General features: G+C 38.9%; 4 protein-coding genes across 5 annotated transcripts; 3 read left to right on the top strand and 1 right to left on the bottom strand.

Moving 5' to 3' along the window:
- The first annotated feature begins 12,930 nt into the window (after positions 1-12,930).
- Positions 12,931-13,921, top strand: LOC124169247 (cytochrome c oxidase subunit 7C, mitochondrial-like). The gene is made up of 3 exons (XM_046547803.1): positions 12,931-13,097; positions 13,186-13,306; positions 13,379-13,921. The coding sequence occupies exons 1-2, from the start codon at positions 13,008-13,010 to the stop codon at positions 13,300-13,302; spliced, it is 207 nt and encodes a 68-aa protein (XP_046403759.1). The 5' UTR covers positions 12,931-13,007; the 3' UTR covers positions 13,303-13,306; positions 13,379-13,921.
- Positions 13,922-22,112: 8,191 nt separating this feature from the next.
- LOC124169166 (26S proteasome regulatory subunit 7) lies at positions 22,113-34,836 on the top strand. Its single transcript, XM_046547675.1, has 10 exons — positions 22,113-22,231; positions 22,389-22,496; positions 22,585-22,622; positions 22,707-22,880; positions 22,977-23,116; positions 28,570-28,738; positions 31,581-31,745; positions 32,794-32,985; positions 33,487-33,682; positions 34,506-34,836. Exons 2-10 carry the CDS (start codon positions 22,424-22,426, stop codon positions 34,661-34,663), a joined length of 1,305 nt encoding a protein of 434 aa, XP_046403631.1. The 5' UTR covers positions 22,113-22,231; positions 22,389-22,423; the 3' UTR covers positions 34,664-34,836.
- Positions 34,837-37,657: 2,821 nt separating this feature from the next.
- LOC124169459 (methylcrotonoyl-CoA carboxylase beta chain, mitochondrial) lies at positions 37,658-57,801 on the top strand. Of its 2 annotated transcripts, XR_006867136.1 has the most exons (10): positions 37,658-37,964; positions 38,108-38,361; positions 39,962-40,202; positions 40,484-40,662; positions 41,755-41,953; positions 44,005-44,221; positions 45,334-45,490; positions 46,727-46,841; positions 48,551-48,841; positions 57,715-57,801. XR_006867136.1 is itself a non-coding variant. In XM_046548074.1 (9 exons), exons 1-9 carry the CDS (start codon positions 37,845-37,847, stop codon positions 48,752-48,754), a joined length of 1,686 nt encoding a protein of 561 aa, XP_046404030.1. In that variant the 5' UTR covers positions 37,658-37,844; the 3' UTR covers positions 48,755-51,816. The 2 variants fall into 2 exon arrangements, 1 of the variants encoding a protein (XP_046404030.1); XM_046548074.1 differs by lacking the exon at positions 57,715-57,801 and having other exon boundaries at positions 48,551-51,816.
- Positions 54,337-127,287, bottom strand: LOC124169460. Its single transcript, XM_046548075.1, has 8 exons — positions 127,017-127,287; positions 91,921-92,025; positions 83,320-83,423; positions 61,620-61,768; positions 59,980-60,210; positions 59,213-59,360; positions 58,705-58,849; positions 54,337-57,976 (listed from the first exon to the last, which is right to left on the bottom strand). The coding sequence occupies exons 1-8, from the start codon at positions 127,084-127,086 to the stop codon at positions 57,723-57,725; spliced, it is 1,206 nt and encodes a 401-aa protein (XP_046404031.1). The 5' UTR covers positions 127,087-127,287; the 3' UTR covers positions 54,337-57,722.
- Positions 127,288-129,592: the final 2,305 nt, after the last annotated feature.

Below are 129,592 nucleotides of genomic sequence, written 5' to 3'. Positions count from 1 at the left end.
AAGGTCGCGGGTTTGAGTCTCGCCTGGGTAGTTGCTCCCATCCAGGGTAATGGTGTTTTTGCTAATCGTACGAATTTGTACGTTAGATTCCTCGCTGTAATGGCCTTAAATACGCTGTTCTCGGGGAGGTGAAGATAATTTTTAAAATTAATCCGCTCGATTCCAGCTCCCCCACTAAGCTCCCCGACTCTATTTACTTTAACCTCCTCTCTCTTTTCTCCCCAATTACTCCTCTTTTTGCCGGCATGGTGTCGAGAATGCACGCGCGCCTTATCTTGACGCTGGGTTGTCATTCAGCCAAGCGACTCAGTGAACTGGGCTGACAGCTTCCTCGTGGATAAAATTTTCACAAAGCAGTGAGAAAAGTGTGTTACCTCCCCTTACCTAATAATACTTCCAAGAAAAATAAAATGTGACAATTCGTCATTAAAAAAATGTGTTGGTTGAATTCGATAGTGTAACATTTCAAATGAATTTATTTACACGAAGTATTGTAATGTTTTATTTATTAATTAATATTTATAACTTCCACCGCATCGTGCCACATATCACGCAAGATAAAAAATGTGAGCATTTTAAAAGTAATCATAATATAATGGAAGCTATTTAATCGACCATTTTAATTAACGACTCGCGCTAACTAACAGTTGAAAATGAATCTTTAGCGCCCATTTTTATACCAAAGTACATACAAGGAAGGACTCTAGCAGCGAATGTTGTATTTGTTACCAGTAAATGTTAAAATTGCACAAATATTTCCGTTTAAGTATGCACCAATCAATTGCAGTTAGTTGTTCTAGCTAAAGCTCGAAAACAGCAAGACCGATTGGCTAATTTTGGTTATAAAATATCTGTGGCTGTCCAGATAATTGGTGCTCGTCCCGTCTTTCAACCGCGTTTATCTAATCATTTTGATACAGATAATTATGTCAACAAATGATTACCAACCTACAATTTTTTCGGTCGGTAGTGTTTATGGCCTATCACTATTGAATGCGGTTATTAAATAAAACTTCCTTGCAATTCAAATGATTATAATATCTTCATCTACATTAAATACAATACAGTTAATCAATTTTCGGTACCCAATAAAATATATTTTTTCATTTTTTTCGTTGTTTAAATACAGAAAGATGACGAAGTCATTTGGAAACAAATGTTATAATTTTGAAAGTTGGCCAATAAGGTTTTGCAATCATTTCTCATTCCAGAGACCAATGGCCGTATTGGATTTGGTGGTGTCACCAATTTTGGCAATTTTACTTTTTCACCAGCACAACATAATCCAGAAGGTTTACCGCTCCATCTCTACGCCTAATCGATCAATTTTATTGTGTTGAGCTCGCTGTTGTTGTGGTTGATGATCACGAACTAGCTGCGTTCTAAGCCTATCTATTTCATTTCCAGTCACTCTATAACGCAATTCTGCCATACCAATACGACTCATATTATTACTATTATCGGTCTCCCGCTGGTCATCATTACGGTTAGCACATAAGGAAGCTCACTGCACTTTTGATTGAATTCAACAACTTAAGTTTTGTCGCCATCGCATTAGCATTATCAATAATCAAAGAAAAGAAAGTTTTTGCGCACTTAGCGGTAAATAATTTCGCTATGACAAACTACATAAACGAATGAGTCTGAACATAAACAATTAATGGAGTAACGAAATTAGCCTAAAGTACGTGGAGAAAGTTTTAGCGCATTAAATTTGTGAACTTTATGACGACAAAAGCAAAGGATTTATTTTGTGACTAAACTTAAAGAGAGGTGTCAAAACGACATTAAAAATACTGACGGTCGACAAGAGGATAGCCGAAAACGCTAAAATTTCTGCTTTTTTTATGAATGTTATTTTAAATTAACCATCAATCACAGAAGAAACGAAAATCGATAGCAAGATTACGAATTTGATTTTTATTTTCCTTTCCAATGTTGTATGTTTCAACTATATGTGACAATTATCACTAATTTAAATATGCACAAGAAAAAAGGTCTGCAGGTATTTTCAACTAGCTTTACGTGTAAGATTTAAAGTCTTATGATTAATGGGAATGAGGAGATAGTTCTTGCAGTTCATAAAATAACTCTTCTGAGCAATCTGATTGGCCGAATATTTGAAAGATCGGCTCCCTATTTACGAAAAGTTTATATATCTTCTTTATATTAAAAATTAATTGCTGTCCGTTAGTCTCGCTAAAACTCGTGAACGACCCGACCGATTTTGCTAATTTAGGTTTTAAAACATTTGCGGAATCCAGGGAAGGTTTAAATGGTGAGAATATTATCCTGCAGGGCCCATGAGGCCCTAGAATGGGCCCTAAATCAAGTAAAGAGTAAATTTAGATTCTGGCTGTTTTTGCAAGAGAATAATGAAAGTATTTAGGGCCCATTCTAGGGCCTCGTGGGCCCTGCAGGATAATATTCTCACCATTTAAACCTTCCCTGGATTCCGCAAATGTTTTAAAACCTAAATTAGCAAAATCGGACGGGTCGTTCACGAGTTTTAGCGAGACTAACGGACAGCAATTAATTTTTAATATAAAGAAGATATATAAACTATTCGTAAATAGGGAGCCGATCTTTCAAATATTCGGCCAATCAGATTGCTCAGAAGAGTTATTTTATGAACTGCAAGAACTATCTCCTCATTCCCATTAATCATAAGACTTTCAATCTTACCTCTGCAACATTTATATGTATTCAAAGTGTTAAGAATATTTTACAATAGGAGAGGCCATAAAAATAAGCCATACCCATGTAGAAGTATGTTAAGAACAAAACACGATATCGTCGTTTCGAAACCAAATTTGAAGTCTTTAAACAATCGCACCAATATAATTCCCCTAAAATTTATCAGAAGCTTCCGAAGGAAATGACAGAAATTGGGTATGAATACAGGTTTCTGAGTAAATTTAGATTCTGGCTGTTTTTGCAAGAGAATAATGAAAGTATTTTTTTTAAGAATCTTGCCTAGAGATTGATTTGATAGGCAGTTAACATATCCATAAACATTTTCATAGCAATGTTTCCCTATTTTGTTGTTATTTTGCACTGGTTTCGATGTTTTTGTATAAATGAACACACTCATGTGCATTAAATTGCCTTAAACTGTTTAGATATATACTTTTTAGTCTGTTTTGACATATTAATCGGGTGGGACCCTCATCAAAAGAGTGCTCTTCTGGGGTTACTACTCATTTCATTCCATGCATTGCATACTATGCGACTAATGCTTATCGTATGCTAATATCTATATGTAAATAATGAAGTCATATATTATGTTATTGTATGTGTGTGCTTTTATGATAAAACTGTTGGTCACCACAGGTATTTAATAGATGTAACTGTGTAATATATTGTCCTGCTTGCTCCATTTTGTAGAAGGCTTTGAATTATCTGAGGATTGCTTGATGAAACTTCAATTTTTCACCAATCGTAAACCGTGGAATATGTGATGGTGTGAACTCGTTCGAAAATGAGATTATTACAGCCATGATTCTTCGGGGAGATGGACTTGGCTTTATCTGCATTGAGTTTGAAATCAACGCATTCAAATATATTCCGTTGGATTTCCCAGACTCCTTGATTAGAATGATTTTCTTCTCCCTTGTTGCGGACTTCTCTGTGTGTGAATCACCATATGGATGTTGACTATAAAAACTATTCCGCATCGGATTATCGTCATAAGGATGAGTTAATCTCACAATCTCCTTGAGTCCTCGATGATATCTGATCCCAAGATAAATAGTCGCTCGCATTAATATGCAGCTACGGTGCAGTTGTTAAATTTTCCCGAACGATTAAATCCATATAATTTTATGTATGTATTTTATGAATCACTTCCCTAGGACATCTGTAAAAATATTTTACCCCTTATCATATTTTTGTTGTGTGTTTTGAATGTCGACCTAAAATCTGTTCAGCATTTTTTTATTTATTTAACCATATGTAAGTGACCATAATTTGACCATAAAGTTCACTTAATCAATGATACAAGCCAACGTTTGGTTTAAATAGGTCAAGTTAGAGCTCACCTCAGACTAATCCGAAGGCGTGCGATATCACAGGTCTTTGTAGCGAAGCCAGTACTTTATTCTCGGAACGCATTGCACTTCGACGATGATCGGGAGTAAACACCTCTCAATCATGTTTTTTTACGACTTTTTCTAGAAATTTTAAATATTTGATGATTCTTTGAATGCACAATGTAGGTATAATTATTTGAATTAACCTTAGAATATCTAAGATATATTCAACAATAATTCAATCAGTAAGATTTTGTAATGGTACCATTTGCTTCAAACATGAAACTTCATCTACTCAAAATTACGCTACAATATTGCCTTGGCGTCGTCTTAGTTGACGATGACGCATTAGCGTTTAACTAGAAAAATTAGGAAAACTCTGCTGACTGAAACTTTGTTGATATTTTCTATATTCACAGTGAGCTATCATTAGGTAAGGCCGAGTGTGATTGAATAGCTTATTTGTTACATATGAATCTCAATGATTTAAAAAATCACTCAAGTTTATAACTACTGGAGGACCGTAAACAATTCCAATTTCAGACTGCAATGACTTTCAAGAAAATCTATTTACTCGTTATCTTCGCTAGCGCATAGTCCTGAATTTTGTGGCAATTGAAAAATTCTCGCGAGTTAAATTTCGACGATGGACTGTCCATCTTAAGCTAATGATAATATCCTTTTTGGATGGCATGCGTCATATTCCGGTGCCTGATCTCTCGTATCAAAGTTGAGAATTAATTGTTCATCAATAATTTATGGAAGGCCTTAATATTAATAAAATTAGACATTTCAAATTAGTCATTTAGACATAGACACGATTCATTCGAAAACAATGCTTTTCGTTATTACAATAATTCATTTGATAATTTTGCTGTGACAACGGAACGCTTCGTGTTTGGATAAATCTTGTGGAAATATTTCAATATTTCATTTCAATCATCGAGCTATCCTTTGGCGTGTTTTTTTTCCAGTGGTGTATTATTTCCGCAGTTCAATGGTGGATAAACGGATGAAAAGAGTGCAAAATCGAATGAATTGGCTTGTGAAAGTGGAGCAATGAAGTCGGCGCAGAAGAAAAACATGGCGTAATCCAAGTCGCGAGTCAAGACGTTAACTCGAGAAAATTTCCTCGGATATGTTGACGCAGTGGGGACCCAAACGAATTGGTGCTCAAATAACCCCACCTCACGCCTACTACTCGTCCCATTTAAGCAATTATTTTACTCGAAACGTACCTAGTTACAGTTTTTTATGTGCATAATAGGCTACCTCAAGTTTTTACGCCTTGGTGATTTTATATTCATGATTAAAGTCATGGGGATAAAACTATATAATGTAATCCCATGCCATATAAGACCACTTTTGACGACTTAAAAATACTATTACATAACTTTATCATTGATAAATGTCTCTATTAAGTCGAGGGCTTATTTATAATTCAGTATTTCTGTAACTATGTTTTCCATTGTTCCCATTACATCTTTTGAAATATGACGCATTCTATACATCCCTTGTAATTCCTCTGGAACAAATAAAAAAATAAAAAAATCATATTACTCTAGGTTATAGACTACTACAACGATTAGGAAAAGATAACCGAATGAGGGAACCACTTTACGCTTGAGTGAATTTCAAGAGAACCCGTGGACTTCTGCTAACCATTCTTTCTTAATCAAATTTTGAAGTTGATCGTTTTTGGAGAAAAAAAGTAGGTATGTTTTAGGGATGCTTTCCATTGGTGTATTATTGTCGCAGTTCAGGGGTGGATTAGCTGATGAAAAGGGGATGAAAGTGAATAAATTGGCATGGGGAAGGAGAGCAATGGAGTCATCGGAGATAAAAAAATACATGGCGTAATCCAAGTCAAGACGTTAACTCGAACAAATTTCCCAGGGTGCGTGTTGACGCAGTGGGGACTCGATCGAATTGGGGCTCGCCTCACGGCTTCATTCCAGCCAGGTACTCGAGTGCTGTTTGGACAAAGGAAGTGTGTGAGTGAGAATGGATAAAGATTGAGGGAGAGGGGGCCATCATAGCCTCTCGATCTTGTTTATTCAAACAGCGACGCCCGGAGATTGGCTTCGTAACCATGGAAACGGGAGTGGGGGGAGGGAGACAAGGAAGAGAGAGAGGGGTGGGGCCCTAAAAAAAAGCCAACCCTGAAAGGAAAGAGACATGGTCACCGCAATGACCACTTAATTCACACGGAAACTTCATTTTATTCCTCAGAGGGAATACAATGAATGAATGATTTATTGATGCTCTGGGAAGCTCATTAAGAGTACAGAACCAGAGTGAAATTCATATTCTGTTAAAAAATACAATAGAAATTCATAGCATAAATAAGAATAAATTAACACAAATATTCAAAATCAAATCAAATTAATAAACTCGAATATTCTTACAACTCGAAACAACAGTGTTACGGTTTTAAATATCCTGTACTGATTACTCTTAAAAGATTCTGGGGTGGAGGAGCATTTAACTGCGTGATTAACTCAGAATTGGACATATTCTTAATTTTAAACAAAAATTACGATTCAATCCCACGCTCTCTCTGTTACAAAACTTCACAACGGGGGACGGGCACGCCGCTAGGGGGGATATTGCCCCCCTCACACCCATGCACCCCCCGAAATTGTTTCCCTAGTGAGATCTACTCGCCGAAATACATCCACTGAGGTACAGCCCAGGGGCCCTATCCTCTTACACTCCATATATCTGTATGTGCTGTTAATTTCAAAATGTCTGCCACCAATCAATAATTCAACATCCTTTGCCACTGGACGACACTTTGTAATAAATGCATGGAAAGATTTAAAGCAAAATATTACAGAGAGTATTATATCACCATCATCTTTGTGGCAAAGAAAAGACACACGTGCATAATATTTATAATAATATATAACGTTTCCTATTATTTTTTTATTGCCTAAATCGAAAGATTATTACTCCTGGAATACAAATTTCACGCTTTTAGATTTTTAAATGACGGTATCTATTTTTCGCGATTAAATGAAAAGTGAAAATTTTCAAGCTCACAAAAACGCGACGGCTTAGTATGAATGCTGGGAAAAGTCCGTGTGACGCCATTCTGGTTCCAGCTGCCGCAAAGTGAGGTGACCTTGGGGCGAGGCTTTGAGCGCCGATACGATGCAGGCTGCTTGCAGGTAGCAGAGTACCCTGCTAGCAATTAGAGCTTGGCTTAAATAAGGATTATTAATACCCTATCAAACGAAGGAAACTTTCCGGCCATAGGCAATTTAAAAGGTGATTATTAAGACATGTTTCCCTGAGCTCTATGCCTCATGCATGCATTGGTAATCTCAGACGATGTAAAACTCCTATCTATTCGTATAGAGATCGCATGGGCGCCAATCTGGCCTTTTTCAAATGAGGTTAAAATTGACTATGAAAATTCGTCTAAACTTGGATTTCTTTCTGAAAACAAATAATTTGTATATTATGAATACTTTATGGTTGGTAACGAATTGCAATCAATGCCTTCTGTTTTCTTTGAAGAAGGAAACTACCCTGTAAAGGCCGTTTTACACGGTACACGGAATTGCGGAATCTGACGTAGGTACGAAGGCGCAATCAAAATTGCGTCGTGTAAAGCGGTGAATTGCTAGAACACATGCGAGAATGCGTGGATGCGAGACGGAAAATTATCCCCTGTTCTAATTTCGTTCATGCATTCGCGCAATTCCACGCCATTTTAGAAATTAATGCAACTAACCTCCGCAATTCCGTGCCCCGTGTAAAAAGGCCTTTGGATTGAGTGCTAGGACACCAGGCAGGTAGAATCAGTGCAGACTATTCCTTCCGTAAATAACAAGAAGTGACCATACATTTCAGTACTATTCAAACGAAATTCATGGCTTATTTAATGATACGATATTAATGGTTTTCCGAATTGACAAGAAATTGCCAATGTAGGCAACCCGTACGTCACTCAACCTCTCCCAAAAAGAGCAAATTGACTGGCACCACGTGACTGGCGGGAAATGGTTGCCAGGGGGGAGGATATGGTAGTCGCTCGGAGATCGTTTTCGAAGAGAACGTCGTCGAATGGTCATCAGCCGGCCCTTGAAGAGTGTTTCCAATTAAGCAGAGAGACTTCTTGAATGGATTACTGCACTCTTTTCTAGTGGACACCAGCTGCCCACTACGGGTGATTCCTTCGAATGGCCGGCACATCTCAATCCAATCTCACTGCTAACTGTAGGGTACTTGTCCCCGATTTGGGAAAAACAAATATTTTCGCTAAAATTCTTGCTCTTTTTATTTTGTCCTTCTTAGTCATGTGAACTCAAATGTGAAAATTCACATGTGCCAAATTTATGGACCAGTTTAAATGGGGATTTCAAAGGGAAACACGAGTGGTCTAGTATTTTTTTTCTTATAGCCCGATCAAAATAGACATTCACCCTTGCATAAATTCCCAACAACTGAAAATTTGCAGGACGTTAGGAATACCACTCTAATGAAATTCTAAATAGTCACAATCGATACCGTGCGTGTAAAATATTTTATTCAAAGGTAAGAGTCACTAAAATGTTGTTTTTGCATTTGTTTGGCCAAACAGTTAGTTTTACGGTAAAAAAACGCTACAACCAAAATTGTAGATCAAATAATTATTTACAAAATTTTCATTTTTCTTTTTCTCTAAGATTTAACATTTCTGAGAAAAAGCCATTCGAGAGTTAGCTGGCACATTGGTTACTAGCTCTCACCTGTCCATCCGCCAACAATCGGGTATTCTCATAGAGCATGCTCTATGAGTATTCTCCATAATATGCACACATTTCCTCACCACCTATGTGGTAGGGTACGAGGCGCGTTTTTTAAGCGTAGTTTCCTTAGTAGGTCTATTCCACGGTCTGTTTTACTGGTAAATCAGGTCTTATTGAGCTTCTTCTATTTCCACTTTATTTCTTCTTTCAACTTGACCAATTTTTTCGTCTTCCTCTACATATCCCGTTAGTCGATGTAAATTGCTGTAGCATTGATGCATCTGCTGTTTCGTCGTTGACGTTGGTATCTTCTTCTGTTGAATGTTCAACGTTTGAACACGACTTGCTTTGACAACTGATGCATGCTGTTGAACAAAATAAGCCCACTTTTTCGATCGATGGGGAATTTTCAGTACCTACTTCAATAGAGTGATATTACTAACTTTCCTGTAAACTTTCAGCTGGTTGGGAAAATTATGTGAGGGTACCCCTATTTTTTGGGCTAATTTGACCGGGATATTAGGTCAAGGTGGAAGTCAGAAATTGATATTTTTTACTTAGTCTTACTGAAAACAGGATAGACTGATGTTGTCCCAAGCAAAGATGATGAAGTCTTGATAGAAGATATGCACTTTTAAATCAAATATTCCATCATGTCAAATCATTTCTTTTCCATGACTTTCATAATGTCACTAAGGAATATGATATTACACTTCGTCCGTACTATGACAAAAGCAAAAAAATCACATAACTTCTTGATATGAGTAATTTAAAGGTTTGAATCTTCCCCATATCATAGTTTCACACGATAAGGTTATGTTGTGTACATCTAAATACTACCCGACAATCCGCTCCAATAGGCTTTTGGCAGGGGGTGTTAGGATACCTGTCGTTCAAAAATTAAAAGGAAATGCTCTAACAAAAATTCGCAAAGCATTTATTGAAGTCTTTTACTGTTCGGGGGAAAAACGAATTCCCATATGTACCCGTTACACAAATATCTCTCTTTATTTATCGTTTCTGTCTGAAATATAGTTGGCTTCTAATATGATTTTCTGCGTGTCGCTCTCAAAGATATCTATTCTCAATTGTTCAAGCAATCAAAGCCTAGCGCGTAGCCTCCGAGTCTCAAGCGGCTCCCAGCCTAATTCGTTTAACACCTGTGTAACACTTTATGTTCACTCCTAGCAGTTTTTGACGAATCGCGTTGTTTTCCTACGTAATACAATCAACGTGTGGCCGGACGAGTGCGAAATCGCGTGAATTATCTATGGGAGGTCTATGTTACAAGTATAGTTTTTTTTGCTTCTAATCACTATATTTTACACTTTTCATCACAGAATCGGCATCATGCAGTGGCGTAGCAAGGGGGAGGTCCGAATCCCCCGCCCACCGAAATATAAAAACACAATTAATTTCCTTCATATATAAGAAAACAAAATATTGAAAATCATGAATTTACGACATATTTATTTGAAAAGTGAAGTTTTTCGATTATGAAAAGTGTTAAAATTAGTTGAAAACCCTCTAGGGTAGTTAGCACCCTGTTTTTCAAATATTTTCCCCCACGGATACGGGCCCACCCCTCGAACGAAATTCCCGGCTACCCCACTGGTTATTTACTTGATTTCAATTCGACCTCGGTAACAAAGTTAAAAGTAAAAACTTAGATTTTCCTGACAAATTTAAAAGGCAATTGATTCTTGGCCATGCATCCCGGTCAAAGTCTTGATTTGATCACCTAATCCCTTGAAAAACGTTTGCTTATTGAATTTGCATCTTAGCTCTAATCTTTGGAAAAAATCGACATTTTTATGGAGTCGTCTCAGGATACACTTACATTGCATTCACAGTTAACAATTTTATTCAAGAGGCATTAAATAATAACAACATGGGGCTTTCAATGGTTATGTTTTTTTCAGTTAAAATCAATTTATCAAACTATCGGTTTCATATATTACGCCAAACGATTTCAATTCGACCTCAGACTCTCCGTTAGACAGCAAAACCTAGAGAGAGTCGTTCTTGTTTACTCGTCTCTCTGTTGTCGAGGGAATCGGTTTCCTTGGAAACGGCCGCGACTCATTCATCTTGATTGGCCGAGGCGTGACGAGGTGTGATGCTGGTGGCGCCGGTGGACAAAAAACAGATAAGAAAAACGGTGATAACTCGTATTGGTTCCGATAACTCATTATATGGGAAATTTTCGATCATTATTATCATTATCATCCGTTCACGCTAATATACCGAGATAAAATTCACATGCGTATGACGACGGTAATTTAGCTTTCTGCCCAAGGTTAACGGCAACAATATTCCTACGGTAATCGGTAACAGTTTTATCGAATGGCCAATTTTTGTCAAATTTTCGCTAAATTAAAGATTTGCGTTTATTTAACGTTCTAAACAGCCTTAGATATGGACGAAAGCGCTACGACTACATTGAAACCAATTTAAGTAATTATAAATATGGTTCCTATCTTAATGAGGGAATGGTTACATCATCGGCGTTCATAAAAAATGACAACAGTCGATTGAATCAACAAGCAGCTAAGTGATATGACATTATTCAATAAAATAATTCGTCCTTCTAAACTATAAAAATCCGAGATTATGGATATCGAAAGTCTGATGCGGGCGGGTTGCAAAATGCTGGTTATTATTCAATGACTCTTGCATACAATTTTTCTCTGTGAATGCATTTTAAGTGTAACACTTGAAATAAAAGTAATTATAAATATGGTTCCTATCTTAATGAGGGAACGGTTACATCAATGACATCGGCGTCCATAACAGATAATAATAGTGATGATAATGATAATGGTTATGGCAGATGATGATAATGGTTGGTTGGGTTTCGTGTTGGATACGGAGCACGGTGATTGCATGGAGGACACAATTTCCTGGTAGCTCCAAAGAGTATGCTCGAAAAATCACTTTTTCATCTCGAGATAATTAATTTTACTCAAACGGAGCAAAATTAAAAGTAATTGTAGTCCTACTGATTACTTTTTCAAAGAATAATTTTTAAATACTTATTTATGAGTAATTGTCTTATTTTTTCGCAATTAAGATGCCTTCTTACTGTGTAATCGTATTCAATGAAAAAACTCATAAACAATAATATATCACGCCAAAAAATGAAATAATAGAATGCAATCAAGCATATAATTACCGTTCTTATATTGAGAATGTGTTTTAAAACGTTTACAGGTGTAACTTAGAGAGCATTTTGCTGTATTCTTTATCAATGTTGAAATCGTTTCATGAGAAAAGTTGACCGCTTTATATTTTCTCTGAAAAACAACTTCTTTCGATCACAGCATCAATAATTCCCTTCCCTTAAATTGATACAAACAATATATTTACGTTACATTAAGTATAAAAGAATAGTAATTAAATTTCCTCTTCTTTCGTAAGCAATAGAATAACTTATGATTTTGTTGTCAAACTTCTGCAGCTGCTGGAAAAATCTATCGAGTAGTTGTCAGTTTAAATCTAGCTTATATTTTTTTTTATAATTAAGACGGATTTTCAAACCGTTATTTAACAAGAAAAAATTGGAGAATATCATTCCATTCAGAACTAGTGTGTATTGATCAATTTCTGCTGGATTTCACTCTCATTGTACAATAATTTACCTACGTAGGTGATACTTTTCCGTCATAATTTGTCATAGTTGCAAAATGACTTCACTACTCATGCAAGATTTTACAATTTCCGGCGAAGAGAATGTTTAAACTTTGCTCGGGGTTCCGCGCTCTTAGAAAATCTTACTCGCGCGGAGATTTTACTACTATCACGGTATCTTCAAGTTGCTTAGAAATTGTTACTCAAAGTAAGCATCTACTGTAAATAATTTCCCATATTTATTTTAAAACTCATATTGAGAAAGAATAGAGTCAAGCGAATATGATGCGATTCTGAGACTCAAGTAAATGATGAAGCGATTAATTTGAAATTGGCGGTTTTGCGCATGCGCAAGGTTCTTAATCAAATCAAAATTGAATCATTACATTTTCAAACTAATATCGCAAAAAGCATTATAAATTTCAATAAAAACTTGTTTTAGAATTTAAAAGAATTAGAAGAGCCTTTTATTTTGTTCTCTTGCTTGAAAATATTTTTTTTAGTCGGTCAAATTTAACCTACTACCGATTTCCTCTCTTCTTCGTTTCCGCCGCCATTGTTGCAGAAGAGGTTGAAGTCCGTCGCAGCAGGCAAATTAAATTTCAAAATGTCTCTTGTCAGGACGGCTATGTTTGCCAGGAATTTCATGACCTCTGCGGCTAGGAAAAGCTACTACAATGGAGGTATCCCAGGAGAGGTATGTCTGAGTTACTAGCATTTTTCGCATTGAAATGATGATGTCGAAGAAGGTCACAGTCTGAAATTTATTGTTTTCTGTTTTACAGAATCTGCCATTCAGTATCAACAACCGACATAAGCTTTTAGCTATGTTCATGGTGTACTTTGGAAGTGGATTTGCTCTGCCATTCCTTGTTGTTAGATACCAGCTGTTGAAGAAGTAGAAAGGTCCGTTTCGTCCTAGTCGTTCATCTTCTTATGTATCACAATTGGTTTTCACGCCGGAAAATTTTATTGCAGGTTCAATTCACCGGGTAGTAAATTGGCGGCCGGAGGGCAAATTACATGTACAAAGAAGAACTCTTGTGGTAATTTGCAAATGGAACTGATAGTGCATTCAATGTTTAATTATTTTGTTATGATAACGTGAATTAAAGTGGTTAGCTTTAGTAAGTACAATGCTTTCCTTATTTGTTAATTTACCCGCTAAACTGTAATTCTCAGAAGGTCTCATTTGCTAATCGCCACATCGTCACATTTTGTGTGTGTAATATTAGTGGAGAAGAAAATTATGTGGCTTGCTTCAAAATTGTTTGATCTCATCGAGAGGGTCTATTGGATTGTCGTGAAGGCGCTCATTTTTTCATGAATACCCGTCTCATAAAATAGTGTTCAAGTGAAACGAGTTTCCTTTTGGTGCACCCAAATGAACCAAAATTTTAACGCCTCTTTTGAATATATTACAAGCTGCTTCTGAATATTGTTAACGGGTTGTGTATAGATTTGACATTTGAGTTATAAATGTTTTAGAGGAGACAATGCGAAATAAACGAATGTAAATTATCAATTCTTTTGATTGCGATTCGTGTGCTTGTGTGGATAATTCCCCGTGATTGTACCTAACTTCCATTGTCCTGTGTAAGGAATAGGTGATTATTAGCTCTTCTGAAATTGGTCGATATCTTAAAAAATACTCAAAATGTGAATGAGAGAAGGAATCGGAAGTACCGTTTTCTTCATTCTTAAATGGGAAATTTTATAACTTGCATCATGCTAGGAATATGGTACTGGAGGAATTTGGTAGGAGGAGGTACTGGTCATTTTAGGAATATGTTACTGGAGTTAAGTGTTTTTCCTTAACCAAGTGAAAGAGGAACTTAAAATATTCTTTCTGATAACGCAAGCTTCTCAAAAGGTCCAATTTTTTTCTCTCGGGTTTAATTAGTCGTAGTCCTAAATTTTTCCATAGACCTTTTATACTTTAAATTGCAATTCATATTAGGTTCTTTGTTGTAGAGTATTAGGCGCTGCCTAAAGGGTCATTCCACATCAATTCAACCAAAGAAAAATCACTTTCTCACCCACCATCTCAGATTTTGATGAAACTTGGCTTGTTTGTTTTACTCATGAAGATGAGTCACCATGCCAAATTTTAACACTCTACCTTTTACCGTTTCCTTTTTATAGCCTTTTAAAGTTTTGCATTTCCGAAAATTCTAACCTATGGATATCACAAAATGGAGGAAGCTTACGTTTCGAAAATTATTTGTAACTTTTTTATTTACGATTAAATCTCCATGAAAATTTATAGGCTTATTTTTAAAACAATGAAGATTATAGAAAAAAATACCTCAAACCTCTAAGTTAACCTACTACGGCTGAAAAAAATATTTTGTTTGCATCTTTGTATTTTTTTAAACGAAGACATAGTTTAGCGTAAAATTAAATATCATCGGAAGGGTATGTAAAAATCACAAAAACTTTTTTTTCTAAATAATCCTTACTAAATGGGCTATCAAATGATGAAAAAATATTAATGGGGTTTTGATTCCTTTGCTGAGTTTCATTGCATTATATATTAGGTTTCCAATTTATTTTTTCCGTCCAATTTTACTGAACAATAAGGATTTCCTGGGATTATAATGATCTTTAGGATTGCACTATTATTAAGGATATCTGAAGGTATATTTTATTATTCAATTCATAACATCATATTTTAACCTGTATCATCTTGTTCAAAGAACTTAATTTCAAACAAACTCAAAAATTAAAAATAAACAATAGGTGTTAACTTACCTATATAAACTATTTAATATTTCAAACATCTTAATTACATTCCAAATTTTACAGGAAACATTTAATGGAGTTTTGCAAATTTCTCTTCAATTGAGCTGACACATTTTTCTGGAAACCTATAGGTCCTTCCGGTCGAAGTGTAAGGAGGATCAACAATTGCGAGTACATGAGGTATCGGCACGGTGCAAATGTCCTCTCGCTTTGGCCATTGAAATGATGGTGATGGCCCTGCAGGATGCATAAATTGAACAGTCACATCACCTTCTTCTTTATTCACTTCAGTCATGATTCCAAAGTACCATAGATTATCATATTTACAAGCCACGTAGCATGATGGATTCAAATTTTCTTCTGTCACGAATGATGTTGATTTATTATTCAAGTTAAACGTGAGGGCAGGTTTCTCATCGGAACTGATCCTCCTTGCTTCCAAGTTCCCTGAACTGTCTATCGGCTTAAAGTTATGGAAGCTTCTGGTTCCAGGGACTGTTTGTATGTCCTCAAAGCATTTTTCTAAGTCAGAACGTGTCTTAAGCATATCATCTTTAGAAATATAATAAAAATTAACTTTTGTAATGTTTGATTTACAAAACTCGTACAAATGTGATGGAGACAGAATCTGATTTCCAAGAGGTCTCTGAAGACTTTCCTTTCTTGCCAACCTTTTCACGGTGCCTCCAATTCCATCGCATTCAGTCTTCCCATGGCTAGTTGCAAAAAACGACCACTGTGCCTTGATCTTAAAATCTTGTTCATGCAAGCAGAGGTTGATAAAATTAAATTTATTTTTATATTGGCCTGCACAGCCATCACTGAAGTAGTGAATCTCTGTTACATGTGAATAATTTTCTTTAACGTACTCTGTCACAATTTCTTGCATTTTGTAGACCATACAAACATCATGTTTCATGTCATCGGATATTATACAAAGAGACAAGACTAACCTTTCATTTACAACACTGCTTAGGTTAACTATAGTAGGGTGTACAGTGCAGGAGTCAGATGTCCAGTGGTATCCCTGGGCTTCATCCTGGATAGTGAACGAGTAATTTTCACTGAAGTCCAATGACACTACAGCAATGTTTCCATTGGAAGATTCCTTTAGTGTTTTGAAAAACTTTGATTGCGACTTAGCAATGAAGGAGTGGGGAACAAGCTGCATGAATTAATAATATTACGTTCTGATGAATAGTGCAGACACATACTGAGTGGGTGCCGCTGGCACCTGCTAAAACACACCATTTCGGGCGAAGAGAGCAGAACTTAGAAAAACCAACTTTAATTGCTGGATGCTCTTTTTTAAAATTTGAATAAAGTTCACGTTGGTTGCCTAAAACCAACCATTTTCTTTCATATTGTTTTTTCCCTATGCTCACAACATCTTTCATCCCAGGCAAAACTCTAGACTGCTCATCACTTTGAAAATATTGTTTTACCAACTCAACAACTTCAGGTTTAAGTTGTTTCCCTCTTTTTGAGTCTGGTTCTGCTAACAAGCCTTTTTCCTTTAAAAGTTTCTGTGCTTGACGTACCGAATAATCTGAAACCTGAAAAGTGTCTTTAATTTTTTGCCTAGACCAGTCTAGTGATGCTGATATAGTCAGTAGCTGAATCTGTTTTTTCTTTGTTGTTAAATGTAGATTGTCCTTTATGTTATTAATTAGCTTGTCCATGTCTGCAGCCTCTTCTTCTACAGTCTTTTCTAATTTTTTTTATCTAAAGGCACTTCAACATCTAGAACTAACTGAATTTTCTTCTTCACATTTTTCTGCAAATTTTCAAGTTTGACTTTGGAGTAATTTGGTTTACTGTGATCATTTAGTGCATGAAATTTCAAGGGCGAGCAACCTACTTCTGTTAATGATGTATTTAAAGAAGAAATTGCCTCTTCTTTTTGCAAATCAAGATAAGGTTTGTCATTCTCTTCGCAATGTTCACTGTCACTATCATTTCCATCATCAGTGAGTTGGGTTTTAAACAAGGTTTTACGACAGGAGGCACATAGTTTTTCTCCTGGTTTTATTTTGAACCCCTTTGAAATTGATACTTTGCTTTGCTGTACAGTGACTACTCCCAGTGTTTTTGTTATTGGTTTCTTATGTTTCTTGTATGGATCAGATCTTGGTTTCTTGTATCTGTTACAGAATAGCCCTGCTGAGATACCCATGGATAGTTTGGAATATTAAAAACAATAAAAAAACAAATTAAATTTGTTATTATCAAATCTTGTACTGTTATAAAGTTAAAGCTTGCTTTAATAGAATGTCTGGCTATTTATCAAATTCTAGTATAAAAATATATACTTCTAGGACATGGTAAAATCGGTAAAACCGAAATGTTACAACTTATATTCAACATAATAAAACACAACAAAGGTGTCAAAACCCCATTAATATTTTTTCATCATTTAATAGCCCATTTAGTAAGGATTATTTAGAAAAAAAAGTTTTTGTGATTATTACATACCCTTTCGATGATATTTAATTTTACGCTAAACTATGTCTTCGTTTAAAAAAAATACAAAGATGCAAACAAAATATTTTTTTCAGCCGTAGTAGGTTAACTTAGAGGTTTGAGGTATTTTTTTCTATAATCTTCATTGTTTTAAAAATAAGCCTATAAATTTTCATGGAGATTTAATCGTAAATAAAAAAGTTACAAATAATTTTCGAAACGTAAGCGTCCTCCATTTTGCGATATCCATAGGTTAGAATTTTCGGAAATGCAAAACTTTAAAAGGCTATAAAAAGGAAACGGTAAGAGGTAGAGTGTTAAAATTTGGCATGGTGACTTATCTTCATAGGTAGAACAAACAAGCCAAGTTTCATCAAAATCTGAGATGGTGGGTGAGATGGCCTGGTTGAACTGACATGGAATTACCCTAAAAGAAGAGTGGAAGTAAGAGTAATGATTAACCATTTCAGTAGAAAGTCAATGAGCACACAATACCTTGCCAGATCTGATTAAATCAACACTACTGGGATAAAAGTTCTGGTTTCATATTGGCATAATGGTTATTATTTGTAACTTCCTTTTTGTTTAGTTAACCCTCGAGCAGGTGCACCTCTTGGTGGAGCATGGGTAGTCACATTACAATGAGTGTGATGATACAAAGTTGTAATTTATTTCCACAAATATAATAGTTTATGCACTTAAATAACTTTTGATGGTTATACATGGTGTTAAGCCTTAGAAATTATTTTTCTGTATCATTTGGTAATTCTGTATTTTCTATTAATGGTATAAAAATCAGGTTGAAACAAAGAAATTTTATCCGAAAATAACCAGCTGATTGTATTTGAATACATGCTATACCTTTTTTTTTTGTTTTTTATCGAAGCACAATTCAATACCCAGTAACCATACACATTCTTAATCACTAAGTTGCTCTTTATTACAAATAAGTTTTTATAGCACCATTTTAAGCTAATGGGCGCACACAATGGACCATTGCTACTTAGGATTCAAAAAGTCTTCTTGTCCACCTTTATTTGACTCATAGGCATGTGAAACTGGATCTGAACTTAGGAAACATATTCCCAAACTTTATGTGGCTAGAAATATCCGGGGGAAATTTTCTCTTAACACATTCAATGCGGATGATATTTTCACCGAAACCTCCAGTGACGGATGGGTGATTCTCCTTCATAACGGTGGTCTTGGAAGTAATACAACAGAATTTGCAATTTTTTTTGTTTCTATTTCAAGCAATTTGTAAAAAACCCTAATGACATACATGTATGCCATCCATCACCAGTAATTGACAATTCACGCAACCCGCATTACACACATGCAATTTTCCTTGTATGAAGGAGTGAACTTTTCATATTTCCGTTTATAATACTTCTTCTACCATTGATTCCTTAGGTTAATGACGGAAATATCTTGGAATTAGTCTTTACGTGTATTTGTTTTTGTTTCAACGGCCATAGATTTAATTTTTTCAAGTCACAGAAGTAGAGCACACAATGAACGGCAAGAAAAATATAAATTTATGGGATAAACATTTTTTAAAATCTATGTTACCTCACAGTTATTGCAAAATTGAAACATTTCAATAAAAATTCTCACAAATGTTTATGATATATTTGAAAGCAAGGCCTTAGATAGAGCCCTGGTTGACCTTCACATTCTGGGCAAATTGCAGTCACTGTCCTACGGATGCCTTCACGGTCAGCGGAGAAATGAAGAGCCTGCATCATTCCTAAAAACCTATCACGGCACATTTTCTCCCGAATATCGGTACTCACACTAATTCTGACCTCCAATCGTTAGAAATCGTATTAACCGTATTTGCGCCCATGTGGAGAAGAAGGCGCAGCCAAGTTTCCAGTTCTCCCTGTCCAACAGCTTCCAATCCATTATGCCCTTAGTGAAGGCCCTTGGTGAAGGTAGGATTTCGGAGGAAAATGCTTTCTGCATTTTTCTCCGTCTATGAGAGGATTATTTCAAAGAAAATATCATTTGCAAGTTGAAATAATCTCTGGGAGTGCCGCTGGTAGGGAGGGACTCCAACCTTGAGCCATAAAAATTATTAAAAAAACGGAAACATCATAATGATCAGAGGACAAGTAATTGATGCGGAGCAATGACTGAGAAAATATGCCGTAAAATTAGGAAAAAACTCAAATTATGTAAAAAACGTAATTTGCAATAATAATTTTAAAATTATTAATAAAGTATAAAATACGACCTTATGGACCGCATGGAAACATTTTGGAATAAAATAGACTGGAATACACGTTATTAACAAAAACTAAGTCTGATAATAATTTTTGTGGTTGCACATAAGATATGAATAAATTAAAAAATAAGATAAAAATACTATTTCAAGGGAATAAACAATGGTTAAATGCTGTAATGCTTAAATACCTCTTAGTCTATTTTTTTCCGCAATTTTGTTTACAAAGGTAAGGAAACAAATAAACGAGTAAAAAAATACAGACCAATACTGTAGATAATGTAATGCAGTGTTGCATACGCCATTAATATGTTATTTTTTTATGAAAAGGAAGAAAATCTGCAACTAACCCAACACGTATGAATAACTCAGAAAATGAAATGAATAGAGGATTGGTGATTGACCTAGGGATACGAATGAGAAAATATGGCGTAAAAGTAGAAAAAAGACCCAAAAAAAAATCACCCAGGATAAACGTAATTTGCATTTATAAAAAATGTTCCTAGCAAAATAAATTCAAATATAACATCATTAACTGAAGCACCGTACTAAGATCATTTTTTTATAATGTAGTGAGTATGAAATGGGGATAAATATCTTTAATAAAAAAGTTAGTCTAATCATAATTTTTGTGATAGCATATAAAATATGAATAAATTAAAAATGAAGGTAAAAAAACAAATTTAAAAAAAAATCCATATGTAAGACATGATTATGATATTTACGATAAGAATGATGAAAAAGAGACGAAGGAAATGAAAAGAAAAATCTCAACCTGCCAAATTGTTCCAAAAATAGCAGTAAAGTAAACAAAAAAAACACTAAAAATGAAGGAACACGTAGAACTAGAAACGGACACTTCTGCAATGGTGTAAGGTCAATCCCGAACTGCAGGAGGGTGAAAAAGTAACGCTAGGCACGCTCGGAGCACCCTAGTGACCAGCAGAAAAGCGTACTCCCAAAGACATACATTTATGTCATCCGCCTGAGTGGAAAAGCCCTCATGACATATATATATGTCATCCGCACTGAATGTGTTAAGCAATTGTGGTGGGGAACTTGGTCCCATCAAGACTTATGTATCAAGTTGTTCTTATTTCTGTAATATGAATGTGGAATTTGATTAACACCTAGAGAACATAATTGTAAGACTGGACATTTTGGATGATGTTGAGTATGTACAGAAAAAGGAGTGAAATGTACACACAGGTGCACTCAGCTCGACTTCTCGAGGGTTAACTTTGTAGCACATTGTCTCAGTGAGTGATTAGATTGTGGAAACTAATTGCCTTATTGACTCGGTAAGTTCAAATACAGTTGAGGACCTCAAAGCCGGAATCCTGAAACCCGGAATATTCAGAACATTTGAAAATTCCTCTGCGTAGTGTTTTGACTTGCCACCTCGTGGCACCACTCTCCGAGCCTGGTTTTGGGATGGGTAGGAATTTAGCACATACTATGGACATACGCTAAGAATCTTGTCAGGGACACACAAGGATATCAAGTACAAGAGCCTGAGCACATGCATAAATTAATTAATTTACTAAATACACTATGAAGACCAGAAATCCAGAAGCCCTTCGGTCCCAAGCTTTCTGGATTTGAGGTCCTCAACTGTATATAGATTGTGATCTCTGAAAATGGCTCTACGTGAATAAGATACATTGAAAACTTAATTATTTTATGTCATGAAAGAAGCTAAGATTAAGATGAAGAATTTGGCATATTAATTCATGAGACAAACCTTCACCTCATCATAGCAATACAGAAAAATGGAGCCTAGTATTGATCCTGGTTACGCCCTAGAAGACACAAAAGGGACAGCTGTAGGCACCTCACTCACCATTTTTAACCATTTATCTTAAAAATTTTCTGCGGTAGGGACCCCGCACCTCACGTTTATCCTGGCAGGCATACCACGCACTCCAAATCTATTTGCGCCTCAAACCCCCCCTAGCTGCGCCCCTGCCTATATAGGCAGTTAATTGCTCACATAATCGTTACAGCATCATTCCAATATGGAACTACTTAGAAACTACTGGATATGGCACTACTTAGAAATAATTGCGGAACGGAAATATTAAAAAAAAAAACGCAAATGAATAAAAATATTAGAAAATTCGGCACCCCTCGCATTATATTCGGTTTAACAATCAAGCATTGGTCATGGTATTTTCCATTTCAATGAGTGTACACAATTTGAAGAGCCGCCATCCATTCCGTGGTCGATGTTATCATGCTGCTAATCGATCTATCTCGATTTCATTGATATCGACGAGTATCGATACTTTGGTCGATGGTTTCGAGATTGTAAACTCATCGGCATTGAGAATACAGCTGAAGGGTTCCTAAAATTCGTTGCCCTCGTATTCTATTCAGTATATTTATTAGTAATTGTAAGTTATACGTTTTTGTGGAAATTTGAAATCTACCAGTTGTTTGCGTTTTATTCCCGTTCACATTTCTATTCTAGCTCTATTCAATTCTGAAAATTTACATGTCAACCAGAATTGTTAATTGTAATTTACTGTTTTTTAAATTTCATTTGCTCAGGATTTTTGCCGCAAATTTTTATAGTATCTACCATAATGCCGGACTACTTAGGAGATGATATGAGGAAGTCCAAAAAGGATGAACCTGAAGAAGAGAAAGATATCAAAGGCAAGTTTCGACTTCCTTCAATGCATCGCTTTGTAATTTTTAATTATTTAGAGATGCTACAATGCTTGTATTTTACTTTCTATTTTAGCTCTGGATGAGGGTGATATCATGATGCTGAAAACCTATGTAAGTAGATGTAGTTTGTTTTTGTGTCTGCCAATGTTTTAGATAAGTGCGGACAAAGTGTGACTTTTATTTTTAACATTTCAGGGACAAGGTCAATATTTAAAGCAAATTAAAACTGTGGATGACGATATACAAGTTATCATCAAGCGTGTGAATGAACTGACGGGAATAAAGGAGTCTGACACAGGTTTGGCTCCACCAGCTCTATGGGATTTGGCAGCAGATAAGCAAACTCTTCAAAACGAGCAGCCGTTGCAGGTTAGTACCTCACATATTAGCTCATTGATATCCAGTTGAGAAAATAAGTTTATTTTTAATGAGAATTTATGTAATGGTTTTCTAATCTTGCCATAGGTTGCCAGATGTACGAAAATAATTAACGCAGATTCAGATGATCCGAAATATATCATCAATGTCAAACAGTTTGCCAAGTTCGTCGTTGATTTAGCTGATTCAGTTGCTCCAACTGACATCGAGGAAGGAATGAGAGTTGGGTGAGTTCATGCTACTCAAAATGACTGTCTTCACTATGAAGTCTTTGAAGTTTATCAGTATGGTAGTGGTAGTATTCTTTTTCCTTTCTGTTAAAGAAAGATTTTTGACCTTAGGTGTAGCCTTAAGCTCCTTTTGGTGAAAAGTATGTTACTGAAAGTTGCTAGAAGGAAATCTGATCATTATTATGTAAATGTAACTCCTGAGCAGGGACGCCATAAGTTCTTGCGAATAGTATGAAGAGAGAAAATGGGGTGATTGCTGTCCTAGAAACTTTTCTCGGCAATGCCAGAAAGTATTGCAGAATTTTTGTTGTCGTGTCCTGCTAAGTAGCTTGATAGAAAATAAGATTTTAACCCTTAACCGGTGACGTGCGGTCTGAGAGACCGCTGCGTTCCTAAAATAATGAATATTTTCAAAATAGCTATAATTCTTATTAGCTTCATATTTTTGCATAACAAAGACATCCCAATCTTAAAAATTAATGTTCCTTTTATTAAATTTTGTAAATTTGAATTTCAATTCGATTAGCGGTCTGTGAGACCGTACGTCACTAGCATAAGAAAGCATCAAGAAAGGAGTAAGGTGGATAAATTTCATAGCTACTTACTACTTAGCCTTCCAACTTAACATTTAAGGCTTTTTTTTAATCTGGCGACATATTGATGCATAAATAGAATAATTATAACTCAAGTGTTTTGGGCATCAGTTTTTTGAGCCTGCTTCAAATCACAATTTTTTATGACAAATTGGTTCGTATTGGGAGTGTAAAAATTTTAATATACGTTTAAGAATAGTTGAGCATTCAAACAAAAATTAAACAAATCAATAACGATGGCGTTGCAACATTTTATGAATTTTTGATTTCTTGCGGTCTCCAAGACCACACGTCACTGGTAGTGTAACAAATATTTCACGTCACTGGTTAAAGGTTAATAGCTTCCCAAATAATGCTGAGGAAGCGGTAAAAGGAGCCGCTATGTGACAAAAGGTTTCAAAATTTTTTGGGAAAATTGGGTGGCCAGTGGCTTAACAACAGGTCACTTGGACAACATTACATTTTTAGAGTTGTGATTGACTAGTAAATTATGCTGTTCTGGCGTAGGTTTCCGCGGCGTTGCTCATGGTCAGTGCTGATTTTCGGGTTCCTCAGCCGCGTTGGTTGTTTTTGGATGACAACAGTTTCGGGGGCCATCCTGCTCCCGTATTCAGGTCGAAGTTGAGAAGTTCTCGTTTTTGGCCGCCTTATATGGCTCTGTCCCGCTGCCTGCCGGATGCTGATTGGTCAATACCCTCTTCCAAACGTTGCTGATTGGGTAGCCTTGGTCTCGGTTGAAATTATTGTTCTTGTGTATTTCCAAGGCTTCCCTGATCAGCCTTGGATAGTAGCGATTCTCCTTGGCCACCATCTTCGTTCTTTCGAAGTCTATACTGTGACCTGCCTCACTCCACGCGTGTTCTGCAATGGCCGACAGGTGGAGCTGCTTCTGTTTTGTGGCTCTTGCATGTTCTTTTATCCTGGTCGCCATTCCTTGGCATGTCTCTCCTATGTAAGCTTTCCCGCACGAACACAGCACTTTGTAGACGCCTTCACATAAGTCTTGCGGAATGCTGTCTTTCGGTCCAGGTACTAGGTTGTGGATCTTGGTCACGCAATTGTACCTTGTGACCACGTCGTGTTTTCTCAGGATCCTTGATTCCGATACTCCCGCAAAGTAAGGGATAGTCAGTCGTGCGTTGGGCTTCGTCAATTCCTTCTCCTGGCGTTGCTCAGATGGTCGTGAGTGCACCCTTTTCACCTTATCGTCCCTTTAAGGACCGTGCGAAAGATCTTCAGAGAAAAAATCCTTCGCCTTGACCGGGACCATTCTCTTGTTGTAGCCATTCTTCTGTAGAACAGAGGCCAGGTGTTTCTTCTCTGCATCTAATGATTCAGCGTCCGCGATGGTGAAGGCTCGGTGGAATAGAGAAGAAACCACGGAGGCTTTTTGTGCCGGATGGTGGTATGATGTCGCCATAAGGTATCTGTCAGTGTGCGTAGGTTTCCTGTACACTGCGTGCCCAAGCCTGCCATCGCCTTTCCTCTTGACCAAAACATCCAGGAAGGCCAGCTTGCCATCTTCTTCCTTCTCCATGGTAAACTGGATTCTTGGGTGTTGCTGATTGAGATGACAAAGGAATTTGTCAAGTTCTTCCGCGCCGTGTGGCCATACGATGAAGGTGTCATCTACATACCGCAGCCACAACTTGGGTTTCTTCTGATATGTCTCGGTAGCTTTTGCCTCAAAGTCCGCCATGAAGAGGTTGGCCATCACAGGGGACAGGGGCGATCCCATCGCTGCTCCGTCTGTTTGCTCATAGAAACTGCCATTCCACAGAAAGAAGGTGTTTTTCAGGCAATGCTTCACAAGCTTGGGGAAGTCCTTCGGGATGCCAGAGCTGGTCAGCTTCTTCACTATATCCACGGAATCTGCAATGGGCACGTTGGTGAAGAACGATACCACATCGAAGCTGACGATGATGTCTTCTTTTTCGATAGTGAGGTCTCTTATGATTTTCACGAAGTGTGCTGAGTTCTTAACATGGGAAGAGGTGTTGCCCACGTATCCTTGTAGAGTATTAGCGACGTATTGGGCGAGGCGATAGGTTGGAGCATCGATTTGGCTGACAATAGGTCTCAAAGGTACACCCTCCTTGTGTATCTTCGGTAAGCCATATAGCCTAGGTGGTTTAGGCGCCGACACTATTAGCTGTCTCTGTTCTTCAACCGGAATATAGGACCTCTTGATGATGGCTCTCGTCTCCCGGTCCGCTTTTGCCATGGGGTTCTTCTTCAATTTGTGGTAGACATTGTCACAAGGTACAATTGCGTGACCAAGATCCACAACCTAGTACCTGGACCGAAGGACAGCATTCCGCAAGACTTATGTGAAGGCGTCTACAAAGTGCCGTGTTCGTGCGGGAAAGCTTACATAGGAGAGACATGCCGAGGAATGGCGACCAGGATAAAAGAACATGCAAGAGCCACAAAACAGAAGCAGCTCCACCTGTTGGCCATTGCAGAACACGCGTGGAGTGAGGCAGGTCACAGTATAGACTTCGAAGGAACAAAGATGGTGGCCAAGGAGAATCGCCACTATCCAAGGCTGATCAGGGAAGCCGTGGAAATACACAAGAACAATAATTTCAACCGAGACCAAGGCTACCCAATCAGCAACGTTTGGAAGAGGGTATTGACCAATCAGCGTCCGGCAGGCAGCGGGACAGACCCATATGAGGTGGCCAAAAACGAGAACTTCTCACCTTCGACCTAAAGACGGGAGCAGGATGGCTCCCGAAACTGTTGTCATCCAAAAACAACCAACGCGGCTGACGAACCCGAAAATCAGCACTGACCAAATTATGCTGTATTCACTGAAATACCATTTTATTCATTCATACCTTAACAAAGTTTATGTGTATTGCCTGAGGTGTGATATTGATGCTCTAATGAAATTATCATTATGGAGAGATGTGTAAGATGATGATTGTCCAATGCATTGCTAAATCTGCTAGTCTAAAATCCTGAACAAAAAAAATTAACCACCTGGACTTCTCTCGAAAGCTCTGCTGGAGGTTGCCATTTAACACCCACCTTGACTCTGTGTCTTTGAAGGCCCATTGATAGCAGTCCTAGCCCAAGCAAAATTCACAAGGGAAAGGCTTGCTGACGAGTCATAAAATCGCCTATTTAATGGGTAAATGCTCAAAAATTTTCTTACATAAATAAAGAAGGCTTGGGTGACGTTTTAGAAACACATGCACAATTGTATTCATAAGTGGTCTCATAACTATCCTCAGTTTTTGCGTTACATACCCTTGTAATATAGAATTTATGAACTAAGGATATCAATTATTTTGGATTGTGGTTTGTAATAAATTGTGCTGAAGAGCATCACTTCATTGAAGAACTTCCATTAATTGAGATGTATTTATCATGCTAACAAGGTGAGGAGATTGTAGATGAAAACAGTCTCTCTTATAAAACAATCACCAAGTGTTATGAGAGTAAGATTTTATCACATATGTTGAGCTAATAATTTCATCTGACTGACACTTACCAGGTTGCTGAATTACCAGGTCAATTTAGAGGAGGTTTCTCATCTGTGCTGTAACTACAAATGATAGTGTATTTTCTTGTAAGAATAATTTTCCTCCTCTCTATTCCTCCAAGTAATGGCTAGTGATAGGCTTGTGAATGCCACCCCACAGCAAGGGTTTACCCAGGATCATAACTGGGGGGGGGGGGGGGGGGGGGGGGGCAAACCAAGTTGTGACATCAGTTTATGAGATTATTTCCTTGAAAAAATAGTTTTATTTTAGTTACATATCTTATACTAACACATATCATTTTTCGTGGGTTTATTGAAAATTTGTTGAATGCTTTCGTTTCAATTCAGTACTGATTTTGCTTTAATACTTTAGTGATTTTTGCTTCTAGGGGAGGGCAGATGCCCCCCCCCCCCCCTGCCCCTCGCTGGGCATGCCCATGCCCCACAGTCAACAGTCTACCCATAGCCTCCCACCTGACTTTTATAATCCCTTCACTTGAACCATCCATGACATTAGGCTTCAAGGTGGGGTAGGAACTGAGAAATCTAACCGTCCCCACTCCAACTTTTACCTTTTAATGTAGCATAGCTGTTAATATTTTGTAGTTTTTTTGTTATCCTCATCAACTGACATTTTTTCTGTTTTTTTTTTATCAATTTTGTATGATTTTTAGGAATAATTTTCAGCAAGTATATATTTTAGCAATTTCACTTATTTTGGGAGGCAAACAAAACGGCAGCAACTGAAACAAAAGGTAAACAAGAAGGAATTTATCATTACGCCCTCATGTTTGAAGCTAGTTCATTCACAGACACTCACTTTATTGGGCTAGTGGAATGCACTGCAAGTGAAGAGGGCACAGAGTCGTCACTTCCCTTGAGGCATGCTGTTTGGGATGAGTTCCGCCTGTCCCCACGTGAAGGTGGTTCATTGTTTTGTCCATGACTGTGCTATAGATGTTGAGAGATGTCTGCAGCCGTCACTTGTTAATCACCTTTCTATTGGAAATAGATATTGAAAGGAATTCACTTGTGGCATGATGTTCTCTCAGCCAATGATTCAACCTGGAGTTTGGTTTTAGATAGGTGATGGTGGAGCTCATACCTAGAGGTAGCCATAGGTCTGCAAAGGTCATGAAAGCATGGTAGGGGGGGCAGTTCCTTTCCCTGGGGTACATGAAATATTTTGGATTTGGGTTTGCTCTAGCATTACCCGGGATTTGAACTCGGGATCCCTTGGCTAGCATCCAGGTGCTCTATCCACTTGGCTACTGTACTCTTGAATCATACTGATTGTATGAATGAATGGCACAACTCAGCGCTCAAGTTCATAACGTGACTAAGTCTGTTTGCTTGTTTTTCAGGGTTGACAGGAATAAGTATCAAATTCATATTCCATTACCTCCCAAAATTGATCCAACAGTGACTATGATGCAAGTGGAGGAGAAGCCGGATGTTACGTACAGCGACATTGGTGGATGCAAGGAACAGATAGAAAAATTAAGGGAGGTGGTGGAGACTCCATTGCTTCATGTAAGTACACACTATATATATATGTAATGCATCTTGCTCTCGGAAATGGTAGCAATGGCCCTGTGGTGCTCATGCTTATTTGCTCATCATGGCCATGTGGTGCGCATGCTTCATTGGTATTAGTAATTAACATTAATGCTTGGTCTACAATGTAAAGTAAACTAAAAGATGATGCTGCTAGGCAAATGCCATTCGAAAAGGCTGGTCTCCAATGTTAGCTGTAGGACCATAATGAGGAACTTGCATGGGTCGTAGATTGCTCTAAAAACTATTTTGAATAAGTCAAATGGATACATTAGCTCGCAAAAATACCTTCAGTTTCTCCATTCAACATCAAAAGAAATAAAAAAATTGCATTTAAAATCGAGAAAAATTTCTCTGAGCCGACCACTGCACGAAGACACCCGAGCGTTGCCGAGGCCAGGCGTGACGTCATAGGTGCCTAAACAACCGTAGGGAGTAGGGAAATACGCTGAGCGCATGGTGTAAAATTTGTTTTGAGGGAGTATTTAGCCGCTCATCGTCACTTTATTTTGTTCTGTTATTCTTGGGAAAGTTTTCCTATTGCTATTGTGCCTAAATTATTACTTGGGATATTAATAATGCGGCATCGGGATGATGAAGTACAAGCGTTTCACTTCGTGTGTTTTGGTTATCAGAAAAATGGATGATAACGTTGCCACTCGTTCGAATAGTACACCTGAAATTCATCTACGTCTACATAATACCCCGCAAGCCGCCTAAAAGGCGTGTGGCATGGGGTGTTAGGACACCAGCCTTTTTTTAGGACACCAAAAATTGATGCCACGACCCTCATGGAATTTGTTAAGACAAATTATTGCTATACGTCGGCGGCAAATCGAGTTGTAAAAGAAACTTGTAATACTGGAGGATAATGATTGTAAGCTGTGCTGTTGACATTAGAGTAAGCTGTGCTGTTGAATTTGGCAACGCCGGATTAACGGAGAAGGTAGTCCTATCCGTCCTACGGTACGAATTCACAGCAAAACAGTCTGCATACAATCCACATGTGAGATCGCGAATCGGTTCCGCTGCCAACACACACACAAGCTACAACCTATTTCAATAATATAGGTAAATCCATAAACAATATACTAGCATACACCATAATAATATAGTGGGAAATAGGCAAATACTCTTATCAAAAACTGGATGTCAGTATCACATTCTTATATTCATCACGCACAACTTACAATAACAGAACTCGTTATGATGAATACAACTATTTATTCACTGATTTAAACCCTTAAATTATCCCACACAAGTGGCACAGGTGACATTTCTCACTACTATTCGTTGAAATAATGGAATAACAAACTTCACACACAGTTTTTATTTCAATAGCGTGATCGTGAAATGTCATATCTACGGTGAACAACGGAGATTAGCACGCCACTGACAATTTTTACACTACTGTTAGACATTTATCGATAGCGTAGTAGCACTTTTTACAATTCAATCACGATGGAACACTGATAACTCATGGCCGATATTTTTCAACCTTGTCAAACTTTGTGCATTACAACCACTGGCACTGTGATTATTAGCAGTAGCTTAACGGGAGATGTCACGTTGAAAATAACACTATTTTGGCACAAAAATGTTCCTAGATGTCTCCAATCAGCGAGCAAAAGTTGCATTGACTGGAATTCACCCCATAATAAAAGCACAGACAGTCCTAAACGACGAATTTTCCGGTACCTACGAATAAACGGATGAAGTTATTGTATATAAAAGCTAAGCGGACATTAGTAAACATCAAAATCGTTCTAATTACATACTTAAATGAATGATATGCCGTCGATAACATCAACTTACAATTAACGTATCCCCTTTCCAATGGCCGTGGCTCAGACTCCTACAACGATGTTATTTAGGTATTATCAAATTTTTGGTTTAACTGCTCCAGTTTTATATTTTATGCCCTTACTCAGATATTAATATTATAAATAATGCAAAATGCAAGGGCTTCCAAGCCTCTATCGTCGGATATTTATCTTTAAATATAAAATATTCAACACGTCTAACAAACGAAGCTCTCACAACTGCTGGCAACTATTACAAACAATCACAACAATAGCTTCGCGTGATGTTTAGGCACCTTTGACGTCATCGAGGCTTCGTCGGCAGTGGCTTGGGGGGTGAGGGAGTTTTTCCCGCGCTTTAAAATTCGTAATATTTATCATTAAATATCTCGCGAAGGAAAACTCAGATTTACATGCGGTTTTCTTTGTTGTATTCAGAAAATAATTTTCTGTCCGCCTATGAAATAAAAAAAATTCATGCAAGTTCCCCATTCTAAATCATGGTGCAAGCAGAAGCAGTTGAATTATGATTTAATGTCTCAAGTGGAGCAAAGAGGACCTCACCTTCAAAATTATATTCTAAAGTGTGCTCAATAAAGTTAATGTTAAGCCCATCATAGTTAATGCAAGCTAGGTAGTATTTTTTGTGAGGAGCAAAGATGGATTATTAAGTGGCATACAGCGTCTAAATGGAGGTGGATGGATACTTTGGGCTTCTAATATAGATATCCCTGGCATGAATTGATAATAAAAATGAAATGACATCTCAAACGAAATAGCCTTGAGCATTTTAAGAATTTTTTAGTGACCAAATGTATATTTACTTGCATTACTGTTATGCTCTTTTTGTATTATCTGTATCTCACTCCAACCCACTTGTTAAAAAATTAATTTTTGGTTGTAAGTATGTATACTTTTACCTGAGTCTCATTTGAGTAGAATTTGTTCTCAGGGAAAAGAAGTGAACGGGGACAATATATTGGTCTATGTTATCCTTTCTTTTCATCTATTTTTAGCCGGAGAAGTTCATTAACTTGGGTATTGAGCCACCTAAGGGAGTTCTGTTGTTTGGGCCTCCTGGAACGGGGAAAACCCTTTGTGCGAGGGCAGTTGCCAATCGAACTGATGCTTGCTTCATTCGTGTCATTGGATCTGAACTTGTGCAGAAGTATGTTGGTGAGGTAAGTGCACGTCTTTTAAGTATTGGAAATGTGTGTCATCTTGATGTGGATATTCAGAGAATAATCATTCATTTATTGAATACCAAAAGCAGCTGTAAGGCCTTTGCATTGAGTTAATAATAAGAATAAATAAATTCATTCTATAACAAACTAGGTAACCCATGTGAAAATTTTGCACTATTATGTGCATTTCGTACTACATACATATGTATTTTCATTTTTTGTTGTCCATTCCCGTTGACAATAATTTTGGAATGCTTTCAACACGACATTTTCATTTATTTGTGATACACATTATTTTTTGAGTTCCTTAAATACGATGTCTCTTTTATAGAACTTAAAACATTCTTCATGCTTCTTAGATTTTATTTTTAATATTTTGCCTGTTAATGTAACACTTCTTTGGTTAAGTTATGGATTTAATGGGTTTTTATATATTTTTTTGAAGTTTATAGTAAAAAAAATGTGTGGAGTCAATATAGGTACTTTGAGTGAGTAATTGATGTGGAAAAGTCAAAACTTTTTAGTCAAAATAATGGGCAAATAGTGAATTTCGAAATTGAGATTGTATTTTTCTTCAGAAGCCCGGCGATTTAATGTTTAAAATGATATCTCATTTATCACTGTAGGTGCAGTAGTAATGGTCCATATACGGAATGACATAAAAAGACTGTTCTATAATAATTATGACAAATGACAATTATTTAAACAAAAAAATTATAAAATAATGGGCAGGAATCAAAATAAAAGGCAGTGTAACTGAGAGGAGAGACGGACGATTGCTTGTGTAGGGATATGTCAAGGGCAGGGGGAGTGACGGAGAGGGTGTTGAAAAGGGGAAGCAAATGTTAATTAATAGAGAGCATTGCTTGATGAAAAGTTGATTGGTTGAGTGATGGAAGGTCAAAAGTGACACCTAAATCAGAGATAGAAGTAATAGATGGAGTGGGATGATTGTGTAGGCTGTAGTGATGACATTTTTCTTAAGGCTGAAAGATATGGAGAGGACTGCTGGGGACTGATATTGAATGATAATGTTGTTTTGCAGGGTGCACGTATGGTGCGTGAGCTATTTGAAATGGCACGCAGTAAGAAGGCTTGTTTAATATTTTTCGATGAAATTGATGCCATTGGTGGAGCCAGGTATGATGATGGAGCAGGTGGTGATAATGAAGTGCAGAGGACTATGTTGGAGCTGATCAACCAGCTGGATGGCTTTGACCCCCGAGGAAACATTAAGGTATCAATGGTTATCACTAATAATATGCTCACAGGGAGGATTTAAACTTGAGTTTTACCGATACTATCGATGGCATGCCCATTTTTCTCCTGTCTGTGTTGATGAGTCTGTTTGGTGTGATACATCTACAGCAAATAATGCTTCTTCATAAAAATCCTTGTGTAAATTCAGTATTGTATTGCACACAAATGGGATAGAACTATGTAGTTGTCAAATTTTTCGTGCATGCAGAGTAATAAAGTGAAGTCTTTGCAAAATACAAATAATTTCAAATGCTGGGTGTATCAGTTAATGGCTGTGGTCTCCATTGATGAATGCAATTTTTCATGATGACTTAATGTTAATTTATGAATTAATTTATTGGGTTAAGACTTTCTAATTCAAAAGATCCATATCTTTTGTTACCTCTAGTGGGGAGTGTCATAATAGTATTCCATTACTAATCATTATGATGTTTAATATTAGGTACCCATTTCACCTTAATACTGACCTTATCTTCAGGTCCTCATGGCCACCAATCGCCCCGACACGTTGGACCCTGCACTGATGCGACCAGGCCGTTTGGATCGTAAGGTGGAGTTTGGTCTTCCTGATTTGGATGGGCGCACACACATTTTCAAAATCCATGCCCGCTCCATGAGTGTTGAGAGAGATATTAGATTTGAGTTGCTGGCACGACTTTGCCCCAACAGCACTGGTGGGTATCCTCTTGAAATACGTGTGCTCTGACTGATTTTAATCATCAATTCTTCTAAGGATTTCTGCAGGTGAAGGTTATCCATGGACACCAATGTTTTGACACATGACTCGAGTCTCGACTTGAGGGCTGAAGCATGAACACAATAAAAAAGTCATGCGTTGAAACATTGGTGAGCATGGAAAAACTTATCTGGTAGAAATCCTGAGAAGATTTTTTCATCATTGTGCACTGAAAGAGCAAAAGATCATATTATGATGTCAATCAAATGGATATTATGTATGATTTGTGGCACAATGGGAATTCTTAATGCAGATTGAATTAGGCATTGCACAATATTTCCACAAAATTTATATCTGCATGATGCATTTCGCTTTCCCCACTCACTGTCACCTGTCATTCTTTAAGGATGTTGTGGTGATAACAGAACACGTCATGTGGTAATATTCTGCTTTGTCTTATTTAATTAGTGTTTATCGAATGATTTTATGAAAAAGGAAGGTCAGTGGTATAATTGAAGCTGGTATCACCCAGTCGGGTTCTCATCTGTGTGTTGCTGTTCATCAGTAAGTAAGTTCTTAAGGTTGTTTTAAAATTATTTACTTTTATCGAGGAAATTCCTCATTATATTAGGTATTTCATTTTGCAAGCAGTGTATACATATTTTCTCCAAGAATGCTGTTGGTGGAAAGTGCATTTGAATGAGCGCAAGTTCAGCTCATTGTTTAATGAAGAAGAGCTTTCTCATTTTCATTATGTATATTTTTCATGTCATTTATTCTAGCAATTTGAGATATAATTCAAGTTTCTATTTTATTTATAGGTGCTGAAATTCGCTCTGTGTGCACTGAAGCTGGTATGTTCGCCATTCGTGCTAGAAGAAAAGTTGCGACAGAGAAAGACTTCTTGGAAGCTGTTAATAAAGTTATTAAGTCTTATGCCAAATTTTCTGCCACTCCACGATACATGACTTATAATTAAAATTTATACATTTTGTTTCTTTGGTGATAATATAGTAAATTCTGCTATTAATTCAATTTTGGCTTTCACTTTTCCCATGGCCATTTGTTGTACCTAATTTGCCTGAAACTTGTGCTATATTGTGTGTTACGTGGGAAGATAATTTTTATATTAAAATACTCATCAGAGTGGAAGGACCTTTCGTCATTTATTTCTGTTGGCATACTTACCAGAGTGCATTTTACATCAGCAATACTGAAATCATCACTATAGGTATACATTGAAGCCAAAACATACTGTTCAGGGAGAGTCCATTCCTTTTAATTTCCATCCCTCCGAAAACAGTACTATTCGGTCTTTACATCGGCGTTTATGATAACATATAACAATCAAATGTGCACAAACATCCATGGCCTGGATAAGCGTAACCAACCCAGGGGAGACTCGAACCCACGTCCATTGGTTTGGCAGGCAAGAACTTTACCACCACGGAGGCCGGCCAAGAGCTTTTCAAGGCCTTTCTGGAACTTGAGTGCAATAAAAATTACAAAATTTTATGAATTTGGATCATTTCCAGTGTGACAAATTAATTTTGGCTGTGTCGTCATTTTCCTTAGAGTTTTTCACAAAATCACAAGGCCTGAACGGGTTTTTGCTGCAATACTGACAAAGAGTGAAGAAATATTGAAAACTTACGTGCATATTGTGGGGAAGTATCTCAAGTTTGACAGGATGCTCACAACATTTTAATTTAATATGGATTTTTTGAAAAAAGCAAAAGAACAAAAACATGACCCCAGCATTACATCTCGTAAGATTGCTTTGTAAAAATAACAATCACAAATTTTTGCCAAAATGTCAGCCACTGATTAAATATGGTGAGCACAGAATGTTAATGTGTTCATATGTGGAGGATGTAACTCTAATAGAATCATAAAAGTAAAATAATAGTTACTGAATTTATTAATTTGTTAAAATTCTACTACCTACATTCAGCCTGAAACAACTGTGTATGTAGGGCAGTAGCGGATCCAGCATAGGGACAAGGGGGGGGGGCTAAGTATGGGGTGAACTCCCAGCAGTATTGGGGGTCCAAACAAAAATTACCTATCTATATCTAGTGTGAATTGGATATCCAAGCCCCCCCCCCCCCACCAAAGATCCACCACTGATGTAGCATGTATCTCATCCTTAATCATAATTCAATGCAATTCTTATTATCATGCGAGAGAAAGCACTCAATGTAGGATTGATTAGGATAATTTAAGTATACCGCGGCAAGCCACAGTGATAACTTTATGGAGTCTCCTGCAATGCACAAATTGCACAAAATCCACAGAAAAAATCGTTTTGCCTGGACTGGATCTTAACACTTTTGAGTGCCGCCCGCTAATTTTAATGCCCTACAGAAAATTTTTCGTAAATTCGCAATTTTTTTAATAACATAAGCATCAAAAATATATTTATATCGATGTGTATTTCAATAAAAATGGACTTTGGTCTTCTTTATGAATGAGTTGAATAACATTTATTGCTAACTTTAAAATATATATTTTAATAATGAAAACCTATACTGTTTTTGAAAAATAAAAAAGTTGCAACAAATGACGTACCGCCATAAATGCATAATATATTTTTTATTACGCTCAATTTGAACTATTTAAACCATGGAAATCATACAAAAGCATTTTTCCAAGCAAATCATTCAAAAATCCTGGATGACAAAAAGGGTCACTGCACCCTCGACAAACGATTCCTTCCTCCTAAGAATTTTCACACAAAGTAGGCTGAGATAGTGCCTAGTAGTTACAGAGGACTTTTCGTCCTCAAGACATTAAAAGAACTCTTTTTTCCATTAAGCAGTTGATTTTTGAAATAACAGAACCACTAAGCAGTAAACTGGAAAAGTACCATGAGCGAAATATTACAGCTTCACACAAACAAAGTCAATTAAACAGATCGACGTAATATTACGCCCATGGCACGCAAAGTGTTAAGTTCTGGGTTCGAATCCCAGTCAAAAAGAATAATTTTTCTCTGAGGATTTTTCGTAGAAATCACATTGGATGTTGAATTTCTGCTGAATACACCACAGAAACTTGTTCATCCAGCATGCATTTTCGATATACATACAAGAAATTTTGCAGTGCATGATTGCTGTTCCTTTTTCATCATTCACTTCTGTGCAGTTAAGTAGGAAGAATTCAGTTGGAATGGAGCTCAAGAGGTGCTCATGATATGACATGGGGCTGTGAGTAATGTTATCTTGGTCATGGTAAAAAAAAGTTCTGCATGAAAGGAAGCCAGATGGTAAGGATGCTATTTGAAAAATAATTTGATGCTGGAGTTGAAAAGAGTGTTTAAATTTCAGTGTGGTTTTCACAATGAAGGATATATTGGGCCTGTGATCGTGGTGAAAAGCTCGTCGTCATCACATAGTGAATAACATGGAATTTTGGAATAAAAAATCTCAGCTTATGGGGAATTGCGACGAAGAATATTTTGCCTGCCTGTTACTAACAGAAATGTAGCAATTTATTGCCAAATTTGAATGAATTGGGTCGAAACCTCAACTGTGTACTCTATCAGTTTATGATGATGAAAGCAAATTAAGGTAAAACTGGAATTAAACTTGACAAATTTCTTAAAGCCAGCAAATTTTTCTAAAGCCATTTAATCTGCTATAGGTTAAAACCTTTAGTCCACAAACTGTGTCATAATATGGTCTCTTTTTGGAACATGTAATGGAAAATAGATTGTTTACGACGAATAGAACTTCTCCAGACTGTGAGCCACATGTTTCAACAGATGCAAAGGAGAGAAAAGAAGAATCGCTAAAGCAAATGGAAACATATAGATGGGATGAATGTATATCACTATAAAGTGAAGATCATAGTTGAGATAGATTCCGAAAACTCAATTTGAAATAAGCTGTACCGAATCACACGAAATGTGTAACTTTCATTTTAAACTTGAGCGGGAAAAATTGCGCTTATCAGTTGTCGTTTGTTACATTCTCATGCAGCGGTGAAGTATCATAATTAAACTTTGATTGAAACTGATTTATTTCGACGTATTCCGTTTGGTGATCGGCTTCTATGACTGGATGTGATAGTTTTTGGAAGTGTAGTCAAAATTTCTAGCTGTCATATTTTCAGGATATGTTTTTGTTTGATTGAGATAACTTAAACCATTCGTCACGATGTTCCTGAGGTTTCTACATAATGTTTCCAAGCGTAGATTATCAAAAAGAGCCTATTCCAGTATTGACAAGGCTATTGTGATTGGAACTCAACCTGATACTTCATCCGATGTATACAAGGTGATGGCTTCTTCTCTTTTGTTCGTTATAGATTTCCATATGTGGTGTGTTGTACTATGGATTTAATTCTTTCGGGTTCCTTGGAGAAATAGATTCCCGATAATCATTTTAAGTAATGAGGCTTCTGTCATATAATTTCACAGGAGAATCGTGAAAGAATGAGAAATGAGGTGCAGAAGTTAAGGGGAGTCGTTCAAGGCATCATTAAAGGTGGCGGAGACAAAGCCATTGAGAGGCATAAATCCAAAGGGAAACTGCTTGTTCGAGAGAGGATTGATCTTCTACTGGACCCTGGGTCGTCTTTCCTGGAATTTTCACAGCTGGCCGGCTATCAGCTTTATGGCAAAGAAGACGTACCTGCAGGTGGCCTGGTCACAGGAATTGGGAAAGTTATGGGGTCAGTCGCTGGTTTGATGATAATAAGCTATAGTTGTAGTTCGAATGGGTGGACTTAATTTCTGTTTTCCACGTTGCCATTCGTAGCATCGCAAACTTTTTGAAATTGCTGAGTTCTCTTTATAACTGTCTCTTAATTTGAACCTATGAAGCTGTGTTTATTATCATTGCTTTCATTTCTTGGTTTACCATAATATATTGTGTATATGGTCAATGGCATAGTCAATGTCTGCTCTTAATGCCGGGTAGCTTATGCCCTGAACATTCATCCTGCTATGAGGGTATTCAAATCCAGTTATTTAATGCGAGTAAAACTTGAGAACTTTTTACGAGATTCTTGCATGTTTATACAAACCATTTTGTCCATAATGAAAGGTGACATCCCTGCAGAAATTATTGAGGCAATAACTTGTATCAGGTTTTTAAGAGGTTTACCTCATTTATATCCTCTTGAAAATTCTGTATAGGTATTGAAAGGTTTTGTACCTTAATTGAAAACCCCTTCGCTATGTTTATCTTGAAAACCTCCGGGATTGCTGAAAGAAATTTCATCGTAGGTCTCTGGCGGCCTCGTTGAAATCCACTCTGAATCAACGGTTAAGAAGCCTCCAAGAATCCTGTTGGTAACTTCTTCATTGAATTCTTGAATCCTATCCTTTTCCTAACTCACCACAGAAAACCTTTTACAAGTCTCTTGGAAATATCTATGAAAGTATGGAGAAATCATGATCGTATTTTTAGGTTGTGTGGAATCTTTGAAAGTTTTTCTTGGAGATTTCTAACTGGCTCTAAACTACTTCAAACTCTCCTCAAATTCTCGGGGAATCCTCGGGAAAATGCCTTGGAGTTGTATTTCCCCTCTAATGGGTTTTCATTGAGATTCACCAAGCCCCTCTGATTTCTAAGTAGCAAATTTTGTAAAGCTCTTGAAATCTGCTCATTTTTGTAGGGGATGTCTTTGCCTAGAAAATTTTGATGGGGAGTAGCTATGGATGAATGTATTAAGTGCAAAGATGGGTCGTAGAGCATATGTCTTGGGTATTCCTTCGTGAACCTCCTTATTATAACTTCCTTTATGTATTTACATGGATGACAGCTTTTTCTGAGGTTGGTTCAGAGGCAGTGGTCATCATCAGGTTTAATGAGTTCATGTTTTCAGAGACATCATTGAAACTAGTACTAGAAGTAGTAAACACTTGACAATATTATTTAGGGATTCCCAAAGGCTTTACACAGGGTTTGAACCTGAGACCATCTGAGCAGTAGCCTAATGTGCTCTATCATGCATCCATAATTAAAAAAAAATCAGCATCTACGTCATGAAGGAATTTTGAGAAAGTCTTTATATGTGAATTCGTGTGAGAGGTTTTGCAAACATTTTAATGAGGTTTTTAGTATCTTATGATTGGCTGATTAAATTGAACCATCTACGTCGTAAGGTTTTCAAAAGACTTCTCACCTACAACTCTTCTTGGAACTTCCAAATTAATAGCATTTAATTTTGTATTGAAAATATCATTGGGCTTACTTATTTAAAATTACTTAACCTGACCTTGCATTGATCATGTATTTGATGTATTCCCTCTTTCATTTTCTTTCAGGGTTGACTGTGTCATAGTGGGTAACGATGCTACTGTTAAAGGTGGAACTTACTACCCAGTCACTGTTAAAAAACATTTAAGGGCCCAGGAAGTAGCCCAGCAAAATAGGTTGCCGTGCATATACTTGGTGGACTCGGGAGGTGCCAATTTGCCACGCCAGGCAGATGTGTTTCCAGACAAGGAGCATTTTGGACGCATTTTTTATAACCAGGCAAACATGTCTGGTTTAGGAATCCCTCAGGTGTGTGGTGAAATTACTTGACCTGTAGATATTTGGTCAGATGGTAATATTTATTGTAAGGGAAGTTTTACACAAGTAACACAAAAAAAATTCTGCGGTATTACATAAGAAAATATGTAAAAAAGTATAGACAAAGAACAAATATAAACTCTTCTTGCCAAAATCGCAAAACTTCCAACGATCAGCACTCTAGATTATGAACTTAGGAAAACATGTAATGGCCTCGGACCATGACAATATTTAAGCCTTGTCCTTGTCGGCCATCATCCTTTTTCACCTAGATTGCAGTAGTGTTGGGCAGCTGCACGGCCGGTGGCGCATATGTCCCTGCAATGGCTGATGAAAGTGTCATAGTCCGTCGTCAGGGCACGATTTTCCTTGCTGGACCACCTCTGGTGAAGGCAGCCACTGGCGAAGAAGTATCTGCAGAAGACCTCGGAGGTGCAGACCTTCACTGTGGGTAAGCTCCATCCCCCCTGCATTGTTGGTGGTTATCTGGTAGGTGTTTTCTTCCTCCATGCCCAATTCAGATCCTGTTTGTACCACCTCCTTGTTTTCTCAAACCTTGGGCCCTCGCTTTGACTTAAGATGAAATTGGTGTCCAATCTGAGCTGATTTTGCTTGGAATTTTTAGCATTTCATATTTTTCCGTTTTTGTTTCCATTCACAGAATATCTGAATTGTAATTCCGTGCCTTAAATTTTGATGGTTTTGATACATTTTAATGTTTAGTAAAATTTATATGTGCCAGTGCACTTTGAACTGATTCTTTGTCTGAAAGTAATGCCATTTAACATACAATGGAGTTCTATTTAAGATTATTCCTCCAGGACAGATGATTATCTTAAAGCTTAGGTCTGCTGCTGTATTATCCCAGCGCATTCATGGCCCAACTGCTAATTTTGTGATTTCCCTCTTGCAATTTTTTTCCTTCATTTTACTTTCATTTCATTGTTAGATGTGGGCTAATTATTCAAAATCCTTTTGATGCAATCTGTGTGGTTAGATGGCTTAAATATCTGCATGCTTGGAAACGAATTATGTGTTTACATAGTGCAAATTTTTGTACACAAGCAAACAAATTATGTGTATGGGTGTGGCTGCTGCAAAGCTATGCACCTCAAACAGACTTAAAAGGATATTGGTGGCACAAGAGGCTTATTTTCTGGTCGCCGTATCATTTCTAGGTATGTGGGTGAAGGAAATCTTGACTCTTTGTTGCAGTTCAACCCCCATTTACAGCATGTGTCTGCGGTCAGTTGCTTGTTGATGAAGAGGAATAACAAATGCATACATTTTGTGTCACATATTAGAAAATTGAGTGTTATAAGTTCATTCGTTAGTTTGAGCTCTACAACTGCAAATTGTAAATGGAGCTGTTCTTTATTTTTACATAGTTGGTGGCAGAATAATTGCTTACAGAAGTCCTGAAAATGATAACAGAGGTGGTAATAAAAATGGCGATGGAGAGGGAGTTACTAACGCAGTGGGAGAGCTAAGAAAAGTCCACCTAATGTCTTTGATTAATTCAATGGTTTGTTTCAATTTTCAGCACATCGGGAGTAACAGATCATTATGCTGTGGATGACAGGCATGCTTTGTTCTTGACTCGAAGGATAGTGAGCAATCTTAACCATGGCTATGGTTCTCCGAGAGTCAGCTGTTCTCAGCCAGAGGAGCCCCTTTACCCTGCTGAAGAGTTGTATGGTATCGTAGGAGATAACCTCAAGAGGACCTTTGATGTCCGTGAGGTATTTATTATCTGCTTCAAAAATATTTTCCTTTGTTCTTTTGTCAATAATAATTGGCATTTTGTGCCACTTTGCCGGCCTCTACTCTATCTAAGTTCCTTGATTACAGTGGCCATTCACATTGCATGGAAAAGGTCTGTGGTTGATTCTCGATCGAGGGAAAATATTTCCCTAGGCAATTACATAATGTGATTTTCACCACTTTTGAAGTACCAGGATTGATATTTACTCAAATATCAATATTATTTTGAAATATTTGGAGCCAATTTTCCTTAATGTCAGAGAGTGAGCTATGTTGGATCATCGAAAGGGACGTAATCCATTTTATCATGATTTTCCTTGGGTTGAAATCCATTGCGTTCTATGTATCTGTTATGCTCAACTCATTGACGTCCTCATTGTTGTTAGTTTGAGAAGGTTGGGAAAGAGAGGATGAAATCTGAGGACAAGAAATGGGGTTGTGGGGGATTGATTGTCTGAGGAACTGAGTCACAGAGCCAATGGCCATCCAAATGTTTTCCAAAGCACTGCATATAACTAGTGACTTTTTATGTAGTCACGTGCATATGTTTAAATTCACACCAAGGGTGAAATTTACCATGGAAACTTGCACTTGTTGTTGTAACTGGTACAGAATTAGAGAAATTTGAGTGACTTTCAGAGTAGGAAAATAGGTAAAAAGAACTTATGGTAACATATTCAAGAAGAAGTGATTATGAGATCTGATCAAGTTGGTGTGCTCTACCACTGCTAACAGATACTGACTATGTAAAATTAAGCTATTTTTTTCCTGCTTTTATTTTTTATGGAGTATCAAGAGCATATCTGACTGGCAAACAGGAGATCTGGGTTTGATCCTGCATAGGCCAAATGATATCTTCATGTTGAATTTCACCCTCGGTGTATAATCCAAACTTTGTTGTTTAATCTGAAGAGGTAACCTGAAAAATATTGTGTGCGCCTCATTTGCTTGGGGTGCACCTAATGGCCTAGTGATTACGCAATACGTTAACAAGTATGAGTTAATGTGCATGTGCGTGAGTGTGAGAGTGAATGTTGATACATATTCACTGTGTGACCCCCCAAATTCTACTCATGCCTGAACTGAATAAGTGCTATTTTCTGTACTAGGGTACCACACTCCCCAGTAATCCTAAAAGATTTGGTGCCTAAATAATGTGCTCAATTCCCAGCCTGAGCATACATAGTGTGGACAGACTGTATCAGAACATGCATTCGTTCTTGTTCTGATACAGTCCAGCAAAATCACTCATGCTTTTACATGCATGCACACAAATTAACTAGTACGAGTTAATGTATTGTGTCTCCTGACATGATTGGTATATCTCTCCATGGTTCATCTCTATTGGGGTTTGAACTTCCATGCTCCTTCTCGGCCTGGTTTGATGCTTACATTATGTGCAATTTAAATAAAAGATCGTAGTACTTTTCCACAAAATATTTTATTATGTACAACGCGTTTTGGCTCACCAAGCCATCATCTGGTAAAAAGACACTGCAAAACATTTGAAAATCATTTTTATACCTTTGAGAGTGGGGGTTTAGGAGGATTTGACATCTTTGAAGGAGGGGGTGGGAACAGGCTTACAGAATGGAGACAGTGGGAAAAGATACAACTACGGGATGTGGGGAACCCACGTTGGAAGGAGGACTCTAGTCATAACTGTAAAATAATGACATGTGGGAAGAACCACAGAAAACGGGGGGGGGGTTGAGGAGAGTAAAAAGGGGGAGGGTTAGGGTTAAAAGAGAGGCTGCGTGTCATTAGAAATGGAGAGGCAGGAGTAAGTAGCGACGCAGGAAAAGAGGCGGGGTACAAAAAAAAGTGCGGAAAAGTGCTACGATCTTTTATTTATTTAAATATGTGTAACTTCCTCCAATTGAAGTCTGAATCTGTTGAACTTAATTATGTGCAATGGTCAATCATTGCAGTCTTCTTTGCTAAGTGTTAGTGCTTAGTTTGGTAACCAACCTTTGAGTTGGTAAATATGCCTAAAATCTATTCAAAATATCTCACTTTCACTTTTCAGGTCATTGCACGAATTGTGGATGGATCTAAATTTGACGAGTTTAAGGCCCGGTACGCGGATACCATTGTGACTGGCTTTGCCAAGCTGTATGGCCACCCTGTGGGAATCATTGGAAACAATGGCGTTCTCTTCTCAGAATCTGCATTGAAAGGTGCTCACTTTGTGGAACTTTGCTGCAAGAGAAAAATACCTCTGCTGTTCCTGCAGAATATAACAGGTGGGAATCATTAATCCATATACAATGTTTTATTTTTATTTATAGGTACTCTCAGGTGAAATTTCAGAAACTTGTGTGCTTGCTCACTCTCTCTCACAATCACACTGAGCGATTCAACCTGAAGATTGGTTTGGTGAAGGTTAAAATATTTTCCCTTCCACCAAAGACACACTAAACTTTCTGCATTATTCAAAGAAATAACCATGGACTATTCATCGGTGTACCATCACGAAGTCACTCACAAATGCACAAAATATAACTCCACCTTGAAATAGTCATTTGCGTTGACTGGGATTTAAACCTGCATGCCCCAAATTCCCAACATGTGCTCTCCAGCGGAAACTACATTATTTACTCTGAAAGGACCCTGGTATTACCCCAAGAGGGTATTTTCCCAGGTTTGTTTGAGAAGCTATTGATGGAAAAATGGCCTCAAAATCTCATTACTATGACCCTATGGCATTAGACTAAGTACTCCAAGGCTGTGGTTATGTATTTTGTGGCTCTTGGAGCTATTGAAATTGCAATGCTACCAGTGTATGAGGTGAAATTGTGGAAGGCAAAAATCAAGGTGAAGGCGGGATATCAGTGACACTGAGGTGAGTGAATCAAACACCAGAGTGAGAAGGGGAAGCGGGATGTAGAATTGTTGCCAAATCACGACTGCACTCATTCTCCATATGTTTAAATGTGCATGGTGAACAGTGGTGAAAGCTGGTGCTGAAAATCTTAGGACATAGCAAAACAGAAGAACCTGCAAAGACATGGTTCTCAGTGAACAACTATTGTAATAATAAGAAGCCTCTATTTTCAACCTTACGCCCTCAATAAACATTCTGGGGAAGCTTTAGGTGGCTATTATCACTTTTTTCTCTGTAAAAGTGTATCCAGCCACTAGAATACAAGCAGTGCTACTTGTTCATGAAACTAGTTGTGCATAATTATTTCAATTAGATTTTTTTGATTGCTCAATCTCTCCATTTATGTGTTTAATAGTTTGCATAGCATCAGGTTGGAAGCATGTAGGAAATGCATTTTCTGTGATGACTGTTTGCTTTCTGCTGACGGGCCTGGGAATTTAGCTGATTATTGACTCCTCTCTCTTGCTGTAGGATTCATGGTCGGTCGTGATGCTGAAGCAGGGGGTATAGCTAAAAACGGCGCCAAAATGGTGACGGCAGTGGCATGCGCTCAGGTTCCAAAAATTACGCTAATTATCGGAGGGTCTTATGGTGCTGGCAACTACGGAATGTGTGGCAGGGCGTACAGGTAAGTTGGATAATTATTCTCCTTGCAAAGGTCGATATACCAAAGTTTGAAGTGTTGTTATCGCAACAACTACTTGATCAGTTGTAGTGAAGTAAATGTTTTTCCTCCAAGCAATAAAGAACGTAAATAAATGCTAGGTGAGACTCAGCTCGCGAACCTCCTTTTCTTCTTTTTCTACTAACGGCTGGTGGTCATTTAGATGTAAATTTCTTCAATATCATCAAAAATTCATCCTTGCATTAGCAATTTTTTAATCTGGGTTTGCATGGGAAAAGGTACTCTTTTGTCAATCTGAAAATAGTTGTTTCTCTTTGAAAGCTATTTTTTTTAACTTTTTTTTGTTTCTATTCTTCATTTTGTGTCCCCCCCCCCCTATCCCTTGATGATCATCGTAAATAATTGGGTATCCCTTTCCCCATTAGAGCACTTCATTAGGTCGCCCTCTGGAATTCAAAAGTTGTGTCCCAGGTGACCACTTCACAAAACGCTTCAATATAGTTGGGATGCTACTAAAGGTATGGGGATTTAATTCCAGTGACCCCATTCCGCCACGTTAGTCCTCGGTTTGCCACCAATCGTTCTGTGAAATGTCCGTCTTCCAGTCTGCACTCCCAATGCAAAATGTGGCTAAAGAGTCACAAATGAAACAACACATCCATCCTAAATGCATCATTATTTATAGCTTTGTTGTATAGTTTTTTGCCTTTGGTTATAGAAATGAAAACTACTTCTTTCCGAGGTTGAGGTTAGTAAAAAAATTTTGTATTCTTGAAACTTACCATTTTTATGGTAAATGAAATAATAAACTTCGTTTGGTTAACTTATATATTTGAAATAGCACGACCTGGGTTTCATAGCATAGTTAGGTATATCGTCAAGTTATAGTTACATCTTTAGGTAACTATGTTATGAAACCTGGGTCGTGCTTTTTCAAATACATGTATAAGTGAACCTAACAAAGTTTATTATTTCATTTCCCGTGATGGAAAGGTTTCACACAGGTAAGCCTGAAATCATCAGTTATTACTTTTAAATTTGCTGTGTGATTTTGCTTAGGCTTTTCATCAGGACAGGTAGTTATGCTTTGTTTTATTCTGCTTTGTTAAATCGAGAGTAAACAATAGTCAGTTAGTTGCTCCAAGCGTAAGAATCGGTGTTGGAATGTGTACATATTTGACTGTCGTTTCGTTTTTTTTTAAATCTTTCTTCACACCTCCTCCTCTTTTTTTTTTGCAGCCCACGCTTCCTGTACATGTGGCCCAATGCACGCATCTCTGTGATGGGTGGAGAGCAGGCTGCTGGCGTACTCGCTCAAATCACTGCCGATCAGAGGCGGAGGGAAGGAAAATCGGTGAGCTCTGCTATTAAACTCCACATTGTTCACGCATCTGCTTTACCTCATTTATCTCATCATTCGGAACCATTTATTATGATAATTATTTGGTTAGGTGGTAATAATATACATTCCTCATGCTGGGTTGTAAAATTGTAAGAATGTTTTAATTAAAACAAAAAACAAGTATTGTTGGAAGCATTGAAAGGAAAAAGCCTTCAGCCAAAATTTAATAAAATAAGAATGATACGGGAGCACCACCGTCATGATCAAGTTGTTCCTCAATGAGGTGTTGCAAGACGTCTAACTTCATGCCAAACGGTGCTGTATTCCTTGTTAGACTGCCTATCATCACTCATTCTTTATTTTTAAAGGGAAAATGGAATGTTAAAAGTTTAAATTTAGCAAACAAATAACTCTCTAGCAAAAGACATAGGACGTAGTCGAGAACATCTCTTGTCACTTTTTATCTTCATTTATTTTTTTTCACCGCCCTGAAAATGGTGCTTTTAAGGCCTTAACAGTGGGGGAATGTAATGAATGACAACGTAGGGTTATCACAAATACTTGTGCACTTGTGCTGGGGTAACGTATCCAGGTTCAACTCAGAACTTGCGACCTGTTCCGAAACAAAATAAATTTGTGGCGGATTACATATGCAGCTGAGGCAAAGGGCACATGGGGGCAGTGATTCCAATGCTTTACTGAATTTTCCAGAGCATTAACATGGAACTGGAAAGTGTTAAAATAGGACATGGTCTCATAGCACAAAAAGCAATATGTAATTGGTACAGCATTAATCAGGGAGTGGGTGCACAGCTATGGCTGTTTTTCTTAAATATACAGCGGACTCCCGTTTATCCATGTTGCGGATTATCTGTGCATGATTTTCACTCTCGCTCAATTTCTCCGCAATCTTTATAATAAAATAAAATAGGACGCAAAATCATCGGAATTACTGGATTAATGCTAGGATACACTGCACTCATCATTCCCGTCAGAATCCCCATTTCGTAAAACGGAAGAGATTGTGTGCTAGCTTGGAACGCACAAACACGGAAGCACCGTGTGTGTGTTCCTGTTTTCCAAGCCTTGCAGTGCACCACCGCGCTCCTTGATCACGGATACACGTCCTGCAGCAGTTGCAACCCGGGCAACTTGTGTGAGACGTGACTGCGTGGAATGGTGCCTGACAGTGTAGTTTCCGACATCACGCAGTGGTTTTGAAGCATTCGTGCAAACCACTTTTCTGTATCCCTGATCACACAGCCTCGGATGTGTGGTTTTCGAAACCAGGCCTTATACTATAGAGCATTAATAATACGAGTACAACCATGTTATGCACTGCTAAGAAAATCGCAAACTGGCAAGGAAGCTCTCATTGAGTCCGGGAAGCGGTCTAAAATAGCAGAATAACGGAATAAGTAATAATATATTGTTTGTTTTATGTAAATTATGAACATTACAAGACATTGAAGTGGAAGTTTGGGTTATTGGTGTTTTCTGATTATTCGTGCCGTCCATCCCCATCATTAACCCGGATAATCGGGAGTGTACTGTACTTCCCAAATATGTACACAGTGAAACAGGTCAATTCGCTCAAGTTTGGAACCATCTTTGTATTGTCATCATTCCAAGTACATAATTGAGAGTTGAGTGTATGTTACTAATCTATTTGATTGGTAAATTGTGTGCAACTCATTAATTTTTGTTTATGGCTTTTATAGTGGACTGCTGAAGAAGAAGCAGCATTGAAGAATCCAATCATAAAAAAATATGAGGACGAAGGAAGTCCTTACTTCTCGAGTGCGCGGCTGTGGGACGATGGCGTGATTGACCCCTTGGACACGAGGTTCATCCTTGGGGCCAGTTTGTCGGCTGCTCTCAACGCCCCCATCCCGGACACTCAGTTTGGCGTGTTCCGCATGTAGGACCCTGTGATGTTTGACGTATAGTGCGGCCGTCAATCAAGGGATGTGTGCTAGTGGAAGAAATTGCTCAACTTACATGTGTTGAAGGTATGGGTCATTGTTGTTCAACTTTTTTTTTTAGTGAGGAGGTGAATCATGTTATGTTTTCATATGTTTTATTTTTTGTAAACGCATTTGAAATGGGGTGCAGCCGTGTTATCACCTCGTGTCTCATATTTTTGGTTGTCCAATTCAATTGAGGACCAGGTTGGCGTAGTGGCTAGAGTGTAGGCCGCCCTCCAGGTGGACCCAGGTTCAAATCCCAGTGTTGGCCCAGACTGTTTGAGAGATCCCTGCTTGAGTGCTTTGTGTTGTAAAATTCATGCACAAACTCTTTCTTTTGGATAGGATGTTGAGCCATGATCGCGTTGGCAACTTTCATCAAGAGAGCGCTCACGTCCCGCTCGACCCATTGTGATGATGGATTACTCGCTCAAAACTCATTCTCTATCATTTTTAAATATTCAGGATTTTTATAATAGACCCTGATCAATATTAGCCTTTTTTAAATTTGTGCCTTGGTATTTTCCTCGATTTAATATTTTTTTTTTACACTTGAGAAACGGGCATATGTTGGCAATGCTCTACTCTTTATAGCGTGAAGATTTCAAGAAGATAGCCTTAGTTTTATACAAGTCATACGCCACCAGAAAAGATAAAATACAATTGGTCGAGAGGGATGATGCGTTCTCTCAAGAGCTAACTAAAGCCCTGGTTTCCAAGAACAATTCATCCATGGCTAAGCGATGAGCAAGTTGTGGCAGCTAGATCACGGTTCTTGGAAAGTTGTCTGCTGGAATGCATCCAAACCGTTACGCAACATTGGAAACCAGGCACCATGCCACGCGGTTGTATCGTGCATAAGTTGCCCGGGAGGTAGCATCTGCAGGATGTGAATTCATGGTTGCAGAGAGCGTTTGCGCACTGTTATGCTTGGAAACCAGTTACATGGATTTCCTGATGATAAGGCAACTGGCCCGTGATCACGCAGCGATTCTAGGAAATGAGGGCTTAGTGCTGATGGTGGGTTTTTCTCTGCAATTCCTCCCCACATGGCACAAATGACCTCAGCTGTCAGTTGCACCCTCTCAATTTTTACCTGCAGACCTATGAAATTTTAAGTCTTCAGTCTTCAATGCACATATGTATTTTGTGAGGACTTCTAGATGTAGATTGTATGAGTTAACGACCCTGGGGAGTTTTTGTTTTTTTTTCCATTCCATACATCTCAATGACTCGACTCCCTTGGCTGGGTTTGGACCACCTCTGTGAATATTTGCTGGCTCTCTTCTTCCATCGTGTGAGGTCCATTTTGGGCCTGACTTTGGACCGCCGTAGGAATCAAAGTTGGAGCCAATGAGGATCAAGAATAAGGATTAGGATAAGTTCAAAAGCTGCTTCTACCCACACTGAATGTGTTAAACCTTGTCTATTCTCATGGAGATTTGAGAAATGAGTGTGACACTGCCTAGAAAATTTTTCAGTACCTGTGTAAAGTTTTAAAAATGTGTGCACAGATGACCATGAGCTGTAAATTTCATAAATATTTTTATACGTTATGGTGGTATTTCAAGCCATTTCGGGAGAGTCACTACCTTACCTGTTAATTGATTTTTGCAAAAATGTGCCTGAATATTTGCCAGGGCTCTGTGGTGTTCTAATTAATGGCTTAAAATTTCACCGGGTTCATCCATAATCTACAAGTGAATGGCATATCACCTAATGCACATTATACAAATGTAATCGCTGTTGTGCATCATGGGAACATCACAATTTTGGATTATTGAAAGTCATTAGACTGTGAAATTTCATTTTATCTTTATTTTATACTTGTTGTTATTGCATTGTATATGGTTATTAATTGTTAACTTCGTATTTATTAGTGTTATGGTAGTTGCTATTTTTTAGGAGTTACAGGTAATTACTGTTCTATAATAGTATGGCATTTTATATGAATCAAAGATGGGGAGAAGTTCAATTGTTTTTACGATATAGAATTATCTTGAAAATGAATTTACTGATGGAATCATAATACTCATGTATATATTTGCCATAGAGGATGTGCGTCTCTCCTTATTCTCTCAATTGCAGTAATGGAGAAAAAATTGTTCTAATTTAGTTAGAAGATATGTATAACATTGACTAAGAAAGTTGATGTCATGTGTTTTAATGAATTTTGGCAGAACATGTTTTGATCATGGGAAGTAAAAGTTATGGAAAAACTGTTCTTAGATGACATAAGCAATTAGGTAAGTTGTGAAGGGAAAGTGTTATTACCTCGATTACATTTCAGGAAATTGATTGCTTCCTTATGATCACTCTCCGGACCAATTGTGACCAACTTTGTGAATTCTAGAATTTAACTGAAATCATTGGTGCCTCAGGAAAATGAATCTAAGCATTTGTGCATATTCTGTACTGCAATACCTTTCATAATATTAAAAAAAATATCATTTCATTTTTGCTGGAAGTTTGTATATTATTTCGCATGATGAAAAACAATTGAAAACTTGGTCAGTGAAAGAGAAAAATTGTCAATCACTGAACATATTTTAAAATAATGGAATATTATGGAATGAGGTAGATATTTAATGGGCAATACTGTTGGTCCCCATCTTGATGTATCTCTTTAAGCTTTGGAGCCTTATTTTGTCTCAAAAAACTTCCATATTACTCTGAGAAAATAGCTTGATGACCTGTTGTGGAGAAGTCTAATCTTGTATCTATGATCCTGGAGCCACCAATTTTAAAAAAACCCATTCATATAAAAGTGATATATTTTGTTTTGTCTGCTTATGCAAGCTGCAAAGCTCTCTCTTTAATTTCTGTAAGTGTCCTAGTCTCATAATATGTGGAATCAATACTTATTTTCTTACTGTTATTAGTGCTCATTGGTTGAACCTTTTTGGTATTAGTCATCATATTTCACAAAGTTTTGTTGAAAGGATTTAAAGAAATTTATGGTGAATCAGTTGATGGAATACCAGAGAATTGAATTTTAATAAAACTTCATGAGAAACATATATGAATGTTGTTAATTTTTTTGCATGTGGAAACATTTGAGGGGAGCATGCATTTTGGGTGTGGAAATTCTATCTCCATCTTGACGAATCAATTTATATTTTTTCTTTGAGCCCAAAGTGTATTTGTAATAATCATCTCCCCCTACATTTTTGCATTGCATGTGTAAATAATTTCATCCAGTCGGAGCTCGTAATCTCTCAAGGGTATGGATTGTTTGGTTGTCCAACTATATTTCCAATAGTGTTTAGTACATACTCCTGTCTCTTCTTGCATTACCAGTAATTGGCTAAATTTAATACCTTCATGTAGTAAGAAGTGAATTGATGAATGCAAATTTTAACACACAGTATATTTTAAGAAGATACATAGATTCAAAAGTTCTGAACAATGAAAACGAACACCGCCTCCAAAATTTCAGGCAAACTTGAGGAGATGGTAATTCTTAAGGTTGCCATTCAGCATAATTTTTATTTCACCAGCTCAACAAGCAACGTTTAAAAATAATTGATGATTATCTAAAAGGCACTTGTCTACTCATAAGTGGCAATGAATAGTGCAGCTCAACCTGATGGCTGCTGCCAATTGACTTTATTTCACAACGTAGCAAGATGCATTTTTTTGTGGATCCCTATATATGTAGTAAACTCCCTGTTTTCCGTGGTGTGGATTATTCATTGTGAAGGATGTTAAAGAGGAGAAATATGCCATTATGAAAAGGCTAGCGGATCGGAGAGAGGAATGGAGAGCTGCGTCAAACGTATTAGGATTTGTATGATGAGACGTGCATGGTTGCCCTGTCTAATGGTGTGCTGTGGGATGTGCGAAAAGTTGTTTGTAGAAAGCAGAGATGCGACAACCCTGCAAAATGTTATGTAAAACGTCCAGATTTAGACAACACATAATGCAAAAATATTATTATTAAAGAAATTGTTTAAAGGCGATCATGTGGTTGGGTGATAACATACAGCACAAAAATACATCAAGTCCAAAATATACTTCATAAAATGCTGAATACGAAAAGGTCCTCACAATTCAATTTTTTCTGCCTCGTCATAAAAATCCGGGCATTAATTGGGAAGGACTCCAATATTTCCTCGGGTAAACCATTCAGACTTCTATCCCCCTAAATGGTTGTATTCCAATGTAGGAAGGAAATTTTATCGTGTCTGAGAGCTGCCTCAGAGGCTCTATATCTTAAAGTCATGATCCTTCCTCACCAAATAACTGTGTAGTGCCTTTCAACCTATCTGATAGGTCCATCCATGCAGGAATACCAATGCATGCTTTATAGGCACCATTAATTCGTGCTTCTCTCCTCCTTGACTGTAATGTTCTCAAGCTCAACATTATGAACATCTCGACAACACTTGCCTACCTTTTTAAATTTCACGTTAGAAATCTTGATGCTAAGCGATGAACTTTTGTCAGCTATTTGATCTCTCCTTTCAGATGAGGATCCTAAGCCGACACCCTGTGTTCTGAGATTGGTCTAAAGAACATTTTATGCGCTAAGTCCACTGGTTTGCTGCTGCTCCTCCTCAGGGGTCTCGTAAAAAAAATTTACTCTTGAAGCTTTGGTCTCAGACCTTTTGATATGAGGTCCCCATTGGAAATCCCTACTTAACATCACTCCCTAGTATTTACAACTATTTGTATCCGTAAGTAATGTTATAAAATGGCAATATAGCCCTATTCACAATAACAAAGACTTTTTCTATTGCTATGCTTTAGGAAGAGTGTGTAAGGGTCTACAAGTTGCAGAAGGCATTGCACTAGTATTCCATTATATCGATATTATCTTGAAAACTAAGGCCCCTTGTATGATTGATGAAAACAGTTTCTTAAAATTTCATTCTCTATCACAGTGTGAGAAGGTGAAATGGACAGAGAGGAAAAGGAACGACGAAGTGCTGGATATGGTTGGTGAGGAGAGGCATCTTTTAGATGAGATTCGGAGGAGACAGAAGGTATGGATGGAGTGAATACTCAGCGGGGAGGGGATGTTGAAAATAGTGTTAGAATGTTAGGGAAACGAGAGAGGGGAAGGAAAAGAATAGGATTTTTAGATAGATTGAAAGGGAGTGGACCTTACAGTGAATTGAAGAAGGAAGGAAAGGGAGGCTCCCAAATCACTTCTAGCGTACTCCATGGAAACCTACCTTAATCGGTAGAATGCTATAATAATAATAATAATCAGAGCGTGAAGTTTGAATGCGACCTGGTGGTGGCACTTGGATACTTTACCTTATATGTAGTTGGAGAGGTTTTTCCAAATATGTATGTTCATAATACATTTATATGATATGTCAAGCATGGCTGGGACTTTGCCATCACTTCTGTATCAAGAGGTTTACGAAATGAAGAGGTTCAGTAGGATGATGTGTTGGCATTTATAATTCAAGTGTGCAGTGTTGGGTGACGCCCCATCTCACTCTGATCTCAGCTGTCCTTGTTGAGGGTGAGTTCATGCTGAATGGACTCTGGGAATGTGCTGATAGATTTTCACTGAAAACACTAAGTTCTGCAAAATATTATTTATTATTTCGATACGAATTTATTAAAATTACAAAACATATTTGTTCACAACCAGGAGTGGCTTAAGGTTTGCGACGAGATTGACTGGCATGAATGGATTATGAACTTCAATGTCATTGAAAAATTTTTCAATAAAATGCCATTGGGATAATTCCATCTCAATTGAATAAATATTTGTCCCTTAAGGTTAGAGATGTGATGGGAATTCCTGTTTTGGTCGAAATTCACCTCAAAGTAAATATAGAAAGAATTGGAATGGGAATGAAATCAAATTTCTAATGCACATTGTGTTGTATGATTCAAGGCATGTTTTCTTGGCAAAAAAATTAAATTTGCCTTAAAAACACAAAGAATTTGTTTTTGCAAAACTGTCTCTGGATATTCAGTTTGAGGTGAATTTTGACGCACCTTGAAATTTTGATCGAAATATGAGAAATTTAGCTGACAAACGTTTGTTGAAGTGAGATGGAATGACCTTTTCATGTATGCATGTAGAATAAATATGTACAATTTATTTTTCTAGAGAGTCTCATAATGTGTGAATTTAGGTTATGATGGGGAGGTCTTGGATAGGTGGATATTGCCTACAGCCACTCCTGTTCACAAGTACATTAATTTTACAGCACCATATATTAATAGACAGAAAGCTCTTCACAAATTTAAAATTTGCACAAGACTAGGAGGAGCATAATCGTAACACGTTAACTAACTGCCTCTCTTGCCCCTCCCCAACGGGCAGTATTAGTAGCAAGCATCGCTTTGTTTGAGAAATGTATTCATAACTGCATTCAAAGTTTTTAGGTCTATACATATACATATTGCACTTACACCTGAAATGCCAGGGTTAAAATTTTTATGATTTTCATTCGTAATGCATTAAGCGATTAATATTTTTCATTTGAAAATTCCCTATTGGTGGTACACACTAGAAGCCTGCTAGCAGTCACATATGGTACGGTATGTGTGAGAGAGGCCAACCCCTCTAGAAGTTTATGGTTTTCAAAATGCCTTGGCTGGCTTGATCATCTCTTGTTGCCGAGGGTACACCAGGGTGTGGGGGCAAAAAAAAAAATGGGTTCATTCACTCATCCTTGAAATGCCATTTGATTTGGGTGGGCTGAAGCGAAAGATAGAGCGAAAATAAAGTCACACTGTCATAATTTAAAAATGAGATGATGCTAGCGTTGCTGCCTGTTTTTCATGGGCTGGTGATGTTTTTAAATTTCTGGTTTGTTCACTCATTCAGGAAGAACCTTTCTTGGAGGGGAGAAATTGCTCACTAACAAGTGAACAACAATGAACGCTGCAAGGCTTATGCACAAGATTGAAAGGTACGTAGATGAGAAGCAGTCAACTGCTCATCATGAGTTCATCTGCTTATCCGTGAAAGGGACAAGGCCATTTTTAGATCAAAGGTGGTGGGAAAATGGAAAATTGGAGTCTTTAATTTTCAAACTTTCAAGGGTCTCTTTTTCTGTTATCACAATTGAAAATAAAGTAAAATTGCTGAAGGAGCTGATTGTAAACCACCTCCACAGTCTTTCAAATGCCGCAATGTGAGTTGCAGTGCTGACCTCTGTGTAATAAGGCAGTCAGATAAGCAGTGGAGGTTCATTATCTCTTTACTCTGGGGGGAACAAGGAAGGATCTCAGCCTAGTAATCATCTAGTCGAGGTTACATACCTGAGGTACCTGATTGCATGGCTCTAGTGTGTACTTGGCTAATTAGTGTTAGGTTTTAAATTAAACTTCAACTTTTCACAGAACCTAACATGCCCACAGTGGATAGATGTTTATTTTGATCAGTTGAGTAAACCCTCACTAATCTTGACGAACCACCGGGGTAATGGATGTTCTTGAGGTCTATCCAAGCCCACTAGAAATGTGGAAATGGAAGCCAAAACTAAAAGAATCACGCAAATCCTGCCACAAAGAGAGAACCAATGTTTGAGCTGGAGTTTGCTGTTCCTTCCCTGTTGAGTAGTTCCCTCAATTGGGAGAGCAGTTATATTTGTTTTCAGTCTTCAAAAGGAAAGAAAACTAAAATTTTTGATCCCTCAATGTGCTTTGTAGCGAAAGTTGTTCACCCATTCCTCATCTCAAGTACGAAGGAGCGTGTCCTTTCTCATTTCTTTTCATTTTCTTCCCGTGGTATCTCCAGGAATTAGTATTTCCTTTCTTCTGTTATAATTGTTTATTCTAATTATTGGAAATTTGTTGCTCTAACACCTCAATTTTGTGATTATTTTCCCTCTTAAAGATTTTGTGATTTTACCAATTCAATATTTTTAAGAGGAAGACTTCAAAATCAATTATACAAGGAAATGACCGCAGACTGGCCGGCAGTGTGCCTTCATGAAGTTACCTGCAAGTGTACATGCGGTACGGAATTTATACTGAGAGAAATGATTTGCCCTGACTGGAATTAATGAATTTCGTCTTGTGGTGATCCAGGTTCCAATCCTGGTCAAGTCAAGTGATTTTTTCTCTGAAGATTTTCATGATGAAATTTTACTCTTGATATAGAGCTCACCTGATAAAGAGACCCTTCCCTTGACTTTTTTGTTGTTCTTTGAATTTAGTTAAATGTCCTTATTCGTGCTAATAGTTATGCCTCGTGCATTTTATTTCTGAATCAGTTCCTTGTATGCCTACTTTTTTCTTTGGAAATTCTTGCTATGTGCTTTCAGGTCAGATTTTGGATTGACATTGCTAGAAATAAGTGATATTTCTGAAGGTTTCACTGGACAAATCTACGGATAGTGTGGACTTCAGTTATATTTTCATAGCCCTTGTATATGTATAGTACATGAAGTACGTAGGATAAAAGTGGCTGAAAATAGTGTTTCTTAAGGTTTTTATGAGACAAATCTATAGATTACGTCCATTTCATATCCGCCTGATCATTAGATCCCATTTACCTGTTGCATATCATTTGGTCATTGTATCTATCAGATCCAATTTGGATTAGTGAGGGTTTACTGTTATTCCACATAGGAAATCTGTCTCTCTAACATGTTAACGTTGATTTTGTTAAGTGGCAATATTTTTGTCAAGGGAATGAAGGGTAGAAAAAGAAGCTTGGAATGAGTGGACCACGCAATGGTGCGCGATTGCGTATCGTCGCCCACCACCTTCACACCAGCATACAATATGGCACTTTCTCTTGTTTCTGGTCTGTTCGTCATTTTGTCACACAAGTCCTTTGCCGCTATGGCACTCTGACGTGCGCTTTCCTTAGGAACTCTTCTCCATTCAGTTGATATCCTGTTCCGCTTGCTGCCAAGGACTAACTTGACCCTCCCAACAAATTTTTCCACCGGCAACACTCACTTTAGGAGTCTCCTTTTTTTTAATTCCAGTCTGCGCCTCACCAGGAGAGGATATTGGCCAGTGTCGAGAAAGCCACGAAACACATCAGGGCCCAATGAATGCAGAGCGCTGATGCGTGACCCACTTGCTCCTCAAACACTTTGTACACAAACTCTTCACGAACCACGGTTGCGTTGTTCCGATGGAGGTGTTCCCGTTCCTCTTCGTCCTTGATGATCCCCACGGTGAAGCTTCGTGGTTCCATACCGTTCAAGAAGGTGATGTTGTTTGCATTGGAGCCGCTCATCTTACCTGTGGAAATGTTAAAAAAATCGATCAATCGATACACACACATATAAATAAAATAGGAAGTTGGTGAATCTATCCATCTGATATCGATGGACTCAATAACAGCTGCACTAATCGTGGTGAAAGTTAGCAAATGTATTTATTTTTTTCTTGAAAAGGTTTTTTTGCCATCTATTTTTTTTTGTAACTTGTCATTAGGACCTAAATTAGTCCCCCATTGGGTCCATTTGAAGTACATTGGGGTCTATGCAGTGCGCTGCATTGGTTCTGAAGATTGCCTGAGATACCACCCTATTAATCAATCATTAGAAGGGCAATTGAGTTACGGACTAATTAAGAGAAAGATCTTCAAACTGAAGATTGAGTAATACTCCTTAAATATACATTAGCACTCACTCTATTTCTATGGTACAACAATGAACCTACTCGCAACTTCATCACCCCTGTTGAGATCAACTGGATTTTCTGCTTACATAGTATAAAGAAGTTTGTTTACATATTGGTTTCACAGTCTTATTTTTCAGGTCCTATGAGCTGCATGAAATGCCCTAATTAAAATAGGGATAGAAGTATACATATGGGCCTTTGCATTGACAGGTGAGGTAATTTTTGGCAGTGAGGGTGGGTAAGAATGGGAGAGAATAGCCTTGGTATTAATTTTTAATGCTCTTCAATTTGAAGTTGTGAAGGAGACAGTCTGGCTTTGTGTCAACTTGATTAGGGCATCTTACCGTTTTCAAACAAGTCCTTTCCGTCATAGTCCACCTTGATCAAAGTGCTCATTGAGACTTCAAAAACTTTGTTGGGATCAGCAGGAAGTTGACTCACAGCACGCCGCCTGCGTCCATATCCTAGCTGTCCATTACTGCACTTGACCTGTGGGTGTTAATTCTTGGGTTAGTATTCATCTATTATTGCATATTTAGCCCAATTATCTAATTTTAGGATTTAATAAGGAGTAGATATGGAAATTTAAACTGATAACAGCTATGTGATTAGTGATTAGAAGTTGAGTGAAGCCCTAAAAAAGAATGGCTTCTCATTAAAACAGAATTGTTGTTAAACACAAGTTACTTATTTTCTATATACATATATAATTATCTATTTTTAAATGTAAATATTTATCAGTAAGGATAGGATGCTTGTAAGTAGGAAAAAAAGACATCTAAATTTTGGTTTGTTCTATCAATTGCAAAAGGCTGTCGGAGGCTGTGTCTGCCAATGGATTGATTCTCTTACCCCTTTGCATTTATCCAAGCATACGTTAACAGTTCCTTTAAACTGAACGTATGAACTCTCTGGGAATTTGAAGGCTCGGAACTTTGCAGTCAGGAGATCTCCATCGACGGTGTTGAAGTTTTCAAAGAGGTATGGGTCCACGGAGCACCTGTGATCATGAATCAAAGAATATGTCAGGGAAACTATGGAATTAAAGTACATACTGCATCAGCTTTAAAGTTTTCCAAAATTCAGAGCATTTTTTATGAGAAGCTTTTACTTATTTATAATTATGTATTTCAAAAAGGCTTTGTTTAGATAACTGTTAATTTACTGTGCATGGATGTGAAAGGTACCTACTTGAAAATTAAGATAACCTGCGAACTGTAATTTTTATTTTAGAATGTGGTATGTTGGAACTATTTTACTTTTTGACTGATGGAAGAAAAGCGTTGACTGAAGGAATGCATTTATTATGCAGGCATGGGGAATATTGTTTCCATTTTGATGTGCCCAATCGAAACAAAATTATTTTCCACCTTCAGGGAGAGAAAATGGGGAAAACTTTCACTGAATAAATATAAAGTGTGAAATACAAGAAAAATGGAAATATTAAAATTAAAAACAGTTAAAAATTGCTAAACCTACCAAAAATTTTTATTAAATTCAGAATCAGACAAAATTTGGGCAAGTATCAGTGCAAACGATGGCTAATTGATTCATGTTAAGACTCTGAAAACATTTAGTGCTCACTGCAGTCGTTATTAATTCAGTAGGTTGATACTTACCCATTGAAGATGATGGTCTCTTCTTGAGTTTTTGTGTCTGAGACAGCCAAGTGTCCCACAAGTAGGCCATAGACAGGTGCGGAGACGGGATCCAACGAGATCTCAAGTTGAAGTGAAGCACCAGGGCTGACGCTGAGCTCTCCCGTGACTGGGCGACCTCCTTGTCTCACTCCTGCGCTCAGCAACGGCTCTGGAGCGTACTCAGTCAGTGATGTGGTTATGTCTAGGACCCTGCCACAACAAGTATGTAGTAGCAATGAAACGAATGAACCTGTCATGGTCCTTCAATGCGATGATGTGTCATATGATTGTGAAAATAATTTTGAAGCTTTTACTTATTCAGAGAATAGCAAAGTGAACAAAAAAATATTGTGAACATATTTTCATCTTATCATACCATGTGGTGATGATTTGGCCTGTTTCATGACTATGCTGCCTCTTATTTTGCATGTCCAAATTAAATTTCTGATTTTTTTCGTTCCTGATTATCTGCAGGCATAGGCATATACCTTATGATGTGTTGTACAGAACTGTTTCTTATGTAAACTCTCAGATAAAGAAAACTGTTATTCTTTTGGGCAAAGAAATGATTTGATAAGTCAGTCCATTCAGCGGCATAAAAAAGAATTCAGGTATGGAATCAGATGATTAAAATGTTTTTTCGATGCGGTATTAATGAGTGTACTTCTTGGTTTGCAAAATCAGGGTCTTTTTATTTCCTAATAAGTTGATTTTGAAGGGTATTCATCTTAAGGTTCAAAGGTTGGTGGTTCTATTGTGTGGCTTTCATATAATACAGTTGGGTTCTGTTGTTTGGATTGTAGTGTGCTAGAATTTGCTGCACAAGAAGCTCAAATGATGCCTAAATCTGTGTGGGGTTTCACCATTTATTGATTTCAGAGCTTTTAGTTAAGTTTAGAGTTATTGAACTAAGTTTTTATTGATATACAGAGAATAGGTGAAGATTTTGTCAATATTTTGTTGGCACATTGATTAAGTGGCCAAGGGAAGCAACTTTGCATGCTTCTGCCAACTTTACATGACTGCTTTTACATTTCAATCAACATCTGCTGCTGTTGACATGGGCCTTCGAAACTGGATTTTCTTTCACATTGATGATTATTTAGCACAATTTTTTCACTTTATTCTCTCTGGTTGATTTGTCATCAATTATCATGTTCCTATTTTTAACGTGAATATCCCTCGTAACGAACAATTTTAGATTTTATATGTAAACAAAGTAATCATGTTGATTATAGTGTTAAAATAACCCTCAATTTTGCCAATGTAAAGGATGCCGATTTTATTGGTATATGTACTCTCAGATTCAGGAATGGTTTGGCATGTGTAGGTAGCTTGCACAATCTGTGGCATGATGTGATAAAAATTATTAATATTGATAAAATGAGACACATTTCCCCTGATTTTATTTGCGAACAATGCATTTCATTGTTACCACATTTTCGCGTGCATCATGTGCAGCTAAGGGAGAAATAAGGAAGAACTTGACTGCATATGACTTCATGGAAAATGTTGTTATAACAACAAAACCAGTGATGCAAAAATTGAATTCATTGGAAAAGAAATTCTTATTTAACCAATAGATATATTTAGATTAAATTTTTTTTAAATGTACGTACTCAGGCTCCTTGAACCCTGCTGGTAGAACATTACGCTTACTCCTCGTCACTCCTTTAATAATGCACTTGACGAAGACAATTTCTTTGCTGGTTCCTCCATGGGAGTTTTTACTCTCCATCACAATCTTGTGGTGGTACACTCTCGTGTCCTGTGAAAGAGAAAAACACACCTCACATCAGGAATGCTGACATTTCTACTGTGAATCCAACAGTCATTATGGCATTTGCTCACCAACTTAAAATAGGCTGAAACAATTAATTAAGGTAACCAAGAAATAAAAACTTAAGCATTCTTATGTTTTTATAGCGTAGTTTTTAGCCATAATTGGGCGGCCATCATGCCTAGAAGTTAATAATGGGAAAAAAATCGATTTTTCAAGCAATTAATTTTAAATCTTATTGAAAAGCTGGAGTTATCAATAAAAATCGAAATTTGAACCTAATGTTTGATTAATTGAAAAAATCTACGGTTCTTTTTGAAAAAAATACTTAGTTCATTCAAAAAATGCCTAAGTTCATTCAAAAAATGTTTATTATGCATTCGGAAAACACTCCAAATACACATTTGAGTTGTAGAAAAAATCCCAAAAAATCCGCTCAAAGTAAATGACTAAATATTTTGGTTAAATTTTATAAACCCAGGCTCATTCGACCTTTTGGAATCACCGCTTGGAGCCATTCGACTCCATTAAAATTTAAAGAAAGATCAAATGATTGAAATACTTTCTTGATTACCGAAGTTGTGCTTTCCCATTTGACAGGCCTAAGATAAAAATATTTCACTCGGGACGTATGACGTTATTATAGGCCGGTAGCTATAGGTGACGTTGCTGAGATCAAATGAAATGGTCAAGATCGAAGCTGAAATATTTTGTATGGATCGAAGCGCGAAGATCATGGCTTTATCTCGATTTCCTCGATCTTTGACAATTAAAACTCGATTTTAATCGTAATCGATTTTTCCATTACTACTAGCATTCATGTCTATTATATTAAAGTGCATTCCTTGACGAATTCTGTGTTTGAGCTATAGAATTCCGATTTTACTTTTATTCTAATTTTTTCAATTACGTTTCTACTTCTTTAATTTCACTAAATTTTTTTCACAGATGCGTGAGCGCATAATCTCCTCATATTTTTGTTTGTGTGTCTTTGCTCTCACTTGTTTAAATAATTATTGGAAATTGGAAAGCATTTTTAATGCCAGAAACAAAACCAGAAAAGTTTCTACCAGCCATAAAATATGTTATATTTTATAATCTTTCTACAGAAGCGAAGGAAATAAATCACCTTTTTGTGCGTAATTTCAAAACTGTAGGCTAAACATTTCGAATGGGTTAACTGCTCAACAATTCAACAAAAAACAGGTCAATTATTGGACCTAGAATCTTTGAAAGATCTATCGGGGACCAATTCACTATAGGTACTTATCCCGTGACATAGTGTATCAATTGAAAATGAGGAGCGTAGTAGCCCAGTGGGAAATAGCTGGGTTGCTTTGTCCTCTTTGAATCGAAATCGATTTTGTTATTTATACGCTCCGGGATTAAATACAAGTATTAAATAATTACAATGCGAAAAGGAGGATTTTTTAAACCAAAAAGCTAAATCTTTCCTTGGAGTATTTATTTTCGGGTATTCATTGTATAACTTCGACTGGTAGACGCATAGTGGGATCCCGATGAAACTGACGTCAACCCCTGACGTACAACGCGGCGAAAACCCCTAAAATGGAGTGATCCACCAACGCAACGAAAAACTTCGAGCCAACATTCATTGTAGAAATCTCTTTTCGATCAAATCTTTGGCCGAAAAGTAAAATTATCGCAATGCTGTCATTACATTTTTAAGAATAATTCGCGGGAAAGGGCAGCACTCTAAATTTCACATTTAACATAAGAAATTGTCTTAATAGGGTGGTTTCCTATTTTATTTTTATTGCCTAAATCGAAAGATTATTACTCCTGGAGTACGCATTTAACGCTTTTAGATTTTTAAATGACGATATCTATTTTTCGCGATTAAATGAAAAGTGAAAATTTTCAAGCGCGCGAAAATGCGGCGGCTAAGTATGAATGCCGGGAAAAGTCCGTGTGACGTCATTCTGGTTCCGGCTGCCGCTGTGTGAGGCCACCTTGGTGTGAGGCTATGAGCGCCGCTGCAATGCAGGTTGCTAACAGGTAGCGCTTGGCTTAAATAAGGTTGATTAATACCAGTGGCGTAACTATAGTGGGGGGATTAGGAGGACAGATCCCCCCAAAGCCTCAGAGAAATAAAAATAATATTCATAAGTATTGTCTAGTTTAGACGTACAGTAAATTTTAAAGTAACCTTTTAATGAAACCCAAATTTTTTATTGCTAAAATGATGTAAAATGTATTTGCAGGCATGTCATTTTTCAAAAATTTTCCCAAAAGGGGGATGGGGTGGTGGGTGGGAGGTCGCCCTTCCCCATCCCCTCTCATCCATATATCACAAAGCATATTTCCAGTTACGCTACTAATTAATACCTCATCAAACGAAGGAAACTTTCCGACCATTGTCAATTTTAATAAGTGATTATTAAGAGTTGTTTCCCTGAGCTCTGTGCCTCATGCATGCATTGGTAACCTCAGACGATGTAAAACTCTTTATCTACTCGTATAGAAACTAGGTCCCTGTGACGTCACGTGGAGTGACATCGCATGGGCGCCAATCTGGCCTTTTTCAAATGAGGTTAAAATTGAACATAAACATTCGTTTAAACTGGGATTTCTAAAACCAAATAATTTGTACATTATGAACACACTAATGGTGGGTAAGGAATCGAAATCAATGCCTTTCGTTTTCTTTGATGATGGAAACTACACTATTGAGATATGCCTATTTTGATAGAGCTAGCGGTGATGTATGCAATAATGGGTCAACACAAATGATGAAAAACTAACTGATCTATGGAGTGACTAATGAGGAAGTCCTAAGAAGGATAGGAGAGAAGAGAAGCCTCATGAAAACACTGATAAGAAACCGATACAACCTAAGCGGCTATTTATTGAGACATTATGGCCTGATGAAAGCAATCGTTGAGGAATAGCTAGATGGCAAGAACGGAAAAGAATGTATACCTCGAATGAAGTATATGGAACAGTTGAAGAGGAATGTGGAAAGAAGAAATACTTAGGTGTGAAAAGATTAGTTGATAGGAGAATCGAGTGTAGAGCTGCGTCAAACCAATCTAATAGGATTGATGATGATGAATTTGAACACCAATTGTCCTAACTCAAAGTGATTCCCGATATACTCAAGTATCGTGCTATTTTTCGATATATCGCTCTGGTCCCCCCTGTGAAAGAGTCGGCAATGAGCGGGAGCCCGCACCACTTAATCACCATTGGTTGCGTCGCGGTTTGACTTGGCTGGGCATCCAATGATGAGAACCGTAACTTCGTCGCTGGAACACGTTTTATCCGTGTCACTCACCCATGTAAAAGGCAGTTTGACACAGTCGAACGATCACTGTGCGTCATGCTTGTTTGTCGTACAATCATTCATTTCTAGTCAGTATTTTCCTTCGCACGACAAAGAAAGGAATCGATTCATCGGAATGAATAAATCATTAAAATGAACTCCAGTGTGGTGGAAGGTTCAAAATTCCGTCTATAGATACGCGGAAATTATGCCGTAAAACTATTTTCAATGTTTTTGATTGTCAATTATTCGATTTTAACCTAATTTATAAGTATCGATAACTTTTGTTAATGCCCAAAAGTATACCGATTGTCTGCGGCCGATCGTTTGCGTACGATTAGTCGATTATTGATAAGTTTACCGATTATCAAAGGAAAATATTACCGAACGTAAGAGTGTAAGCTCGAAATTTACCATAATTTTGGCCATCGTATTGCATTGATAATGTTTGTCTATCAAAAATCGGCTAGCGTTTCCATAGACTATCGAAAATCGATTGGGTATTGGTGACCATCGTTTATCAAGGCCGTCTTCAGGAAAATTAGTCGGCAGGGTGGAGTATCAGAATTTTATATTGAGTTTAATGTCACTTATTTTATTAGCGTGATTTCAATCGTGCTTTACACAATAATAAGTTTCAAATTTGTTCTGTAATTTACTTTGAGCAGTGTTGAAAATTGTAAGTAGTTTATTTCACTTTCATAGCCAAAATTTAAAAAATGTATTAAAATGTAAATAATAACTTGTAATAAAAACACAGACACTTCTTAAAAAAAGTCGTTGCACTGCTAATTTTACCATGACGTCACTATTTTAATTGTCTACTATATTTTGAAATTTGTGCATAAAGGCATTATTGTTTTGCATTGTGATTAAGGTCTAGATATTAAAGAAAATAGCAGTACCTTCTGCAAATTACTCAAGTTTAACTTTATTTGAATAAAAAATCTTCTCGGAGCTGCTTGGATTAATCGGATGAAACGTGTTTGGATTTGCGGGACGGCGCTGCATTAAAAAAAATCAAATTACCAAATTAGACCCTTGGAATAAACCTGTCATCATGAATGTTTATTGTGAGATATACTAGGCTGAGATAATGGCATAAATTTTTTAAAATTTCTTTTTAAACACTTATCAGAGTGCAGTGAATGAATAGGAGAGGAAATGGAGAACTAACTCGTGATTCTTCGCCACCGAACAGTGTCACATTCAATATAATAATTTGGTGTATTATCGATTGCTTCCGCATGCCGCGAGAGTGGGGTAATCTTGACGTAAGGCTGCGTTGAGCACTCGATTCCTTCGAAAGGGCATTACATGGGACACTTGTCGAAGCAAAACAGCGTGAAATGTAAACTCCTACCATTGATAGGTTGGCATGCTCAAATACCTACTGCCTATTGCTCTGCTAATTCTCTTTCAAGGCACTGGGCGTAGTATTTCTTCATTTATGCGTGCCTTCGAGAAAACATTAGCTCTTTATTGGTTGGCTGTGGTAGGTTTTTAACAAGGACTTCCTGTTTGAGTGTATACCTGCATTACAGGTTATGTCAATCAAAATCCTTAGGTTTTCCAACAAAGGCACCTAACTTTCCATGCATTATACTAATACTATTTTGTGCTATTTCAGCAGGTTTTCATTTCTCCTGTGTTCGTTAGCCTCTAAATGACCATGCACTTTGATACTCTCAATATTTTAATTCGAATTCAATTTTTTCATGTGCAATTTTCATTAACTATGCAAATCGATGTAAGTAATTAGTATTCGTCTGAGACTAGGGGTTTGATGGAATAAAGGACTTCATGGTCTCAATCTAAGCCCAATAAAGGCGTTTCATTATTGTCGTGAGACGAAACGCGTCTTATACTTGAGGAGGATGAGTTAGATGGTGATATTATTGTTGAGTCATTTTTCGAGCAGGGGTGATTATGATGATTGTTGAGGTGCTGGTTTGCCGTCGCGCCTATCAGAGGGGGAGTTCCCAATGGCGACGTATGGAAGAAGCGGTCTTCACGTGCCACAGCCAGCCTCCTGGAGATATTAAATGAAAGCCATAGTAACCAATCAAACACTTCTTTACGCTTTTTCGAACTAACCCTGCATTTTAAGTTTCATTAGATATATAGTATTGCAGCTAATTTCCTTCGCAGAAAGCGTCATATCTAAATATCATTTTTAAACTTACCTCACCAAACGCTTCATTGATCTTGCCCCCCGATCCAGCCCCGTAAAACTCATTATATTTTCGCTTATGATCTGGAAAAGGTTATTTTGACAATTTTGAAACCGTTTCTCTATTAGCAGAAGGCTCTCCAGTGAACCGAATAAAATATAATTCCGTGTTATCTTTGATAAACAACCTGTGAAGCGGTTTTCTGATGTGGCTAAGACTATGCTTTCACATCCATTCCTCGGTAGCAGATCGAAATTAGAGCATTATCTTCTCATGGCTGTAAAATTCATTAATTTCCCAATTCCCTCAATTTTTTATTAAGCCTTGATGTGCCATGTTTTTTTTTCGGGGGCCTTCTGAGTGACGTGCTTAGTTACTAAGTGTGTTATTTCCTGGAAAACAGAACTGTTATTGTGATGGACGCGGGAAAGATTATTATCATCATCTGCTCGCCCTATTAGTTCGTGCGAGCTTACCTCTACACGTGATAATTAGTCGCCTGATTCCGTTATTCAGTCAGGGAAGACTTTTAGAAGTTGTAAAACTCGCGAGATGTACAAGGTGAAGTCTGTTCAAATACATCAAGGGTGGCGTATACTTTAGTAAACTACAATTAGTGGAATACATTTTGAAGTGCTTTAGCTCAACAGAACATCATTCACTTCGATTTTCGCAGATTTATCCCTTTAGGTAGGTATATGCCATCACGGCAATGAAAATTGGTGAAATTAAATTGTGAATATCAAAACAAAGCATTCCATACAAATGGTTTAACAACCGCCTATTAATCAACCTTTACTGATTGTCAGTGATTCTCACTTATAATCCGCCCAACCCTATACAAATGAACCTGATTCCTCGCACATGTTTGTTGTTCTGGGACTGATTTGAACGGAGATCACTCATATTGAGTGGTTTCACCGGAAGACGTCCGCAAAACTGGTTCTCTTTACACATAATATGGCTTCTGTTTGCACCTTTAGCGTGATACACCAGCACTGATTCTCCCGTGAGTCTTAAGGGCACTGTTTTGAGTGTCTCACTTCATTCATTCCAAGTTTGGAGGATAAACCCCCCCCAGAGCTCAGAGAATTTTTTAAGTTTAATCCATTTTACTTAATTGGATTGATATTACTAATAGAATAGTGTAAGGATTAATAAAATACCCCTCAGAAAGCCGTAAAATTCACCATTTTGAACCATTCATCTTTCAAATTCCGCAGTTTATTAATCTCGCACCTACCGCTTATCCTGGTGGGTATTCCATACCCACACACACCCCGCGGTATTAGTTGCACCTAAACCCCCCCCTCCCCCAGCCTTAATTCCTAGCTGCACCCCTGTACAGTAGGATAGTGACATAATGACAAAATAATTTGCTTGTTCGACTATGTCTCATTATCCGACACATGTTTCCATTAGCTTTGTATTTATCAATCTTCTTCTTCAGTTAGCACCCATGAGGCTTATTTTTCGCTCCTTGCCATTCTTACCATGTCCTCCGGCATCTTCTCCAACTGGCAGCATGATGCTGTGCTCATATATTGATTGATGTATGCAAGTGGTGATCTTAATCTTATGTCTCTTCTTTCTATCGTCACTTATTTGACTCTTGCGTGTAGGCTATCATATCTGTTCTTTTTCTTAGGCTATTCATGAAGATTTTTCTTTCTCCAACTCTTCTGAAGACTTCCTCTTTCCTTACATTATCCACCAAACTGAAGTTAAGCACTATTCTGCAACACTAAGCCTCAAAAGCCATCGACTTTTCCTTTTCCACCTTTTCGATTGTCCATGCCTCACTTACGTATTATGAGACACTCCAAGCATACGTCTTCAATAGTCTTTTCCTTATGTTAAGGTCTATTTTTCTAGGGGTAAATATCAATGCATGAACTTATGGATACTTTTTGCTCGTAATGCTAAGTATTATGTTGGTACGTAGTTACTTTCTTCGGGTAATCGGGACTTTTTTCAATACCCAGTTCATGTAGGTACTTTAAATCTTACAAGAGCATTCTGAGGAGGTACAATGGAGAGTAGTTTAACCAAATGAATTCACAAAATGGATCCCAGCATATTCGAAGCGGATCGGGATGTGTTCACAGCTAACGAGTAGCTTTATTTTCAGTAGTTCATGAGTCTCTGCAGACCTTTTAATGCCTGCGTCTAGCTGAACTATAATTATTGACTTCATAATAAAATGCAACGTTATACAATTATTGCCGATGTTTTCTCTGCGTTAAGGGTCTAAATCAACGTTCTGGATTCATAATCGAATGTTTTCAAGTCCCAACTACTGCGGGCAAGGGACTTTTTTTTACAGATGTGTTGGGACGCTTCTTGTTATCAAATTACCGACCATCCGAGTTGAATCTACATACTTAAGCGGCAATTTCGAATGTTTTTTGTTATTCTTGTGGTCGGAGGTTCTGGCGTAGAAAATAAGCCAATCCGAAGAAGAGAAAATAAATGAAATTAAGTGGTTATTTTTTGTAAGGTTTCTGATAGCCGTGATTGTTCCGACAGCCCCAGGTCCTTTTTCCCTGGAAGGAGCCACACGCTGCGCCGAAACCATTCATTTGTAATTCGAAAAGAGGACCTCCCTCATGTTCATACGGGCTAATAATCTTTTTTCTCAGTCTCAGCCGGCACGCACGCTGCTTCTCTTTCGTTCGGAAAGCCTTGTTATTTATTGTAGCGTAGCAGGAGAGAGCCGCGACTTCAGGGAATTTTAATTTTTTGACGCAGTAATTGCTTTTATTCATCACAACAACTCAAATGGTAATTTCACTCATACATTTACGGTTGTCCGGCGGGATTACTAGAATCATCATCATAATACATCCTGAATTCTTGGCATCTTCAGCGCTTTTGAGATTAAAAAAAAAACGTGAAGTGAGGCCGTGGAACACTTGTTGAATGGGGCATCTACGTAATACTCCGCTAGCCACCTCTGAGGTATTTGGCAGGGGCTGTACAATAGGGTGGGCCGAAAAAGGTTTTTTTTCCTGATCAAATTTTCCCTATGCGGGAAAGTTGCAAAATGATATAAGGATCTCGCACACACATTTTTTTCAAATCGGATGATATTAACCAGTGCCGCCCGAGCTCTAAAGTTTAAAATTTTGCGATAAATCAGTCTGGTTTCAGAATCAAACGGCTATGAAGACGAATTTTATGAAAATATGGGATAATGGATAATATTAAAGAGTGGATATATGTTTATAGTTTATAAAAATGAAATTTGAAGTTTATTTGACAAAATCTATGGTTCAAACTATGTCTATGAATTAACAACAAAATTAGGGTGTAGACCACCCGCAAAACACAACTCATTTTTGCCTACATTTCTAAAATTCCATTTTAGGGGCTAAATCGTGGATAAAATAATATTTATTTTGAGTGAATTTAATTTTTTAGCAAATAAGTCATTATATGGTAGTAAAATCCCACAAAAAGTAATAATAAGGTAAATTATTTTACATAAATATCAATCATAATGACGAATAACGTACCTGTGGACCTATTTTCAACAAGAAATTCAGCCAAGGCTGAAAAAGGACAGAACCTGAGCACCAAGCATTTCACTAAGTAGCTCTCTGCTAGTCTCGTGAAGAATACAGTTTACAAAGAAAAGGAAAGTACAGTGTACAAACATTAGCAAGCAAGAGTACTTGCACACCACACCGTCATAAAAATAGTGCGCATAGTAAAAAAAAGTCGTTTGTTTTCATGCAAAGGCAAAACTTGAAAACGGTTTGTAATACATAGAGCAAACCATAAAACCATAAGGCAAAAAATAAAGACGTTTCATGAATCGATACACCCTCACTATCCTTGATTTTAAAACGAGAAAAGAATAACATTTTAAACGCTTCTATTTTGTAAAATTGGAATTGTAGTTGGAAAATTGGATTTTTTTAAAATGGCAAGATCCTTATTTACTGGTAGATTCGTGATAATCATGAGAAATGAGGTGATGCGCAGACAGCTTTTCTTTCTCTTGGAAGCAGCTCTTATCAATCGTTTCATATCGCAGGCCACGGCTTCAGAGATGTAAGAGTGGATACCTATTCGGCGAAACGTAGTAGTGGAAATGTCGAGGACTTTATCCCGCTGCCAACCAGGACGGCAATATTTATTTTATTGCATTAAAAATTGCAAGTTTTCATGAGAACGATAAATCGCTATCTAAGGTTGTGTAAAGTCGGCCGCAGACTATAATTGTTGGGAAAACTAAAATGATTTCGGGGCGTACCAATGCCCCTAAGTATAACTGACTTCATGGCTGCATGATTCTCAGAGCGTGATACTTATTCAAGGGCGCACCCAGGATCAAAACTAGAGGGGGGGGGGGGCAAGCAATGGTTGTTCAAGTTATAGGTAAGATTTAAGCAAGGAAAAGGTGAATGAAACCAACACTAAGGAAACTGTAACAGCTCCTTATTACTTTATAAAATAATTTGCTAGAAAAATATTACTTTCCTTAAAGACATTTGCGATTTTTGCTTGTAGGGGGGGACAGCTGCCCCCTCCTGCCCCTCGCTGGGTACGCCCATGTACTTATTGTCAGTCTTAAATATTATTATTGATATATTTTAAAGTATTATTATAATATCCTGGGATGTACTTATTTAAAAGAGTTAAATTTGGTGTCAAACGCCTCTGAAAGAAGGAGCGCTTATAACATTTCCCATGCTGCTAAATCATATTTTGTATTGAATATCTGAGAACTGTGTCATTTAGTAACATCTCTTTGTTACATGACACTCAGAGTACTGTGGTTACATTTACTCGATAAGAGCCAATTTTACAATGACTGGTTAGCGCTAACCTTATGGTGATGGAACCGTCAACTTTACCTGGCGGTGGCTGAAGGTTCCGGCTAGCTTGAAGACGTAATATCTTAAACAGAAGCTAACGAGAACTTTCATCCACCTCTAGTTGAAGCCAAAGGCTTTATCATATTATGGTTAGCGTTAACTAGACATTATAAATCCGTCCCTGAGCCGCATGTATTTGCATTCAGAATTGTGATGAAGATGCTCTTGAGTGTCGGGTTCCGTGGATGTGCCTCGCGTGATGTTACCAAGGCGCGGATAAATGTGTGGCTAATTATATCCGCAACCCCCTGGGCATAACGACCTTGATCAATGAAAGTGCCTGAACTTGCTCGGCGAGGGGTTGAATTCCTGGGATGTGCTCGGCTTGGCTGCGATTTCATGAAATTGATGACTTCCCGGAGAGGAGTGCACGCCTTTGAGTCACTCCTTCACGAGTGACTCCCAACGCGGGCAGGGCGAAGTGAATGGCGACAGAAAAAAGGGACTCAAAGGCTACTTTACAGAAAAGAAATTACTATAAATATAAAAAAGATTAACGAGAAAATTAGCTTCACAGCTTCTACACCTGTGTACTACCCCGAAAGCCGTATCTACTGGCTGATGTCCCTAAAATAATATAAACTTCCTCGAAATCATTCAATGTTACATTGCCCCTCTTAATTACACGTTTTCTCTCTTAAGCTCAAGATATATTTTGCACCCCTCCCTTGAGCTTTATTCTGCATCCGCTACTGGTATGCCCTTAGCAGTTTCTAATGAGTTGTGTAGCTTCCCTTTGTATTTTATTAAGTTCACGGATAAGTCTTTTTTTGCTCTGGATCCCATGCGCTCCCTGCATATTCAAGAATCGGTCGGACCAGTGCGAAATAGCACCTTTCTTTTACTTCTCATCCGAAAATCTTCCCACAAAACACTTGACGAATCTTAGCTCAATCCGAACTCTGCCACTAATATTTCTTACGTATGTTCCCTACGATAGGTTCGAAGCTTCGGGGTGAAAGAAAATATTATAGCAAATATTAGCGAGGGCTGGGCGCCATCTATCAATTTTCTGCAGAACCATCAACAGCTAACAGCCGCAAATAAGGTATTGAAAATGGTTCGAGTTGTTTCTTAGCCTAATCGATTTCTTTTCCGGAGATTATTCCTCAATTTCGTGTAGGATTCAATATGCCGGTAACTGTATTCAAAACTTCACTTCATCTCCTGCCTTGTCGCTTCAGCCAATTTCCGTCATGCAGGTTCCAGAAGTCACTGAAATTCACGAGGACCGAATGTCCGTCAAATTCATTTTCGGAGAGTTCTGACCTTTGGATTTGTCTCCATTAATCAATCGCTCGTCATTCGGACCAATCAGAAAAGTTTAAAAATGACTTTTCGATGACAGTGGAGGGCACAAGATAGAAGTGCGGGTAGGTTGACTAACTGCCAATAAATATGGTCATACCACGATATTTTTTACTGAAATATACACGAACAATAATTTGCATGACGGACTGTTACCCCTTACCGCAGCCGTGATCTCGCGTATAATTCATTCATCTATATCTATATAATACCCTTCTCTTGGGTGTTTGGCAGGGGTTGATCAATCACTAGCATTCAGAATGCTAGAGGATTCCCTCACTCAAACTATAAGGTCATCAAAATGTTACGCGTGACAACGTATACTTCCACATTTATGCAAGGGCAAAAATTGCCTACTACTTTCGAAGGCAATTTTCCCACGAAACTAGAAATTTAACTAGTATAGATAACTGTTCGGTTTTGTGTGTTTTTTATTGTCCATGTTGAGGTGCGTCACCTCTTGGCGTTGCCACAAAACTCTCGGTTTTGGTTTTTCGTTTGTTTTTACACCGTGGGCGGGATTGATTTTGTGTCTGTGTGAGTCTTCGTGTAAACGTGGTTCAGAATAAATCGAAAATCAAGAGTTTAAAGAGATTCATCGATCAGGTTGCCTGCAGCATTAGCCCACGGATGGTGTGTGGTATACGAGGCTCAACTTGGTGTCGTGGCACAAGCCATATCTGGTAATAGTGAAGTCCGTAGCTCAAAACCATTGCAGTCCACTTAAAAAATATAAAATTACCCTTCGGCAGTGATCAATCACCATAGCCGGATTTAGGTGGGGGGCACGTGCCCACCAGACGCTTAAAAAAAAAATTGACAAAATTTTTAATACGGCTGTCATTACGTTCGTTTTGTTTAGTGTATTACGGAGACTCAATCATTTAATTTCATATAAATAACTTTCATATTAAAATAAAGAGAATATTTGGTACAGTGATTGTTGGGACTTTTTTTAAATCTCAAGTATGAGAAGATGGTTTGCTTGTCAGACCCTTGTACCCCCCCATAAAAAATCCTGGATTCAAGTTTTAATCTCATAATCACCGCCCTTAATTTCTGTATACAATATCTATAATTCGCCATAATTTGCAATGCGAAATTTAGCCGGTCTCAGAATTTTAATTTTTAACCCTTTCTAACCCAGAGCTGTTTTTGGGAGAAATCAAGTTTCAAGAATTTTCATTTTGAAAACTTGAAAATTTTATGATAATTATCCTGGCAGCTTAATATTTCGTCATTAAAATTTACGCTACAAAATAGTAGGTAGTTTAGATATCTCCTCAATAGAGCTGAAAGTTTAAACATTTTTGATGTTGCTTAGAAGCAGGATTGGGTTATAAAGGGTTAAGAAAATGATACACCAAGAATGCCAATTCAACGTGCTCTCTTGTCAATAAAAATGAAACAAAGAAGCATCCTATATAAAAAATCAATCAGTAGAAAAACAAAACAACAAAGTGATGCGCTGGCGCAATATACAGCAAGTACTTTGGTTATTTTGCATTGAATGAGATGCTGCCAAGTTAGTAAAATTTTCAAATGATAAAGAAAAGGGATCAGTGGGGATAAATTCGCGTAGATCCGTTGAGCTGGATTAGAAAACATCTTCGATGGACGCCAATAAATCACGAGAGGTGATTGGGGGAGAGAGAAGATGGGAGAAAAGTCACGAAGCATCTCTATGGTGAGTGGGAGGGGGAGGGAGGTCTATGGGGGTGACTCACGAGTATTTTTATCGTCAGGGGTCGACAACCCTCTGCACGGCTATCCTCGCGAAAGGAGACGAATGCCATCTTCCATTCTAGGCCGGTCGTCTTTTTCGGTGAAGTTTCTTTCGTTTGAAATTTTCAGATTAATCAGAGCTGGCGCTTTCTATGGGGCGATACTTTGTTTGAACAGCATAAGCGAATAGTAGTTTTGGCGAATCATACAGTTCCTAGGGTCGCTACTTCGCAATCGTGTGCCATATGTTGAAATTGTATCCTGCTTTGCGAAAGGTTTGTTTGATTTCAATCATTACAGTGATTTTGACGCTGTCGTGTGGAACCAAGTTGATGAAGGGACTGTGTTGGATTTCTTTGAGGAATATGAAATTGCTCATGGCCCGGCTACGTATTGCAAGCCTTGTTTTCAGCTTTGAAATCGCCATCGTGTGGGACCACCCGACTGGAACATGGTGTATGTGGACAACTACAAGATATGGAGTGACAACCAAGCCCTCTCGATAACCAACAATACTTACAAGAAAGCCTACCGGCGAGAAACTGCCTTACGTCATGCTATTCGGTCATAACAAACCGTAGGATAACCCTGCTAATAGATAGATAACCGGCTTCAGTTCCTCTTTGGAAGTTCCGAAGTGCATGTCGTGTGTTTTGGTGTCGTGAGAGCAGTTAACGAATTTGATTTTTGTGAAGAACAAAGCGTGCGCGCCAGTGATAAAATTGGCTGAGTCGTAACAAATATGTTTTTTTGTTTAGTCGATGGAGAAAGTCAAAGCCAGTGATGTCTTATGAGAAGTTAAAATTGTCATTTAAGAAGTGGGCCCATAGGATTTCCGGGTGAACTCGCGTTGCGTGAATTCTTACCGGGTTCTCCACTGATTCGGATTTTTCATGGCCGATGTTTCGATGCTGGACTAGTGGATTGCTATCAGGGCGGATGAGTGTACTGAGGTTTCCGATCGCCATAAGGCAGATAATAATCAGACTCATCTACCCTCTTGACGATGAGCGCGTCGAGCATCGAAACGTAGGCCATGGAAAACCTGACCCGGTGGAGAACCCGATACGAATTCCTGCATTGTGATTGAATGTTTTCAGTTGGTCAGGCGTGTTCCTGAGGATGGCCAAGGAAAGAAGAATGGATTTCGGTCATTCAGAAGAAGGTAAGATTTATATCTACGTTCTACATAATGGCCTGCAAGCCACCTCTGGGGTGATCAATCACCAGCATGCAAGAGAATTCCCGCATGGACACTGCTCGGTCCAAAAACGTTACGCATACTGACAAATTATACTACCACATTCATGCAAAGGCAAACTTTGAGAACTAGTCATTGAGGTAATCTGCCAGTAAAGCTAGAACAAACAAAACATGGATTTGTCGTAGGAATTACTAGTAATTGGCAAGTTATGTCTCTTCATGAATGTGCATGTATATTTTGCTCATATGTGTAGTATTTCTGTGACCGTGCGGTGTGCATGTGGCGGTCCTCTTGCATGTTGCATGTTGGTGATTGGTCACCCCCTGCCAAACACCCTAGAGGTGGCTCGAAGGGTATCATGTAGATGCAGAAAATATGGTGTTGGAAATTATAAGAAAATTCAGAAACATGCATTAAGGAATACGAATTGTACACTACAACACAACGTTGGCCCTTTAAGCGGGTCGGTAAAGGTCGGTCGGATATTATCTAAAATGAAACTTTAATAAGTCAATATCCTTTACAATTATCGACTATGGAGAAGTTGAAGTGGACGGAGAGGGAGAGGAACGGCAAAGTGCTAGACATGGTGGTTGAGGAGAGGAAAACTCTAGAGGATGAACGGAAGAGATAGAAAAGGCTTGTTTTAGTGGAGAGTCATTGCAGATATTGGTAACAGGGTTGGAGGAAGGAATGGAAACATATAGAATGAAAATAAACGTTAAGAAGACTAAAGTGATAAAAGTGAGAAATGTAGATGGTATGAGGGTGAAGACAAAAGAAGGTGAAATACAGAATGTGAGAACCTACAGCTACTTGGGGACTTTGATAAGTGAAGACTGGAAAAGTATAGGAGAAATAAAAAGAAGGATAGGAATGGCGAAAGAAGTTTTCAAGAAGAAGAAAAGAGTCTTGTGTAACAAGGCACTAGAGTTAAATTGAGGAAGAGATTGATGAAATGCTATGTCTGGAGTGTGTTTATGTATGGATGTGAGACTTGGACGATGGGGAAGAGAGACAGGGAGAGGATTGGGGCGTTTGAGATGTGGGTTTGGAGGAAGATGGAGGGAATACGGTGGACGGATCGAGTTAGGAATGAGCGAGTGTTAAATAGGATAGATGAGAAAAGAATATTGATGGAAAAAATAAATCAAAGGAAGGGAAACTGGCTGGGACATTCGATGAGAGGGAATGGAATTTTGTAAGTAGCTTTGGAGGGAACGGTGGAAAGGGTCAGAAGAAGGGGAAGGAGAAGGCCGAAGTTTATTGACAACGTTAAAATTGGAAGATATGGAGACTTGAAGGAGATGGGCGGAGACAGGAGGGAATGGAGACAGCATTGGCCGACGGGCAGAACACCACAAGATGATGATGAAGTGGAGGGGACAGAGGTGGTGATATACCGAGAATACGGAAAATAGTGAGAATGATAGAGGATTGTTTTAGTGGAGAACGGATGGATCGCAATGCGCTTATCGTTGCGTGGCGGACATTTTTGAAAACAAACAAAAAAGCTCGCGAAGTAGCAGCGTGAATCGACCTTGTACGGTACGGACGGGCGGTGGCCTCCTCTGTACGCAGTTATAGGTTTGTTTCCTTTGCGATTGACTTCGATGATCCAGCATGCGTCCTCTCTTTGAGGCATTCCTTCCACTCTTTTCGGTTTGAGTTTTCCCACGATGCTCGCGCAACCGACACAGGAAGACAACCTCACAGCGATCGTTGTCATGGCGATGAAGTTAGGTGAAATTGCACTTACGGCAAATTCCCGCTGCCTTGACGATCGTGTATCGAACGTAAAAGGGTGGTTTTGTGAAGGGGGAAAAAGAGATGTCTTATTATCGGCAGGGCGAGCTTAGTGTGGTTTTCCGAAGAATAGCCGCGAAAGACGATCTTCATGAAGCAATTTAGTGAGTATACGGGTGGCGCAGAGCTTGTGACTTATGGACGCTAGCATCACCATCACACGGATAATTACGAGTATTTTTTTTCAATGTTATTAACTTTGGTTTGGATGAGGCAATGCGGCGTGTTTTTCTCCACTCATTCCCTATAAATGAGAGTGTTGTATATATGAGAGTAATGTATCAATTTCTACAGCAGGCTCCGCGCGGATAACATTCTATTTTGAAATCATAATCTCACTCACGGATGTTTTTTTATGGACAACTACAAACTCAAAACATCATAATTATGACTACGGCGACAGCATAGTAGACACACAAAACACACAAGTTAACGAGAGATATTATTGTTATCATCACCATCATTGCATTGTTACAAGTAGGTCATTGGCCTGGTGGTAGTATGAACATACGATGCAAAAAGAGATTGAAAACATCATAAAGAAACCCTTGTTCCCCCACCTCTTCAACTGATTTTTAAAAATATGTAATATTTTATTCGGGAAGGACTCAAATAGTTCTGCTGGTATGTCGTTCCAGTCCCTTGTGGTCCTATTCAAGAAGGAGAACTGCTTCGCATTCGTCCTTTGCGATCGGCACTTTATCTTGAACTCGTGATCATTTTTTCCAACAACAATAAATCAATAAATGAAAGCAATCTAAATCTATGGTACTGCTTTAAAAATAAGGTAGCAACTGGTCACTATCGAAACCAGATTACAATACCACAAATACAAAATTCCTGCTATTCTATCATCAATTCAAATTGAGAACACTGTACCTGCACTCTGTAGATTGGTAACTTTCCGTTATTGTGGAATGGGTGGTGGTGTGAGCCACGGGAGAAGTCCTTGGAATAGTTTTCAAATTGAATTACCCTTTCATTTATGAAAGGCCTTAACGGGACGGAGTTGGCGGTACCTTGATATACTACCTCTCACTAGAAAATCAATTGTTCGTAGAAAAAAATACCTAATCATGTATGTATGGAGATCTAATGGCCTTTTTAGAATGACTGGAATTTCGCACGAGGCAAAATTTGACACGAACGAGGTGAAATCTTTTCGTAACTAACAATCATCATCATTGATCAGCAATCCTAAGATTGGTTTGAAGCAGCTCTCCACTCAATTCTCCGATCAGCCAATCTTTCCACATCTACATATTTCTTGTTAGGTTCAGGTAAAAAGTGGAATAAAAAGGGTGAGGTATTGCGTGATCAACGAAATATATTTGGGACTTCACGACTTCACCTTGTTACATCACACAACTATCACACCACGTCAACTGACGGCAACCATTGTAGTGCGGGAAAAAGCGTTATAAGAAACAAAACAAGAATCAAAAATAAGTTGCAACTAATTAGCATATAAAGAAAAACAACTGCCAACGCAACACTTCTGACATATGTTAACATTTCTTCTCTTTCACATCTTTATTTGCCTATTCCATATATTTTGTTCGAGGTCTTCCTTTTCTGTTCTTTCCATCCACTTGTCCATCGACGATTGTCTTCATCAGACCATCATGTCTCAAGATACGGCCTACAAGGTTTTTCCGTCTTCTTCTTAAGGGTTTTCATGTGGATTTTCTTCTCTCCTATTCTTCTTAGCACTTCCTCATTACTTACTCTCTCGACCCATGTGCTTTTTATCATTCTTCTCTGGCACCTTATTTCATAAGCCTACACCCTTTATTTCTTCGCTAATGTCATTGTTCATGACTCTCTTCCGTAGAGAAGTATACTCCAAATGTAAGCTCTTGTAAAATATTTCCTAATGTATAAGCTATGAAAATTTCCGGTTACTGTTAATTTAATTAAATCAACTGAATGTGGCGTGACTTGGTGGAACAAGGAGATATTTATGGTTGAATGAAAAAACACAGTGCAGTCCCATAAACTTTATGGTGCCGTCGACTAGTTTCCACGGCAATAGCATCAATATCTTGTTTATCTTGAGAATGGCGCTATAGCCCACGGAAGTAGTCGACAGCACCATAAAGTTTATGGAACTGTACCTACTGTGTTTTTTTATTCATCCAAGAAAAACGTTTAATTGACATCCGTTAGTAATGCGCATTTCGAATTCAGAATGGGGTGCTGTTAATACATTCTCCATTTCACTCTGAAGCGTGCTTACACTGAATTTAGCGTAAATATGAACTAGAGCGACTTTCGGCATTTTTCAATTAGGCCGAAAGAGGGGAGGAAAGTAATGAGTGAAGAAAAATGAAGTGAAGGGTGGTTTGACGGTTGTGGGGTAATGAGCAGAGGGTGAATCATCTTGAAGAAAAGTGAAGGGTATGAGGGGAAAACACTTTCATTCAGAAGGTCAACAGTATCGCAGAAGAAACAGATATCGCTCTTATTTTCCTGGAAACAAACTGATCCTTAAACACTCAATATAGGAACGTTATTGGTTAAAAATTGTAATTGCGCAATTTTTATTGAGCGATTAACCATTCGCATGCAAGCGAATTCCTATTTTTATATGTAAAAGTAACGATGTTCCGTCTTTGGCTGGCATTGGAGAAGAACGGTTACCCGGAGCAGACCATAAACAGTGACCGCAATCACGTCACGATCCGATGGTTCTCTTAACCTCACCGAACGCACTGAATTCCTAACTCAGAGGCCATTTTGCACTCTGATGAGGCTTTTTCTTACACTTTTATTCACTTTGATGTTACCGTCATTTCCATAAGTCTTTGAGCTCATGTACTCCACTCTTTGAGTGAATGAGTGGGACCAAATTTAATAAAAATATTGAGGGTCGGCAAATTCGGAATGCAGTTCTTTTACACATTTCCCAAGTCATAGATGGATACGTGAGCATTGAAGATTTTATCATCCGTAATTACGCATTTTCAAAAACTTATTTCATCCTGAAATTTCTAGAGTTAGCGTGAATACCCTTACAGAGTATTCTCCCGATGTATACCATCGCATTTCCTCTTGATTATAACTCGGGGGTGTTGAAACCGGCCGATGTTGTACCAAATAAAACCATGTAGAACAGAAAAAGATTTCAATATACGAGTTTCTCGTATTTATTTGACTTTGTGCAAGTGTCAAAAATTAAGCTCTCAAGAAATTTGAGATATTATAATCAACGTATCTTACCCTACAGTAAGCTGATATTTATATTGCATAGAAACAAATAAACAGAATGATTTAAAATGCCATTCTCTCCTCGTACTATTAAGGATATGAACGGTCTCTCGAAAACCATAATTAATGGAGTCACTCGCTTTGACGATTGAAAGCATACTTTTATATTTTCTTTATTCCGACTATTCATGTATTTACTCTAGAAATTAATAACCATTGCCATTCTTTCCCTTTGAATGAACGTGGAAAAATATTTTGTTATTATGCGTAGTATTTTAATGACCGTGTGGTGTGCATGTGGTAATCCTAATGCATGTTGGTGATAGATCACCCCCTGCCAAACACCTAGAGCTGATTCGCAGGGATTAAGCAGATACAGATATTCTTTGTTGCACTACAAATTTCATGTCTGCCTGTTTACGAATTGAATTAAATTGAGGAGCCGGGTTTAATTGGGATAGAATGTAAAGATCCTCCGTCAACTGGAGTGCACTGAATTTGGTGTTTGTTTTGAATTGCAGAGTTATGGTCGACCATTCCAAGCGTATCTCTCCGGCGTGGAATGTGTCAACAACAAGTTGCCTAGACAACGAGAGAGGGAGCAGCGGGGTCACGGATCTTGCGGTCGATCCGTTATATGCCGTACTGTTATCGCATCGATTGTTTCCAAGTTGTCTCCGAAGTAAATCACGTTTTCATTAATTTACACCAATAGGAGTGATCAGTCCTCCCCAAGACCATGAGTACAGGATGGCGGTGGCCCCTCTTTGCTCAGACTGAATAATTTTCCAGCTGAATTCAACCCCCCCGAAACTTTTTTTTAGCTTTCGCCAAAATTATTATGCGATACAACGTTTGAGATCGAATTATCATTTGCATGAAAACTTGTAATTATTTTATCACAGCAACTTAATGCAATTTATCCAGCTTCGATGGCCGCGAAATAGTGTTCTTAATTATACAAAACAATTGCTTTCCCTAATGAAGCATGTAACTATTTAGTTTAACGGAAATATGATTATATGAATAAATACTCAGCGATCCAATTCAGTGAAGCCAACGAATGTGGTACGCAAACGAAACACGAGAAGTCACCCAAATTAATTATGGATCCATAATATGAAGTGTAAAGTCAAAAGCGTAAAGTCGTAAAATCAAAATTAGATTAATTATCGTATCGTATCGTGTGCTTCATAGAAATTGGCTTGGATATGTCGTAATACGATCCAGCGAGTCGAGAATCAACCGTGAATCTTAACTGAAAGGCACATTATAAACATCTTGCATTACACTGTCAAGCAGTTTTCTTCTGCTGTTGATCTGCCTAAGGACGAAATAACTCCAGGATAAACATGGGAGGTAGGTTTTTACAAAGAAGAGTATACCTTTTAGGCTTGTAAAATTACGACTTAAACTCTTTCCGCCCGAAATTACTTATGTTTGTTTTGATCAAGGGGACTCCGTGAAAGGAGGCCCAAGAACATGGCGGCGAAGCGTTATATCTGTTGTCGTTTCGCGCGTATTTATTTGGCGGCGCCACTAGTCAACTGTATCTCGCGCAGTGTGACTTTCGCCATTAACCGTAGTGGATGTGATCTTTTTTCTTGAAAATAGTCTCGCATACTTTAAATTTGTGGGTTATATGATTTATTGGCTCACTTACATATCACTGCCGTGTATTTCCTCGTGAAAAGTGGATATAGTTGACTGGTAGCGCCGCTAGTGGCGATTTTGTAATTTTATTTTAATGGGCGCGGAGCGACAACAATTCTGGCGGCGGACTTAAAAATCCAGTATGTGATATTCGTGGTTTTGATTTTTAATCATTCTGGCGGGCATTTTAGAAATTGGCGTCAATGACTGCAGCGACGCCATTGTTGTCTCGAATTGTCTCCCATTTGTCTGTTGAATTTGGGCGTTGACATCTGAAGATCACTCACCGTTAAGCTGTTGTAGACTCGCGTCACTCCACACCGGAAGACGTCCTTCAGCGGTAACCGGAAGGTGGCCTTCCCCTCCTCCAGAACTGGCTGGCAAGACTCATCTGCAGCGAAGGAAAAAGAGCAATGGCTGAATGGATTGATGGAATGAATCTGATTTAATGGCGTGCGGTAACCAGGGGAAGGCGATTCACATGTTGATGAGCTTATGATTCGATGACAACGAATGCAGCACATTCAAAACCTGGAATGTACGTCATGATGATTGTAATAGCCAAATTACATCGCAAATATCATGTATAAGTCAAAGTAAAGATCCGTATTCGCCCTTTGATTTCTTAATAATGAAAAACAATTACTTTTCCTAATTAGGCATGCTACTATTTAGTCTTATTAAACCGGAAATGTGATTGGCTAGGGGAGACCAATCACCAGCTTAACTGCAAGGGGACACCCACAGGGTGCCAAAAAATTGCCAGCGGTTTACAATTTCTACATCAAGTTCATGATAGCTTAGAACAATGGAAAAATAAAAACATTCAATGTGTCGTCCTAGCGACTGACGCCATTAATTCTATTGATCGAGATACCGTTGCTATTCGAAATAATGTGGGAAAAAATACAATTTTATTTCTCTCTGTTTTGCTGTCCATTTCATTCATTTTCTTCTCGTGATTATGTCGGCCATATTAAGACGGTAATGGAAGGGTTTTTTTTTAACATCGGTTTAGAAAAACTCTTCTTGTAATATTTTTGCATAGTGCAATTGAAGAAACTACGGGTAAAATGAGTTCCGTTTTTTTTTTAACTTCTTAGGCTACTCGAAGTTACATAACTCGCCACTTGGAATCGCATCTCATACACAGTCTTACGCGCGGCACGAGGGAATTGCACCTTCGATAGCGTTGAACTCTGCGGGAGCGCGTATTTCCAGTCTTAAAGGGCCATAAAAAATACACGCTCAATTGCGTCTGGACATGCGAATTGCTTCTAGTGGAAGGAGCCAGCGGCGGCAATAACCCTTCGAGTCATTTCGTTACCAATGATCTAACCACGGAGGTAATTGTCGGCTGAAAGTCTCAGTAACGGGGAAAGTTATGTTTTAAAAACGTGTCCACGACCCAGATTCAGTGATAGGAGGCGAGTGAAAAGTTACGCAACTTGGTGAAAGGTTTTTAGAATCGGAGCAGTGTGTGTTTGTAGCATAGCAATGGTGAGTGTATCATGCGAAAGGCTGCTGCTGAAGTCGAAATCCTGGTTTACAAGCCTCAATTTGACTGCTCATCATCATGATCAATCCTAAGATTGGTTTGACGCAACTCTCCACTCAATTATTCTATCGGCTGATACTTGGTCACCCTCTAATTCTTATGCTATACACCCTTCATCAATTGCTCTTCATATCTCAATTGTATATTCGGTGGGGGGGGGGGGGGGTGGCAGGATTCCATGGCACCTCCGGAGTAAATAAATAAATAAATAGATTAAGAAAATATTTATGCACCGTATTCTGAATTATTTTAATGGATGATGAGCGATGGCATGATATTATAATTATTAGTGTATAACATTGTTCAATAACACTGGTGTCCAACCAGCTAATCCGAACTAATTGGAACCGATCCATGTTCTGATTACTTGCTAGTTCTGATTAGTCGAAATAATGGTAAAAAACGGGTTTGAAACGAAAAAATGAATCGCAGCCATAAGCAGTGCATAGGACCGCGTTAATGAACAATGCCGTCCTCGCTTTAATCCCCTTCTTCGACGCACAACGTTCACGCCGACTATTCTCACTGACAAGAAGAGTATATTTCTCACTCAATGAAAAAATGTTGTTGCCAAGCCTGTTAATTCAATGGTTATTTCATTTATTACTCTAGTAGTACTTAACCATACCCTTAACTTGGTCCCTGATACCAGAAGTGACTATTGGGAGTTAAAAATTTTCCATCAGTACGATTCTCAAAGAGAGATAATAATGAAATATCGTTATCTACTCAGCCTTAACTTAAAAGATTACTAAAATCAATTGCGACATTTATTTTGTATTCGCAATGTAGAACGGGGCACAGATTTTTTTAAATGGCGCCGACAGCGACAATGAATAAATTAATGATACTAGTTTACATCTATGGTACTGCGCTACATATGAGGTACCAACTATTAGCTACAGAAGTCAGGTTACTCTACCACAAATGTAGAGTATGCTGCCTGGAATTCCTGTTATTCTGTCTTCAATTAAAAGTGAGCGCATTGTGCCTGCACTCTGTAGATTGGTAACTTTCCGTTATTGTGGAATGGGTGGTGGTGTGAGCCACGGGAAAAGTCCTTGGATTAGTTTTCGAATTGAATTACCCTTTCATTTATGAGAGGCCTTAACGGGACGGAGTTGGCGATACCTTGATATACCACCTTTCACTATGAAATCAATTGTTCGTAGAAAAAAATTACCCAGTCATGCATGTATGGCGATGGAATGGCCTTTATTGGATGACTGCCGTTTATCATGAGGCAAAACTTTATACGAACGAGGGAACACTTTTCGCCACTAACAATCATTATTATCATTCATGGAATTATCTGCCTTCAATAAAATATTCAATTGAGAATTAGACACAGTCGTTTCATAAATCCGGCAAAAAGATTTAAAAATGACTTACGAGAAGGTGTAGGCAGGGCTAAACGATACCACATTAACCTTCAAAGCCTTCTAAACTATTTTTATATACCTTTATCTAAACTCAGGATAGAACTGTCATTTGATATTAACGAGTTTGGGAGTGGAGAAAGACAAAGTCCATGAATTTGTCTTAGTTGTGCAAATGGCACAGGTGACAATTTAAGGAGGAGCACGGCAGTCAGGCAGCTTTCCTATCGCTATAGAACTGTTTGGGAGAGTAGGGCGATGAGCAATATTTGAGCTAACGGTATCCCAGTTCACATCCATTGGCGAATGAAAGGAGAAGTCGATTGGGGACGATAGATCGCCCAGATTTCCAACGCTTGCAATCTCTCTTTTGTTTTACTCACCCGGATGCTAATCACTCAGGATCGTAGACTTGGCCACTTGTTACGTGCGATATGTTCTTTAGATTTCACAGAATTACGTAATGAGTGCATGAATATTATTATTTGCGCCGTGGATTGTCACGTTATAAGCATTACCTGTTCAATCTTTTGCTCTTTTCGTGGTTGGATGATACCTCCATGGTATGAAATTTTAGCATTTCTGCCCTGAAGCTAGAAGTTAAGAAGACATCGCAGGAAATCTTCGGCACCAAAATTTGTCTGTATTTACGAAGCCCTTAATATATCAACGAATATTTGACTGCAAAGAATACGAATAGCCAGTGAGAGGGGGACAATTTTCTAAAAACTTTTTCACTAAAGACAAAAAAAGTGAAAATCGCCCAAGATATAATAAGCCACGGCTATCACTAATTAATGCTTCAATCCTAAGGTTGCCTTGGGATGGTGAAGGAAGAGCTCACCCAAGGCTAAGTCACAGGCATGGAGAGAAAATCCTCATGCTTAATTTCGTGGGGTTAAAGTATTTCTTCGTAAAAACTTTCGCGGGTACTCGTCATGTTAAATAAAAACTTTTAGGCTATGTCGCCGCGTCAATATTTATTTTGGGAGGCCTGAACGTTTCCCGACCGATGCTTGTAGCAAGGGCATCCCTTGAGAAAGCGACCAGCATCGGTCGGGAAACGTTGGGGCCAACCAAAATAAATATTGACGCGGCGACATAGCCCAAAAATTTTTATTAAACATAGATTATAGTATGTTAATAAATTATAAGTCACAGAAAATGTTTCACAAATACTTAAACAGCATTACATGTTTCCATTGAAACCATATAAAATAAGCTAAATCAAAAGCAATTAGAGTTACATTTTGTATTAATGTTCAATAAATTTTGTACATTTGATACGTTTTGTATTATTTTCAGATGACTCCCAAAAAAATTAATTTTACTTGATTACCATCCAGGGCGATTAAACGAATTTTAAAAATAAGAAACCATCTAGAGATTATAAAAAAATATAGAAAGCGGTCGCGCGCTAAAGTTTAGGTAGAAAAGTAACTGTAACTTTAAATTTATTATAAATTAAATTTATTAAACCAGTGGAAGTCACTAATTCACGGAAAGTAACACCCCTGAGCCATTTACAGAAGAGAAGATTTTTGTTGGGAAAGCCAAAATGCCCCATACGGGATTTGAATCCAAGACTTTGAAATCGTTAGCTACATGCATTACCCACAGGGCTTTATGAGAAATCAACTAACCTAAAGCCATTGCGAATAGTATGATGAATTGATTGAAATAAGCATAACTTAAAAACTAACAATTATTCAATGCAAAGAATCAAACAAAAATCACAAACATTAACGTACAGATTCTTAAATTTTTCATAAGAATAGTGCTACGGTTTAAAATATTCGTGCAATTTCCCCTTAAATGATTCCGGGGTGAAGGAGCATTTTTATTGAGGGGTTATTGAATTCCAGACCTTGGATGTGCTATAATTAGGAAAGAATTTGGGTACTGTTTGGTATGGGCTTGGGATATGTGAGGAAGGCTTAGGCTTGCCCGGGTTCTTCTGACGGAAACTGTAGTCCTGAGGGTGAATAGGTTGCGGAGATATTCAGGCGTATGAGTATGAAAGAGAGAGAACAGAAAAGACCCCAGAAAGCACGTAGTTCCTTCTAGGGCCTAGAGGCAGCCACTTCAGCACAGCAAAGATCTCGGATAGTACTGGTAAGTTTACAGTGCAGAGCCTTTATACATGCAGAAAAATCACTCCCCTTCACTAGAGATTTGGACCTGGTACTCTTCAGACATGGCACAAATGTTACACCCGCTAGGAAACAACGTTTTACGATACGATATATGCGATTTAAAAAAAATCACTGTCCGCCAGGTGGAAATGGAAAAGTTTGCTCGCCAAGGCCGAAGACAAAACATTTTCAGGCGTACGAATGGTCCCGTTCTGTCTTCGTTTCGGGGGGGGGGTTTGAACCCCTTGACTCTCACATCCCAATCGTTACGGCCTTGATGCTTGCTCTACAGAGAGAGAGAGAGAGAGAGATAGAGAGAGAGAGAGAGTTTATTTGATGCTGACGTAGCTAGCCTTTCTCAGTGAGTGAAGGAGCCGCTCTTGTCCCCGCCAGTGGCTGCTGTTTTTTCTCCAGGTGGTAAAGAAGTCTTATAAGGGCTCCCGTATCACGAAATCGGGACCACGAGGTTTCTATTCCAGCCGAGCGTGACCAACACGCTTCATCGGACGGAGGCGTCTTCGTGTCTGCAGCGCCAGACACGAAGAGAGCGCCGATGGAGGGCGCTGGCCACAGCGGAGGATGGGTGCACCTCACTTAATTCGACCTCCAGCTTACTAGCTTCTCCATTAGCTATGCTTCGCTCTTTTCATTAAATAATCCCTTCTAATGCTCTTTATTCGTCAAGCGTTTCGTAGGGAGATTCTCGTCTGAAAAAGTAAAATGGGCGTGCTGTTTCTTACTCATCCGGCCTCACCTTGAATGTGCAGCGAGCATATGTGATCCGCATCAGAAAGATGTAATCCGTGAACTTGATAAAATACAGAGGAAAGCGGTATTTATCGAAAATGAAGCATTTCATCGCACTCTGCGGAAATCTCTGTTCCCTCAATCGTAACACTCGTGATCATTCTATCCCATACATCCCACGTTGAGTTACGGCCTCGGAAACAATCTGCCTCTATTCATCCCTATCATTCGCAACTCTCCTATTGACCCCCCGGCCTTCTCTAATGGACCGACATAATAATACATTCATTCATTTACATAATTCATAGCATGAAGTAGGCATCGACTGCGATACAATGAAAGTAGGCACCCCAGAAGAGCACTTTCTGTTAGTGGGGTTGCCGATACTGACAAAGAAAAGCATCTAAGCATCAAGGCGAATTTCTGCACAGAAAAATCATCATTATTAAAAAAATATCAAAATCAGTTAAAAATAACAACAAAATAGAGATCATTGCTTACTAAAAATAACTTTTGGATATTAAAATTGATTATTAAATCAATCCCTAACCAAGAGTTTTAAAAGCACTTTCAATATGAAGTTAGGTTCTCCGTACATGTTGTAAGCTTCAGCATTTGCTCCTTTTCTCAAATATGCTGCATCTCCTACAGCCCCATTTATATTCTTCTGAGAATCTCTCCTTCCCAAACTCTGATTACTTCTACCTGCGATGCCGTCATTGTCCATGCTTCAGAGGCATGAAGGACGACACGTGTGAGCACTGTCTTATAAATTATTATTCTTGTGCATATTGAAATATTCATTTATATAAAAATATACTGCAGTGCACAATAATATCAGATTTCGATGTCTCTGGATGAATTATGCTGTCATAAAATCCGTTTTCATTGTCGGTCAGTTGAGTTTATTTGGTCATGAGGGCAGTTTTCACGATTTGACGCCCACGGACTCGATGAAAAGATTGCAATTATTATCTGCTTTTGCTCCACGGAAATGGAAAGGCCGTTAGTTAACAGAGCAAGGATGCGAATCGAGATGAAACTTATGAGGAGGATTTCTGAGCGCGGGCATTGTCTCATACAGATTAACCGAGAGTTTATCAATCGAGTACCGTTGGAGGAGAGATATATTTTGTATTCGTGACAGCTGCCACAAATAAACATGCAAGAGTAATTTCAACGAATGACAGCTTCGAAAGGAAATATGTTACGGTAAAAGGGCATTTAAGAGTGTGAATTTTTATGGAATCTCAATATTTTAATCGTATAAGTCAGTATCTAATCGTGCAAAACATAATTTTATTTCTTAAGTGCTAATCTGTGTTGTACTGTACTCAACAGTACTAAACGTGTATAGTACTAATCGTGCAAAATATAATTTTTTTCTTAAGAACAAACAGTTAATTGTGCGCTTTATTTATAAATTTCCGCGATAACGACGTTTGACTTCACAATCATTGCCAAGGGAAAAAGTTCCTCTGGACCAGAAAATCGTAGTTTTGAGGTTCACCTCTGCTAGTGGCACCTTGGAAGCCCTTATTCCATCGTGTTACCATCCTTGGACCACAATGGCCGAAAATTTAGCACCATTGTAGCTCGGTAACATTGCCATGGTAATTAAAAAATCTGACTTGCGTAGTGAGATCCGTATAGGCCCGGAAATCCAAAAGTCCATGATGTCATTCCTGGCCCAGGGGAATTATTTCCCGCGGCTATCATTGTTAATTGTGTAAGTTTTTTATCTTACAAGATCTGGAATTCTCATTACATTGATGTTTTCTTCCCGAGCCAATCAGTTGATAACTCCATTGCTTGCGGATCACAGACGTTTCATAAAAGCTCTGTCGACCCGATATATCACGTCATACAGTATTTTGACCGTGTCCTCTGTATTACGTGACATATTTTCTGTAATATATTTTCTTCCGGCTACCACTTAGAATGCTTAAGTTATTTCAATCGAATTACATCTTGGAAAGGAAATATTGTGCTGTAAGGGGGAGTATGTGAATTTTAATGGCATCTCAATCTTATCAGGGAGCTAAGGGAGTAAATACCATATAAGTCGGTCGCGAGAAGCACGAATAAGCAATTGTATTGAGATGAAAATTCACTTTCCAGCGAGAGTGAACCCTGTTGGCTTGCGGCCTTTGATGAGTGAAAGGATTATCTCTCTCGGAAGACCAACGCCAGGGCTCTTATCCGCATCAATTCAACCGAAACTAATTGTGTAACCCCTTCCGAGGATGGGATAGCATCAAATCTGCAAAACATTGTCTCGGAGACACATATGCCCATTGTAATTAGCTTTAAAGGCCGTTTTACACGGGGCACGTACTTGCACAATCTGCCGTGTGTACGAAGGCGCAGTCAGAATTGCGTCGTGTAAAGCGATGAATTGCTTGTACACATGCGAGAATTCGTGGACGTGAGATGGCAAAATAGCCCCTGTTCTAATTTCATTCATGCATTCGCGAAATTCCACGCCATTTTAGAAATTAATGGAGTTCTAACCTGCGCAATTCCGTGTACCGTGTAAAACGGCCTTAAGACGTGCACTTCGAAGTTCCAATTCAGCAAATTTGCAGCTCCACTTCTGACGACATAGCCGTCGTAGATGAGACAGAGAATGAATTAAAGAAGACTTTGACAAATATGGAAAGGAAAATGGCTATATATCAGCTGAAAATCAACAAAAAGAAGAAAAAGATATTAGTATGCAGCAAAAGGGAGCCCAATAGAGTGAAATCCTTGTCGCTCCCCTTCCTTCACAGCCCTACTTATTGAATTTATTCGGTTAAATATTCCGATTCCCGGTTATGAAAGGGGTGACACTTACAGCGAGTATTCATCTATTATCGACACCAAGTATTCCAAGGGTAATACACTCCCTTTTCCTCATTCCCTTCTCATCTTCCGTGTGCGAGCAGAAGGATCCCTCCCTCACCCTTCTCGCGATGTCACCCAGTATTCCTTTTTTAAAAATTTTCCTACTCCCGTTTACACACGGCCCAGACTACCCATCGGAGACGGTACCGTCACGAAGTGCGATCTAGCGTTTTGACTTACCAGGGAATCCGCGCATCTGGTCCAGGTAGATGGCGGTGGTGTCCTCTGGCCTCACCAACTCCACGGTCATCCATTCGTCTCCTTCGCAGCGGACTTTGTGCTGAACTGTGACAGAGAGAAAGAAATAACTCGTCAGCCAGAATTTATATCAAGAATATTAAATAATACAATTATTATTAAATTATTTGTTTGTTTATTTCCAACTTCCGCGTAAATGGGACATATATGGGGATTTTACAAAGGAGAATTTAATAAATCACGACAAAAACATCCATGCCCTGGACAGGGACTACCTACCCAGGTGGGATTCGAACCCGCGACCAACGGTTTGGCAGGCGAGGACTTTAGCCCACCGCCACCGAGGCTAGCGATTCTTCCGATTAAGGTAGGTTAGCATGGTATATTTAAGAAGTATGCAGTCAGTCTCCCCTCACTTCATGGACTTCCCTCTTTAATTCACAACAACACCTACTCCCTTTCATTCCATCTAGGAATCTTATTTTCTTCCATGCTCCCCCTCGTCTACCTAGCATTCTATCCTCCAACACTGTCTCAACATACCCGGTATATAACCGGATGTAGTGTAAAAGCTGCCGGTGAGAATTTTCCCACTATTCAGTGGAAGTGGTTGTGGAACAGAATGCATTAAAAGTGGCGATTGGCACAAGCAAGTGTAAAGAGAATACTGTTCACTTTTCAGTGCAAGCGAAGGAGAAAATGGAAGACAGTGTTAGCGCGTAATGCTCTCTAAATTTAAGGAGGAATAATCCTAACCGACTGATGGTGTCGGGAAGATACCGAACGGACAAAAATCAGGGATTGCAAGACGTTTATTTTCTCCTGATTTCTAAAAGTTTATCTTTAAAATTGGCCTTAGGCTACGAAAAAATCGTCTAAATATGTGAATCATGTCTCAGGGAATAGGAGTGGGGCGGAGTATTACTCAGCGATCGCCATCTCGCAAAACACTGTCTCTCTCTTTCTCTCCGCCATTGTTTCCACCCCACACATCTGATTTGCGCGCTTTCCTTTCGCTTTTCCTTCTGCACGCCTCCGCCAAGTGATCTCCGCCATCCCACGCGCGTCTGGGAATTCCAGTGACGACTTCTGGAAACCCTCAGACATTCTCTCAATACCCCTCTCGATGGAGCTCAGAGAAGGCATTACATAGCATTTCAAGCCTTGGTGGGTATTAAGAATGACTACCCGTTGGGGTTATTATAATAAAGTTTTACATAGGGTATGTGGACCTTGCAACCGAAGAATGATGAAGGTAAAATAGATCGACAGAATAAGTAATGAAGACGTGCTGAGAAGAGTGGAAGAAAAGAGAAGTCTTCTGGAAATCTTAAGGGGAAGGACAGCTTCAGTTGGTCACATTGTGAGACATGATGACTTGATGAGGACAATTGTGGAAGGACAAGTGGAGGGGAAGAAGAGCAAGGAACGGCCCAGAAATCGTTATAAAGGACAAGTTAAAAATAATGTAAAAGAGAATAAATACGTCACTATGAAAAGGCGGGTGGATAGGAGAGGAGCGTCAATCCACTCCCTGTCGTGGGTGAACATCGGATGAAAAAGGTGACATTTCACACTCGTCCGGCCACTCCTTGAATATCCTCCTATAATATGGGACCCGGTGCTTAAAAACTTAATCCGTGAGATCAATTGAATACCAAGGGAAGCTGCGAGATACGTCAAAAACTGCCACGGCCGTACAGAAAGCGTCACACAATTGTTAAACGAATTAAACTGGGAGCCTCTACAGACTCGGAGGCTACTCGCTAGGTTAGACTAGGTACTTGAGAAATTGAGAATAGACATCTTTCTGAGCGACACGGAGAACATCATATCAGATCTCCACTATATTTCCAGGTCCAACAGAAGCGATAAATTAAGAGAGAAATTTTGCTGGACGGATAGGTATGGGAATCGCTTTGCTCCGTAAAATATAGGACTTTTATAATTTCCAGGCGGAACTTCGTTATACATTTCGTATCTATTTTTTTAACGGCTGGCGCCTTAACAACCCCTGCCACACGGCTGTTACCCCGTTTGGTGCCGAAGTATTATCCTTTACTCAATATTCATGATCGTAATGAAAGAGCAGTTTCTCTCGACGCCCTCCGCAGTCGTCGCCTGTAGACACCCATAGCGCGACATCCCCTCTTTGAAAGACTCGACGCGCCTCTCACTGGGACGGCAGGTGCACCCACACTCTCAGTGACTGGAGAGCGAGGTCCACGTACCGATCGCCTCCTCGCCCACCAATCGCCCACTGCATCCGAGGCAGGGAAGGAGAGAGACGGAGGCATGTGGGATGAATACAGTGGGTGAAGTCATCTCCGCGATTGCGGAATATGCTTGGAGTGGACCCGACCACAACATCGTCTTCGAAGAGGCGAAAATCATGCATAGAGAGAAAATCTTTTACTACAGGTTCATGAAAAAGAAGCTATCGAGATGGCTAAAATACAAAAGAATATAATCCAAGCGCTGGGTTATCCCCTCCACCGATCATGGAAGGGAGCACTCTGATACGCAACCAATCATAGAACCGATAAGACAAAAAATGCGGTATTGAAGATCTATGTAAGATCGATAAAAATGTAAAGCAATACCTCCAACCTGGTCACGCCAGAACGAAAACTGGTAATGATGTCCACGGCCACTATGGGCGCGGTGCAAGCGAGGAAATGGTAATTATCGTTCACTCCGCGGAGACCTAAGACAAAATATTCAGCTTTGATGATTAAGCGCAGCTTAAGGCGTATGCATATCTAAGAATGAGATCGGATAAGGTGCACCCGAGGGACAGTGCAGCGTCGGAGTGACGATGAGAGTGACCTTTTGCGGAAATGAGCGGAGACTTCAACGGCCGAGGGGAAGAGGCGAGAGTGATTTCAACGCCCGAGGCGAAGAAACTGCAGAGGTGTGCAGATGGAGAGGCAATGGTGGCTCACGGAAGGAAAGTCCATCGGATCTTGAACGGCACGCATGAGAAAACCATATAACTGCATTTTTGCTTGTTTTTTTGTTGGTCGTCTCCTTAACGATTGTGAATACTGCTTGGTTGCCTTACCCTCGTCTAATTTTAGAAATGGATCTCCAATCTACACCTCCACTGCTCAAACGCTCAACAATCGTCCACCAAATCAAATCCACTCATCTAATAGCCCATGCAAAGTCCCCGACTGCTAACCTAGAGGTCGCGGGTTCGAATCCCGCCTGGGTGACTTGACCACCATCCAGGGCATGGATGTTTGTGAATGTCAATCAAGTTAATTGTAAGAGAGGACAATATTGTCATAAATTCACTTGAATAATGAAGACGAAATTATTATTATTATTATTATTGTAACACTAGATGAGCGGATTTGATTCGGTGGGCGATTGTTGAGCGTTTGTGCAGTGGAGGTGTCGAAATGCCTCCGTTTGAAACTTTTAATTTTATAGAATTTTTCTATTATGACGAAAAGGTTTGAGACCTGGATGTGGGGTATCTCCTAAACTATTTAAAAACAAATTCAGACAGAGTCCTGCAATGGTGGCAAAAGAAATGTGTCCCCACGCCCAAAGTCGCACGCCTGCCTGATCCGCCTAGCACGTCGCCTAGCGATGGCGACCATGAAAATGAGATGAGAATGGAACAAGCCCAAGGACTGCCAGTCGAAGGTCCCTGAACAATGGTGAGGACAGAAGAAAGAGCACCTCGCGCAGTCTTCCCCACGATCTTATTACACTGATTACCGCAATGAGCAAGAGTCGACGATAAAGTAATCGCAATTGCCTATGCCACCCCGTGCTACTTTTCGTGAAACACAACTGGGATGATAGTTTCATCGATCACACAGGACTCCTTGCTTAAAAATCGGATTCCTTGTCAGTGGCTGTAACAGCAGGAAACCTAACCTATAATATAAAATCCCAAGGGCAGAGTGCTTTCGTGGGATAATATGGTCGATCAGTAGTGATAACGGCAATAAATGGTAATAGAGGAGGAAATCCGGCGGAAGTAATCCAAAACCTGTTTGGGATGGGGGAATGAGTTAGAATGGTGAAATATTTATTTTGCGATCAACGAATGGATAAAATAAATGTGGTCACTTAAATTGGTGAATATGTGTGAGAGGTCAACATGTCTATATATATCTCATATATTATTTCCCAATATTGTCGAAAGTCGTCTCAATAGGTGTGAGGTGGAGAGTGCTAGGACACCAGCCGTTTACAAAAGATATGCACTTGCTGAATCCCTCGTAGCATTTTACTAAGTCCTTATATTGTTCGGGGGAAAATGAAGCCGATAACGAGACGAATGACTATCCGTTCGGCAAAATATCTCTTAATTTAGCGTTTCTATCTTACACTTTTCAAACGATCCTTTTTTCATGGGACCTAAATTAAAGAGGAGAACATTTATTCAACTTTTCTAATATTAGCCAAACACTAGTTAACGTCTTGCATAAATATTGAAAATGTGCTTCGTAATAATTTTTTATTTTGAGCAAATGAAAAGAAGAACTTTGTACTTTTCCAACAATCTATTTTCACGGCACTACTAGTTACGACGCAACGGGGTCATCTTCAGCGACAAATTGGTGGAAAAGTACAACGTTTTTATTTTAATTTGCTTTAAAATGAACTTCCACAAAGTTGTGCCTGAGGCAATAGAAATTATTTTTTTGTTGCCAGAGTCGATTGTTTGTTAATAAGGTTTTATTGTTGTTTCCGTTAAAGTATTATGATACAGAATGAAAAATCATTACATGCTGGTGGTTTTATCGGGTTTTCCACCGGGTGAGTTGATTGTTGGCCGACAATCCGATGGCTGCCTCTGCCATCGTCTTTATGCCCTGAAGGCGATGGTAGAGGCATCAGTCGAAACGTCGGCCTACAATGAACTCACCCGCAGGAAAACCCGAGAAGACATCACCAGCATAATACGCTGTAAAAAAACTAGATCTTTTATCCTTACATGATTTGAACAGTGCATACACAAAAAACCTATTGGTACCTTCAAAATCTTATTATATCTAGGCGCTTCTTACTTGAAACTTATTTGAAATGTTAATTTTGGACTTCGGTTTTCGGGGAGGACGCAATTTTTTCATCTTCATTATAGCATTTAATTACTACTGATAACCAAATACGGATATGAATTCAGAAGGGATTTAGAGAAGACACAACTCAAAAGGAATATGGGGCGTAATAACGACCACGGGCATACGGAGCATGAGGGGCTGTGGTAAGTAGACGATGTAGAGGCTGTGTCCTCGCTCCACTGGCATTTAATTCCGTCCCGCACGATACTTGATCAAATACACTTCACCTAGAATGCCAGCTGATATTTGATACAGATGAAGGAATACAGTGTGACTAGAGCTGTCTCAGAAGTTTTCGCACCATCTTATTCGCATTTCGCATTTCGCTATTTCACATTCACATAAGAAGTAGCGTTTGTATTTATCGCTCCGACGTAAAATGAGTAATGACAACATTCGAAAACAGAATGTTCGAAGGATAAAGGCGTTGATTGACGATAACTTGTTATATATTGCCCATCAACCAAATATTAATGTTGTTCCCAGTACTATATAGAATATATAGGCCAGCATGGTGATTGCTACTACTACTAGAAATCTATCAAGAGTATTCTCTAGCCAGCCACTACCTTTGCTGTCTCCCACCTCACGTTGAAGTGGATTTACGAAAGTCATCACTACCAAAGCTGGCGGCAGAGCGATCCGAAGAAATTTGCTCTGAAGTTAAAATAAAATTGATATTCGTGATCGATCACATTCGGAACCGCTTTGCCATTCCTCACGATTATAATTATTATACCTACATGGTAGAGAGAATTATAATCCTGGATAGCTGATTTCGATGGGAACCAAAATTAGCAATAATTTTTAGATCGAGATCGCACCATTTTTAAGCTAACTTAAACTTAAACAGAAACTTCGAGCCAGGCGATCGGATTGGCCGTAGGTTTTCACTGTTGCCGGATGCCTTGGATACATATCTATCTCCGGCATGTAAGGCATTCGAAGTCATGAGTTGTCCAGATCATGTGGCAACAAGGAATACTAGTGTCCAATCGGAGTGCAATGCTCAAGGTTTCTGTAATTTAGAAATGGTGCGTTTGCGACCTAAGCATCATTGGTAACAATGGTTTCTACTGCCATCAGCTATCCTTCTAGCGATTTGTTCGAGAGGATTATTCTTCCCCATATAATAATCCTCTAAAGTCGCTGGCATAGCAATGGTTTTCCTAGTTTCGCTAGTAATAGGTACCGCCCGCCTTTGTGACGGTGCGGGACTCTTCGTCCCATTCCTTCCTTCCCTATCCCGTCCCAGGAGGCGTCTTCGGGCTCCTATCGCGGCGGCGCCTCCTTCCTTTCTCCTTCCTTGTCCTCCCCCTTCTGCGGTGCAGAGGTGATAAGTTTATTGCTTCAGACTTCGGCCGAGGAGAGTAACCCCGCGAGCCGCCCTAGGGTTTCGAATCCACTGCCATCAGCTATCGATGATATGATGTGATCGATGTATTTATCTCTTTAATAGGAAAATCCTCCAAAATCGTTGGTACATTAATCTCTGATGCCTGGTTTCGCTATTCAGTTTGGCTCTTTCCGCTTCTATAGCGTTGAGGTGTTTTACCCCGTCCCTCACTTCCAACCCTATCCCAGAGGCGTCGATGGGCTCCTATCGCGGCGGCGCCTCTTTCCTTTTTCCTTCCCATCCAAACCCCTCCCCGGGAGCGCGGGCGTTTAAGTCTCTGACTCGGCTCCCTGCCCCGGTGCGTTGTATCCTTCAGAGTCCTGATCTCTTTGCCATCAGCTATCCAGGGTAAACATTTCGTGACACAATTTTTCTCCACACTATATCCCAAGATCATATTGGGAATATTTGGGTAAATCTGCACTCAACGACTCGCTGTGAACATTTTTGAAAACCGATATAAATCCGCCCAAAGTGGAAGAGCAAATCAAGCTGCAATGGGACGGAATTGCATTACATTGTATGGCCGCCTCAATGTATGTGGTCCCAGTAGTTTTGGACGTACTCTTGTGCTCTCTCTCTCTATCTATCTCTTGCATCGAGCGGACTTTCCCTTTCCAAAACATAGCCGTGAGGGCGGAGACCTTCTCCACGAGTCGTGAACCACTTTGGTACACCAAACCTTTTGCGGATGGAAGCGAGAGTCGGTCGAACTGCCTCTCGGAATAGATTCGCGAGGTCACTGGAAATGCGCTTGACCCCACTGTTGAGATTAGGATCGAAAGGCTCGACCGCTCCTTTACGTTTACCAGTTTGTTCAGCTGGTTAGAACCCTTTCTTTTCGATTGTTTAAGGCAACCATTAGCGGGTATAAGGAGAGGTGTTAGCATGCCGAGGCCGAAGTCACCAAAGGTATATTACGTAGAGGAGCATACTCTTAGCCTATTTCTTGGCAGGTTAACACCCGAGGTGATATTTTGTATCATAAATACCATATTTAGACGTCACCACTCCCGCGATTCCATCGATTCCCGCCGGTCGTCATAAATAGTGGCGCTTCAGTCGCTAGGATAATTTTCAATATACGTATTACCCTGCAAGACATACGATACGCAGCGAATTCGTTTGTTGCTAAAATGTAAACGCAACAATAGCTTAAATATACGCATTTAAACATTTAACAGTGAAATTATGCATAGTTCTGAAGGGAATTCAAAGCCGAATACATTAACAGCTGCTCCACTACTGGCGAAAGTTGGAGTGCGATTCAATGCGCAGGTTCGCCTTAGGCCTGCCACTGGTAGTGGAGCCCCCTACAATAATATAAACTCTATGTTCTGTATATAAGAATGGAAATGACCACTTGCTGTCGCACTTTCAAATGAATCGTTCACAGAGTCATTCATTGTCCTGGTAAATAACGGCGACACGTTAAAATTCAACCATTGGAGGTGGACCCTTCAAATAAGCCGCTACGCGCGCGACGAAGGCGTTCACTTAATAACAACCAAAAAATACCAGCATTTGGATGAATCTGTGTCGTTATCTGAATTAGGTTCCAAATTCGTGAATACAGAATAACCCCATATTCTCCTCCCCGCCGATGATTGCGTTAGACAATCGAAAAACCTGTTTCGGAGATACTTTTCTTACAACTTCAGTAGGCATTAGGATTAAATGTCTTTGGACCTATTCTCATTATCCAATTAGTAGCTTCACTTAATTATTCCTGTGTAAAACCCCACACAATTCATCCAGGAACCTAAACTACCCGATAAGGATGGCCTCTTTGAAAATGTTTTTTTTTCGCTAAATAAATCCTCAAAATATTTCTCAAGCAACGGCCTTATCTAAAATTGATTTGCAGCGTCGTAAGATAAGAATAATATTCATGAATTGTAATGATTTGAGAAACTCGATTGTTTCTGGCTTCACTTTGTGAAAATTCATTCTGGACTATAAAAAGTTACGGTACTTTTTCTTACGATTAATTCAAGACGACCGGTTTCGTCGCAGAGGCGACATCATCAGGTACAGAAACAGGTACAGGTCTAATATAGCGATTTCTGTACCTGATGATGTCGCCTCTGCGACGAAACCGGTCGTCTTGAATTAATCGTGAGAAAAAGTAGCATAACTTTTTATTGTTCAGAATGATTTGAGAGTTCAATAAGACAATACCTTGCGCAATGAAGGATGGATGGAGACACTTCATGTAACTTTGTAACAGAAAACAAAATTGCAAAAATATTTTAATGGTCCTTAGATTCTTATTTGCCAACCATGGTTTCGGTGGACGATGTAATTGTCAAGATAGAATAGTACATATGATGCGAGTTCATTAATGCAATTATTTTGGAGATGGAAAGGGGTTAGTAAAAAATTGGTGGAGAGAAGTATACGGAGTATTGGAAAATTTTCTCGTGGACAAAGAGCTGACGTGTTCGGTTTGAAGCTGAGGAGACACGACAGTGAGGAATTGAAAGAGTATAAAAGGTCATTATCTACATATGAATTTTGATTTTTGACAAATAATAGAATTTATCACTGGTCCAAAAAACTAAAACTTTTTCCTTTCGTTATATCACGCGTGTTTACAGTCCAGCGAATGCTTCGTATCATTTGAGGTTGCATCGCTTCTTACCATAACTTCGGATGCTCTGCTTTTGCGGAACCAACTTCATGATAGAAAACAGTTTGTATGATCCACAGAATTTCATGATTAACCAATTTAGTTTGCGATAAATCTCATCGTTTTGGGGATGGAATTAAGCATGATGAGATCAAAATTATACATTCATTTTACATTTCGTTTATTTTACCCTGCTCCCCGAAAACAGAGCATTGAAGGCTTTTGCAGTGGGGGTATCTAACGAGCAACAACATAGTATGATCAAAAACCCATTTGGATTTCCCGAATTGGGGCAACCTTCGCAGGCGGTGCACAAACCCGCGACCTCCTGTTCGGCAGGAGAGGACTTTACCCCACCGCCACAGAGGCCGGCTTTAAAAAATATATAAAACACTGGGAATGTCACTAAAAAGAATTACAATCATGCCATTTTTCCCCTTCCACCGCAAATATGATTGTGGCAGAATATTTGCAATGCTGTTTTCTAGTTTAAATGTAAGTAGGTATCGCAAAAGTAAAAAAGACATATTGGGAAACATTTAATTGCGACGCATCGTATTTTTCTTTCCTTCGGCATATGATCGTTCAATCCATATCTCCCTTGGAATTGGGTCAGAGAGCGACCCCCCGCCCTTTCACTTGGGCCACCGCAGTCGACTGCGATATAATGGCCGGTGAAAGTTATGCGCGCGACTCTGTTAAGAGTTGCACGGCTGTTGCGAAATACGGTCATCCAACAGACCCCCCTCCCTTCTCCCGCAAGGGGTAATGGCTCCCCCCCCCCCCGCCACCACCATCCCTTTCCGTTTCGCTTCGAGTCTGCTCTGCGAAGGCATGGCCTTAGCCTTTGGTGTCTCCTTCGCACATTGCGCGCCTTCGTGGCGTCTCCACTCTACAGCGATGCTGAATCCTCAGCCATTATCCGCAAGGCCTCCCTGGGAGTGCAAGGCTGCTAGCGTGTGTGACACTAATGAAAAAGGATTGATGGCTGAAATCACTAGAGTACAGCGCAGGGCTGCCAGATTCGTGATGAGCTGTTACGATAAAAAGTGCAGCGTTTCCAATATGTTTAGCGAGTTAGGATGAGAATATATACAGGAGCGCAGTGCAAAATATACGCTACATTTAATTAGTAAAGTCGGAGAAGATTTTTTCTACAGCATTGTAAAAAATATCCTTTGGTACAGTCGTGCTATCATAGACGTGATTATGAGAAGAAAATAAAGGAAATAGAATGCCAAACAGAGAGATTTAAAATGTCATGTTTAATCTTACGTGGATTTACTAGATGAATTACCAACCGTTTGCACATTTTGCCTTTGCTAAAATCTGTACGTATAAATTATTACGGAGGCTTCTATTATTGCTATTCTCTGTACGTATATTTTGTTATCATGAGTAATACCTTTGTGACCTTTTGGTGTACATGTGGGAATCCTATTGTATGCTGGTGATTGATCACCCCCTGCCAAACACTCTACCGGTGGCTCGCAGTATAATATGTGGATGTGTTAGTATTTTGGCATTTGGTCCGTTATTCTTTAACCATTTTGTTATTTCCCCTCTAAAGTTTTGAGATTAGGAAACGAGGCTCGGAGCATACGACGTGGATTCTCTGTACTATTGCTTTGGTTGTAGTATTCGTTCGCACCCGCGCATTGATCTCTTATGCTTCGCTATTGTTTAAAGTCTTGTGAGGGATTGTTTCCCTCTGTGAGTGGTTCTCTCAAAACGAGTTAATGAATGGGAGGCATAATGACGTCACCAACTCTTGGAGAATGAGCGGAAAGTTATGCCTTATTTTTTCATTTTAAAATCATGAGACAGTGGCTGTAAGAGGAAGATTTTTCTTTTCGTCGTAAATTATCTTTCATCTGCACCTAAATACAGCCCCGCCATGCGCTCCGATAGACGTTTGGCGGGGGTTGCTCGGACAACATTCAGCCAAATAAAAGGAGAAGAAAGTATAGGCGATGCACGTACTGAGTATCACGTAGGATTTATTTGAGTCCTATATTATTTGATATAAAAAGTAATATAACATTTAATATTTAAACATAATTATCGTCCTTTTTCGCTTTCAACGAGTCGAATGTAGTCAGTTATTCTTTCCTTAATTATCTTTGAAGTTTTTCATGCATATCGCATCTTTTTACCAAAAAGTGCGTTAATTAATGAGAACGAAGGTGTAATTTCACCCTAATTCAATCAAACCCATTCATTGTAAGAGTTGAAGGAATATATAAACAGTGCTTTTTCATCATGGTGATTCATTTTGACCGATCATGGATTCATTACAGCCCATGGTTTTGCTGGCCATATCGGAACTGTGGCCGGGAAATATAAATCACCAAATGTGGAAAAAGTAATTATTTTTTCCTTCAACTTCTACGGTAAATAATTTCCACCGTGTCACGCCCGCTACTATTACTTAAGCCTATAAATTATCTACTTTATCTATAGAATTGTATCCAGAACTTATCCGTTCGGTAATATATCTATCTATTAACATATCTCTCTTTAATAAATCTTCATCTTCCAGATATGGAATTTTTGAAGCAAATTACGACATTGTGTCCGGGCGAACGAGCCGATTCCAAAGCTGGGGCACCATTCTGCTGTGTAAACGTAAATGTCCCGTGAACGGGAGCTCACATCGCCACGCCCCTCCTAACTTATCTCTCCGACTGCTGGATGCACGATGCACGAACATGGAAAGCCTCTCTCAGCTGCTGCTGCGGCCTTCGATCACCGCCTCCAATCTGGAAGGACCAAGGGACTCCACTCGTTTCTGTTTTTCTTTTTTTTTAACGGGCGCTTGAAGGGACGTGTTGGGCGGAACCACCACGCGAGGGTCTCCCTCCCCCTAGAGGGGTGGCAGTCACAGGTGGGCGGGGTGGCGATGGGGTGAGTGGTAGCCGGGCAATCTGGTCAGAGTGCACCTACTGGTGCGGAGGCATTCTTGAGCAATAACCTCGGCTGAAACGTGTGAGGTGGGGATAGTGTTCGTGTGCCGGCTTCCCACGCTGTAGGCTCGGGTTCAAATCCTGGCGGTAGCAGACAATTTCCAGAGACTGCCCGATCCCTGCTTGAATGTCGTGTGGAGGACATTTCAAGAGCAACACTCCGTCCGTCAGATGGGACGCTAAACCGTGGCTCCATAGGCATCTTCCTTTGAGAGCAGGCAAATTCCGACGCCGGGTTTCTCTCCACCCTTCCCCTCAAAGACCTCAACTGTCGGTCGAATACCAAATGAATGATATGATGCGGGTCAGGTGAATCATGAAAGGTAAAACTTCATTTTCCACCGTATTAAGGTGGAAGAGATCACGATAGGAAGACAGCAGAAACGGACAGCGGAAGAGAGAGGTTGAAGATTCCTGGGATTATCAGGGATGGTAACAGATGTGTCATCAACAAAATTATTCGCTACACTCGCAAGGTCGATCAAATGCATCTATTTTTTAAATATTTCTTTTTTTAGCCTTTTCTGGGTATGGTTTTGTTGGTCCTTGTTTTCCTTTTTCGTGTCTAACTAGTTTTAAGCAACTACATGGATATTTATCCACTGTATGAGTTCGAATATTTTACATGGTTAGTATCGACTTGCATTGAGCAATGCGTGATCGGTGAAAGCTCTAGCTGCCTGCTGACATGTGCACGTGTTGAGGTATAGTTCTATTTGTATGGTAGCGTGTTCGTGTCCTTAGCACTCTCCTAGTTTCTGGTCTGACCGCTTGTCATTGTCCTGAGTGCGTGGCCTGTTTCCTGCGAACGAATGCGTTTCTGATTAAGGCTAGACTGAGTGCTGCATGCCTGGTGTGACTCTCATAGTACCTAGTAGATGTAGTTTACCTGCAAAATATCTATGGCTTAATTGGCATAAGGGATAGTTCTACACCAGTACTTTTTAACTGAGTTTTCCTGCGGAAGGTATGATTTTCCCCCTGCCAAACACCCTAGAGGTGGCTTGCCGGGTATTATGTAGATGTAGATTTATCCTTATATTAATTTAGAAAAGTAACGTAATATAATTGTAAGTACTAGCGACAAACCATGCAGACTATAATGTTTCACCATACGTTGTAGTGTTCTTTTGAGACCCAGCTGTTACCATAGTATTTGCAGTTCTCGCGACAACGACCTTGAGGATGATTGCTGGCGGTTGTTGGCCGCACCTGACATTTGCGAATCGCTAATTCACCGCAAGGCCGTCGTCTGCGGAATTAAATGCATGACGCCAACTTTCTTCGGGAACGGCTATGAATATTAAGGTCCAACGGAATGATCTCACTGGGTGCGGAGGCGTTGAATCGAAGGAACAGCAACATGTTAAGCGAGGAAAAAAGAACCGTTTTTAAGCCCCCACTCATTCAGTACCATTTACAGAGTAGAGTATCACTCATTGAGAGAGATTAAGTTCCTAAAACGCACCTTTATAATTCTATAAACTTCTCTACAAGCTATCTCAATAGGCGTGTGGCAGGAGGTGTTATGTCGTAAGGCTATGTTCCACCTAACGTGAATTAAAGTCCTTCATTGTTCGGGGAAAATCTCCATAATTGCATCACTTCTGTCGCATATTTTTATGCAGTGACGTTATAAAATTAAATCCTTTTCGTTGCTCCCGAAGACACCAGTTCTTAATTGATGTATCAATATAAGCCTCGCAGATAGCCTACGGTTCTTTAGCGGCTCCCGCCATAATACGTTAAAAGCTCTCCTTGCAGTTTTCGGCAAATATCGCAGCTTTCCTTGTTTGTATTTGTTTTAAGGATTAAATATTTCTGGGCCACATCCGGTGTGTTTGCTACTTATTCATTGTGTGGCCTGACGGTTGCGGAGTTGCACACATATATCATATTTTCTACCGAAAACCTTCCGACAAAACGCTTGCTGAAATTTAAGACACGGTCTCAGGCTTTACTTTGTGGAATTGCTTCATGTTAAATGAAATAAAATAACTGTGTTTTATTCCACACTTTATTTTAAATCGTACGACCGGTTTCAACACTTAGTGACAGCTGATGATAACACTAAGTGTTGAAACCGGTCGTACGATTTAAAATAAAGTGTGGAATAAAACATAGTTATTTTATTTCATTTAACTTGCTGAAATTATTCAGGACTCTGCTGCCAATATTTTTTAAAAAGTGTTCCCGGTAATAGGTTTGTAATTGTCGCCATCAATCCTAAGATGTGTTTGAGGTATATCTCCTTTAATTTCTCCAATCCGCTAATCTTTTTGCACCTACTTAATTTTTCTGCTTTATATACTCCATCACCTGCCCTGTGTACTATCTCATCGGTGGCCCTGTCATTCTTCCCTTCGACTTCATCTACATCTACATTTACATAATACCCCGCAAGTCGCCTAAAAAGCGTGTGGCCGGGGGTGTTATACAGATAAAAAAGGGGGCCATTTACAGATAAAAAATGTAGTGCTGTAACGAAGTTGGAACTAGCGTTTATTAAAGTCCTTTATGGTTCGGGGGAAAAGCGAATTCACACATCTATCCGTTCGGCAAAACATCTCTCTTAATTTATCGACGTGGAAATATAGTGTGGCTCTAATATTATGTTCTCCGTGTCGCTCTTAAAGATATCCATTCTCAATTGTTCAAGCAATCTAAGCCTAGCGCGCAGCCTCCGAGTCTCCAGCGGCTCCCAGCCTAATTTGCTTAACATCTGGGTAACGATGTCTGTACGCCTCGCTGCATATTCAAGGTGCGGTCGGACGAGAGCGAAATAGCACCTTTCTCATTCGAAATGGACGAATTCCGCAAGAAATGTACCGCCATGCATTTGCTCAGATTAAGTTCGAGTCCCCACTCTTGGCTCCACAAATGATCGTTGTCTAAGTCCGATGATAGAATTTCATAATCAGAGTGATCACTAATTTCGCGATAGAGTTCATTTCTGTCCTTCAGCGATAATTTTCCTCAGACCCTCGTGTCTCCGATTAAATTGTTCCGTCTCCCGCCCAAGGATTTCCAAAGGTTTCTCTTCTCTCCTACTTTTCTTAACACTTCCGCATTGATCACACGATCTGTTCATTTTATCTTCATCATTTTTCTGCAACCCATATTTCGAAAGCGTCCAACTGGAGATGGCAAAATCGATTTCGAGTAAAATCAGAAATCGATTTTTAAAAGTCAAATTATCGAGGGAATCGAGATCGAGCCCTCGAGTTTCGATCCAAACTCGATTTTCAATTTTGATTTTTGACCATTTCGTTTAATCTCAGCGGCGTCACTACCTGCATATGATAACGTCATCCGTCTCGAGTGAAAGACTTTTGTCGGAGCCCTGTAAAATTGAAAAGGCACGCCCTCGATCATCAAGAAAGTATTTCAATCAGTTGATCTTTCTTAAAGATTTTCGTAAAGCCGAATAGTTCCAAGTGGTAATCCCAAATCTTTAATGTGCGTGCAAAATGTTTAAATTTTGACTTCTGATAATTCAATCATGTATTCTGAGGACTTTTTGGGATTTTCGTCTACTATTGAAATGCGTATTTCAGATTTTCGGATGAACGATAAACATGTTTTTGTTCTAACTGTTTATTTTTTTAAAGAATGGACGACTTTTCTAATAAACGATATTTTTGTTCAAATTTTGATTTTTTTTGAAAACTCGAGCCTTTTGTTTAGATAAAAATAGATTGCTCGAAAAATCGACTTTAAACGACATTTTTCCATTAATACTTCCAACCACGAATATTACAAAAGAGGATCCTCATTTTGGCCTCTGAATGTATTGACATTCAGAGGCCATTTAATTGGGTTTACAGAATTCACCACTCGCGTCGCTGACGGACAAATTGATCCGAGTCTCATAGGGAATTCATGCATAATTAGGGGTGTAAACCGAAATTTACATTCATGATCTACCAAATTCATTACTTTCTTTTCAATGCTATTCCTTGCATTTAAAAACAATATTATGCAAACTATTGGAAAAAAGCGGATCGCAATGTACTAGAATCCGCGCCGCAGATACTTTTGAAAGCTGATTAAAATGAGACCGAAGTAGCAACAGACATCAGAAATTGCGGAATGGAAATAGGCCTCCTCTATGCGCTCCCCTTGATTCCAACTTTGATTTCACCTATCATCCATGTAAAAATGTCCAAGTAAACACCCAGGACTCGGCGTTTTATTCCCGGAATCGGGAGTAAGATGCGAATGACAGCTATATATATTGAAGTCCTCCCCTGCCGTGTTCTCCGTTTCTCCATCCACTCTCTCTTTCTCTCTCCCACCGAAGATTATAATCGATCGGAGAGCGAAATCATTTTTGATGGACGCGAGGTCCGCTTTTCGCAAGGCCGGACAATTTTCCGGCATTGCCACCAGAACGCGAAGCGCGCCAGGGTCTTCTTTTTTTGCTGTTGCGGCTTGCGTCACCAGCGGCTGCCTCGCCCACAGATTCTGCCTCGCACGCGAATCCTTCGGGGTGGAAACACGAGATCACGCGATCGCCCGCCTCTTCAACTCTCCATCTCTGCGGCGTTTCGCTTTCTTTTGAGATCGACGGGGCTGGCTCGAACGGAGCTTTGTTCTCTCGATGTAACGGAAACGAAATAATGTCTCGCCGTCCTATAGCTATTTAAGAGGAAGCATCACTCTCACTTGACTGCGGGAATTTCGTGTTTTTTTCGAGTCGATTTACTCGTGTAATAGTTACGTTATCCTGAGTTAACGAAAATGAGTTGACACTGTTCCACTTGTTTATTCCGTTCCGCAGAGCGCGTTCCGACCGTACACAAGGCTCCCTCCAAATTCCCACCCTCTTCCATCCAAATGAGTAGGTACATTATGCGCGCATGCACACCAACTCCTTTGAATTTACGTTTCACACTTTCGGCAGGGTACCTTTCAACAAGGGAGCATGGTAGGCTAGTGGGTGGAGCACTTGTCTGTTGACCGAGGGGTCCTGTGTTCAAATCCCGGGTGAAGCCTTCAGTCACCCTCAAACAAAAATCTTCGAAGTGCAACGTGGCCCAGGGACAGGATCTGGCGCCCCTACCCCAACTGTGGGAAATTCACACGCTTGCGGCCTTGTCCCGGGTGAGCTCTACCCTCACCTAACCAAATCAACGTTCGGATCGATTCACTGGGTAAAGGATACGTACTACATTTCAACGAAACAGAATATGGCGGGATAGCTCTTGGAAAATTAAAACAATCAACACGCATGCAGGATATAGGCGGGTAATAGTTATTTTGGATGGCCTTTTGCGATCTCAAGACGTTCATTAAAGGGACCCTATTTTCGCACGCAGAGCCCGTGCTTAGCTGCCAACACAGACATCTTCGTATTGTAGCCCTGATTCAAGGATGTTGGGCTACCATCCAGCGATCCAGGCACCACATATCCAATACACGCGCAGTATCCTTCGGTAAGGATCGCATTGATACGGAGAAGTGCCTTGATGAAGTTATCGACCGTGAATGACGGAAGTACTGGTGAGGGTAGTGGGAACCTCGGTCGTATGGACAGCATTCCCATCACGACTGTTTCTTCAGTTTCTTCCCACGCGGCAATTCAATGGAAAATGAGGCATTACTATGAATGTCACAATCTTAGGCAGCCCATTCATTTCTTTCTCGACCAATCCTATACTTCCTAGAGTTTATTTTTTCAGCAAATATTTCTTGAATGTTCATCTTTTTCTATGTGTTGTCTTTAAGAGATTTATTTTTCAGCAATGTCTCCTATCATTGCCTATACTTGCTTTTTCATTCGTTTTGTCAACTCCGCGTGTCCTCATACGCTATACAGGATGGGGAAACATTGTATTAACCCTAAGAAACTTTAACTCTGGATAGCTGATGCCAATAGGAACTAAAATTACTTACGATTTTTTGGTCTAAAATTCAGCATTTTTAAATAATATAAACTTTGAGCCAAGTGCATAAATTGGCCGCAAGTTAGCCGTGATTAGTTCCGGCAACCAAAGCATTCGATGACATCAGTTGTCCAGAGCATCCGACGACAGGGCAAACTCGCGGCCAATCAAAGCGCTTGGCTCAAAGCTTCTATAGTTTAAAAATTGTGTTTTCGACCTAAACATCACCAGTAATTTTGGTTTAGACTGGCATCAGCTATCCAGGGTTAAAACTTCGGGAAAGAATTTATCTCCGCTCTGCATAAATGACCAAGACTTGATTAGCGCACTAGAAAATGACCCGTGGTGTACCTGAGTGAGTCAGTTACCTGGGTATAAGAGTGTACACGGCTGCGTGAATATCGGCGAGCGTCGCTCGGTTCTTCTGGGAAATCGCAAGTGGTCGCAAAGGGTCATCGATGCCGGAGGAACCGAAGTCGCGGGCGGTGTCCGTTATGAATCTCAAGGATTTGACGCACATCCGGAGACAGAGGGCGTTTCAGTGTGTTGGGGAGAGTGCCGCTCGCAGGAAAGGTGCATCCGGTGGACATCCACGCGGGCGGCCAATCGCCGCTTCCACGAAACTCGTCTTCGATTTTTTTCAGGACTTCAGTCGTCGCCAGATGACGAAGAACGACGATTGAGTCAAACATACACGTTGGCACATTCGGAGATTTGAATAGGCGAGCGGCAACCGTAAAGTCTAACACTACATATTACCTAGCAAGCCCCTTCAATAGGCGTGTGGTGGGGGGTGTTAGGGCACCACCCGTGAAACAATAAGAAGGAAATGCTCAGACGAATTTTCGCCTAGCATTTATCATTTCGCCTAGCTCTTCATTGTTCGAGGGCAAAACGAATTCTCATACCTATCCGTTCGGCAAAATGCCTCGCCTCATTTATCGTATCTATCGGACCTAGAAATATAATTATATAATTCGTTAAATTCAACAGATTCAGGCTTCAATTGGTGGAAGTTGGACATATTTAAATAAATAAAAGATTGTAGCACTTTTCCACAAAATGTTTTACTGCGTACAACGCGTTTCGGCTCACTGAGCCATTATCTGGTCTGGTCTTGTGCCAGAATATGGCTCAGTGAGCCGAAACGCGTTGTACGCAGTAAAACATTTTGTGGGAAAGTGCTACGATCTTTTATTTATTTAAATATATAATTCGTTGTTTCATGTGTGACTCATGGAATCGACTTGATATAATGAAATACAAAAAAACTTTATAACTGCACATAAACGTTATGCTCCACGACCTAGGTCTCGAGGTAGCACGTCATCATGTGGCAAATGTGAAAATGTACCAGATGATAATGTGCTAGTTTGATACGTGAGTGGTACAATATTAAATTTAAGACAAATTGTGAAGTACTTTTTTTTTGCATTTGATTATAATAATATAAAAGTGGGGTTCTAATATAGTACTGTCCGCGACGCTCGGAAAGATACCTATTCTCAATTGTTCAATCAATCTAGTGTAAGTCTCTAGCGGTTTCGTTAAGTTCACGGGTTAAGTGTTATTGGGCCGGATCCCACATGCTTGCAGCGCATTCGGGGTGCAGTCTAACGAGAGTGAAATTACTCCTCTCTTTCACTTGTTCACCTTCCCATAGATGGTGCTGCGATGAATTGCATCTGAACTAATCTCGCGGAAATCTTACGAATAAATGAAATTAACGGTAATGAATATTTTCCACAATTTCTTTAACTTCTTAACCGGTATTTTTGAGTTAATTGTGGATCTGGAAGATCGAAACAAAAATCATGTTTCATTTTTGTGAATTATTTGTTTTATCTTCAGGCCAACTGGAACTCGTGAAAATCCTGCATATGTATTTCCATTTCATGTGTAAGACACTTGAAGATTATACAAATGAACAGCATTAGGTCTTGAAATTAACAAAATTGTGGAAAATGTTCAATTTTTTAATGTTCCACAATACGTTCTGGTTATATGGTGATTGTTTTTCGGGTTCATTCCGCGTTGACTCATATTATTTTTGTCCGCAAAATATGAGTCATCGCGGAATGAACCCGAAAAACAATCGCCAATTAACTCACCGCGGAAGCCTCCGTAATAATTTCGTTCTGGTTATAATTCTACTCTGTCATTTCTTACTCCTTTCTTCTACTTGTTCATATTTGCATTCAAAATATGACACTCTCTCTGTATCTGTTAAGGTGGTGTACAGTCGTGGGATCATCTCCTGTTGAGCTGGCAGCGAGAGAAAGCGACGTCCCCCGCGCAAATAGGATTCGGAGATTTCTCCCAACCCACTTTCGCTTTCATAAGTCTTCATACACAGATGGCGACGAACAATTTTCCATCTGGAAAAATTCGGGAACAGCATCGGATATTTTCTGTGCAAATCACTCCTGCGCAATATTTCACAGAGGTTTTCGAATTTCATCAAAACGATTATTTAGAAAAATTGTTTATATATAAACAAAAAAACAAACAAACATTGAATCAAAAGATCTGACATAGATAGTTTAAACAAAATTGGTCGATACAAATATAAAATATTTAAATTTAATATTTTAACATTATGTAACTAACAAACGAACTAAACAACTAAAAAAAGGCATGTCACACAATTTTCCTTCTTTATTTTTTAAATTTGAATATATTTATAAAAGTATTTTTTGGATTATTGTTTCCACTGAAAAATTAATTTGAAATACTTGACCACTATTTTGTTTAGTGTACCTCTTATTTTTCATAGAAAAAAGCCTTCACAATGCAGAATAATTTTCCAAAACGTCGAAAAACTTTTTTTTTATGAATTGCCTCAATGGCACATATTTAAAAATAAGCAGGTCAAGAACAAAATAAATAGAAATAAATAAAATTTAAATAAAACTTATATGAGGAGTGGAAGGGGGAAGGACAGCGGCTAATTGCGTATTTACTCTTGCTTGATGGAATTAACTGCATGAAGATTCCGAAAAATAATTTAAAATGATAACAAAAAAAGAGTTACATGATTAATATGTCTGCCGCAGTCGCTCATATCGGATATCTCAGAGAAAAATCAATTATTGGGGATTCGGGCTTTTGTGGGGGCTGGAGTACAACCCCTTTGGCCTGGGTTCAAATCGCGGCGGTGTCGGAGAATTTCTACAGAGTGCTCGATTTGAGTTCTTTGTGGATGGCACTTCAAGTAATGAACTTCACCCATCGGATGGGACGTAAAATCGTGGTCTCCCCCGACACCTTTCTTTGAGAGCAGGCTAATGCCGTCACTTGGTTTCTTTTTCTCTTCCTACCCATTCCTAGAAGGTATATCATTCCTCCTTGACCACAGGAGAATAGCTCTTTCAATCCATGTTTCCCTCGAAATGTGTTCGCGATAATATCCTTATTGCGTCAGTATCGCTGTCGCGGACGGCCTTGAAGCTCCGTTCACTTCATAACGGTCAGCGCAACGCTAAAGCTATTTTGATCACGTCACCTTTCGTGTTAATAAATTTATCAGTGCTGTGGTTGAGATGGATAAGCGCCGTTTCCCTAATGATCGATCAGACTGATTCTTGTTTTTATACCCACGAAGAGCAATTAACAGTGTATGTACATAATATTGACTGAAATAATTGCTTTTTAGATGCCTTTAGTTGTACCATGGCAATGGCATGGTAGTGTGCAAATCAAGTTTCGACCAATTCTGAAGTGGATCATTTGAGAATAGTTAGTTTACAATGGAAAAAATATTGAACCACAAGAAGATATGGGCTTTATTTAAATTTTATTAAAAGTCATGCGAATTCTTTCAAATGCTATATGCAAATATTCAGCTTTAAAATGTATACATGGACTTAGCTTTAGTTGGACTTATGTGTCAGAAGGATTCAGTAATTCGATATTCTAAGGGTAGAAATAGCTAATAGTGCCGTTATCGATGGTACACAGACTCCAAAGGTCATGAAATGTCGATGGTCATTGGTGATTGATTTTTGACGGACATCGAATGACGATAATCTCGAGGAATCAACGCAGCTGATTGAGAGCGACAATCTCTGTATTTCGTCTGTGGATTGTCATCGATACTCTTCCACTTCCGATGATTTGCAATCGATATATCGTGGACCATTTACGATCGGTAGACTAATTATCATACATTAGCGTGGGTATCTGTTGAGATCTACGCAGAGAGAAAGAAAGACGCAGCATGTTGAAATAAACAAATACATCATCAGGAGTTGATATCATCCAAATGACTGCATATAAATGGCCTGAGAATTAAACTCATGCCTCTTTATCAGTTTTCAAGAACAGGATCAAATATACGCGCGCACATACCGCATCAATTGTTACCATTTAAAGACCCCTGTTGAAAACAGAAAAGTAATAGTGATTTTGAACTTACAAATGGAATAATTGAGAAACTTAAAAACCTTTTAGCAAATTTAGTGAAATAAAAATAAAATTAGTTTTTAGCTCTCTTAACAGTGGAAATTACAACCCTGATTCTCGATTTTAAGTGATTTAAAAAAGGAAATAAAGAAACCCCTGTACGTCCTCCATATTCTCTTCCAGTGCCATCATTTTTTTGTATTGAAGGGGCCCACTTGAGGGCCTTTAGGGCCCGAAAGCTGTTTATTGTATACTTGGGATCTGCCTGCCGAATTTCGTTTCAATCGCTTCCATAGTTTTTGAGTGATCGAGTTACCGACAGGCAAATAATCAGACCCCACAAAATTTTTATCTAATAGAATATATAGATTTATAGTCGTTTGATAATAAAATGTAGGCAGCCATGGACGATCATTGGGCCATGCACTATCGTAAAAACCTTAATTCATGCCGACCATCGATGTCATGGTACAATAGCCTACATTGCAAAGTCATCAATCTTAAGATTGGATTAACGCAGCCCTCCATTACGCTCTCCTATCGGCTATTACCTGACCGAAGTCTAAAAATAAAGCCTTCAAACCTTCAAAGCTTACATGCATACACTTTTCTATCACCGAAAGTGTTCTGCTCCCACCCGGTTGAGATATTGAGCCAAAACTCTAAGGCTTAGTTTCTGGCTAAATTAAAAAAATAGCTTATAGCCAAAGAAAGTGAAAACATTGAAACATTGCTAAAAGTTGTTGTATAATCTTCTTGATGATTTTAATTTGTTATTTATTTCGCATTTTCATTGTTAAAAGTCATCATTCATTCAAGTTTTTCTTTAAAAAATGATTTCTGTGCTTCTTTAAAGTTAGGATTTATTTTGTATTTGCATTTATATAATTGATAATCCTTGAATATTATTTTCTCCATTCTCCTCTTGTAGAGCACACAATCAACATTGTTTTTGCGCTACTATGAATTTTTTTAATGTTTATAAATCAGCACTAGCCGCCGCTTTAAGATATGATGGTAACCCCTACTCACGTATACCTGAGTGATACTTATATTCCACTGTTTTATTTATTAAGTGTCTTTATTTTTCAATTTATGAATAAGTGGAGTAAATATCATAAGTGGAGTTATATACATTATATTACTATAGTAGATTCATCATCAATCCTGGAATTACATTGATGCAGCTCTCCATTCCTCTCTCTCCTATCTGATAGCCTTTTCATAGCGACGTATTTCTTCTCTTTTACATCATTTATAACCCTTTGTCCTATGTAACTCATTCGGCATCGATAATATGAGGAAAGAATAACATTACAAACCTCTCCTCCGTTTTGCAGTCTATTTATTTAGTTACTCCTAGTATTCACGTCTACCATAGTATTACGGTGAACGAGGATATGTTTCATGTCGTCTGAGAATCAATCTTCTTCGAATCCTTCTTCACAATTGCTTCGATTAATCGAATGGTTGGAGCGGGGTATAGCGTGTGAAGAGGCGTTGTCCTCCGTTGAGTCCGTTTTGGATTCAGGTGTCGTGGGCGGAGATGTCCTTAAGTGCTCAACCCTTCCTCAGGAGGGGAGGGAGCATTATAAGTGGAGGGGAGGGGAACTTCCCCTTCATCCCCCTTCGACCCCATCCCCCTATCCAACCCACGCAGAACAGGCCAGCATTGACTTCCAACTGCGGGAGAAGTGTTTTTCATGTCTTTCCGAGAAAAAAAAACAATTCTCTTTCGAAATACGAACTCTTAACATGAGATGACTGCCTACTCTTTGTTTTGCAAATCTAGCATGTATTCTAGGGCGAGGATATTGGCAATTGTCGCCTCTATTTGTCATTCTTAGGATTCGAGTGCTAATTTAAATTGGAGCTGAACCTTGTGAAATGAAAATACAATTATCTTCAAGGTTGCGTTTCATTAGTTATCTTGCCTAAGCATTGTAGAAATTTTGATAAGTAACAATTTGAAGTAGTTTTGCAATGGTGTTGATTGGTATTAATGGAATATGTTGGTGAATTTTATTGCATTCAATATTTGATGTAGATTTTCCGCCTACGGTAATTTTCTATTTCCTTTTTTATTTAGGGTGGTATTTAATTCATGCTTTCTTTCGCCTTCTTCCAAATTTTTGGGGAGCCAATATGAGCCAATAAATATAGAGATAAGATACAGGTAACGTGTGCATCCCTTTATTTTCTAAATTAAATTTTAAATAGCTCTTCAGCCAATAAGATGGACGCGAGGATTTGAATATTTCTGTTGGGTTAACCGAATCAGTTATTATTTCAGTCCATCATGTAGATACGGTAAATAATCAGAAAATATTAAATATTTCACCATGGTCTTGCTAACCTCATAGTATTTCTACACATGATGATTTCCCATTCGCCCATTCATCGTATTTATTTTGATGAAATCGCAGGTTGAAGTTATTTGCAGGCTGTGTTTGATTTCTTAGTTTTGTACAAATATCCGTAGGTCTGTTAAGTATCGCGAGGTTTTAGGTCGTTACTTTTCTCCCGTTTTTTGGTATATGTACCTGAGAAATTTGGACGGAGAGACTACTCTATGCGAATGTGTCTACGATATATACGAATGTATTTTACCCTTTGGCGAATTAAATTTGCGGAAATTCATTTCGTCGTGAATTAACCACAGCATTAGTTGTACTATCCTTCCTATTTTTGTTATCATTTGGCATCGACATGTTTCTACGTCTTCGTGTAGTTTTCAGATGAACATAGGTTCATGAAGAGAGATAAAGTTAATGTAAGTCTCTTGTGTTTCTTAAATTAATTAATACAAATCAACTGAGGCCATACGGGCCTCAGGAATTAACAGTGGCATAGGGCAGAGTCCGGTTTCACTATCAAATCAGTGCTCGTGAAATAGACGTGAAGGCTTTGAGACCTGTCTGGATAAATTTACAGTAATCCAAGTTATGGAAAATTAAAGATTTCTGATTAATTAATAATTATACAGCTGATGACTAACAAGGTTACCCGTAAAATGAATTTTCTTCATAAGAAACCAACTGCGTCGGTTTTCGCTTCATTTGAACTTTAATTGAATTTTCCTGACTTCAGTGATAACATTAGGTCATTTGGTTTATCTTTACTCAAAAGTACATTGTGGTACATCTTTTTTATTATTTTTCCGTTTCGCAGGAAATATCCTTTTCATTACTAACTGTTTAACACCTCGTTGGAATTCGTGATGGGTGCAAAAATATAATACTGTATCAATTATTTTCAGTTTACCGAATGCAACTCCCTCTAATCAAGACTCAAAATGGCCTAAAATATCATGTAATAGTTTCTAATTTAAATTTAATTTATTCATAGCAAGCTTATGGCGCTTTTTTACTTTCATTTCACAGAATGTGAACGTCGGAATAATTTTAAGATGGGATCAATCAAACCTTGTCTTGTCCTTATTTAATCGATTTGACTTTGGCACATTCCTTATTGTGCAGACTAATTTAGTTGAAAATCAATTTACGGATTGTTTAGCTGATAGAGTACTGATGTAATTAAGATACTAGTGAAAACGCGTCGTTGTATCTTGCTAATCTTGACCACTTACCCTCCACCGGTTTGAATCTATACGGGCCATAATCAAGAGTGCAATGTAAATTTTTTTTTAAGAAAATTTTACATTGCAAATCTTTCAAATTGTATTACTAAAAAAAAAAAAAAAAAAAATTGTATTGAGTTGAAATATGGATACATTTGCAAATAATATCAACGAAAGAAAGTTTCAATTTATATTTTATGGTGTATTAGCATTGTATATTTTACTAAATGTATTGGGAGTTTAAATGGAATATTTGGTGTGTATTGAGAATTGAAACGGGGTACAGTGTCTAAAAAAATGGAAAATGTTGCTAACAAATTATATATTGAAATTACGTCACCTGCTGACAAGTCCTAAACGACTTCGCGGTGACCTACAGTTTCCTTTAATTTTATATGCATAAATATTTTATGTATTTTGCGCTAATAAGGGCACATTATTATTATATCGCACTATAAAAAAAGGCTGAAGAGGCCTAAACGGGTTATCTTAAATATATCTGTGGAATACAACAAGTGTTTTAACTGTGGTAATGACTTGATTTGTCGTATGTCCGACCATCTCCGTGCATCTGCCCATCTGGTCCTCCATTTCTGTTGGTTGAGTTGATCTTGGGGTGGAGGGGGACCGTTTAAGAGGGAAGGGGGTTGGACCCCCGTTTTAATCGGACACACACTTGTCCTTGATGTCCGGAGCCTGCCCGGCAGCTGTCTTCAGCCATCGAAGATTTCATGCTGTCAGCCATCATCATTAATTTAATTACTTCACCACGCTATTCACCTCAATTGGATGACTGAATCCCTCAATTTCACCCCATACGTACCAATTTCCACTAATTTTTCGCCAATTTGCAGATTTCACGTTCGCTATCACGTCTTAAGGCCCCCATTCACAGTGGTAGGCCTCAAGTCCATCCAGTCTTTGTCTGGCATCTTGAGTGGAGAAATATTTCTGGAGGTTCGCGGATGATGAGGCGTTGATTAGCCAGTCAGCGTGAGGGCAGCAGGCACTAGTGAACTAAGAGAACTTTATAGCGACCGTGTGCAAAGAGTAGTATTAGACGATGCAGTCTCCAATGAAGAAGAGTCCTTTCTGGCGTCCCTCAGGGTAGTGTCATAAGCCCACTCCAATTACTTCTTTATATAAATGACTTAGGTGAAATAGTACACAGTAAGCTAACATTATTTTCAGACGCCGCTGTTCTTTACAGGGAAATCCGTTTCAGTAAATATAGTGATGAACTAACGAACGACCTTGCTGTTATCTAAGCGTGGTATGATGCGTGGAAGTTGGAATTAAATTTTTAGAATTTGAAAAAATGCGTAGTAATGCATTTCTGGAAAAAAAAGAACTCCCCGCAACATAGCTATATATATATATCAGGGTGCCCAATTAGAGACTGTAGAATCCGTGAAATGTCTATGATAAAAAATGGATAAGATCATTTTTTATTTTAGCTTAATAACTCATGTATATCTCAATTCATGTTTCTGAATTTTCTTATTATTTTTAACAGTATATGTGCTCTAGCTTTATTGGCAGAAACCCTTAATGAGTAGTTGGTAGGTTTTGCCTTTGAATGAATGTGGTAGTATAATTTGTTATTCTGCGTAATGTTTTTTGGGCCGAGTGGTGTGCATGTGGGAATCTTATATCATGCCAGTGATTTATCACCCCCTGCCAAACACCCAGGGGGTGGCTCGCTGGGTATTAAGTAGATGTAGATGATGCGTTAGGTACGCGTGTGGCGGGGAGTATGTCATGAAGGTTAAATACAAGCAGACAAAGGTTATGTGGTTTTGTGAAGCATCGTGAGCTACGAATGTGAGATTCAAGGTAAAATTTGGAAGGCAAAGACTTGATCAGGTAGAGAAATTAGACTATTTGGGCAGCACTTTAGAGAAGAACGGATACTGCATCAAGGACATCAAGAAAAGAATAATGTTAGCAAAGGAGTCGCTTATGAACAGGAAGGAGCTTATGAGATGATATTTATGTAAGAGTTTAAAGAAAAGGCTAGTGAAAAGTTTGATCTGGTGTGTAGCTCTCTACGGTGCGGAAACGTGGACACTTAGGAAGGAGGACGAGAGAAGATTGGAGGTGTTTAAGATGTGGGCGTGGCGAAGAATGGAGAAGGTGAAGTAGACGGAGAGGAGGAGGAACGACGAAGTGCTGAACATGGTGGGTGAGAAGAGGCAGCTTTTAGGTGAGATACGGATGGGACAGAAGGTGTGGATGGAGGGGGTTCTTATCGGGGAGTGGATGTCGAAAAAGGTGTTAGAGGGTAGAGTGTTAGGGAAACGAGGGAGGGGAAGGAAGAGAATAGGATTTTTAGATAGATTGAAAGGGAGTAAGTCTTATTATGAATTGCACAGGGAAATTCATGAAGGGAGGGGAAGCTGCCAGATTACATCCTAAATACTCCATGCAAACCTAACTTAATCGGTTGAGTACTTTAATAATAATATAATCTGCCTTGCCACCGTCAAGACCCTAAACCTTCCCAGGAGATACAACTCTTCAATATCTCATGGAATAACTCTTTGACGCATATTATTTGAGTGGGTTTGAAGCCAAGAGGTCCAAGTGATTATTTTTCTGAACAGATTGAGGAATATAAATTAGGTATAGAAAACATACGAGATCGAATACATATTTAGCAGTGCATTTGATTTTCCACTCGATATCAGCACAGAACTGAGACTCACTCGTATCCCCTGGCAACCAATTTTTGTGTATTTCTTGTAACAATGAACTTTACCTAACTCTGTTGAGAAAAAAATCACTTGTACCACTTGGCTTCTCACCCCCACTTTTTTTATTTCGATTCATCCAAGTTAAATGCCCCTTCTTGACTCCAAAACCTTCTGGGGTAACTTTCGTCATCATAAGTCAACAATCCTAAGAATGGTATGACGCAGCCCTCCATTCAAGGGCGTAGCCAGGATCAAAAATGTTATGGTTGTTCAAGTTGTAGGTAAGATTTAAGAGCATTTAAGGCAAGAAATGTTAGTTAGTGCAGTTTGATGAAAATGATTTGATGAAATTATAATTTAACTATCCATCTATTCGAATAAGATCGGTCGAGAAGCATAGATGTTTCTTTTTGAGAAAGTAAGAGTCACAGGCAGAGGATAGAGACCACTGAAGTCGTTCTGCCCACACTCTCTCTGCTTTAGAATCGGAGGGAGTTGCCGCGTGAATCACAGCAGCGCCGCCTACTTCTCCCCAGGATACTGTGTGCTCCTTGTAGGGAATCCTCAAGGATAACTGCTGTCTCGGATGTTCTAGAGGTAAGGTGGAACACAAGACCGTATGTTCGTGAATAGGCGACTCTCCCTGGTTCTATTGGAGTTGTTACGCTGTTTTCTAAGACATTTATTACATTCATAGCTAGGTGTAGTGCAACCAGTTAATGATTGATGAATAAGTGACAATTTTGTTAGGTACCTAATTTGAATTTGCACAATTTTTGTCTTCGAATGTATTGAATTAAAAAGTGCACAAGGGGTTGTACATTAATCGAAAGTCACTGCGATTTTTTAAACGAATATTATTTTCAGGTCACATTTATTTTCCTGACGGCTTGATATATGCGTTTGATATTTTCTCTTTAAAATGGGGACATACCTTTTTTTAGCTACTAAATTTTCTTTAAATCCAACGTTTTTCCGATTAATTTCGGCATCTTTATGGTTTAAAAAAATGGTGCGTTGGTACATTTAATATCTATGCCAGAGTAAGATTTCTGAAAATGCCTACAGTTAATAAGAAGATTGTTGGCTTCAAAGAAAACTTATTTAGGAAATTATGATGGCCAAACCTTCAAGAGAAGGAACGGAGACGAAATTATTTTCTGTGAGGACACACACATATTCATGTATTTCAAGTCGCAACGCAAGTCAGTGGTTTAACTCGTAGGGGAATTTTCACGCAAGCTGCCTCAATAGGCGTGTAGCGGGGGTTGCCAAGACAACAGCCATTTATAAAAAAAGGAAGGACAAAAATGTAGATGCTCACATTGAGCATGTAGATGCTTGAGAATTTAGATGCTGGCTCTCATCTATTCTCAATTTCTCACGCAATCTAACCTATCGCTGTCTCCGAATCTCTAGCGGTTCCTAGCCTTACTTGTGAAAAAAGCTGTGTATCGCCCTGAGTTCAACCGTAGCAGTTTTTAACGATTTGTGCGGCTTACCTTTGTACTCTGCCCTGAGTATCACTCGTGGGAGTAGATTCGTATTTTCTTTAGTTTCGGATTGTTTTTTTCTGCGTTCAATCCCACATGATTTCCACAAATTATCGGCCTGACGATAGCGAAGAAGCACCTTCATTTCAATTCTTCTATCCGAATTTCATTCTACGACACGCGTGATGAATGCTAGCTTCCTCAAAGCTCCAATGCAAATATTTCTTATACGTGTTTCTTCATTCAAGCAAATGCCAAGATCGTAATATATTCCAACTAATTGGTTGAGGTAATTCAACGATCTGCGGCCGTTCATATATATTAGGCTAACTAGACAGAGAAGTCAAGAGTGGATGCATTTGAAACGAAGTGCTATCGAAGAATAATGCAGATAAAATGGATTGACCGTGTGAGTAACGAGGAAGTGCTAAGAGGAGCGGGAGAAAAAAATAGAATTCTTCTGAAAACCTCGAGGAGAAGACGGGACAACTTGGTTGGGCAAATTATGAGGAATGATGGCCTGATGAAGACAATCATAGAAGGACTGTTGGAAAGGAAGAAGGGCAAGGGATGGCCCCGAATGACAGGCTTTAAAGAATGTAAAAGAGAAGAAATACGTCGCTATGAAAAGGCTAGAAGCGGATAGGAGAGAGGAATCTACATCTACATAATACCCCGCAAGCCGCCTAAAAGGCGCATGGCAGGGGGTGTTAGGACACCAGCCGTTTACAGCAACAAAAAAAAAATTAAGTGCTCAAACGAAGTTGGGACTAGCGTTTATTAAAGTCCTTTATGGTTCGGGGGAAAAACGAATTCGCATATCTATCCGTTCGGCAAAACATCTCTCTTAATTTATCACTTTTATCGGACCTGGAAATATGGTGTGGCTCTAATATTATGTTCACTGTGTCGCTCTTAAAGATATCCATTCTCAATTGTTCAAGCAATCTAAGCCTAGCGCGCAGCTTCCGAGTCTCCAACGGCTCCCAGCCTAACTCGCTTAACATCTGGGTAACACTGTCTGTACGCCCGTAGCAGTTTTTGACGAAACGCGCAGCCTTCCTTTGAATTTTATTCAGTTCGCGGATTAAGTCTTTCTGCACCGGATCCCATATGCTCGCTGCATATTCAAGGTGCGGTCGGACGAGAGGGAAATAGCACCTTTCCTTTACTTTCTCATCCGAAAATCTTCCCACAATACGCTTGACGAATCCTAATTTCTTCAGGGCTGTGCCGCAAATATTCTTTATATGTGTTCCCCACGTGAGGTTCGAGGTTATCGTAACTCCCAAGTACTTCACTTCGTCTGTTGCCTTTACATTAATGCCATCCACTGCATAAACGTGGTTAGAGTTGGACGAATTCCGCAAGAAATGTACCGCCATGCATTTGCTCAGATTAAGTTTGAGTCCCCACTCTTGGCTCCACAAATGAATGTTGTTTAAGTCAGATGATAGAATTTCATAGTCAGAGTGATCACTAATTTCGCGATAGATGACAGCGTCGTCAGCAAATAAACGTATTTTACTGCTAATGCGGGAGCAGAGATCATTAATGTATATAATGAACAACAGGGGGCCGATTATGCTTCCTTGTAGAACACCTGATGTAACGTTTACAACATCGGAGCTAATTCCGTCAAGAACAACTTTTTGTTTACGATCTCTGAGAAAGTCGCGTATCCAGTTTAAAACTGTTTCGTTTAATCCGCATTACTGTAATTTGTATAAAAGTTTGTTGTGAGGTACAGTGTCGAAAGCTTTCTTAAAATCTAGAAACAGTGCGTCAACTTGTCTTTTCGATTCACCAGATTTTATAACGTCGTGAAGAAAGAGCGCGAGCTGTGTTTCGCATGATCTACCTTTTCGGAATCCGTGCTGACAGTCATGGAGGAAGTTACGTCTGTCCAAGAAAGTCATGATATTGCTAACGACGATATGCTCAAGTATCTTGCCTATAATCGATGTTAATGAAATCGGACGGTAGTTGCCTGGGTCATGTCTGTTTCCCTTTTTGAATATGGGTGTAACGCTTGCAATTTTCGAGAATGAAGAGCTGCGTCAAACCAATCTCAGGTATGTTGTCTTATAATGATGATGAAGGTGGACCAAGCATTAATGATGAACAGGTTTTGGGTTCCGTAAGGTAATGCTAATAATCGCCTCGGAAGTTTCGAAGGGGTGATCTAGGGTCAGCTTCAGGGATTGCAACCCTTTCAGACAATGGGGAGATGCCCATCAACACCACCTCCTAACTGGAAACCTGAAAAAAATCCTCATCATTAACATCTGCGCTGAAAATTCCTTCTCTTCCGCGCATTCATTCGAATAACCGTTCGGAATCTTTTGTTTCGTTAAAATGCAAATTAAGAGAGCCAACGTGTGCTTCGCATGCATAACTCGCTTGCCTTCCGCAGTCTTATTTGACCATCAAACGCTCAATCCATCATCAAGAGGTTTCTTAATTTCCTCGGAAGATGAACGCTAGGCGGGCTGATCTGACTATATTGTGTTACGTTCAATTTTTTGCATTGAGTGAGGTGCATGATTTGGTTTGAAAAACACCTCGTATCAGGTTGCTGCGTTGGCTTGAGCGCTTGCTTCCCACTTTATGGGCTCGGGTTCATATCCGGGTCCGGTGGCTGATAATTTTCAGAGATCATCCTATCCCTGCTTGAATGTCTTGATTCTTCAAGCACGACACTCCGTCCGTCGGATGGGGCGTTAAGCCGTGGTCCCCTTGGTGCCTTTCGTTAAGAGCAGGCTGATGCCGACGCCGGGTTTCTCTCCACCCTTCCTTACCTACCCCTTCCCTCATGGCGCAAATGACCTCAGCTGTCGGTCGCCTCCTCCGAATACCATATCGTTTATAAGGTCCTCAGTTTTTTTTTATTTTCCGACCAAGGTTTCGATAGATTATGCCATTTTAATTTCGAGAAATTTACCTGAAAATGGGATGGTTCGTCGAAGCCTCTGTCGGTAAAAAAAATCTGCGGACCATACAAATGTTTTTCTGTTATTTTGTTTCTTGTATCACGGTTCAACAACATATCGCTATATACTCTTAAGATGTTAAAGCTGTTTATGAATGAAATTAAATATTGTTATATTTATGAATATTGTGGACGGCTGATGGCGTTGCAAATGATAGTAAGGTTAGGCCATTGATAGAAAAATGTTGTAATGGTTCCTTTAGCCAGAAATATATTTCCAAATAGGTACTTTTCGGGTTTTTTAGGCTTCTAAATGAATTATACATGGTTGTAGACAGGGATAATTACGTCAAGCTACTTATCGGCTTTAGTTATGAGCCCGAACTCGGAAATCTTAGTGCCAATTAAAGTTGGGTGGAAAAATATCCCCGAAAGCGGTTTTTCAATTGTCTCGTGCAGTCATCAACAGATGTATGTCCATCGTAAAGTTGTCCAATAATCATTTTGTCCACCAACGAACTAATCATTCCCAAACCAATGACTCCAAAACTAATGAATAAATTACTCCAATCTTGCGTATTTTCACCGTGAAAATAACATAGTTTGTTGAAATCTGGATTAGTTTAAAAAAAATCTGTGGGCCATGCAAACATTTTTCTGTCATTATATCTATCTGTTACACGCTTCCACGAAATATCACTATTCACTCTCAAGTTTTGTTGCAGAATCATTCAGGCCGTAACGCAGACCGTGTGGGTGGCTTGTAGCCAATATAAACTCTATGCAAGCAGAGAGCTAAAAAGTTGTACAGTACATGTTGGCGGTTATTTAGCCAAGTTGAAATGAGTACAGGCGGGTTATCAGCCACGGTGGCTACAACGGACAATGACTTCGTATACATACTAACTCTGCCGATATTATTGTCTACAGAGCCCTTGTAGGTGGCTACAAAACCTTGTAAGGTGGCTACTACGTCATGTAAAAGACTGAAAATTCTGCGTCAAGCCATCTGTTCAATCACTTCTTCTATAGGGATCCGTACCTACGGCAGATGTTTCTATTCTCTTACGTCAACATGTTTGCTTAGCTCGCAGCTGACGTTCCTCCTCTGAAGCACTCGTCAATAACAAATATAGAGGAATTCTTGGAGAGCTCTAGCCTCACCTATTCTCCACGATGACCTTCAGGCTGAATCACTGAGCTAGTAAGTGCACCCTGCCTGGGGAGCATAGAAGCGTCATGTGTGTACTTAATTAAGCGATGTAGTTCCTGTGGTTGACTTAAATGTCAGCGCATTATCGGCTTCTCTACGACTGCGACTTAGTCTAGGAAGAGCTCTAACCACTCTGTTTGGAGCGCATAGAACCATCGTGAGCATATGTTGTGTGCGGGCGTTTTTTTCTCCTAGTGGTGACTTCAACGTCAGTCCAACTCAGATTCTTTACGATTTCGACTTAGTCTCCGATGAGCTCTACCCTCACCTAACTATTTTGGCCGTCTGGTTGAATGACAAGTTAGAGCACTCTGTTTGGGGAACAAAGAAGCATCTTAAGTAGGTACATGATATGCGTGGGAGATTTATCTTCTAGTGGTGACTCAAATGCTTGCCCAACCAAGATTCTTTAGGATCGCGACTCAGTTTCGAGTGAGCTCTACCCTCGCCTATCCATTCTGGCCTTCTGGTTGAAAGACTAGTTGAACACTCTACTTGGAGAAATAGAACTATTGTCAATATGTATTACATGTGGGCGATTTATCTCCTAGTGGTGACTTGAACGCGTGCCTAAATAAGTTCATTTTGGTTTGCGACTTAGTATCGGGTGAGCTTTACCCTCACCGATGTGTACCATCCCTCTGAGTGGAATCACTGAGTTCGTCAGGGCATTCAGGGTCGTGAGTGTGTGTAGTTGATGCATGTATCTCCTGTCGGTGACTTCAGCGTGATTCCTGCCCGGACACTCTACCACGAAGAACGACCCTCCTCAAGTCGTAAACCTGGCTTACCTTTGGCGAGGGACCCTTGGCTCGCGAGCAGCAGGCCCATCACTATTAGCCTCACGTCCATCCCAGCCATCTCTTCCTGCGAAGTATTCCTTTCGAACAGCGCCTCCCCTTATTCTTTTGTCTCTCTCGCCCCTCGCCTTCGCACGCAATCCATGCAACACAACACACACACAATCACACAAAACACAAAGGATATCCCGACTCGAGCGCACCAACAAAATCCCAGAGAGCGGAAGGCACACGACCGCAGCGTTCGACACTTGAGGCGCCACTGATGTTGGTTGGGCTGCACTCGCTCGGCAAGAGAAGGTGGGGGGCCACCGTGAACGGGTGGAAAGAATCGTTCAAAAGAGTGACTCTTGTGACCGAATCGCGACCGATTTTCAGCCCACGACTCTGTGCGACTTACGAGGCATTAAGTGTACCTCCTAGGATACGGCTTAAATGTATGAAAAATGCGAAAAAAAGTTTTTACGCAATAAATACATAATGATATATATCCGTTAAAAATATCGAGTGCAAACCAGGCGGAACTTTTTTAGAGCATTAAAGCTGCAGATTTTATGTTTTGTATTCAATGTAAAGGCCATTATGGCTGTGTTTGAATAATTTAATAAATAAATTAAATTAAATTATATGTTAACGTCTGGTATCCTAACAACGCCTCTTGAGGCGCCTTGTGGGGTAATAGTATAGCCATAAAACGTGGAGTGTAGGTCTTCAGTTTTGGTGATAAAAATCATTCTCTGCCAACATTATGAACAAAATCTTCGGGGCTATATAGAAAAGAATCATGTGAGCGTACAACCACTTCATCTCTTTGCTTGTTTTACATAATCGATAAATTTTATGAGAGGTAATTACTTTGGAATCTCTTCATAAGTGCATCATTATTGCTACTTCATATTTGGAGATACCCTCGAACACATATAGAAAGTGGAATAAATATAACGTTAAAACTTTAACAAAATTACTATGGGATCTCTATGGACCACCAAAAGTCTCTATTAAATTACGAAGCATAAGATAAGAGTGATTTTTAATTCAGCCCCAATGGCGAGCTACACTCGATATTTTCAATCGATATATAATATAAAGACTTCGATAAGGAAGGCACTATGCATAATTAAGGTCGGAGGTGGGAAAAATAAATGTTTATCTGTCGAAAGATGCTGCGATAGCTCAGAGCGGCGTGGTAATTATTATTATAATTAAATTGTTACAAGTAGGCCATTGGCCTGGTGGTAACATGAACATACGTTGCAAAACAATTGGAATCATCATAAGAAACCGTTGGTCCCTAAGCAGGTATTTATTGCGTGTATACTCTTTTTTTCGAAATCTTCAAACATATAACTCGGTAAGGCTAAAAATTTTCCTCATTTAGGGGTGCCTTTTTCCCCCCAATTGTATAATACCTGTGATTCATGGTAAAGGGGGCCGGCTCCTTCCCCAATGTCTTGCACGATTTGCCAGAAAATTATACTGCTTAGGTTTTTTAATCGTCTTCGATGTTACACCAAGATTCGAACCCGGACCATTGGGTTAGAAGCGCAGCACTCAGATAACTCTACTGCTGCATCATCTTCGGGAGTAAATGGATGAAAAGCGTGCTCAAGAATGAATCACAGCCAACATTTTTCACGCTAAAGAACAGTGATGATTTCAGCGGTGTTTTTCAATGATAGAGATTTTTGAAATAATAATGCCTTTGTTAACACAAAAATACATAATATTCATACGCATAGAATGAAAAGAATCCGTAGTTCATCGCTAACTCATTAAGGACTTGTTAGCTTGTAACATCATAGAAATATAAAATGTTTTAGCAACATTTTCCATTTTTATTTGTAGCACTCCACTGCGATACTCAATAAGCAAAATAATGAACAATTTAAATTCCCAATATCCATAGAAACATACAATTCCTTGAAACCATAAATTATAACGTTAAATTTTTTACTCGTTTACATTATTTGTACATTTTTCCGTATTTCAATTCCATGCAATTTTCTTTTATATTGAATAATATCATTCTTTAGTCGACCATCTTTTAACTTTTATCTTAAATTGCTTTCTTGCCAAAAGTTTATTGAAATTACCAGCCATCAGATTAAATTCTTTAGGTACTATCACCTTGAATTTGTCATTTCCATGCCATAGTTTCATTTGGTCTATCATCGTTGGTACAACTTCACGACACAGAGAACTTAATTATTTATTAGTCATTTAATTAGTCATTGTTTTTAATTTAATTATTACAATGTTTTGGTTATATAGTTATTCGGTTGGTTATTTGGTTAAATAGTATATGATTCTGATTATTATTTGAAATATACCGATTAGGGGGGCTTGAGTAAAGGTTTGGGGGGTAGAGTAAAGGTTTATGAATCCAAGGGGGCGGTGGCTCGAAAAAGTTTGGGAAACACTGCCCTAGAGAAACAATCATTGATGAGTTCGAGTACAGGCATCCCCCGAGTCACAATATATTTTCTAGCTGCTCGGAAATTTTCAATCTCTCCTAAAGGATTGCTTAAATCACATTTTTTTATATTTTGGTTCATTTGAGACTTCTT

The sequence above is a fragment of the Ischnura elegans genome, chromosome 12 (assembly GCF_921293095.1).
Source record: "Ischnura elegans chromosome 12, ioIscEleg1.1, whole genome shotgun sequence".
NCBI classification, from domain to species: Eukaryota; Metazoa; Arthropoda; class Insecta; order Odonata; family Coenagrionidae; genus Ischnura; species Ischnura elegans.
This window is presented reverse-complemented; position numbering and strand designations above follow the sequence as displayed.

Coding starts and splice junctions, on each gene's coding strand:
- LOC124169247 (XM_046547803.1), top strand. CDS start 13,008: ATGTCTCTTGTCAGGACGGCTATGTTTGCCAGGAATTTCATGACCTCT. Junction 13,098..13,185: donor ATGGAGGTATCCCAGGAGAG/GTATGTCTGAGT, acceptor TCTGTTTTACAG/AATCTGCCATTCAGTATCAA.
- LOC124169166 (XM_046547675.1), top strand. CDS start 22,424: ATGCCGGACTACTTAGGAGATGATATGAGGAAGTCCAAAAAGGATGAA. Junction 28,739..31,580: donor TGGAGACTCCATTGCTTCAT/GTAAGTACACAC, acceptor ATCTATTTTTAG/CCGGAGAAGTTCATTAACTT. Junction 31,746..32,793: donor TGCAGAAGTATGTTGGTGAG/GTAAGTGCACGT, acceptor GTTGTTTTGCAG/GGTGCACGTATGGTGCGTGA.
- LOC124169459 (XM_046548074.1), top strand. CDS start 37,845: ATGTTCCTGAGGTTTCTACATAATGTTTCCAAGCGTAGATTATCAAAA. Junction 40,663..41,754: donor GGTGCAGACCTTCACTGTGG/GTAAGCTCCATC, acceptor TTCAATTTTCAG/CACATCGGGAGTAACAGATC. Junction 41,954..44,004: donor GGACCTTTGATGTCCGTGAG/GTATTTATTATC, acceptor TTCACTTTTCAG/GTCATTGCACGAATTGTGGA.
- LOC124169460 (XM_046548075.1), bottom strand. CDS start 127,086: ATGGCTGGGATGGACGTGAGGCTAATAGTGATGGGCCTGCTGCTCGCG. Junction 61,769..83,319: donor GAGTCTACAACAGCTTAACG/GTGAGTGATCTT, acceptor TCTCTTTCACAG/GACACGAGAGTGTACCACCA. Junction 58,850..59,212: donor GCTTGGATAAATGCAAAGGG/GTAAGAGAATCA, acceptor TAACACCCACAG/GTCAAGTGCAGTAATGGACA.